Source organism: Brachyhypopomus gauderio, unplaced genomic scaffold (genome assembly GCF_052324685.1).
Source record: "Brachyhypopomus gauderio isolate BG-103 unplaced genomic scaffold, BGAUD_0.2 sc142, whole genome shotgun sequence".
Taxonomy (NCBI): domain Eukaryota; kingdom Metazoa; phylum Chordata; class Actinopteri; order Gymnotiformes; family Hypopomidae; genus Brachyhypopomus; species Brachyhypopomus gauderio.
Genome location: NW_027506963.1, coordinates 87448 through 227367, shown reverse-complemented (window position 1 = coordinate 227367; position 139920 = coordinate 87448). Strand labels below are relative to the sequence as shown.

Below are 139920 nucleotides of genomic sequence, written 5' to 3'. Positions count from 1 at the left end.
GGTTTGGGAAGTCAGCTGAATTGAGCTGGTAAAGGCCACAAGAGTGTCACGTTGTGGGGGGGCCCCCTGCCGGTCGCCCCGTGTACAGCGGCAGCTGTCCTGTTTTGGTCACGTGATGTTCGTCCCTCAGGTGGGCGGGACCCGTGATCCGTCTCACCTGAGGGTCGTTTGTTCGTCTATATATGTCTTGTCTTTGTACCAGTTGACTGCTGGTTATTATTTCCTTAATCTGGATCTATGTCACGGGTTTTTGGTTTGCGCACTTTCAATTAAACCATCCTCTTTCCCTAAGACTTGGCGTGATCGCTTCCTTTTTAGTTGCTCACCCTGCCCGTCACAAAGAGGGCTTTCAAAGATACTGCCCTTCATGACATAATGTTTGGTAAGTTCATGCATGCACATGAAACACATTAGCTGGGCATTTGCAAACCCAAATAATATATAAATATAGGCCTTAAGCAGGTACATTAAGCAGGACTGGATTTAAAACAATATTTAGATATTGGTTGAACCAAAGTTGATTAACCGTCCAGTGTCAACCGGTTTTCAACGTTGATTCAACGTAGAACCGTATGTGCATTTTGGCGTTGAATCAACGTCACATTTCAATGTTGATTCAACATTTCTACGTTGAGCAAGACAACGGTGAATCAACGTTCTTTAACTATCTGGGAAAGTTTTAAAGTATCTAGTCCCACCACTAGGCCACTATATGAAAGTCTAGCTAGTGTTGCCAGATTATGCAGTTACCCGCCAAATTGTACGGATTTTGTTTGAAGTTGGTGGGTGAACAAAATTTGGTTTGATTTGTAATTGCAGTTTAAAATACAAACGGTTTCTGTTCACGTTATGCTCTCACAAAGTGGACAAATAAAAACAAAGTTACCATAAAGAGTGGAAGTTTGGCCCACTAAAGATCTACTCCCACACTGCAAACCAGAGATGTGGGTGTTGCAAAACGTTACTCCTATTGGTCGAAAAGTTGTTAAATGTTACTGATATTGATTGAAAATGCTGTCAATCACACAGGGAGACAAAAAGATTCTAGTGTCTTAATTAGCATGGTAAATAAAAATAAGGAATTGTGATTTGCAGTATCACAGAGCTAGCGTTAAATAGATGTCGAGATACTTTCAAAGCGCCCAAGTTTTAACACCCACTGTCTACTCTGACCTTCTCCAAGGAAGGAAACTAAGGCACACTACAAGATAGGGTCGTGTGTCGCAACACAAAAAACGCATTAATAATGCCATGGCTCAGAAGGTGCTGCTCTGTCAGGAGACCTGACCTTTGGGATGGACCCCTGAGCAGGGAGGAGCCCCTGTACCCCTTTGTGTAGGCAGAGGATGCCTGGGGTGTATGGACAGGGTGTCTCCTCATGCCAAGAAGGGGTCCCCTCCCCCCTGGGTAAAAGGGGGTTCAAAGGTCAGGGCAGAGCGCGTTTTGTGTTGTGTGTTGTCTGTGTGTGTGTGATGTGTTGCAGGTTGCTCCTGGTGGTGGACTGCGGCAATCCCGGACCTAGTGGGGTCTCCAGAAGGAGACCCTCCCCTTCTAGCTCGGGGTGACCAGTGTATCCCTGTTGCGCATTGCCAGGGCCCTGGTCTCTGGCGCTCCTGGGTTGGGTGGAGGAGTCCACCGTGCGATGAGGGGCCCCTAGCGAAAAGATACTGCCCTTCATGACATAATGTTTGGTAAGTTCATGCATGCACATGAAACACATTAGCTGGGCATTTGCAAACCCAAATAATATATAAATATAGGCCTTAAGCAGGTACATTAAGCAGGACTGGATTTAAAACAATATTTAGATATTGGTTGAACCAAAGTTGATTAACCGTCCAGTGTCAACCGGTTTTCAACGTTGATTCAACGTAGAACCGTATGTGCATTTTGGCGTTGAATCAACGTCACATTTCAATGTTGATTCAACATTTCTACGTTGAGCAAGACAACGGTGAATCAACGTTCTTTAACTATCTGGGAAAGTTTTAAAGTATCTAGTCCCACCACTAGGCCACTATATGAAAGTCTAGCTAGTGTTGCCAGATTATGCAGTTACCCGCCAAATTGTACGGATTTTGTTTGAAGTTGGTGGGTGAACAAAATTTGGTTTGATTTGTAATTGCAGTTTAAAATACAAACGGTTTCTGTTCACGTTATGCTCTCACAAAGTGGACAAATAAAAACAAAGTTACCATAAAGAGTGGAAGTTTGGCCCACTAAAGATCTACTCCCACACTGCAAACCAGAGATGTGGGTGTTGCAAAACGTTACTCCTATTGGTCGAAAAGTTGTTAAATGTTACTGATATTGATTGAAAATGCTGTCAATCACACAGGGAGACAAAAAGATTCTAGTGTCTTAATTAGCATGGTAAATAAAAAGAAGGAATTGTGATTTGCAGTATCACAGAGCTAGCGTTAAATAGATGTCGAGATACTTTCAAAGCGCCCAAGTTTTAACACCCACTGTCTACTCTGACCTTCTCCAAGGAAGGAAACTAAGGCACACTACAAGATAGGGTCGTGTGTCGCAACACAAAAAACGCATTAATAATGCCATGGCTCAGAAGGTGCTGCTCTGTCAGGAGACCTGACCTTTGGGATGGACCCCTGAGCAGGGAGGAGCCCCTGTACCCCTTTGTGTAGGCAGAGGATGCCTGGGGTGTATGGACAGGGTGTCTCCTCATGCCAAGAAGGGGTCCCCTCCCCCCTGGGTAAAAGGGGGTTCAAAGGTCAGGGCAGAGCGCGTTTTGTGTTGTGTGTTGTCTGTGTGTGTGTGATGTGTTGCAGGTTGCTCCTGGTGGTGGACTGCGGCAATCCCGGACCTAGTGGGGTCTCCAGAAGGAGACCCTCCCCTTCTAGCTCGGGGTGACCAGTGTATCCCTGTTGCGCATTGCCAGGGCCCTGGTCTCTGGCGCTCCTGGGTTGGGTGGAGGAGTCCACCGTGCGATGAGGGGCCCCTAGCGAAAAGATACTGCCCTTCATGACATAATGTTTGGTAAGTTCATGCATGCACATGAAACACATTAGCTGGGCATTTGCAAACCCAAATAATATATAAATATAGGCCTTAAGCAGGTACATTAAGCAGGACTGGATTTAAAACAATATTTAGATATTGGTTGAACCAAAGTTGATTAACCGTCCAGTGTCAACCGGTTTTCAACGTTGATTCAACGTAGAACCGTATGTGCATTTTGGCGTTGAATCAACGTCACATTTCAATGTTGATTCAACATTTCTACGTTGAGCAAGACAACGGTGAATCAACGTTCTTTTACTATCTGGGAAAGTTTTAAAGTATCTAGTCCCACCACTAGGCCACTAGATGAAAGTCTAGCTAGTGTTGCCAGATTATGCAGTTACCCGCCAAATTGTACGGATTTTGTTTGAAGTTGGTGGGTGAACAAAATTTGGTTTGATTTGTAATTGCAGTTTAAAATACAAACGGTTTCTGTTCACGTTATGCTCTCACAAAGTGGACAAATAAAAACAAAGTTACCATAAAGAGTGGAAGTTTGGCCCACTAAAGATCTACTCCCACACTGCAAACCAGAGATGTGGGTGTTGCAAAACGTTACTCCTATTGGTCGAAAAGTTGTTAAATGTTACTGATATTGATTGAAAATGCTGTCAATCACACAGGGAGACAAAAAGATTCTAGTGTCTTAATTAGCATGGTAAATAAAAAGAAGGAATTGTGATTTGCAGTATCACAGAGCTAGCGTTAAATAGATGTCGAGATACTTTCAAAGCGCCCAAGTTTTAACACCCACTGTCTACTCTGACCTTCTCCAAGGAAGGAAACTAAGGCACACTACAAGATAGGGTCGTGTGTCGCAACACAAAAAACGCATTAATAATGCCATATTCTGAAAACATGCAAATATATATGTTTGGAAGATTTTAATTTGTATTGATTTTTGTGCATTTTGAAACACGTTTTGACTGGAAAGCTCTGCAGTAATCTGGCAACCCGGAGGTTACCATTCACGGACATTGTAGCTACCGTCATTCCCAAAGCAGTATAAAACCAGTTAAACATTCAGGCAAGTCAGGAGACACAGGGGACCTTAAGACCACATGTGAAAATGTTGGCTATAAAATGGTAGAAATTAATGTTCCTGAATTTGGCTGAGCTCGCTTCATGTACACAGTGCGTGTAGCTAGCTAGATCCTTAACGGTTCTGGTAGAATGACGAATTGTTTCTGGAAGAAACTGGATTTACAACGACATGGCATGAACCGTCTCGCGTTTCTGTTTGCAGGTCGATGAGCACCGCGATCAAACAATTCCCCTTGCTTTCGATTAAGCTGACGCGGGGGCTTGTGGATGAGAAACTTCAAATCGTGGTGAAGAATTTAAGACCAAAACAAGAGGTGACACTTCACTCACTGCATCAGTCAGAAGACAAGGATTTTTGGGAAGCTTTCGGACATTATGTCAGTGACGCAAACGGAACAGTGCCCGGAGAATACATTTTTAATAGTAAACATTTTTGCTTGATTCAGACAAGGTTACATATCTAGATAAATATTTATTTGAGGTTAAAGTACTTTAAAATGCTTGAAATTGTAACTACTTGGTTTCACAACAAATCTGTCTGACTGAATAGTTCTCTTGTATTAGGTTAACAAATACGAGCCTCTTGTAATTCCAGGACGAAACATGAGAACGTGAAGACGTGAAGATTGGGCGTTTTTAAAATAAACAACCATTAAATAATGTGATAAAAAGCGAATTATTTCGAGTATATGTATAAATATTTAACTTAATTATGTTTAACATGCTGGGAAATATTGAAATGGACCTTGAAAGTGACGTACAAGTGCTTGAACTCCACCTTATAAAGGTGTATGAACCCTGAAAACGTGACTTTGTTCATTGCGCTGAAGCGCGGCGCGCGCGAAGTTACAAAATTCGGGAGGTGCACGACCTCGCGAACCGACAGCGCGCGAGGCACTCGCGCACACGCGGAGCCTCAGCGATTACGTTATTTTCGCCGCGCTGACCCTCGTACACTCGTAACGGGGGGGGGGGGGGAGGGGGGGGGGGGGGCAAACGTAAGTTGTTGAGCGGGGTGGCAAACGTACACTCGTGACGGAGTGTTTTTTCAATAGCCCTGAAATAAATGTTACGGTTTTGTTTTGGTCCGTATCCAGTTAATCAGGAATGAGATTGGGTCCGGACAGGACTGCGTTCGGGTCCGGATCCGGACCGAACCGCCAGTTGAGTACCCCTGATCTAGAGCAACTTAAACGGGATCCCGTTCTCATTCAGGACTTTTTTCTACTTTAAAGTAAAAACCTAAAACACTCAGATAAATGAATAAACATGGTAGGTTGGCTTTATTCAGCTTTTATATTTACTTATTTATTTTTTAATAAAACGTTAGAAAACATTAACAAAAAAAGTCACCGTCAGTGCGCAGTGCGCATATCGAACTGTCAGACCGGCACTGTGCAAAATGTCAAATATTTTAAATAAAATATGCCTGCCTGAAAATATTTAAATATTTAAAATAAATTGTCACACAACAGCAAAAAAAATTATAAGGAAAGGTTCAAGTAACGGGGTTTAAAAAGCAAACAACAAAAAATGTTTATAGGGCTACTTGCCGAGACGCGACGAGACGACACGACCGAAACGACAAACGGCTGAACTGGTTTTTTTCGCCTTACGCGTTTTAAATAGCCATGTTGGTTGTTGTCGTGCAAAATGAAAGACGTTGATGACATAACTTGCACTTTACTTTGTTTGATTCATCTTTATCTTTTTCAAAATACTTCTGAAGTTTTTTTAGTTGCCATAATCTCGGCAGATATCTAGTTCAGCTCCGCTCATTTGGATTGTGCAACTGCACGGTGTGATTTATTAATGTGTAGTAAGGAAGATGTCTATTGTTAATTAATGCGCACACATCATTAAAAAATATTTATTAACAAAAATTAGGATGATTTTATTTGACCAAAGGCTATATATAACGAAAACAAAGACGTTTCATGTAACAACTAATTCTTAGCAGCATCCTTGGGCACCCCCATGCAGTTAGAATGGTACATTTGACTATGACGTTCATAGTCGACTAGGGGGTATAGTCGACTATAGTCGAATCAGCGACTATTGCAGGTCACCCCTACTGTCCAATAAACCCAGCCTACTCTACCACTGAAGCAGAATGTTGCGTATTGCCTCAAGGGACGATCAAAATGATGCGTGTGTGTGTGCGTGTATGTGTATGTGTGTGTGTCCAGGCCCTGGCCCATTCCCTGGAGTGCTGGATATGTGGGGAGGGGGAGGGGGAGGGGGGGGGGGGGGGTTGGTGGAGTATCGTGTGTGTGTGTGTGTGTGTGTGTGTGTGTGTGTGTGTGTGTGTGTGTGTGTGTGTGTGTGTGTGTTCTGACTGCACAGATGGATTAAAAGCGGAGGACAAATTTCGATTGGGGTGTAAAAATTGACAAAATATGGCACATTTCATTAACAATAGGCATCTTCCTTACTACACATTAATAAATCACACCCTGCAGTTGCACAATCCAAATGAGCGGAGCTGAACATGCTACAGGATCAGCATCTGCCGAGATTATAAAGTCTACTAAAAAAACTTCAGAAGTATTTTGAAAAAGATAAAGATGAATCAAACAAAGTAAAGTGCAAGTTATGTCATCAACGTCTTTCATTTCACACGACAACAACCAACATGGCATACCATTTAAAACGCGTAAGGCGGAAAAAAAAACAGTTCAGCCATTTGTCGTTTCGGTCGTGTCGTCTCATCTCGTCGCGGTGCGTCTCGACAAGTAGGCCTATAAACATTTTTTGTTGTTTGCTTTTTAAACCCCGTTACTTGAACCTTTACTTATTTTTGTATGTTGTGTGGCAATTTTTTATATATTTTCAGGCAGGCACATTTTATTTAAAATATTTTTTACATTTTGACAGTGCCTGTCTGACAGTTCGATATGCGCACTGACGGTTAATGTTCTCTAACGTTTCATAAAAAAATAAGTAAATAAATAAAAGCTGAATAAAGCCAACCTACCATGTTTATTCATTTATCTGAGTGTTTTAGGTTTTTACTTTGAAGTGGAAAAAAGTCCTGAATGAGAACGAGATTCCGTTTAAGGTGCTCAAGATAAAAATAAAAACCCGATTCGACTATTGGTCGGCTAAAGGGAAAATCTGACGAATCAGATTCGACTATGAAAATCCTTAGTTGAATACACCTCTAGACACAACCATTGTTGGCCTTTTCAGCAAGAACGATGAGTCAGCATACAGGGAGGAGGTGCAGTGGCTAACAGACTGGTGCAGGACCAACAACCTATCCCTAGATGTGGATAAAACCAAAGAGATGGTTGTTGACTTCAGAATAGCACCAGGTAACCACCACCAGCTGAACATCAACGGCTCTGCTGTGGAGATTGTGAAGAACACCAAGTTCCTCGGTGTCCACATCGCAGAGAACCTCACCTGCTCCCTCAACACCAGCTCTATAACAAAGAAAGTCCAGCAGCGCCTCTACTTCCTGCGGAGACTAAGGAAAGCACACCTTCCAGCTCCCATCCTCACCATGTTCTACAGAGGGACTGTAGAGAGCATCCTGAGCGCCTGCATTACCGTCTGGTTTGGGAGCTGCAACACCTCGGAGCGCAAGACCCTACAGCGGATAGTGAGGACTGCCGAGAAGATCATTGGAGTCTCTCTCTCCTCCATCAGTGACATCTACACCACACGCTGCATCCACAAAGCCACCAGCATTGTGGAAGACCCATCCCACCCATCACATGGTCTCTTCACTCTGAGGCCGTCCGGCAAAAGATACAGGAGCATCCAAGCCTCCACTTCCAGACTCTGCAACAGCTTCATCCACCAGGCAGTCAGGCTCCTCAACTCTCAGATACGGACACACACATACAAAAAGTCTGCACTGAACCCCACCTTCCGCCCCACACACACACACACACACAAAACATACAACATACATGTCTCCATCCCCACTCTACCTCTACCACTCTAACTCTACCTCTGAACCGCTGTGTTCATGTATGTTCCATATGTCACAGTATGTCACTCATCTCTGACACCACTTACACTACATTGCACTGTACCAGCACTACACTGTCATGTCTGTCAATTATCTCTGGTCTGTTGTATTTATTGTAGTGTTTTGTTGTGAAATTTGCCCCATGCTGCACATTTTGCACATTGTATTGTTACCCTGCTGCACTTTGTTGTCTGTTGTACTGTTGATTTGTGTTGCACCACGGTTCCGGAGGAATGTAATTTCGTTACACTGTGTACCTGTACACAGATGTAATGACAATAAAAAGCCTCTTGACTTGGATAAAGAGGGGAGTCGGAATTCGACACAACACCGGCTGAAAGCCAAAACTGTTGCGCATGAAATGCTACAGGCACCGTTGAGAAACTAATCAGTTCAGATAAATGGACAGTATTCAATTCAGTAGATATATGCGGCTTATAGCTCGGTGCAGCTTATACGACATTTTCCATAAAAAAAAAAAAACCTGAAAGTTACATTTATTAAGAATGAAAACTAGGGGTTTTTACATTATCTGTACACATATCTGTACATGTCAGACCACTTTGCAGTTGCTCTGTAGGCAGACGTCCAAGATATGTGATTTATGCATCAATTTATGTTATATTTTGTATTTGTATTTTTTTTTGCTTTGCTCTTTTAATGAAATTCTGACATTTTGCTTGACTTTTAGATCTGTAAATAAAATGCGGGTAGAGAATAATCAGCTCATCTGGAGAGACATTATCCTGCCAATCCCAACAGATCCTAGTTTGAAAGTGGATGTAAGTTACATGATGATAATTATCATTAAAAGGTCCTATAATAATGTAAAATGTATTTTTATTTATTATATTGTGCTTCAGTGTAGTTTATTTTACTGCAGAATATTGTTAATGACGAATGGGTGTGTGATATTTTGTGTGTATCTTTTTGCCCATAATGAAGTACAGTATAACACACAGGTTGGCCAGATAACTTGTCCAGTGCTGTTGGTGGTTGGTGGTGATGATCAGAGCTGGCCCACTCTGGAATCTGCTGAAGATGTAAGATGATACCCGTGTGCCATAATATACATAGGCCTACATAACCTATAGTACACAGTATAACGTTTTACTTGTTCTAGTAATACTGATAAAATATATGTTGCATAGTGACCACTGACTCATGTCACTGTTAGTACACAAAAAGAACAAAAAAGAAATCTGGGTCCCCTATGAAATAAATCATGAATGTCATTAAACTTCCATTTCCAAACAGGACTATAACCAAGATAAAACGATTTTAAGTTCTAAAAATGTGATCTAGGTTGATTTTCACACCAGAGCAGCCTACTGGAAAAAATATAGTGAGTTATGATATGAGTTATGAGTGTGTTAGCTGGTTTATTAATCCATTCACATTAAGAATCGACAAAGTGATTATCTGGGATTTTCTCAATGTCGTGCAAAGTAGGTTTGAGGGCACTTTGTGTCTTTTGTTAACTTACCCAGCTAGCTACCACACAGAGACCCCTCTTGCAGGTACAGTACAACAATGGGAATCAGTCCTTATGTCAGTGGGTGCATAGGTCAGTTGGCAGTCTGGTAGTCAACCAGCTGCTTGGTGAATACTCAGCAGCCACTTTATAACACTCAATATAGAAACTCTTGTAAGTCTACAATTAAAGTCTGTACTCCTTCTGCTGTGATTCAGAATGTGTGTCATGCTTTAGCCCTTTCTGGCCACAGTTTTTGACCACAGAACCCCTGATGGCTAGGTATTTTTCCATGGTGAACCACTCTTAATTCAATGGTGGACCACCCAAATAATTTCGACTGTTATAAGAGGCTGACAGGATGTGCATATCGTACAGGGTAGTTGTCCATGACAAGACAAATCTGTATATCTGTGTTAATGTTCATATAAAGTGGTGAAGAGGAGTGTGGATTTAAATGTTCAGTACTTATTTATTGGTAAAATTCTTCGCCAACAGATTAGACATTTCAGAGTTCATGTGCAAAATCACTACTAAGTGTTCTAAAACCTGCTTGAATTACATTTGTACAACCTGTAACCAATGTAATTCAAAATAACCAGTATGTGGAGTTATGTTTCATGTGCACTAGGCCTGTGTTGAAAAAATCGATTTTCCGATTCGGAATCGATTCGCATATGATGATCTGATTATCGATTCGTACGTCCAAAGATCGATTTTTTAGTGAACTTTTACCCCCGCCTCGTCACTGAATTCACGCAGGCGTGCTCGGTCTAACTAACTGTAAAACAACATGGCGACGGACAGTGACGGTAACGACGATAGTCAAATCAGCAATCTAAAAACAGAAGGACAGTTTATCCAGTGTCAGTGACTATTTACATTTAGTCCATGTCACTGACAGTTTACCCAGTGTTTTTACAGTTTAAAAAAGTTAAAAATGCTCTTGTAACGTTGGGCGCAAGACGATGGACGAGACAGAATCCTTTGCACTTTCCAAATCGTTACGTTTATTACATTTACCGAAGCGCAGACAGCGCACATAAAACACGTTTACATAGAACATGTGTGACTCAAACAACGACGAGCACAGGACGCTGCGCGAACGCACATTAAATGGACAAACCACATCAACCCCACGTGATGACGAGACGAGCCACAGGTGAGGATTATCACAAGACGCACCCGCACCCATGGAGATACGCAGACGAGTAGACGCAGACAACGTTAACACACGCCCAACAGGGAGGGGTCGGGGACCGTAACGTGACAGTTCTGTTATTATATTCTTATTTTAAAGAAAAATATGCGTTTACATTTTATACTTTCAGTTTATTAATTGTGAGCACTTTTAAAATAAAAATGCATTTGGTAGCAACAGCTTTTGGGTGACTTCTTAATTATTTCAATCATAATAATAATGCACTGGTTAGTGTCCCAGTAGGAGTCCACTGTTGCAGATATAGACACCTCAAAGATGTCCTCTGTTTATTGTCCTGGATTACCTTTCTTGAAGGTAGATTTATGATTACCCTTTTCACCAGTCTTCCAGCCATCAGTAACTACCAACTACCAGTAACTATTTGCTGATTAATATTGATATAATACTAGTTTTAACATGTTGCTTCTGTACATAGTCAGGAAACAGCTCAAATAAATACATTTTTAATAACACTAAACCCCGAATTGGATCGAATCGGATCGAATCGATTAAATCGGATTAAATCGAAATAAATCGATTCTTAATCTTCAGAATCGGAATCGGATCGATTCTTGGAATTTGAATCGATACCCAGCCCTAATGTGCACTATATCATATGTATTTTAATTGCAGTTTTGCCTTTTGACTTCATATAGTCCTTAAATGTTTTTAGTTTCCTGGAAAACTACCAGGCTAATATTTGTTGTTACACCTTTTTCTGCAACTGCTAAGAATGCTAGCTAAACAGTAGCATATTGACAGCTTGCTGGTAGTCCAAGTGTTTTGCCATGTCTGAGAGTGATATGTTTACACTCAAACCTTGTATCACTACTACCAACACAGGAATTAAAACCTATACCAAGCAGCGCAAATAACCATAGACAGAAACTAGGGGTGCACAATATGACGATATAAAATTGTGAATGGCGATAACGAGTGGAGAATCGCAGGCGATCTACCAAATTAGAGAAATCGTATAGATCGCCTTTGCCAATCAGCGCAATGACTTTTTTATGCTGGTTCCCACCGATGCGTCAGACGTAGGGCGTATGACTGACCAATCACAGCGAACTGTGCGTCTTCCACACCTCCATGTTGTGTTTGTAAAAACTAAAAACTGCGTGAACAACGACGGCTGAGAGCCAAACCGAGGAGCTGGTAACGAAGAGGAAATCCACCTCTGTAATCTGAAATTGATTCGGATTTTCTTCCACTGACCAAGACCAAACTACAGCGATATGTAAAGTGTGCAAAGAACACGTGAAAACGTCCGATGCCAGTACAACAAATTTATTAAATCACTTGAGACGTAGACATCCCAAGTAATATGCCAAAAGTGAAACAATGCGGGCAGCCGTCTCACAAGTGACCGTAGTGCGTGACTCCGCCACACCTCGCGCGAACAATATGTGGTAGTATAAAGAAACATCCCTCAAAAACAGGGGAATGAACATTTACTTGACGAAATTTAATGTTGCTTTGTGTTTCAGGTTTGAAAAGTGCTGGAATTTAGGCTAAGTAGCCTACTTGAAAATGCTTGAAATTGTAACTACTTCGTTTCACAACAAATATCTGTCTGACTGAACAGTTCTCTCGTATTACATTAACAAATACGACGAGCCTCTTGTAATTCCAGGACGAAACATGAGAGAACGTGAAGACGTTAAGATTGGGCGTTTTGAAAATAAACCACCATTAAATAATGTGATAAAAAAGCGACATTTTGACTATATGTATAAATATTTAACTTTAAGTTTAAAGTCCTGGGAAATATTTAGTGCAATAGTGCACTTTAACAGTGTAAGGAACTGCGTGACGCAGAGCAGGGAGGCGGACACAAACGCTGAGGAGAGCGAGATTTATTGAATGGACAGAATCATAATACCGGGCAGGGGTCATAACAGGTAGGCAGTCCGAACATGAAATATAAATGGGCATGGTGGCACAAAGAACAAAACAAGGCAGGGGAAACAAAGACTAGGCTGAACGTACTTACGACGAAGACGAAACAGAAACAGTTAAATCCACTAGAGCGCGAACGAGGCAAGAGAACAAACAGGTAAGTAGCACAAAATAACCGATACCGACATGGGAGACACGGGGACTATAAATACATTGAACTAGACTAGAAACAGGCAGGGTTGCCAGGTCCTACAGGTGAGAGTTTAAAATGGAGACAAATATAAGTATTAAGTATTATTAATAAGTATTATATCGCAATCGATTCTTTGTGTTGACTTGTAACCCCCGTGGTGGCCCAACTCAAAAGTAGCCCAAAGAACCGCACCCCGCGACCCCAGAATTTTTACCCGCGGCTGGATTTTCAAACAAGCCCAATTTGGCGTGAAAACCGCAAACCTGGCAACTATGGAAACAGGTGAAGACAATAACGATATGGGCGTGGCAGATGTGGGGAAACCATAGAAACACACAACAAGGTGGGCTCAAGGAGCAGGGAACAACAGACACGAGGAACGGAAACCGGAGTGACAGCTAGGAGAGGGGGGGCGTAGCCCTACGTGACACAGTGTCACGTGTGTTGTTTACATTTTTTGTTTACAATGTTTGCACATGGAAAATTGCAATATCATTCATTTAAATCTGCTTAAAAAGAAAGCTTTGTAGCCCCAATTTTTTTTTGTTTTTTTTTTTTTTTTGGATGGAAGATTGTGATAAAAAATCGAAATCGTGATTTTATGAAAAAAATCGTGATACTATTTTTTTCCCATATCGCCCACCCCTAACAGAAACATACAATTTAAGAACAAGGACAGCAAGTGCTATCTGCTGAGTTAGCGCTCAGTTAAGTACTCAACAAACAGATGAGTCTTCAGTCTACGTTTGAAGACACGAGACTCTGCAGTCCAAGCAGCTAGTGGAAGATAGTTCCACCATCTCGGAAATAGGACAGAGAATAGTCTTGAGATTTGTGTTCCCTTAGACTTTAAGCAGGTGTTTGGAGTTGAGCTATAACCCATTGTTTATGTTTAGCACCTTCTATTGTCCACTTCCGTTAGATACAACAGATAATGGAAAAGGCAGGAAATCGTCATCTGCTCCAAGTCATCGTCTACCCTTTGGCAGGTCACCTGATTGAGCCGGCATACACACCACACCACCGGGCCACCAACTTCATACTGCAAGATGGCAAAGAAAAAGGTACGTGTACACGTAATTAGAGATGGGATATCTCTACAATATCGGTATCGGGGCCGATATTGACGTAATTTAACATATCGGATATCTGCCGAATGCAGCCGATCCACTTACCGATCCATTATCCAGTCCGCAACTTGAGCTGGACAATAAACGTGCCATAACGTTAACACGAAATGTTCCAGTGGTCCGGACTCCACAGTTTACCTTTAACCCCCAGCAGCTTCAGTCTGCAGGTGGCTGAAAAATGACCGTGATAATGAACTAAAACAGTGATTCTCAGCTGGTGGGTCGCAGACAGCTTGTAAAAAATGCAATAGTCTATTCTTCTAATTTTGTACTCGTCTTTTATCTTGAGAAAAGACAGAGGCACATGCCAGGGCTCCAGACTGTGAATAAAATGGTCGCAATTGTGACCCGAAATATTAACTTGCAAGTAATTATTTCACTTGCCAGTGGCGACAGGTGATACAACATGGGTTTTTATGGGTTAGGTTTTTTTGTCATTGTAAAAATATCCACCATTTTCTTTTGAGTTTGTATTTTAAAAGTTAACCAATATGCTGCAGCTCCCAACTTGGTAAATATCGTTTCACATTTGCATATTTAGAATTCCTTCTTCAATAGCTAAGTTAAAAGTGCCAAAATATGCAAATTCTTATTTCTGGCAACCAAGGCAAACATCTACAACTTTGTTTACATCATGAATAGATGCATTTAAAAAACGTGTTATTTTAAATACACTCCTGTCACCACTGCAACCTCTAAGGCACCATCTACAAATGACCTTAACATGGACGCATGTTATGGTTAATGATGGTGGTCCATCTAAGACCACCAAAGAAGTTGTATTACATTAAGTGCATCCTAAATAACAACCTACAACTAAAAGATGGGTAGCCTATTTATACCTTGCACCAATGTGTGGTGGTGAGTTTTTGTCAAATATTTCAATAGCTTTTAAACGGTCCATCACAAGTCCACAAAACAAGGTTGTTGATTAGGATGCACTTAATGTACTATAACTTGTTTTATGCTCTTATGATTTTACATTTTAAAACCTATTGAAATATTTGACAAAATGTGCACCTAATATGTATACAACTATGTATACAATATGTTTTTATCTTATGAAGGATCATTTAAAAACTATTGAAATTATTGCAGAAAAACAGTGCACAGTGCTTTGGGGCCTTTACAACCACCGTCCATGTTAAGGTAGTTTGTAGACGGTAACATTTAAAATAACATGTCTAATTCCGAATATGCAAACATGAAACCAACTTAACCACAGTTACAAGGAAGAGAAAGACATATTGGATTGCAGAGATCCTAAATAACAGCTGATCTGACGTGAGTGTTTAAATTCTTATTAGTTTGTATTAGGGGTGGGACGCGATCAAAAAAATTAATCGAATTAATCAGAAGCTTTGTAATTAATTAATCAAAATTAATCGCATTTTAATCGCATTTCAGTATTTAACATGAGAAATATTAATTTAAGTTTGAATGATGAATGAATCAATGAACATAATCATAAACTTCAACATCTTGTTTATTTTTCCACCAGTCTACTACGTAGACCAATAGATGAGTGCAAAAAACAGTTCAGAACACTGGAAATTCTGACCAAAAATGTTGTTTAATTTTTGAAGTTTTGCTCAGGATATTGGAAGAATTGAAGTAAATCAGAAGATGTTTTTTAATACCATTTTAGATGGTATATTTTTCTTTAATTTCCCAGGCCTCTGCCACAGGGATCTCCATAGTGCCTATAAGTGGTCTTCTGCATGCTCAAAGCAAATTACTGGATCTTCATCATCTATAATATGAGCTGTCACAGACACCAAGATAATTCTTGTTGCTAACAGAGGTCCAGTGATCCCCAGTCAGAGCCACATTTGTTTCTTCACAATAACCTGTTTTACTTCCCTTTCCTCATCATACAGCTGCTGGATTTTCTTCGACATTGTCTTTCTGGACGGCAGTTCTTAACTTGCATCAGTTGACACAATTTGCAGTGCTTCTTGTAAGCCTTTAGCTTCGACCACAGAGAGCGAACAACACTGTAAATAATATGACGCGTCACGTATAAACGCGTGCGGAGTCGCGCGCGACGGTCACTCGCGAAAGTTTAATCCAGTCTTAATGGTCCAATGAAGGTAATTTAAAAACCAGGGGTGAGTTTCCCAAAACGTTCTTAGCGCTAAGTACATCTTAACCTCGTACGTAAGAACGAGGTTACGAAGTATTTAGCGCTAAGAACGTTTTGGGAAACTCACCCCAGGACATTTCCTCACTTAAAAAAAACCCGCGACGCCCGAGACAGGATATGAAATACGGACATGTCCCGGAAAATACGGACGTTTGTTCACCATATCGTACTAGGAATACAATTAGCAGCTAAGTGGCTAAGTGATCATTACTGACCTGCGCGTTAGCCCCAACATGTTTTGCGTTGGTGTGGTAACGAAGGGTGGAAGTGCTCCATGTGATAAGCGAACTCCTTCCTACATAAAGTGCAAATAACACTATTTTTGTTTGTACTTCCATCTGGAAGTTTCTTATATTTAAATTTCCCATCCACCAGCGTAGCCTCTTCAGTCATCTGCATCATGCTCATCTTATTGTGCGTCCATATACTCTGTATGTCTGGAACTCGTGCACGGAGAAACATTCCACGGTGCAAAAGTGTCTCACGCGTTAAAATGCGTTAATATTTTTAGTGCGTTAATTTTCCTGTAATTAAATAATCGAAATTAACGCGTTAAGTCCCACCACTAGTTTGTATATTATTATGGAGCCTAGAAAAAGTTATTGGTGCCTGATTTTTTCCTTTTAGGACCTACTGGCTCCTTGAGTAATTTTTTTGTCTGGAGCCCAGCATGCAAACCAGTCCTGTTGCCATGGTAACCACCAATTGTTTACCCTTTTAATTTGTTATAACATTTGTACTGTATAAAACTGGGTCACGACTTAATGACAATGAGAAAATGTGGGACCCGGGATGAGACAGACCAGTTGAGATCCCCTGAACTAAAGAGCTCTTATAGGCCTATCGGTATTTGTATCGGTATCGCTATCTGTATTGGCAGTTATATATCGGTATCAGATCGTAACTGAAAAACACTGGATCGGCCCATCATTTTGCACTTGTACCCTGATATTGTTATGATGTGTATATGCCCAGATCTTGTGTGTGTGTGGTTGTGTGTGTGGTTGTGTGTGTGTGTGTGTGTGTGTGTGTGTGTGTGTGTGTGTGTGTGTGTGATTATAGTGGTCCTGCTCTGGGGTGGACAGACCAAACCACATGCAGATGCCCAAGAGGACTCATGGGAAAAAATTCTGGCCTTTCTACAGCAACATCTCTATCACACGACACCACAAGCAAAACTGTAGTGGTGCATCATTTGTATGGAAGAGTATCTGAATAGAGAAAACCTCAAATAATTTTAGAAGCATGATTAACAACAGGAGATGAAAGAGACAAAAGGGGAGGTTGTCTGCTTTGGAAGAAAGGAGATCCCCTTATAGGGGGTCTGAGGCAGCTGTGTTTGAGCACAGACCTCAGCAATCATCATTCAAGTCTGCTACCCGTAGGAGAGCTGGTAGGCTATACCCACGGCATTCTCAGTTTTGGTGTCTGTATTGTAAGAAGCCATATTAAGTTGTGTTGTTTGGTTCTCACCAACAGAAAAGTGAGTAAGTTATAAGGTTGTGATGGCCTACCATCGATCCGGTCTTGTGTGGCTAATATGATAAGAAAACATTCTGCTGATGGTTTTTCGACTACAGTTCTTGAAGTTAACTGCAAGTTAGTGAAGCATCCAGCTGTAGCTTTATGCCAGTTCCTGATAGTTCTATGCTATTCATTTTTTCTTGCACTCAGTGAAGCAACACTTCATAGTTTACTAGTAACATATTGTAAATATATGGCTATAGGACTTTGTAATATCGGAATTTAAGCCTTAACTACATCTACCAAGATTGTTGTTGCCTTCTTCCATGTTTTGGCTTGGGGTCCTTCACCAGCACCACCTTCCATTGCACCAATAACACAGGGCTGCCCACAGACTTGCCTGACTTTTAATCTGCGCTACTAAACACTGATATCGGCCGATGCAGTTACATTATAAATGGCAAATATTGGTCGATATATATTGGCCGCCTTTTAATATATATACACACACACACACACACTCACATATTTCATGGTCTACAGCAGCTTATGTTGATGGAGCAATTTAAAGTTTTAAGGTTGTCCCATTAAACATCTATGGTGGGATCATATGGGAATCCATAAGACACAGGAGAAGATATCGAGGCACAATTATTGGCCCAAAAGGCATAAGATTGTGGTGGCCTACTGTCAATCCAGCCATGTGTAGCCTGAAAATCAGACCATTTTCTCAAAAGGTACCTTTGCAGCTAAGAGAAGCAAGCATTTGTTCTTGACACTACTGGACATGACTCAGGTGTTCTTGTATGATTGTGTTCATCTTTACTTCACAGGGTTGCCAGCTCTCACGCAATGAGTGTGAGACACACGCATTTAATTGTCTTCACACACTCACACGCCATACATCCGATTTCTCACGCTGAAAAAAATCTAGTTTATTTATCTCTGATCTACATCTATGATTCAATGATTTACTAGTTCGTTCTGGCGCCAACCACTGGTGATCGATCGCTTTAGCCACCCCCCCGTCCACAAAAAAAAAATTAAAAAGCTGAGACATTTAATTTATCTTTTAGGTTAGTTTATCACCGTTTAGCAGTTTTACACAGTATTAGCATTTATGCTAGCGGAGTTTGAAGCTCGAGCTCAAGCTACTGTTGTGGCTAGCCAGCAGTGGTGGATGAAGTACAAAACAAACCACTTTGAGTAAAAGTACAGACACACACCACCCCCCTAAAATCTCACTCCAGGTGATTTTGAAAAGTTGGCAACCCTGCTTCATATTTTTAACCCAGAAGGTAATATAGATGTAATATAGATATATGGCACAATAACACTGTTTCTGATACAGATCCATTACTGATATCTGATATCTTGCATTTGAATGCCAGATATTGTTTCATTAAAAAAACACCATGGAGCTGTAGTTTAGTTAGTTGGGGATTTGTATTGTGTGAAATGTATTTTATATAAACACACCATGGACTTATAGTTTAGTTAGTTGGGGAATTAGTTGGATCAGGGTAGGCTTACCCGCAGGTCCCTAAAAAGTCTTAAAATGTCTTCAATTTAGTTTTACTTATCAAGGTCTAAAATGACTCTAAGAAAAGGGGAGGTATTCAATTATTATAAGTGTGTGTTGCTCAGTTTTTCTGTTTTATTTTACCGACAATATGAATATCCCACAATATCATTTCCGCAACGGCCGTATACTCCGCCTGGTACATGGCAGTAGTAGGGGAGACCGGGGTAAGTTGAGCCACGGGGTAAGTTGAGCCACCCACTGTTTCTAAAAAACGGTACACAAATGTGACCATGTGACCCCATTCAAAGGTGGGTGGGGCCATTTCCTTACACATGTGAAGAGGAGAACCACATGTCAAACAAGGTGAGGAAGATATTTATAAAAATGTGTTTTTAAGCTCTTTTTGTAAATTTCATGTGTGCCCATAATGAAGATGATTTGGAGAAGAAAAAAATAGAACAACATGTAGACACATTAGGTTTCAATTCTTGCCTTTCTAAGCTATGATATGAATGCTAATCAAAATATTTTTGATTAGCATAATCCACTTTATTAGCACTTTTCTACACAATGGTGGCCACGGGGTAAGTTGAGCCATTAGATATGGGGTAAGTTGAGCCACTGGCTGTAATATTGTAGGATCTATATCTAGCTGTCTACCTATCCCCCTCTCTATCCATCTATCTATCCCATCCAACAACCCATGATATATTGAATGGTTAATGGATATAATAGGCCTACTGATTTTTAGCCAGGTAAATTAATGAATTGTTGTTCTTGTTGTAGGCCTACTGTTTTTAAGTCCCCTATCACATCTAACATCCCATGATATATTGAATAGTTAATGGATATGTAATAGGCCAACTGATTTTTAGCCAAGTAAATTAATGAATAAGTTGTTCTTGTTGTAGGCTTACTGTTTTTAAGTCCCCTATCCCATCCAAGACCCCATGACCATGATATTGGATGGTTGATGTATATAATAGGCATACTGATTTTTAGCCAGGTAAATTAATGAATAAGTTGTTCTTGTTGTAGGCCTAGGCCTACTGTTGTTATATCTAACATTGAATAGCTGCCATTCCCTCTGTACATCTACCCATCCCTCTATATTTCATCTACCCATCTCGATCCCCTCTCTGTTCTTCTTCCCTTCACTACAACAACCACAATAGACACCCCCACTTGATTTATATTCACTTGATTTGAGGTAAAAAGGAGGAGAATTTGAGGTCAATTTCACTTGAACTGATTGTTGTTTTTCTAATAAAGTTGTTTACCTTGTTAACCTGACATTCTTTTGTGCTGGCTCAATTTACCCCGCATAGTGGCTCAACTTACCCCGTGCACAGGGTAAGTTGAGCCGCTTGAAAAAAATTTTTTAAGAGGCAATATCTCTCTAAGCATTAAAGCTTATCAATTGGTTTTTGCTCAGATAGTAGCAGTACACTTTGAACTTTGGTATGGTGTGTTAACTGGATGCAAAAATGGCTTCAACATGTAGCTATGATGAAAAATGTAAAAAGTGGCTCAACTTACCCCGGTCTCCCCTACATCACCTAACAGGTGGAAACAGCAGACGAATGCTTTAGCTGCCTAACAAGCTGCTTTTCTTATTTGAGGGCTGCGGCGGGAACAACAATACAAGGCTCCCATGCAGATATGGGTAAATGTCCATTCAGTGACAAGTGGCTGGAGGATGAAAAATATTGTGGCTGGCTGAAACCTTCCAGTGATTTGTATGAGGCGCGATGTGAACTTTGCTGAAAAACATTCAAACTTGGGACAATGAGCTGTAAAGCGCTGGATTCTCATGAAATCTGAAAAACACAAGCGATATGATACAGGGTTCCCACGCCTTGATTAACATCAAATTCAAGGACCTTTCAATGACTTTCCAGGACCAATTTGCTCAAATTCAAGGACCCCAACTGGCGGCATTTACTTAGTGCTACCACTGAATATGTTATCAAAATAAAACAGTGTTATTGCAAATTCAGAAGACTTTGAATGGCATATAAGGTCAGAATCAATACAAGACACACACACACACACACAGTAGTGATGACTAGGGGGCTGTGGTACACACGGTTACCGTAACAAGTAAAACTGACACTATTAGTATAAACTAGGGGTGGGCATAGACTAATTTTTTTAATCTAGATTTATCTCACTGAAATCTTGAAATTAATCTAGATTAATCTATATTAAAATGGCTCATATGCGTGCTACCCAAGTAATGACTAAAAGTCAGTTTTTGAGATAGGGTTTCTTAATACAGAGGATGCATTAGACCAGGGGCTCATCTCCTGTTTCCAAACTGCATCAATGACTGCTTGAGAAAGCTGTTCTACTTTGATACTTGAAGAAAAAAAACATGCTCAATAAAATGTAGGCTACTCGTGTTCAACGGTTTATTCAGTTAAACATGAATTTGTAAGCCTACATACTGTACATTAAAAGGGGTTTATAACATGTTTATTCAGCTAAACATGATATTTGAAATGTAAGCCAACATTTAGTACATTTAACCTCACGGATGTAATTTGGGGGGCACTTTTTCAAAAGTCGGTTTTGGTCCTCTGCAGTTTTAACGGTTAAGAAGAAATATTTAAATAGCGACGAATCTAGCGCTAGGACCATGCAGAAAACGACCGCTCCGAGCTCCGCTCCGGTAACATTTTATGTTCCTAAAATGAATTTTCCATGAAGCAAACTTGGCGACTTCGTGGCTGCATCCATGTAAACACACGTACGATGTGTAATTCACAGGTTTGAAAACTCGTTCTCGCCCCTACTGTGCAATTTGGTTAGGAATACAGCCGAAACTATCAAGTTGAAAGTCATCATAGTTTGCTTACCCATTTTGACCCAGTTCCCAACCCAACTTTAAGAATAGATTAACGGCGATAATTTTTATATCGCCCGATAAGAGTATCAAATTAACGAACGCCGTTAACGGCCCACCACTAGTATAAACCCTGTTTTTAATTCAACAACACTTGATACACCAGTTTCTTTTCTTAAAAAATAAGTCCCTACCTTTCCAATATGGTATGAAACTTTATACCATAGTTTGATTTGTTTGTGACCGATCAAAAAGCCCTTTGGTTTTGCATTGATTCTTTCATTTGTTTTTCAGTTCCTTTAGTTTCTCATCAAGCAGTTTTTCCATTTCAGCCATTGCCTCCTTTTTCTCCTTTGCTCCTCTTCGCAGACTGTTTGACTTGACAATAAGGGTAAGTTTGCCTATTTTCTCTGCTTCAGGTGCTAGTTTATCAGCACTTGTCTCAATAGCAGCCACATCCTCTTCAAATCTTCTTTTCTTATTTTTCAGGTCATCAATTTCATCTAGGACATGCTTTCTCTTTTTGTCTTTTTCCTCTACAGCTTTTTGCTTTCGCATGTCTTCAAGATGTAAGACATATCGCTGTCTTGCGGCACCAACACTCATTAAGAGCGGCCTGTCTTATTACGATATTATGGAGGCCATCTACTGCCCTTAGGTGGTCTAGTATGCACCTCAGTGCAACATAAGAATCCTCTGCCAAATTCTCAACTTCAATCTTATGGTTGATCGAGAATCCTTGTTCTACAGAGGCTTGTCCATGTGAAATCAAGAGGAGTTGGCGGCAAAGTATCCATAGCTTACCATATGGTTCCTGTTCCGACATCCTGTCATGCAAAAATGTGTCTACCCTGTCTCTGTATGGGTTGAAATTTGAGAAATCAGAGCACTGAGGCTGGGCAACTTCATCTATGAACTGATTGTAGAGACGGATCAGGTCATCACACTCATCTTCATTAACACGGTGGACATGTGCTACAAGGTTATTCCACGCCCTCTTAAAATTTGATCTGCCAACACTCACATTGTCACCTGCCATATTCCTAGGGTCCAGGAATGCAAGATGAGACACGAGAATATTTCAGGGGAGATTTCTCACTAAGCTTCTGAGTGGTCAAAAGCAAGCACTTTTTACAGGCATTTTTGAAGAGTAGTGAGGTTTTTTGGCTGATTGCTTTTGTTGTAGATAAATCCCTCACAATCCTTCCGGCAACAAATCCTATATCGACCTGTGAGGAATCAAGATGGCAGGATGGATCGTTCACCTCAATGTCTAGGAGTTTTTTAGGGGTCGATGCCGCCTCCATTTTATCAGATTTAATAAATCTGAGCATCAGGCTCTTCAGTATTTTGTACAGATCTTTGGCCAGGAATGGCACCATTGGTTTGTCAGTTTGTTAATCTTTCAGAAAGGGGGTGACTTCCCTACATACTGACAAAATAAAATTCAGTTTTGCTGTCATAAGTGGGTCGCCAACAGCCTCCTTGACAACATCAAATGATTTGGTGTCTGGCTTTGGACACACATTTTCATTTACGGAACGTACATAAGCAGACATGTACGGTAGGACATCCAAAGCCCTTTCAAGCACAGGCACATTTTCAACCCACCTAGTTTGACAATACTTCAGGGGCTTTGGGGCACCTGACCCCACTATCTTTTCATACTCCTCCCTTCGGGCTGGACAATCTTTTAGAAGCTAATGCATTGCTCGAAGCACACTGTCAACTTTCCAACCAGTACCTTCCATGCCTATTTTAAATGCCCCATGGACTATGTGAAGCCCACAACTTCCAAAGTTGATAAGACGCGTGTTGTGTACATCTTGCAGGGATTTTTCAACTTTGGAATAAAATGCCCAATTAACAATGGGACCATCCATTGAGATCTGTATAAGTTTCTTCTTGGGTAAATTTTCAGTGGTTTTGTCATACATTGACTGGAGGTTTAGGGCTGTCGCATGTCTCAGGAATTTTGCATCTAGGAACCTGGTTACTACTTTGTCTCCATCCCACAATCTAACATGAAAGTCACATTGTTTTGTTTGTGTTTTTTTATTCAGGCTTTCATCAAAAAGTAGCACGTAATCCTCCTGACCTGTAGAGAGTTTCTTGCTTAGCAGAGTCCTGAAATGAGGGGCCAAACCATGAGTGCATATATGCAGTCCAATCTCAGTCCAGATTCCTCTGACGCCAGTTACACACAAACAAGGACATAATTACAAATAAATCACTGAACCGAATCACTTATCAACCTTATTCAGTTTTTCTGCTAATCAGAAGGACATGTACTAAATCATAACATTCTTATGTGATCTTAAATGACATTAGCAAATTTCCCTGACAGCGGGCACTCCTTGTGAGTTGAAAGCCGCAAATTTCTCGTGTTTGTAGATGAGGATGACCTGCGTCAAAATGGTACATCTGGCGAACCGGAGAAACAAAGAGACCTTGGCCCGATGACTCATGTTAGAGTTTAGAGTTTATTTAGGTTTTTAAAGAAACGTACATATATACGTACATATACATATAAACATATATATAAACACATATGTACACAAATACATTTACATGAAAGAAAAAGAAAGTAAAATAATAATATTTAATAAATAATGATGGTTATAATAGTGAAAATAATAACAATAACCGAAAAAGGTATAGTCTGAAGCATTAGGTTATATTGACTACCCTTTTTAATCAAATATATATATATTTTCCAATTGTTATTAATAATACACTTTGCTCATCTCCAGAACAATCATACATTATTATTAAAAATCAATAACAAGTTATATATATATAACATTATTTCTCTTTTTATAAGTTTCTATTACCTTATTTTTAAGCATGTTTTTAAATTTGACAAGTGAACTGCACATTTTTATGTCCTTGTCACAACTGTTCCACAAGTTTACCCCTTTGACAGATATACATCTACTTTTTGCATTAGTTCTTACTCTTATTTTTTTAAACATACCTGTTTCCCTGAGTTCATATGTAGTCACTTTAGTTTCTGAATATTGGTCGGAAGCATATTTTTTTTAGCTTTGTACAGTATCAAAGCTGTATGGAGTTCAACTAGGTCACTGAATTTTAAAGTTTTAAAATTAATAAATATTTTGTTGATTCATGATAATTGGATCGGTTTATAATTCTTATAGCTTTCTTCTGTAACATGAATATTGGTTTAGTGTTGGTTTTATATGCGTTTCCTCATATCTCCACACAGTAGGTCATGTATGGGATTATGAAATAATAGAGTGATGATTGATTTAGAATATCTTTAGTTTTATGTAATATTGCAATAGTTTAGCCATTTTTGTTTTTACATAGTTTGTGTTGTTTCCAGCATAATTTGTGATCGATTATAACACCTAGAAATTTGTTTTCATATTTCCTCTCTATATTAACATAATCAATCCTAATTTTTATATTATTCTTGATTTGTCTATTGCCAAATACTATAAAATTTGTTTTACTCAAATTCAGTGACAATTTGTTCATATCAAACCATTTTTTAAACTCTTTTAATTCCCGTTCCACTGTATTCAGAAGTTGTTCTAAACTTTGTCCAGAGCAATTTAAATTGGTATCATCATCATCATACATTCAGATACTTTACAGATGTCATTTATGTACAATATAAACAGTTTTGGTCCTAGTACTGATCCTTGCGGAACCCCACATGTGATCTTCAATAGATCAGATTGAATATTGCTTATTTGTACATATTGATGTCTATCTTCTAGGTAACTTTTGAGCCATGAATATGCTAGTCCTCTAATCCCATATCTCTCCAGTTTATTCATGAGTAAGTCATGATCTACAGTGTCAAAAGCCTTCTTTAGGTCTATAAACACCCCAACAGTATACTCCCTATTATCTATTGCAGTGGAAATCTCCTCTACCAGTTGCATCACTGCCATTGAGGTGGACCTATTTGCTCTAAATCCATATTGATTATCACTTAGTAATCTGTGTTTATTTATAAAATTATCAAGTCTGTCTACAAAATTTTTTTCTAAAATCTTGGAGAACTGGGGCGGCACGGTGGTGTGGTGGTTAGCGCTGTTGCCTCACAGCAAGGCGGTCTGGGTTCGATTCTCGGTCTGGGCTGCTCTGTGTGGAGTTTGCATGTTCTCCCTGTGCCTGTGTGGGTTTTCTCCAGGTACTCCGGTTTCCTCCCACGGTCCAAAGACATGCGTGTTAGGTTGGTTGGTCACTCTAAATTGCCCGTAGGTGTGCGTGTGTGTGTGTTGGCCGTGCGGTGGACTGGCGACCTGCCCATGGTGTACCCTGCCTTCGCCCGGAGTTGCTGGGATTGGCTCCAGCTCTCCCGTTACCCCGACTAGCGGGATCAACTGGTTCAGATAATGGATGGAAGGATGGATCTTGGCGAACTGATGGAGCTAAGAAACAGGTCTATAGTTGGTGAGTTTGTGTCTGTCTCCATTTTTATATATAGGTATGATTTTAGCTGTTTTCATTTCATTGGGAAAAATACCTGTCTTAAAAGATTGGTTGCAAATATGTGTAATTGGTTTTACTGTGCATTCTATAGTATCTTTTATCAATGACATATCAATGTCAGTCGAATCGGTGGATTTTTTGTTTTTGAATTTATTTACAATATCCAAAATTTCCTTTTCCTCAGTTCCCCTAACAAAGATGGAGTGAGTTGTTTTGTTGATATCTTCACCTATTTCTTCTGTATTTCTTATTTTCTCGATCGCTTTTGCTAAAGTGGGCCCAACATTCACAAATTATGATTAAATTCATTTACAATTTCTTTTATTTCATTTATACTTGTGTTGTCATCTTTTAAAATGTAATCTATATTGTCTTCTCTTCCTCGTCCATTTTTAATAATGCTGTTTAGAACACTCCAAGTCTGTTGAGTGTTGCTCCTATACCTTTCTAACAGTTTCTGGTAATGTTCCTTTTTGCTAAATCTCATCACACTTATTAATTTATTTTTATATATTTTATATTTAATCTCCACTTCTTTTGTTCTTAATTAAAAAAATTTCTTATATAATAAATTTTTCTTGCTATTAGCATTAGCAATCCCCTTCGTAATCCAAGGTTTGTTAGCATTTTTAGTCCTTTGTGTTAGTTTTTTTAATGGACAGTTTTTTTCATATAACATAATAAAAGTAGACAAGAATGCCTGATATGCTTTGTTTGGATCATGATTTGCATATACCTCTGTCCAGTTTTGTTGCATTAAGTCCATTTTAAGGGCAGTGATAGCTTTTGGAGTTCTGTGTCTTTTCACTTTATTGATACTTGGCCTGTGTTTATTTTGTACATCAACTAAGTTTTGGAAAACTGCAAAAACCGGTAGGTGATCACTTATGTCATTTATGAGCAGTCCCCCAACTATTGCACTATCAATCTTGTTAGTGAAAATGTTATCGATTAATGTAGCAGAATATGTTGTTATTCTAGTAACAATTTTCTGGTTTCATTATCACCGGAAATAAATTGTAGCTGTACATCACATATGTCAAAGTCAAGGCCCGCGGGCCGGATCTGGCCTTGACATATTGACATATGTGATGTGATGAATTGATTATCTATGGCCCCCTGGATGATATTTAATTACTATTAGAACCGGCCCGCCGGCCATAGCCGCCCGATGGTGTTTTGCACGCACAAACACTACATTCCCCACAATGCAACGGTTGCCCGCGAAGTCACTGCATTGCACACAAGCGGCGAGGGTCTGCGTGGACGATAATGACGTAATCGCAGTGGCTCCGCCCGTGCATGAGGGCGTCGCATGCTGTCGATTCGCAAGGTCGTGCACCTCTCGAATTTTGTAACTGCGCGCACCAGTTAAACTTAATTAAGTTAAATATTTATACATATACTCGAAATGATTCAAAATAATTCGCTTTTTTATTCACATTATTTAATGGTTGTTTATTTTCTAAACGCCCAATCTTAACGTCTTCACGTTCTCTCATGTTTCGTCCTGGAATTACAAGAGGCTTAATGTAATACAAGAGAACAGTTCAGTCAGACAGATATTGGTTGTGAAACAAAGTCGTTACAATTTCAAGCATTTTCAAGTACTTTAGCCTAAATTCCAGCACTTTTCAAACCTTTATTACTTTATTCATTTAATGTACAGGACATGTTTTCTTTGAAGGAAGTTTGTTTTTATCTGTTTGCTTGTTGAAAAATGTTTTCACTTGAAATTACTGACAGATCCATAAGAAAATATTGCTTTATTCATTTAAACAGCTCCCCGATAAACTTGATGTTACCGAGGGAACGGTGGCGGGCCTCGTCCTTCATGGCGTCCAGCTCCTCGATCAGGCGCTGACGCTCCTCATCCTGGCGGGAAATATCGGGGGTTGGCGTTAACACGAGACGAGGCCCGGATATACGGCACATTTAACACAACTAAAACGACTGGACTTCACTCTAACAATACACATCCAATGATGTGCACTTGGAGGGAAGGTGCACTATCAAGATGGTGAGACTGTCGCACCTCTGATGCGGCTTCCAGCTCCTTCTGCTTGCGCTCGTTGCTGTCCTTGTCCTTCGCAAACTCCTTCTGGCAGCAATTGAGCAGCAGCCTTCCAAAATTCACTGTGCCTCCTGACTTATCAGAGGTGGGCACTTTCAGCTGGGTACCATGAAGAGCAAGCAACAAGCACAAGTGAATAAGAGGTTTTTTCATGACTAGCAACATTAACACATGAATGTAGCCAGGGTGCAAATTTTGCTTTCTGACCTGTGTGCAAATTTAGGATAAGCTTGAAATATCACTGCTCAACACATACTACTTTAACTGCCATCACAGATAAGACAAAGTTGCCTTTTGTTAATTTATGTACATTGGCATCAGTCAGACAGTCAGTCAGTCAGTCAGACGTACAGACAGACAGGCAGGCAGGCAGGCAGGCAGACAGACAGACAGACAGACAGACAGACAGACAGACAGACAGACAGACAGACAGACAGACAGACAGACAGACAGACAGATAGATAGATAGATAGATAGATCGATCGATCTCTTCAGACACTCTGCTAAATTATGCCCTTTCATTATTCTGTGTCCTTGGCCAGTAATTGCACAGCATGGACAGAGGACACAGATCAAAGCAGTTCATTCCTCCCTTTCTGACCAATCAGAAGTCTTGGGAGGGCAGTTGCTGTTTCTGAACACTTGGTGATCCCATGACAGTCAAAGGAGAAAGACACGTACAAACCGGTGAGCAGCACGGCCTGATCTTGCGTCAGAATGGTACATCTGGAGAACAAGGAGACCTTGGCCCGATGACGAAGAGGAAGGGTGATGGTTACCTCACCCCATCACCTCACCTCATGTGGGTCACCAATGAGACCTAACATGCTTATCTCATGTCACTGAAGTATGATGTAATAGTAAGCTAATAGTAAAACTGAAGTATGATGAGTAATCGTCAACTGTTGGGAAAGATTCAGTCTGCTGAAAAATACGCCCAATATGAGGTGGACTGAAAAGTATCAGCCATAGGCTTAGTGTACAATTTTTTAAATGACAAATACAAAGAATATTTTTAAAATTTTGTATTTATTTTTTAGGCTACCATTTTTATTTAGTAAGTAAAGACATTGAAAAGAAGAACACAAACACTTTGACTTGGTGAGAAAGAGCCACACATGATTTATCACAGCACAGAATGTCATGGGAATGTGTAATTGTGTTTTGCACATTTTAAATGTAAAAGAGTTCAAATAGCCTTTATGGGCATTGTTTTTTTTCTGCAGTGTTTGTTAAGGGCCAGTAAAGCATTTTCATATAAATATCAACTATATGCCCATGCTGAGGTGTCCTCTTTTTCACCATCTCTGATCCGGTCACCCTAAGTGAACACTTCAGGAACCAGGAGAACAGATTCACAACACACAAGTATCAGGAAAGAGTTCTAAAGTTTAATGATAATATGTGTAGTTGAATACAGAACAAAATAGATGTGTCTTAAGACAATTTGGTAAGAATAATAAACCATATGTGTGATTGGTGTTCTCCTTATCAGGAGAGGAGGTACAGTAGACTGGATGTAGGGGGATGGAAAAGTCCAGGGAGAGAGATTCTAAGTGAGGTGCAGACACACAGATAAAGGAATGAACAACATGTCAGTGTGTTCTGATTAAGGATTTGCTGGGTGTACGTATGTCTGAAAAACATCTGGCACAGGAACATCTGTCCAGCGCAGTGGAGTTGGGGTGAAGCAGGGGGACCATAACAGCTGGAACAGGTTGAGACTCAGTAGCAGCATGATGTCAGGAGTAGGTTTACCTCATCAAGAGGAGAGACAAGATCATTAGACATGTCTTAGTACAGAGAAGTATAAATTAATGGACTATAGTGTGCAAGGCTCCAGCAAATCTAGCTATGGCAGCACAGCTAAAAGGGTGGAGCTAGAAAATAGCACAGGCATGAGACAAGCAATTAGACAATAGCATTCACCCAATTTTAAATGATAGTTTTCTGTCTTTTTGTCAGACGACTATAGGCTATCTTGCTCTGAAAATGACAATATTTTCTTTATTTAAAATTAGGGGTGGCCATAGATTATTTTTTAAAATCTAGATTAATCTCACTGAAATCTTGAAACTAATCTTAATTAATCTAGATTAAAATGGCTCATTCGGAATATGCGTGCTACCCAAGTAATGATTAAAAGTCCGTTTTTGAGATAAGGGTTCTTAATACAGAGGATCTCCTGTTTTCAAAATGCATCAATGACTGCTTGAGAAAGCTGTTCTACTTTGATACTTGAAGAAAAAAAACATGCTCAATAAAATGTAGGCTACTCGTGTTCAATGGTTTATTCAGTTAAACATGAAAATAGTACGGTATGCCTACATACTTTAAGAGGGCATATTCAGTCAAACATGAATTTGTAAGGTTAACTTAAATTTAATTTGAACTTAACAGGCAGCCAATGTAGGGAGGCCAACACTGGAGAAATATGCTCCCTTTTCTTAGTTCCAGTCAGGAGCCTAGCTGCTGCATTTTGAACAAGCTGAAGGCGTGACAGAGCTGATTGGTTGATACCCAAATACAGAGAATTACAGTAATCAAGCCATGATGTAATAAAAGCATGAACAACTGTTTCCATATCTTTAAAAGTTAAAATAGATTTGAGCTTAGAGATTTTCCTTAGCTGATAAAAACTGGTACTATGTGTTTATCAAATGTAAGTGTGGAATCAAAGAGAACGCTGAGATTCCTTACGTAGCTCTGAGTATTTATTAATAAAGGCTCCAGATGTTTAGCATTTGGTGTAACACTGTCTGGATAAAAAAATAATAATAATAGCCTCTGTTTGGCCATCATTCCATTTTTAAAAATTATTGGACAGCCAAATTCTTATGTCCTGCAGGCAATGTGGATGGGCCGCGTCTTGCAGAGTATCTGCACATTGTTGACCTACAAATTTAATGACTTAAGACCTCCAAGAATAAAAATTAAGACCATTACCATGGCAAAAACATGAATTCTCAAGCTGGGCCCCTCCAAAGCTTTCAGGTAGTCCATGTTAATGTGAGACCTGCTTTGCCTTGCAAATTATTAGCACAATGTCTGATAAACACAGCCTCAAATCATCAAATCATTTGTGCACGATTGCAGTATTTACTTTTGAATGGTCATTTTTGAGAACCTTGCCTCAAATATGGCAATATTTCTACAAATATGTCGAAGCAAAAGGTAGGAGAATCTTTAAGGCGACATCACCAAGTTGAGGGTATTCCTGCATCAGCCCTTGGTTTTTTAAGTAAATAAATTGATTTTAAGATGGATAACAAATAGCAAGACATGGCACACATGCACTTGGCAAGAGAACTAGAGTGAATGGCGCTACTGTGTGTATGTGAATGTTTTTATAGAAGAACAGTCACGGGTTCAAAATACTACTGTTTTAATTGGTATTTGAATTGAATTTGAAATGAAACTGTGGCTGATTTAGCCGTGTTATACTAGTCCAACCATGCTTCTTTTTTACTGTGTGGTTAGACTGAGACTTGCGCTGTAGAAGTAGAATTGAAAATATTTTTTGTCTTTTTGGACATTAATAGCTTTTTCACTCCCCTTAGATGAAATTTAATGCCACTCTTCAAAAAAGAATGTAATTCAATACATTTAAAGACCTTAAAAATCTTTTATTTAAGCCTTTTAAAGGACCCGCCGGGACCCTGGTCTTGGTAATGATGGACACCGAATTCCAGGCATCTTCCTGAGGTTGGGTGATGCGGCCTCCGGACGGGTGGGCCCCGTCGCGACCAACACGCCCGACTGGAGTCCTTTTTAGACAGGAGCTGCTCAGGTACCTTGATCTGCTCCCTCTGCTCCTCCAAGTTTGCCTCTTTGTGGATCTCGACGATGGTCTTGGGGCCCTGGTCACCCCTCCGGGGCACCCAGTTATTCTACCGTAGTTGGAAAGAGAGGAGCGCTTTCAAAATGCATTCAACACGGCAGCCACCTTGTCAGGATGGGCAATTAAGAAAAGCAAACCTGCAAAAGGAAAGCAGTCCAACCACCTCTGCATGACTAGCAATGAAACCTCCACACTCAAATACTGAAGCTGGTCAACGGCTGTTCTATAAACTATACTTGTACAGTAAGCATTCGAGTATAAATTAATGAAAGCAAGGAAACATTTGTAGAGACACTGAAGAAGTCCAACGGATGGGTGTGTAACACTTACCTGTCTGAGGTCCAGGACATCTTGCAGTTTGCAGCGGATCCTCAATGAGGTCTTCCTCGCGTTTATTATTTTGCTTATGTAGCTGCAATAGTGGTCCATTTTGGGCTGATTAGTCAAAAACAAGACTCTCGTTAGCATGCTTGTGGCTACCGCCTGGTAAAAACTACCGCCAAGAGTTAACAGCCAGGTAGGAGGAACATAAGCGCATGATACCTTGGCCTTCTCGATGTCCTTGCCAATGGTGGAGAGTAGGATGCAGAGACACTCTAGTCTTTCCTCGCTGTGGCTCTTCTGGAGCAGCTTGACTATACAGTCATGCAATATAAGCTCCGACAGCATCTCCACCTTAAACAGCTCCCCGATAAACTTGATGTTACCGAGGGAACGGTGGCGGGCCTCGTCCTTCATGGCGTCCAGCTCCTCGATCAGGCGCTGACGCTCCTCATCCTGGCGGGAAATATCGGGGGTTGGCGTTAACACGAGACGAGGCCCGGATATACGGCACATTTAACACAACTAAAACGACTGGACTTCACTCTAACAATACACATCCAATGATGTGCACTTGGAGGGAAGGTGCACTATCAAGATGGTGAGACTGTCGCACCTCTGATGCGGCTTCCAGCTCCTTCTGCTTGCGCTCGTTGCTGTCCTTGTCCTTCGCAAACTCCTTCTGGCAGCAATTGAGCAGCAGCCTTCCAAAATTCACTGTGCCTCCTGACTTATCAGAGGTGGGCACTTTCAGCTGGGTACCATGAAGAGCAAGCAACAAGCACAAGTGAATAAGAGGTTTTTTCATGACTAGCAACATTAACACAGATGAATGTAGCCAGGGTGCAAATTTTGCTTTCTGACCTGTGTGCAAATTTAGGATAAGCTTGAAATATCACTGCTCAACACATACTACTTTAACTGCCATCACAGATAAGAAAAAGTTGCCTTTTGTTAATTTATGTACATTGGCATCAGTCAGACAGTCAGTCAGTCAGTCAGACGTACAGACAGACAGATAGATAGATAGATAGATAGATAGATAGATAGATAGATAGATAGATAGATAGATAGATAGATAGATAGATAGATAGATAGATAGATAGATCTCTTCAGACACTCTGCTAAATTATGCTCTTTCATTATTCTGTGTCCTTGGCCAGTAATTGCACAGCATGGACAGAGGACACAGATCAAAGCAGTTCATTCCTCCCTTTCTGACCAATCAGAAGTCTTGGGAGGGCAGTTGCTGTTTCTGAACACTTGGTGAAATGCATGCATTACAGTGTCCAGCTTTAACAATAAACAAAACATGAACAACCTCCTGAACTCCTCAGTCCCATTGGTGCAGTTTAGCTGCAGAAACACATGGGACAAGATAGAGGTCACATGTGGAACTGGCCATTCGCGCGTGGGCATGTGCACACTCACCATCATCAGGCAGCGACACAATTTAGCATAAGTCACGGAGAACTTGGGCTCAGAGATGGCCTTCTCATATACGAGATCGACGACTCCCTTGAGCCGCTCCTCCGTGTCCATGCTCAGCTCCGTCAGCTGCTTCATCAGTGGCTGGAACATCTGTGGCGTGAGCTTGTTCAGGATGCTGCGCACACGTCGCAGCAGGTCCAGGGTCTTGGCCACCTCCAGGTTCTCCTCGTCAGCTTCAGCCTTGTGGGCGCGCACCTTCTTCATTGAGGGCCTCCACGCCTTCTCCGCCTTGTTCAGCTGGATGTCGTTGCTGAATGAGACACTGGTGATGATCTTGCGTGGACTTTTGCGCTGGCACTGTGAGGACCTCGAAACTGGAGGCTGGAGGGGGGGTGGGGGGGCAATCTTAATTAAGACAATCAGCTCAACTAAGTCCCCTATAATTCACACTAAGGGTGTAACCAACAGCTCCAAGTGAAACTAGCATAAACCAACAACACCAGCATGGCTAGTAAACAATCTAGACTCTAGAGCAAATCCCATGATGCTCTACAATGTAGAATGTCCATTTACATGTGCCTTTAAAGCAGGAGTGTCCAAAGTGTGGCACTCATCTCAAAAGACGAGACATGATATTGGGTTCACGATAACGAGACGAGACTTTTAAATATTTTTAAGAAAACTTCAAAGATGACAAATATATCTGGAAAAATAGTTTTGGCAAAGTCAAAAAATGCTAATTCAACAGGTTTCTCTCCTGTATGACAGAGTCTCTTAAGACTCATTAATGCAAACAGAGACTGTCCCAAAAACAATTTCTTCAAAAACAATAGAGTTGTATACATCCCCACTATATCTGCCTTAAATATTAGTGAGAATTGCGCTCTTTCTCTGAATTTCCTCCAACTCTGACATGACATTACCCCTTGTACATGTTCAACTATGGAAACTGGTCGAATAGCAATGGCAGCGACTGCAATTTTGGCTTTGGATAGACATTTGCCAAATGTAGATGTTTTCAGCTTTCGGCCCAGCAGAAGTAGCACATACCTCTGGCTCCAAAGGGGCCTCAACAGGCTCCTTCTCTGCTTGGGGCACTGCTTCCGATACCAATGGCGCATCCATACTCTCACCCATCTTGGGCTCAAGAGCAGGGATGTCTGCTGGAGGAAGGTCCGTCAGAGGAGGTGGCGGGGAGGCAGACGCTCCGAAATCGGAGTCTTGTCCAACAGGCACTGTGCTCAGTGGTGAGGCCAGTTGGAGACCCTGGGACAGGTTAGGCTCCGTTGTCAGTTTTGAAGGAACCACCAGCTCGGGCACCTTAGATGGAGGCGGGGGGGTTGAGGCAGCTGCTGGCATAGACACAGGTTTCCCATGGTCATCTGAACAAGGTGCAATTTCAATTCGGTTTCCAAGTTAATAAAATACAAAAACATGATATAATAACATTAAGAAAACACACTTACCGGGTGGAATCACTACAGTAGCTGTAGGTGGCGTGCTTTCATCATCGGTCTGCACTGCGACCACAGTCTGAGGAAAAGAGTGGGGAACATTGTCAAATTTGGAGCAATTACAAACATTTTAACGTAATGTAAGCATATACATAGGCCTTTCGTATTGAGCTCAGCTGAATGGGTGTGGGCGTATATGCGTTTCTTGCCCCGGACATAATCTCTTCCGTGACATCACATCCACCCTGTTTGGGGTCTGGTATTCTAATCTGTGGGACATGGTTTTTGGGAGTGAGACCAGGTTCAAGCAGGCAACCTTTCCAGCTCCTCACCTGCTGGCACTCTCTCCTGCGCTGTTGGGGCAGGGCATACTGAGGGGGTGGGGCCTGCTGCTGCAGGGCAGAGCTCAATATGATGGGCCCTGAAGACTGGTACTGGTCCTGCGTAGGGTAATACGGCACACCTGGAGGAAACAAGGCACAATCAGATAACACCTTAGGCTCCACCCCAATGTGGAGAGGGAAAGGAAGTCTTTTTTTCTCCTTCATTTACACTGGCCATTTAACATTTAACAAAATCTATGTTGAGTTAAGAGCCTCTCCTCACCGTATGCAGAGCTCCAGTCAGCATAGGTGCCATAGTAGAAACCCGTGGGCTCATTGGCTACAGGGAACTGCTGGGGCGGGGCATACTGAGGGGGTGGGGCCTGCTGCTGCAGGGCAGAGCTCAGTATGATGGGTGTAGTTGGCCCTGAAGAAAGGTACTGGGCCTGCGTAGGGTAATAATACGGCTCACCTGGAGAAAACAAGGCACAATCAGATAACACCTTAGGCTCCACCCCATTTTTTTTCTCCTTCATTTACACTGGCCATTTAACATTTAACAAAATCTATGTTGAGTTAAGAGCCTCTCCTCACCGTACGCAGAGCTCCAGTCAGCATAGGTGGGGTAGTAGAAACCCGTGGGCTCATTGGCTACAGGGAACTGCTGGGGCGGGGCATACTGAGGGGGTGGGGCCTGCTGCTGCAGGGCAGAGCTCAGTATGATGGGTGTAGTTGGCCCTGAAGAAAGGTACTGGGCCTGCGTAGGGTAATAATACGGCTCACCTGGAGAAAACAAGGCACAATCAGATAAAACCTTAGGCTCCACCCCATTTTTTTTCTCCTTCATTTACACTGGCCATTTAACATTTAACAAAATCTATGTTGAGTTAAGAGCCTCTCCTCACCGTACGCAGAGCTCCAGTCAAGATAGGTGCCATAGTAGAAACCCGTGGGCTCATTGGCTACAGGGAACTGCTGGGGCGGGGCATACTGAGGAGGTGGGGCCTGCTGCTGCAGGGCAGAGCTCAATATGATGGGTGTAGTTGGCCCTGAAGAAAGGTACTGGGCCTGCGTAGGGTAATAATACGGCTCACCTGGAGAAAACAAGGCACAATCAGATAACACCTTAGGCTCCACCCCATTTTTTTTCTCCTTCATTTACACTGGCCATTTAACATTTAACAAAATCTATGTTGAGTTAAGAGCCTCTCCTCACCGTATGCAGAGCTCCAGTCAAGATAGACCACAGGGAACTGCTGGGCCAAGGACACGTACTGAGGGTAGTACTACGACACACACACACTAATCATTTCAGCTTGGAAAGGTAACAAGGTGTTTTTAAATTCACGTTGAACACTATCATTAGCATTACCTGTCCAGCTGGAAGGAAGTAGGCAGCGTCCTCGGAGATGGGGAACTGCAGCTGCTGTTGAGAGTTCATCATCTGCGAGTTCTGGTTTATTACTGAAATGTTTTAAAGTCAGAGGTTTTGCACTTAAATCAATTAACAGTGACCACGCTAAAATATGAATGACAGCACATTAATATGAACATATGGCACTAAACCACAAAATTGAAGAAATATACTCTCCATGTTACACTACAGAGAATTTGTTGAGTTAAAATAATGAGCCATCTTTTGCGCCCGAGCAGTCTCAAAACCCTGTAGACAGCTCCTCGTGAAAACGCATCACAGAAGCGCACATACACACAACTGTGCTGTGTGCACGCTTTTGACTGCAGATGTCACACTGGCTTTGATTTTATCGTCGTGGATTACCTCGTCTAATATTACAAACATGCAGTCTCTGACAGTTTCAGAATCAGTGAAGGGTCATTTTTTCTTTGCTAAATTTCATGACACTCGCAGTGAGGCGGCTGTGGCCTCTCTTGTGCTGTAAATGTCTTTAGTAATGTGGAACAGCTCCTGTTATAAGAAGCTAGCAGGCTCTGCACCTTAGTTGCCCTCTCCTCTGTCCCTTCAGGCAATGCTGTCCCAAAAGCTTGGTGTTTCTCAACATGGTGCCTCCAATTGTTATATTCTTTTAACACTGACAGGCTTTCATTGTAAATCAAGCATACCGGCTTAGAGTTCAATCTTTGAGGTAAACTAGACTTGCATTTCCTGAAGGAAATACTATAGGGCTTGAAAAGGTGTGCCCCCTCTGCTCCATCTGCCCCTCTGCTCTATCTGCCCCATTTGCCCCTCTCCCTCATCTGCCCCTCTGTTCCATTTGCCCCATTTGACCCTCTGCTCCATCGGCCCCCTCTACTCCATCTGCCCCATCAGCCCCTCTGCTCCATCTGCCCCATTTGCCCCTCTCCCTCATCTGCCCCATCTGCCCCTCTGCTCTGTCTGCCCCATTTGCCCCTCTCCCTCATCTGCCCCTCTGCTCTATCTGCCCCATTTGCCCATCTCCCTCATCTGCCCCTTTGCCCCACCTGCCCCTCTGCTCCATCTGCCCCTCTGCTCCATCTGCCCCTCTTCTCCATCTGCCCCATCTGCCCCTCTGTTCCATCTGCCCCTCTGCTCCATCTACCCCATCTGCATGTATGTATGTGTGTGTGTCTGTGTGGTGTATATGTGTGTGACTGTGTGTAGTGGGTATGAGAGATGCATGTGTGTGCGCGTGCGTGTGTGGGGGAGGGGGAGAGACATTCAAAAATAACTGACACTCTGTCTCTGCCACTCTGAGTGGAGAAGCCTTGTTTTATGTGATTTGCACCCTCCGATCAAACGGTCGTAGTTCGGGACCCATTTAACCTATCGCTTCACCGAAGAGATTGTGTGAGAGAGGACCCCTTGCTGATGATTTTGATATATTTTGGTGTGGTTTGACCCAAAAATGACTGATTTATGACAAGTTAAAAACACACAAAAATCTCAACAAAGCTGATTCTGATTCTGATATATTTATATGGGGGCCAATGGGGCAGTTTTCTGTGTCTAGTGCCAAACAAATGCTCATAACTCTAAAAGTAATTCATCAAATGATTAGATATCTCGGCGTGCCAGAAAGGACAAGTTTCTCTCCCATTTAAAATTTAAATGGAGCTTCTAGGTCAAGGTGTAAGGATTTTACAGCAGTTCATCCAAGAACGTTTTGATCATTTTTTATGCCAGCTCACACTCTAACTGGCAGTGATGATTTGAAATTCTGAACATTCCACCATTCATTTTAATAGGGCCATTTTTCATTTTAAACTCAATTCTATTAAAATCTATAACTCTAATCGACTCCAAAAACGGATAGCACACCACACAGAGCCGAGACCTTCGAAACGCAGTTCGAACGGAGTCTGTACGTTAAGCGGTTCGGGCCGCATTAATTGCAGAAATTTGGAGAAAAGGAATAACAATATAGGGCTTTTCAAGCCCTATAATTAAAGTCAAAGGAACGTCAGAAATCCTTAGCGCTAAAAGTCCAAAAGACATACATACCTCTGCAGCAATCTGCGTAGCTGAAGTCTATATGCTGTGGTAAATAAATCTTGTAACTATGTCCAAGACCGCGTACTGCTCTCCTCTGTCTGTATACCGCAAATGACTCTCAGCACGAGTTTATATACAGTTGCCGCTTTGTGACATCATGCTAATAAAACAAGGGGTGCTATGGTAACGGATATAAAACAAGGGGGCTGTTTTATCAACCAATCATATTTCGAATTAGAATGGTGGGGGCTTGTCCAATGGTCTCAGGGTATTCTCACTGGCAGTGTTGTCAACTTAACGACTTTGTCGCTATATTTAGCAATTTTTCAGACCCTCTAGAGACTTTTTGTAGTAAAAAGCGACTAGCGACAAATCTAGCGACTTTTGGAGACTCTGAACACACACGCTCTTCAGTTGCTGTCCTCTGGGGCGGGTGCTGCCGTGAGCCCCGCCCCACAACACTCAGTGCAGTCTCCACGTCCACACTGCAAATGAACTGCGCATGCCCAAAGCTGCCGCTGACGCCCCGCCCCGTATTTACAGAGCGGGATGTAAATATAAATGCTTTAGTCTTCAGTGAGACACGAAAAGAAATCACTGCATTTAACTCACCCAGTCTCAGCCATTCTTCACCTCATTCAATCCTGCTAACTGCTACTCTTATACTAACATTTAACAACACAGCAAAAAATCGTTGTAATTTACGTAAAAATTATTTATACAAAACATTAAAGCCATGTTCTTTTGAGAAGTGACTGCCTATTTCAAAGGCAACAGATGTTGTTCATTTGTAGTTCTAACATATTTAGGGTGTTTTTTTACTCATTTTCTCTCCCAACGTTATTCCTTTACAACTTCAAAAACATGTATTATGCAAATTAAGTGGTGACGTCATTTAGCGACTTCTAGCAACTTTAAGGACAACCAATAGCTACTTTCCTTACTGAGGAGTTGGCAACACTGCTCGCTGGTCCTCGTGCGTAGTGGTTGCTGTCTCGTGAGCTTTTAGCTCGTGTGCTAGCTAGTTAGCAGCTGCTAGCCAGCACTAGCGTGAGGTTTTACAAGCGGAAAGCATGGAATCGCAGGATAACAACCATTTTCAAGACGGCCATTCAACGAAAAAGTGGATATTATGAGAAAAGGCTGACCAAAACCTCATCTTCAGATTGTAACACAAGGTGGTAAAGGGTACGTTAATGACAACAGTGTTGTGGACGCATTTTTAATACTATGCTCATGTTTTCATTTGGCTGTGTCTAGTGGAGGCCATGGCCAGTAAGTACGCTTCACCAAGATGTGTGTGTGTGTGTGTGTGTGTGTGTGTGTGTGTGTGTGTGTGTGTGTTTGTGAGTGTGTGTGTGTGTGTGTGTGTGTGTGTGTGTGTGTGTGTGTGTGTGTGAAAATAAGTCTAAACTGAATGCATTGTGAGATAGATAACCAGTGTAACGTAGCAGACATACTAAAGTGAGCAGACCAGTTTGTTTTGGTTTGCCAAACAAAGTTTTGAGTTTCAGGAGAAAGAGAGTTATCAAGATATAATAACTTAATATAATCAAGATTGGACATGATTAAGCATGAACCAGAGCGTCAGTGTGGTGGTGGCTGGCTATGAGCCCAAGTCTAGCAATATAGCAGGGGTAGAAGAAGATCGTGGCACCATGAAGTCTGGAAATTATGAACTTAGGACCAGTGACTAGAACCACAGTTTTGTAAGGATAGTCAGGTAATTAATGCTCATCTACATTTTAAGATCTTGAATATAGGAGAGCATAGCAAGGGGTGCTAGGGTAGTGGTCATCAGCATAACAGTGGACGTGAAGACCATATTTATGACTAATTTGACCAAGGTGTAACATATAGATAATTACATGGAAATGGCCAAAAACTGATCCCTGGGGTGCTCCTTGATTAACATTAACATTGTGAGATTTATGAACAGGAAGTGAACATGACATGTGCAGTGTTTCTAATGACTAAGAATAAACAAAACTCTTGAGGAAAAGGAGGAATTTAATGAATAAGGTGCACAAAAAAACCCGTGACATGATCCGAATTAAGGAAACAATAACCAGCAGTACTGGTACAAAGACAAGCTATATATAGATGAACAAATGGCCCTCAGGTGCTGGGGATTATAATGGTCCCCACCCACCTGAGGCACAAACACAATGCAACAGCAACAGAACAACATAAACTACTGCCGCTGTGGACGGAGGCAGCAGGCAGGGGGCCCCCGTATCATGACAGTACAATCAGTGTCAGCATGAATTAATGTCTCTAAGTAAAACCATTGCTAGACATATAGGACTGGTCAAAGTGAGGGGTCCACTGAATTCTGACAAGAAATCTGAAGAAGTTTCCAACTGAAGATTTCTTACTGTTCCCCAAAACAATCAGCCTCAGCGCCACTAAAAAATGTAGAGTTGTACAGCTTAACTTCTGAGTGTGTGTATGTGGGTGTTAGTGTTTGGTTGTGTTTATGTAGAAGTGACATTTAGTATGTGGTGTGTATGTGTGTGTTGTAGTGCATGGGGGGAGTTGTTCTCCTTCTCTCTGCAGGTTATCTAGCTGCAACACAGGAAGGCTGTGAGTTACTGACTTACTGTTTTTTCATACATGCATACACACAATCTCTCTCTGTTTTTCTCTCTCTCTCTCTCTCACTCACTCACACACACAAAGACACACAATGTTTCACTCAATTTTCTCTCAGTCTTAGTAGTTCAAAGTATCTTTATTGGTATGAAATGAATACAAGTGTCAAAGCACCATAAAAATGTTAAGAGCATGAGAGATAACTAAAGTAAAGGATAACTAAAGTAACGGATTTGGCAAATATGCAAAAGTATATGTATACATATGCTTTATATATGTGCTTATAAATACACACTTTAAAATAGTGTGTGTCTCTCTTTCACATACACACAAATAATTGCTATTACCCTTTTTCTATCTCTGAAACACCCATATTATCAGTGTATTTATCAGAACACATACACATTAATCACTTACACACACTCCCTTCTTTCTCACTCTCTATTTATACACACACACGTGCACACACACATCGCAGCATCCCTCTCTAATAAACACACACACACAGCATATGTGTTTGGGGTGATTAGACTGGTGCAGCTTCATTTCTGAGAGTGTGTATTCTGAAATGTGAAAGACCTTGTGTGTGAGATGCATTTGTTATGTGCAGCTGTAGGTGTGTTTTATCTCCTTCTGTCTGCAGGCCGTCTGACTGCAATATTTCAGAGGATGGCTGCACTGCTCTGTCTTCAGCTCTGAAGTCAAACCCTTCATCACACTTGAGAGAGCTGAATCTGACCCACAATAAACTATTCGACTCAGGAGTGAAGCAGCTCTCTGCTTTACTGAAGGATCTACACTGTAAACTGGAGAAACTAGAGTGAGTTACTGACACACACAAACATACACACACAGACTGTGGGTAGACGAGCGTAGGAGGCAGACACAATTACTGAGAGAAGTTGGGTTTATTAGCAACTGTGGGAGAAACCCAAACTGGGTTTAGACACACAAGGTGGTCAGGGCATGAAGAAACAGAGGGACTGAACAGGTGCAGGGACTGAACGGAATCAAAATACTAACACACAGGGAAAACCGAGTAACTGCCTTAACAAGACTAGAGTGGGGCACAAGTAATGAAGCACAATCAGGGATACAATAGACCAGGAATACAGACTGGGATTAGTAACAACAACAAATACAGACCAGGAATAGTAACAACAACAAATACAGACCGGGAATAGTAACAAAAACGAGTACACACTAGGAATAGTAACAAGTTATTTCAGGGCTAGAACCATGGGGTAAGAAGAGTTACAAACAGGGATATAAGTACAATGAGGAACTAAACAAGATACAGGTTGTAAAAGTTTTGTTTCTCAGTAGAAAGCCCTTTTCTTGTGTTCAGCAAATGAGCGGAGGGTCATGGAGGAACACCACTATAAATCCTTAATAGATAGTAACACGCTGCAGAGAAGTGTGTGGCTGAGAGCTCTCGGAACAAATGAGGAACAAACTACTCTTAAAGAAGAGAGGTTTATTCACACAGGCCAGCTGTACCCAAATGTTCAAAAATGAGAGGGCGCTCCCTCATTCATACATACACAGACCAGCCCTGTGCATGCAAGCAACAGGGTGGGCTCAAGAAGGCTAGTCTAACAAAGGTGATATATTCTACCATATATGGAAGCAAATGCATTGTTCTTGATAAGCCTGTGTGGAGGGGAAACATGATTCATACGTGTGCATCAAGCGCAGCACCTTGAGGAGAAATGCTGAGCCAGTTCTTGGTACACACACTCAGAACGCACAGGAGGAGGGAAAAGGTGTGAAAGGGGGGGGGGGTGTGAAGCGAGGGGAGAGAGGTGTGAAAAGGGTGTCAGGGGTCACAGATGGCGCATTTCCACTAGGGCCTGCTTGAAGCGGTACAGTTCGATACGGATCGATTCGCAACGGAACGGTACGGTCGCGTTGCGTTTCCATTACAATGGTGGACCACCACAATGTGGGTGGAGTCGCTGTTGGCGCGCGGGTTGTAGTGTCGTGACATCATTTGTATGCGACCGGTCACCGGTCGATGCCCCTTAACACATACCATTATTGTATCTTATTTATCTTTATCTTCATTATTGTATGTGGTTACTCTAATTATTGGTAATAATTTGGTATTACTCAAACAGGCTGAACACACCCTGCATAAAAAGCATCAGTCATACAATCAAATGAAATCAAAATTTATTATGAAATATAGATATTTAAAGTACAAAATATGTAAATAATATAGTTATAGTTAAAAAAGTGCAAAAAGCAAATTACCAAAAAATAACGTATAGCTTTATATGAAATAAATATTTATTGTACTACAAGCAACATTTTGTGTGCTTTTACTGGCGTCTGTCTCGCATGGTGTTCACAAGTTCGCCAAGCACCCCGAGGAAAGCCCAGTTGAAGGAAACATTTTCTGCCAACTCCGCTCTCCTCAGCTCGGCTTCTTGTTCCCGGGCCTCGCTACAATCACGGCTCGACAATCAATGCTCGTGCATCCGCACATCCTGTGCCTGCATCTCCAGAAGATGTGCGCCGATATCCAAGTCCGTCTGGGTCCTTTTTCGCTTGCCTTGACAAAAAAGAGGGTAATGGGAGTTGATTAGTAAAACTGAAATGCACTCGGTACTCATGCTACTCCGGTGCTTCACATGTTTTTTGTGTTCCTCACCTGTATTGGGCCGCCGGACAGGCGTTTGAGATCCAGCCGGTGTAGAGACCGCTGGTTCCGTGTATGACACGGATGATGCGGGGGAGGCGGGAGGTTCCAAAGAGGCGCTCGCCTCGTCAGTGGAAGGGGAATCTTGAACGTAAAAAAGAAACAAATATTAAACACAAGCATTCCCGTGAAAGCAACAACAATATATCGTAACTGCACAAAATGTGTAGCACGTCATCGCTGCTCATGCTTTGTTTATGGCTACAGCTAACTAGCAACTAGCAAGGCTCCACGCTGTGGCTAAGAGCTAGCTATTGTACAGTAGTGACTGTGGTGGTAACATTAACTACAAACACAGCTCTAAATTCCTGCGTTTACAATAGATGCGTTCATATTACGTTCATATTACATCTTTTACGAGCCTAGTAAAACTGTGAAATCACAATACACTCACCATTCTCCGTGGCCTCCAGCACCGACATTGCCGTGTCCAGCACGTTTTCTCTTCCGTTACTGGCTGGCCGGTGACCGTATATGGCATCCATTTGCTGGAACCATTTCCAGTCTTTGCGGTTTGCTCCGCTGCGTCCGTTATGGTCCTTCACCGCCCGGTAATCGCTTTTGGGTTTTAAAAATGGCTGAGGAGTCGATAGCGGAGGAGTCGCTCTCCTGTGACGCAACCTGTGACGACACTCCCTGGCCAATCAGTGTCATGCTGTTCCTCCACGTCACAGAACTGTACCGCTTTGGAACGGTTAGAACCTCGAGCGAGTAGGTACAAAAAAAGTGCCTGAAGGTACCGGCAAACTGGTACCTGGTACTAATGCAAACACTCACAAACCGTCGCGAATCGAACCGTACCGCGCCAAGCAGGCCCTAGTGGAAATGCGCCAAGAGAGCATTAGGGGACATAATGTTCAGAGTTACAGCAGACAGAGGAAGATAAAATATTCCTTCAATCCCCTCTTTTGTGATTAAAATGCAATAAGATCACAACACTTTTATTCATTCATCAAATACAAAGACAAAGCCGGTCCCCTCTTAAGGTTCAACGTTCTGCTACGGTTTCAGGAACAGATGCTGCATGTCATGAGGGCGAGCTTTTGTCAGGGCATCGGCCATAGCCCACATCCGATTCATCAACACATGTTGTCACAAAGCACATTTACAAATCAGATCCCTGATGATCAAGCTAGGGGTGACAGTGTCAAGGAAAATCAACTTAGGTGGGGATTAAGAAGAAACCATGAGAAGAACAAGACTCAAAAATTCATCCTCCATTGTCTGGCCCAGCAGGTTGTACCAGTGCCAGTGATTAGCATGTGGCTCTGGCAGGCGTATCTATTGCAGCACAACTAAAAGGAGAGACCTGGAGGTGACAACAGTCATGAGGGCTCACTGAGCTTCTGCATTCAACTCAAATCTTCATCACAATCTACACTGAACACGTGACGTGGCCGTATAACAGCATCAACATCTCAGATTACCAGAAGACTATACGAATGGATGGCCACGTTGTACACCTTCATTTGCAGTAAATTAACTGAAGGATTGATTAAATATGTGATTCCTAAGCCTCAGATTAAAGATTGGAAATTGGAAACTGAATCTGGAAAACTCTTCCATAACATCAGTTTTTCTCCAGCCCTTTTGATCTCTCACATTTTTACTGTATTAGTCACACACACACAGTCACACACACACACACACACACACACACACACACACACACACACACACACACACACACACACACATACATACATACACAAATTAATACTGTATTAATCAGATGCACAGACACACACATTATTACTTTATTAGCCAGATACACAGACACACATTACTGTATTAGTACATTATTACTGTATCATTACAGTATTACTGTATCATTATTACTGTATCACACAGAAGCTCTCTTTATATAAACAGAATCTCTCTATATAAATAACATTTGTTGTGGGAGTTGAGTTAATAGTGTTGGAGCTTTATTCCAAGTAAGTTTGTGTGTGTGTCGGAGAGACATTTTGTGTGCATGCATGCATAGGTGTGTGTGTGTGTGTGTGAGTGTGTGTGTGTGTGTGTGTGTGTGTGTGTGTGTGTGTGTGTGTGTGTTTTGTGTGTTGAGCTGTAAGTGTGAGTCTTCTTTCTTTCAGATTGTATAACTGCAGTATTACACAGGAAGGTTGTGCTGCTCTAGCTTCAGCTCTGAGGTCAAATCCCTCATCATACCTGAGAGAGATGAATCTGAACCACAACAAACCAGGAGACTCAGGAGTTATGCAGCTGTCTGCTCTACTGGAAGATCCATTATGTAAACTGGAGAAACTAGAGTGAGATACTGACACACACACACACACACACACACACACACACACACACACACACACACACACACACACGCACACACACACACACACTCATTATTAGTGCCACAGTCTTTTCTCCATCTCTTTGTTGTTCTCTCACACTTTTGATCTTTCTATAACACTCATTATCACCATATTTATCAAACACACAGTGCTCTCTCTCTCTTACTTGCTCAATCTCTCTCTCCCTCTCTCTCTCTTTACACACATACACATATAACTGCATCTTTCTCCCAGAATATTCCATATATGTAAAATATTCTCCACATATTCCATGTGTTGTGGGCATGGAGTTAATAGTGGTAAGCATGTCAAGTAAGCATGTATCTGTTGGTGAGATATTTTGTGTGCATTCATGCATATGTGTTTGTGTGTTGAGCTGTAAGTGTGAGGAGTTTATCTCCTTCTCTCTGCAGTCTAAGTAGCTGACGTATTCCAGAGGAAGGCCGTGCTGCTCTAACTTCAGCTCTAAGGTCAAGTCCCTCGTCACACCTTAGAGGGCTTAATCTGGATTACAATAAACCAGGAGACTCGGGAGTAAAGCAGTTCTTTGCTCTATTGGAGGATCCATATTGTAAACTGGAGAAACTAAAGTGAGTTACTGACGTACTAGCTTTTTATGCACACACATGTCTATGCAGACACACACACACACACACACACACACACACACACACACACACACACACACACACACACACACACACACACACATACACACACATATTTACAGTCTATATCTGTCTTTTTCTCTCACGCACAGTATAGCATTTTCTATTATATATTTCTCTCAAAATCTTTCACTATCTCTGTAACTGTAACTCTGTATCTTTGTCACATCGACATCCTGCGTCACACATACACTTACTCTCACACAAACATTAAAACTCTTTCTCTGTCCCTTTTGAATTCTCTTTCTATCACACACACACACACATGCGCGTGCGCGCGCATGCTCTCATGCGCACACACACACAGAAAATAAAGTACTTTGGGGTGGTTAGTAAAGATTTATGTACATGTCATTCTGATTAGCAGAAGGACTTTGAATAGTGCGATTCAGTATGTAATCATGTACTTTTGTATGTGTGTTTATTGCATACCTGTCAAGTGTCCCGTTTTGGCCGGGACAGTCCCGTATTTTACCATTCTGTCCCGGCGTAATCCCGTATTTTTATTTTCCCGTATTTGTCCCGTATTTTCATTTTTCATTTTTATTTTTTTTAAAGCATTCATGTGCCGCTCCAAACAGAATTCTGTCACTAGCCTTGTGAGAACTGGCTCCCAGACTACTGCAGGTGGCAGTTCTCGCAAGGTTAGTGAAAGAATTCTGTTTGGAGCGGCACATGAATGCTTAAAAAAAATAAAAATTGAAAACTCGCGGGTTTAGTGTCGACAGTGGGAGCAAACCTGGAACAACAAATCAGAGACGGATTTAACGAGAGAAGGCAGTCCTGCCAAAAAAGCTAAGCATACGTGTAAGTATTTTGACGAATGGGACAGGGAATTTACTTTCCTAAAGAGGAGCATGAAGGGGCATAGCTACTCATTCGGTAAGATTTGTAGCTGTGATTTTAGTGTCTCTCATGGGGGAAGGAACGATGTCCGTCAGCATGAACAATCTGCCAAGCACAAACGCGGGCTAAAGGCACAGAAATATGCCCAGGAGATGTCCCCATTTGTAGCTAGAAATACCACTAAAAATTTTTTATTTTTTAATTCATTTGTAGTTCAAAACATATTTGGGGTGTTTTTTCTTCAGTTTTTGCCACTCCAAAGATGTTTTCGTCTCTCCTACAGCCTCAATTGCAGCTATATGCAAATAACTGATTATGCAAATTAGATGATGACGTCATATACGGGAAATGTACCGTATTTTTTAATACAAAACTTGACAGGTATGGTTTATTGTAACCTGCATCAGAGCAATGTGCAGAGACGGAAAGCACTACGTTATCTGTCATTCCTCTGCTGACCCATCAGCTGTTTCTGTGTACAACTGATGCGTCAGTTTTTTCTATCACACACACACGTGTGGAGAATAAAATAACATAAAAATGATCAATGTAAATAATAATAATAATAATAATAATAATGATGCATTTTATTTAATAGCGCCTTTCTAGCACCCAAGTACACCGTACAATAAAATACAATCGTGAAATTAGACAGAGGAAATAAACATTAAAGATAACACTAAATTAAATAAAATATTCCAAACAAGACAGAGAAAGTTTTTATAAAGAAAATGCAAGATGGTGCGCAGATGGTAGTGAGTTCCAGATTCAAAATCAAAATTATTATCCCATGGAGGTCTGGATTTGGAATCATACTCAAAATACAAGTGGAAAATCTAATGACAGGCTGATCAAACATTTTAATTGAAATTCCTAAAGACAAGTTCAAATGAGGTTCAGTAGCAAAAACAACACTGGAGGAATCTTTGTCACTAATATCAGGAAGTTCTCCAAAGACAGGTACTTGAATTTCATCACAATGAGCTACAGGACGACGTGTGGATTGAAGATCAGGATACTTGAGGCTGCTCCGGAACTTTCTGTTGATCCCAGTCACATCAATTGCACAGAAGTAGCAGTGAGTGCTGTGGTTTGTTGGCTCCCTCCAAACCATGGGAGTTCCAACGAAAGTTGTTGAGCGTGGGGGGGGGGGGGGGGGGGGGGGGGGGGGGGGGGGTGAACGTAACACTACTCTTTAAAATTAATTCTCCCGTCTCTCCCGGATCCGGACCGCTGTCTGCCAGTTGAGTACGAAGAGGCTCAACTGATGAGGCTCAGGGATTGCGTGTCATGCAGCGCCGTGCACAGGGTCCTAGTGCCTGTAGAATTAATGGCCCGATGAAGGTCATTTAAAAACCAGGACATTTCCTCACTTAAAAAAAAAACCCGGGAAGCCGGACGAGAAATACGGACATGTCCCGGTAAATACGGACGTTTGGTCACCCTAGCTGTACTTACAATTTCTTCTCTCTCATCACACTCACATTGACTACAGTGGAGAGCTTTTGTACATAGTCCCTCCCTAACTGTCTGTCTTAGTCTTGTGTATATTTATATGTTGTTTATAATATTTCCAAAATGAGCACTTAATTTATTCTGTGTGTGTGTTTGTGCAATCTTTATGTGGAGAGTTTTCCCTGTGCCTCGCCACAAGTCTTTCAGTGCACTAATGTCCTGTACCTGCTGTGCAAATGACAAATAAACAAAATGTTTTTGATAATAAATGAATAATTGTAATTGCATGTACATTTTAGGCCACACTATACCTGGTAATGATATGGACTGTTTGAAGGGCTCTGCTAAAGCATTTGCTTTGGATATGTCTTCATCCATGGATCCATGGAGACCACTAGTATTCAGGGGATGAGGCCCTCTAGTGGCCAGAAGGGTGCATGCCGGCCGCTTCCCTCACAACATCCCTGAAGCAAGCAGAGGCAGTACAGCTTGTTTGCTGTGCACAAGGCACGCAGGACTGGAGGTGCAGAAGGTAGACATTAACATTACCTTCTTTCCTTATTATCATTCATTAAAAACTGATTTAATTACCTAAGTTGCCCAGAGTTCAAGAGTTATAAGTGTATATTCTAAACTTTGCAGCAGTACACGGGCATTAAATAATGTTAAGACCTGGGAATACCCAGAGCATAATTAGGGGCAGGCATTTTATAAATAAAAGTGATGATGATCCACGTGTGCTTTGCTCATGGGATAATGAGACACACAGCAGTGGTTCCAGCTCTATTCGTTGCTGCAGAACAATGTTTACAGAGTCCCTTGGCCACACTGATTGGGAGCTTGGTCTCTCAAATGGATCCCTTGACTAAGATGTGGTACTGTTTTTTGTTGTTGTTTATTTTTTACTAAGAATAAATGTAACAAAAACACTTTATTATTTATTGCTTTAATTATCTACCCTGTTCTTGAGGTCATTGAAGATCTGTCCAAAATACTGCAGGTTGTTATTAATATGCAGCATCTTGCCACTCATCCGGTTCACGATTTCCAGGGCTCGGGTCCAAAAGGCCCCTCTATTTTCTTCCAGCAGGAAAGGTTTGTCTGGGTAGCTGATCTCATGACAGTCAAAGGAGAAAGACACGTACAAACCGGTGAGCAGCACGGCCTGCAGCTCCTCCTTGGTGGCCACCTCAGCTGAAACGATGTCACGACACAGCATGTAGAGGAAGACCACGGTGCCTGGAGTGAAGAAGCCTTGCTGTTGCCATCCTGTCAGTGTCAAGGAGCGGTCCACACTGCGAACACACTGCAAGGGCTCATGGGCAGAGAGGTCCTTCAGCAGACAGGAACGTCGGCACAGGAACTCACCCAGGCAGGTGAGCAGCTCGCTGGTGGAGGACTTCACAAGAAAACTACTAGGCTTGTCTGCACTGATCTTGCGTCAGAATGGTACATCTGGAGAACAAGGAGACCTTGGCCCGATGACGAAGAGGAAGGGTGATGGTTACCTCACCCCATCACCTCACCTCATGTGGGTCACCAATGAGACCTAACATGCTTATCTCATGTCACTGAAGTATGATGTAATAGTAAGCTAATAGTAAAACTGAAGTATGATGAGTAATCGTCAACTGTTGGGAAAGATTCAGTCTGCTGAAAAATACGCCCAATATGAGGTGGACTGAAAAGTATCAGCCATAGGCTTAGTGTACAATTTTTTAAATGACTAATTTTGTGCCAATACAAAGAATATTTTTAAATTTTGTATTTATTTTTTAGGCTACCATTTTTATTTTGTAAGGACAAACATTGAAAAGAAGAACACAAACACTTTGACTTGATGAGAAAGAGCCACACATGATTTATCACAGCACAGAATGTCATGGAAATGTATAATTGTGTTTTGCACATTTTAAATGTAAAAGAGTTCAAATAGCCTTTAAGGGCAGTGTTTTTTTCCTGCAGTGTTTGTTAAGGGCCAGTAAAGCATTTTCATATAAATATCAACTATATGCCCACGCTGAGGTGTCCTCTTTTTCACCATCTCTGATCCGGTCACCCTAAGTGAACACTTCAGGAACCAGGAGAACAGATTCACAACACACAAGTATCAGGAAAGAGTTCTAAAGTTTAATGATAATATGTGTAGTTGAATACAGAACAAAATAGATGTGTCTTAAGACAATTTGGTAAGAATAATAAACCATATGTGTGATTGGTGTTCTCCTTATCAGGAGAGGAGGTACAGTAGACTGGATGTAGGGGGATGGAAAAGTCCAGGGAGAGAGATTCTAAGTGAGGTGCAGACACACAGATAAAGGAATGAACAACATGTCAGTGTGTTCTGATTAAGGATTTGCTGGGTGTACGTATGTCTGAAAAACATCTGGCACAGGAACATCTGTCCAGCGCAGTGGAGTTGGGGTGAAGCAGGGGGACCATAACAGCTGGAACAGGTTGAGACTCAGTAGCAGCATGATGTCAGGAGTAGGTTTACCTCATCAAGAGGAGAGACAAGATCATTAGACATGTCTTAGTACAGAGAAGTATAAATTAATGGACTATAGTGTGCAAGGCTCCAGCAAATCTAGCTATGGCAGCACAGCTAAAAGGGTGGAGCTAGAAAATAGCACAGGCATGAGGGATCCATGAGACATCAGGAATAGGTTTATCTGCAGGCAGAGGCAAAGAATAAGACATGTTAACATGAAAAACAATGTTTTTATATGAGGAGAGAGGTGCATTCGCCCACTAACACATCCAGGTCACCTAAAAAGAACACCATGAGTGACCTTAATCTTAAAAATGAAACACCAGAAGAGTTCTTAACCCATGTGGTGTAAATACTTGCCCAAAACATGCTCAGGTATGACCAGTTTTTTTGTTAGTATGATTTGTTAGGGTTGCATCTTGCACAGATGAAGCATGCGTCTAAAAGTAACAGTTCTACAGGTGATGCTTCTACAAAATTAATCACAAATCATTATTGACCCCCCTTTGGGTGCCATATGAAATGCCATGAACATGTCGCACAAGAAATGGTAGGCAAGACTTGTGGAGTGCTATTCTACCGTTGGGGGCAGGAATGGCCTCAAGCAGGCAGGCATGCCCTGTAAAAACAATCAAGAGATTTTTAAAGATATGCAACACACCTATATTTACCACCGTGCTCTTGAGGCAGGACCCTCGCCATGACCCCATTGCTCCTGATTACATCCAAGAACTTATTTCCAATTACGAACCCCCACATCCACTAAGATCACAGGTTGCTGGCTTCTTATTAGTTCCAATAATAGCTAATAAATAATAATAAATAATGAGGTAACAGCAGGGGGAAGATGAAATGGATGAAGGATCAACCCACTGCCCTGGCCCCTCTTACCACCCCAAATTACCCCCTGCTATGGCTGTATCACCACAGCCCTGGACTACCATTACTGACCATCAAGAATTCTAGGACTCTTAAGAATAAGAATTACACAGATAACACATGTATACAAATATCGCACATATACGCAAATTCTAACACAATGTGCAAGTATGTTTCATTACAACAAATATAATGAATATAATGAACATCAAAACGAAGTTTGCAGCAAGTGTGATTCAATATATATTTTAGTTTACTTTTTAGCAGGATTCAGTGAATTGGCCATTGCATTATACGTACCGCTAACACATTTATTCTTTAGCACGAAAAAATATGTGTAAAATGCTCATGAAACACATATAAAATGAGCTAGTCAGTATCTGCTTTGCCTTTCGAAAATCCTCGTAGTTTTAGGCATATTAGTGCTAGAGCTGCATCCTCAATGATTTGATGTATGCATTGATATTGATTATTGATGCATTTGAATAATAAAAGATGGATAATTGCTCTGTAATTTCTGGCACGAAGGAGAGGTGATGTCCTGGAGATCCTGAAATTTCAGCCTTGGCAGGGTTAATTCTACTAGGTCTGAAATAATACAATGTCAAAACAAGCAATTAGACAATAGCATTCACCCAATTTTAAATGATAGTTTTCTGTCTTTTTGTCAGACGACTATGGGCTATCTTGCTCTGAAAGTGACAATATTTTCTTTATTTAAAATTAGGGGTGGCCATAGATTAATTTTTTAAATCTAGATTAATCTCACTGAAATCTTGAAACTAATCTTAATTAATCTAGATTAAAATGGCTCATTCGGAATATGCGTGCTACCCAAGTAATGATTAAAAGTCCATTTTTGAGATAAGGGTTCTTAATACAGAGGATCTCCTGTTTCCAAAATGCATCAATGACTGCTTGAGAAAGCTGTTCTACTTTGATACTTGAAGAAAAAAAACATGCTCAATAAAATGTAGGCTACTCGTGTTCAATGGTTTATTCAGTTAAACATGAAAATAGTACGGTATGCCTACATACTTTAAGAGGGCATATTCAGTCAAACATGAATTTGTAAGGTTAACTTAAATTTAATTTGAACTTAACAGGCAGCCAATGTAGGGAGGCCAACACTGGAGAAATATGCTCCCTTTTCTTAGTTCCAGTCAGGAGCCTAGCTGCTGCATTTTGAACAAGCTGAAGGCGTGACAGAGCTGATTGGTTGATACCCAAATACAGAGAATTACAGTAATCAAGCCATGATGTAATAAAAGCATGAACAACTGTTTCCATATCTTTAAAAGTTAAAATAGATTTGAGCTTAGAGATTTTCCTTAGCTGATAAAAACTGGTACTATCTGTTTATCAAATGTAAGTGTGGAATCAAAGAGAACGCCGAGATTCCTTACGTAGCTCTGAGTATTTATTAATAAAGGCTCCAGATGTTTAGCATTTGGTGTAACACTGTCTGGATAAAAAAATAAAAATAAAATAGCCTCTGTTTGGCCATCATTCCATTTTTAAAAATTATTGGACAGCCAAATTCTTATGTCCTGCAGGCAATGTGGATGGGCCGCGTCTTGCAGAGTATCTGCACATTGTTGACCTACAAATTTAATGACTTAAGACCTCCAAGAATAAAAATTAAGACCATTACCATGGCAAAAACATGAATTCTCAAGCTGGGCCCCTCCAAAGCTTTCAGGTAGTCCATGTTAATGTGAGACCTGCTTTGCCTTGCAAATTATTAGCACAATGTCTGATAAACACAGCCTCAAATCATCAAATCATTTGTGCACGATTGCAGTATTTACTTTTGAATGGTCATTTTTGAGAACCTTGCCTCAAATATGGCAATATTTCTACAAATATGTCGAAGCAAAAGGTAGGATAATCTTTAAGGCGACATCACCAAGTTGAGGGTATTCCTGCATTAGCCCTTGGTTTTTTAAGTAAATAAATTGATTTTAAGATGGATAACAAATAGCAAGACATGGCACACATGCACTTGGCAAGAGAACTAGAGTGAATGGCGCTACTGTGTGTATGTGAATGTTTTTATAGAAGAACAGTCACGGGTTCAAAATACTACTGTTTTAATTGGTATTTGAATTTAATTTGAAATGAAACTGTGGCTGATTTAGCCGTGTTATACTAGTCCAACCATGCTTCTTTTTTACTGTGTGGTTAGACTGAGACTTGCGCTGTAGAAGTAGAATTGAAAATATTTTTTGTCTTTTTGGACATTAATAGCTTTTTCACTCCCCTTAGATGAAATTTAATGCCACTCTTCAAAAAAGAATGTAATTCAATACATTTAAAGACCTTAAAAATCTTTTATTTAAGCCTTTTAAAGGACCCGCCGGGACCCTGGTCTTGGTAATGATGGGCACCGAATTCCAGGCATCTTCCTGATGTTGGGTGATGCGGCCTCCGGACGGGTGGGCCCCGTCGCGACCAACACGCCCGACTGGAGTCCTTTTTAGACAGGAGCTGCTCAGGTACCTTGATCTGCTCCCTCTGCTCCTCCAAGTTTGCCTCTTTGTGGATCTCGACGATGGTCTTGGGGCCCTGGTCACCCCTCCGGGGCACCCAGTTATTCTACCGTAGTTGGAAAGAGAGGAGCGCTTTCAAAATGCATTCAACACGGCAGCCACCTTGTCAGGATGGGCAATTAAGAAAAGCAAACCTGCAAAAGGAAAGCAGTCCAACCACCTCTGCATGACTAGCAATGAAACCTCCACACTCAAATACTGAAGCTGGTCAACGGCTGTTCTATAAACTATACTTGTACAGTAAGCATTCGAGTATAAATTAATGAAAGCAAGGAAACATTTGTAGAGACACTGAAGAAGTCCAACGGATGGGTGTGTAACACTTACCTGTCTGAGGTCCAGGACATCTTGCAGTTTGCAGCGGATCCTCAATGAGGTCTTCCTCGCGTTTATTATTTTGCTTATGTAGCTGCAATAGTGGTCCATTTTGGGCTGATTAGTCAAAAACAAGACTCTCGTTAGCATGCGTGTGGCTACTGCCTGGTAAAAACTACCGCCAAGAGTTAACAGCCAGGTAGGAGGAACATAAGCGCATGATACCTTGGCCTTCTCGATGTCCTTGCCAATGGTGGAGAGTAGGATGCAGAGACACTCTAGTCTTTCCTCGCTGTGGCTCTTCTGGAGCAGCTTGACTATACAGTCATGCAATATAAGCTCCGACAGCATCTCCACCTTAAACAGCTCCCCGATAAACTTGATGTTACCGAGGGAACGGTGGCGGGCCTCGTCCTTCATGGCGTCCAGCTCCTCGATCAGGCGCTGACGCTCCTCATCCTGGCGGGAAATATCGGGGGTTGGCGTTAACACGAGACGAGGCCCGGATATACGGCACATTTAACACGACTAAAACGACTGGACTTCACTCTAACAATACACATCCAATGATGTGCACTTGGAGGGAAGGTGCACTATCAAGATGGTGAGACTGTCGCACCTCTGATGCGGCTTCCAGCTCCTTCTGCTTGCGCTCGTTGCTGTCCTTGTCCTTCGCAAACTCCTTCTGGCAGCAATTGAGCAGCAGCCTTCCAAAATTCACTGTGCCTCCTGACTTATCAGAGGTGGGCACTTTCAGCTGGGTACCATGAAGAGCAAGCAACAAGCACAAGTGAATAAGAGGTTTTTTCATGACTAGCAACATTAACACAGATGAATGTAGCCAGGGTGCAAATTTTGCTTTCTGACCTGTGTGCAAATTTAGGATAAGCTTGAAATATCACTGCTCAACACATACTACTTTAACTGCCATCACAGATAAGAAAAAGTTGCCTTTTGTTAATTTATGTACATTGGCATCAGTCAGACAGTCAGTCAGTCAGTCAGACGTACAGACAGACAGATAGATAGATAGATAGATAGATAGATAGATAGATAGATAGATAGATAGATAGATAGATAGATAGATAGATAGATAGATAGATAGATCTCTTCAGACACTCTGCTAAATTATGCTCTTTCATTATTCTGTGTCCTTGGCCAGTAATTGCACAGCATGGACAGAGGACACAGATCAAAGCAGTTCATTCCTCCCTTTCTGACCAATCAGAAGTCTTGGGAGGGCAGTTGCTGTTTCTGAACACTTGGTGAAATGCATGCATTACAGTGTCCAGCTTTAACAATAAACAAAACATGAACAACCTCCTGAACTCCTCAGTCCCATTGGTGCAGTTTAGCTGCAGAAACACATGGGACAAGATAGAGGTCACATGTGGAACTGGCCATTCGCGCGTGGGCATGTGCACACTCACCATCATCAGGCAGCGACACAATTTAGCATAAGTCACGGAGAACTTGGGCTCAGAGATGGCCTTCTCATATACGAGATCGACGACTCCCTTGAGCCGCTCCTCCGTGTCCATGCTCAGCTCCGTCAGCTGCTTCATCAGTGGCTGGAACATCTGTGGCGTGAGCTTGTTCAGGATGCTGCGCACACGTCGCAGCAGGTCCAGGGTCTTGGCCACCTCCAGGTTCTCCTCGTCAGCTTCAGCCTTGTGGGCGCGCACCTTCTTCATTGAGGGCCTCCACGCCTTCTCCGCCTTGTTCAGCTGGATGTCGTTGCTGAATGAGACACTGGTGATGATCTTGCGTGGACTTTTGCGCTGGCACTGTGAGGACCTCGAAACTGGAGGCTGGAGGGGGGGTGGGGGGGCAATCTTAATTAAGACAATCAGCTCAACTAAGTCCCCTATAATTCACACTAAGGGTGTAACCAACAGCTCCAAGTGAAACTAGCATAAACCAACAACACCAGCATGGCTAGTAAACAATCTAGACTCTAGAGCAAATCCCATGATGCTCTACAATGTAGAATGTCCATTTACATGTGCCTTTAAAGCAGGAGTGTCCAAAGTGTGGCACTCATCTCAAAAGACGAGACATGATATTGGGTTCACGATAACGAGACGAGACTTTTAAATATTTTTAAGAAAACTTCAAAGATGACAAATATATCTGGAAAAATAGTTTTGGCAAAGTCAAAAAATGCTAATTCAACAGGTTTCTCTCCTGTATGACAGAGTCTCTTAAGACTCATTAATGCAAACAGAGACTGTCCCAAAAACAATTTCTTCAAAAACAATAGAGTTGTATACATCCCCACTATATCTGCCTTAAATATTAGTGAGGATTGCGCTCTTTGTCTGAATTTCCTCCAACTCTGACATGACATTACCCCTTGTACATGTTCAACTATGGAAACTGGTCGAATAGCAATGGCAGCGACTGCAATTTTGGCTTTGGATAGACATTTGCCAAATGTAGATGTTTTCAGCTTTCGGCCCATCAGCAGAAGTAGCACATACCTCTGGCTCCAAAGGGGCCTCAACAGGCTCCTTCTCTGCTTGGGGCACTGCTTCCGATACCAATGGCGCATCCATACTCTCACCCATCTTGGGCTCAAGAGCAGGGATGTCTGCTGGAGGAAGGTCCGTCAGAGGAGGTGGCGGGGAGGCAGACGCTCCGAAATCGGAGTCTTGTCCAACAGGCACTGTGCTCAGTGGTGAGGCCAGTTGGAGACCCTGGGACAGGTTAGGCTCCGTTGTCAGTTTTGAAGGAACCACCAGCTCGGGCACCTTAGATGGAGGCGGGGGGGTTGAGGCAGCTGCTGGCATAGACACAGGTTTCCCATGGTCATCTGAACAAGGTGCAATTTCAATTCGGTTTCCAAGTTAATAAAATACAAAAACATGATATAATAACATTAAGAAAACACACTTACCGGGTGGAATCACTACAGTAGCTGTAGGTGGCGTGCTTTCATCATCGGTCTGCACTGCGACCACAGTCTGAGGAAAAGAGTGGGGAACATTGTCAAATTTGGAGCAATTACAAACATTTTAACGTAATGTAAGCATATACATAGGCCTTTCGTATTGAGCTCAGCTGAATGGGTGTGGGCGTAGATGCGTTTCTTGCCCCGGACATAATCTCTTCCGTGACATCACATCCACCCTGTTTGGGTTCTGGTATTCTAATCTGTGGGACATGGTTTTTGGGAGTGAGACCAGGTTCAAGCAGGCAACCTTTCCAGCTCCTCACCTGCTGGCACTCTCTCCTGCGCTGTTGGGGCAGGGCATACTGAGGGGGTGGGGCCTGCTGCTGCAGGGCAGAGCTCAATATGATGGGCCCTGAAGACTGGTACTGGTCCTGCGTAGGGTAATACGGCACACCTGGAGGAAACAAGGCACAATCAGATAACACCTTAGGCTCCACCCCAATGTGGAGAGGGAAAGGAAGTCTTTTTTTCTCCTTCATTTACACTGGCCATTTAACATTTAACAAAATCTATGTTGAGTTAAGAGCCTCTCCTCACCGTACGCAGAGCTCCAGTCAGCATAGGTGCCATAGTAGAAACCCGTGGGCTCATTGGCTACAGGGAACTGCTGGGGCGGGGCATACTGAGGGGGTGGGGCCTGCTGCTGCAGGGCAGAGCTCAGTATGATGGGTGTAGTTGGCCCTGAAGAAAGGTACTGGGCCTGCGTAGGGTAATAATACGGCTCACCTGGAGAAAACAAGGCACAATCAGATAAAACCTTAGGCTCCACCCCATTTTTTTTCTCCTTCATTTACACTGGCCATTTAACATTTAACAAAATCTATGTTGAGTTAAGAGCCTCTCCTCACCGTACGCAGAGCTCCAGTCAGCATAGGTGCCATAGTAGAAACCCGTGGGCTCATTGGCTACAGGGAACTGCTGGGGCAGAGCATACTGAGGGGGTGGGGCCTGCTGTTGCAGGGCAGAGCTCAGTATGATGGGTGTAGTTGGCCCTGAAGAAAGGTACTGGGCCTGCGTAGGGTAATAATACGGCTCACCTGGAGGAGACAAGGCACAATCAGATAACACCTTAGGCTCCACCCCAATGTGGAGAGGGAAAAGAAGTCTTTTTTTCTCCTTCATTTACACTGGCCATTTAACATTTAACAAAATCTATGTTGAGTTAAGAGCCTCTCCTCACCGTACGCAGAGCTCCAGTCAAGATAGGTGCCATAGTAGAAACCCGTGGGCTCATTGGCTACAGGGAACTGCTGGGGCAGGGCATACTGAGGGGGTGGGGCCTGCTGCTGCAGGGCAGAGCTCAATATGATGGGTGTAGTTGGCCCTGAAGAAAGGTACTGGGCCTGCGTAGGGTAATAATACGGCTCACCTGGAGAAAACAAGGCACAATCAGATAAAACCTTAGGCTCCACCCCATTTTTTTTCTCCTTCATTTACACTGGCCATTTAACATTTAACAAAATCTATGTTGAGTTAAAAGCCTCTCCTCACCGTATGCAGAGCTCCAGTCAGGATAGACCACAGGGAACTGCTGGGCCAAGGACACGTACTGAGGGTAGTACTACGACACACACACACTAATCATTTCAGCTTGGAAAGGTAACAAGGTGTTTTTAAATTCACGTTGAACACTATCATTAGCATTACCTGTCCAGCTGGAAGGAAGTAGGCAGCGTCCTCGGAGATGGGGAACTGCAGCTGCTGTTGAGAGTTCATCATCTGCGAGTTCTGGTTTATTACTGAAATGTTTTAAAGTCAGAGGTTTTGCACTTAAATCAATTAACAGTGACCACGCTAAAATATGAATGACAGCACATTAATATGAACATATGGCACTAAACCACAAAATTGAAGAAATATACTCTCCATGTTACACTACAGAGAATTTGTTGAGTTAAAATAATGAGCCATCTTTTGCGCCCGAGCAGTCTCAAAACCCTGTAGACAGCTCCTCGTGAAAACATTGGTGTCCCGCATCACAGAAGCGCACATACACACAACTGTGCTGTGTGCACGCTTTTGACTGCAGATGTCACACTGGCTTTGATTTTATCGTCGTGGATTACCTCGTCTAATATTACAAACATGCAGTCTCTGACAGTTTCAGAATCAGTGAAGGGTCATTTTTTCTTTGCTAAATTTCATGACACTCGCAGTGAGGCGGCTGTGGCCTCTCTTGTGCTGTAAATGTCTTTAGTAATGTGGAACAGCTCCTGTTATAAGAAGCTAGCAGGCTCTGCACCTTAGTTGCCCTCTCCTCTGTCCCTTCAGGCAATGCTGTCCCAAAAGCTTGGTGTTTCTCAACATGGTGCCTCCAATTGTTATATTCTTTTAACACTGACAGGCTTTCATTGTAAATCAAGCATACCGGCTTAGAGTTCAATCTTTGAGGTAAACTAGACTTGCATTTCCTGAAGGAAATACTATAGGGCTTGAAAAGGTGTGCCCCCTCTGCTCCATCTGCCCCTCTGCTCCATCACCCCCTCTGCTCCATCTGCCCCTCTGCTCTATCTGCCCCATTTGCCCCTCTCCCTCATCTGCCCCTCTGTTCCATTTGCCCCATTTGACCCTCTGCTCCATCGGCCCCCTCTACTCCATCTGCCCCATCAGCCCCTCTGCTCCATCTGCCCCATTTGCCCCTCTCCCTCATCTGCCCCTCTGCTCTATCTGCCCCATCTGCCCCTCTGCTCTGTCTGCCCCATTTGCCCCTCTCCCTCATCTGCCCCTCTGCTCTATCTGCCCCATTTGCCCATCTCCCTCATCTGCCCCTTTGCCCCATCTGCCCCTCTGCTCCATCTGCCCCTCTGCTCCATCTGCCCCTCTTCTCCATCTGGCCCATCTGCCCCTCTGCTCCATCTACCCCATCTGCATGTATGTATGTGTGTGTGTCTGTGTGGTGTATATGTGTGTGACTGTGTGTAGTGGTTATGAGAGATGCATGTGTGTGCGCGTGCGTGTGTGGGGGAGGGGGAGAGACATTCAAAAATAACTGACACTCTGTCTCTGCCACTCTGAGTGGAGAAGCCTTGTTTTATGTGATTTGCACCCTCCGATCAAACGGTCGTAGTTCGGGACCCATTTAACCTATCGCTTCACCGAAGAGATTGTGTGAGAGAGGACCCCTTGCTGATGATTTTGATATATATTGGTGTGGTTTGACCCAAAAATGACTGATTTATGACAAGTTAAAAACACACAAAAATCTCAACAAAGCTGATTCTGATTCTGATATATTTATATGGGGGCCAATGGGGCAGTTTTCTGTGTCTAGTGCCAAACAAATGCTCATAACTCTAAAACTAATTCATCAAATGATTAGATATCTCGGCGTGCCAGAAAGGACAAGTTTCTCTCACATTTAAAATTTAAATGGAGCTTCTAGGTCAAGGTGTAAGGATTTTACAGCAGTTTATCCAAGAACGTTTTGATCATTTTTTATGCCAGCTCACACTCTAACTGGCAGTGATGATTTGAAATTCTGAACCTTCCACCATTCATTTTAATAGGGCCATTTTTCATTTTAAACTCAATTCTATTAAAATCTATAACTCTAATCGACTCCAAAAACGGATAGCACACCACACAGAGCCGAGACCTTCGAAACGCAGTTCGAACGGAGTCTGTACGTTAAGCGGTTCGGGCCGCATTAATTGCAGAAATTTGGAGAAAAGGAATAACAATATAGGGCTTTTCAAGCACTATAATTAAAGTCAAAGGAACGTCAGAAATCCTTAGCGCTAAAAGTCCAAAAGACATACATACCTCTGCAGCAATCTGCGTAGCTGAAGTCTATATGCTGTGGTAAATAAATCTTGTAACTATGTCCAAGACCGCGTACTGCTCTCCTCTGTCTGTATACCGCAAATGACTCTCAGCACGAGTTTATATACAGTTGCCGCTTTGTGACATCATGCTAATAAAACAAGGGGTGCTATGGTAACGGATATAAAACGAGGGGGCTGTTTTATCAACCAATCATATTTCGAATTAGAATGGTGGGGGCTTGTCCAATGGTCTCAGGATATTCTCACTGGCAGTGTTGTCAACTTAGCGACTTTGTCGCTATATTTAGCAATTTTTCAGACCCTCTAGAGACTTTTTGTAGTAAAAAGCGACTAGCGACAAATCTAGCGACTTTTGGAGACTCTGAACACACACGCTCTTCAGTTGCTGTCCTCTGGGGCGGGTGCTGCCGTGAGCCCCGCCCCACAACACTCAGTGCAGTCTCCACGTCCACACTGCAAATGAACTGCGCATGCCCAAAGCTGCCGCTGACGCCCCGCCCCGTATTTACAGAGCGGGATGTAAATATAAATGCTTTAGTCTTCAGTGAGACACGAAAAGAAATCACTGCATTTAACTCACCCAGTCTCAGCCATTCTTCACCTCATTCAATCCTGCTAACTGCTACTCTTATACTAACATTTAACAACACAGCAAAAAATCGTTGTAATTTACGTAAAAATTATTTATACAAAACATTAAAGCTATGTTCTTTTGAGAAGTGACTGCCTATTTCAAAGGCAACAGATGTTGTTCATTTGTAGTTCTAACATATTTAGGGTGTTTTTTTACTCATTTTCTCTCCCAACGTTATTCCTTTACAACTTCAAAAACATGTATTATGCAAATTAAGTGGTGACATCATTTAGCGACTTCTAGCGACTTTAAGGACAACCCAGCTGGCACACGACCGACCTTCAACGTTGAAATGTGGTTGAAATATAGTTGAAATACTGTCTGTTGTAGTTTCAACGTTGAAACAACGTTGAATCAACGTTTAATGTTAAATGGTTGCGCAAGCGTTGAACTATTATTGGTGAATCAACGTTTAATGTTAAATGGTTGCGCAAACGTTGAACTATTAACGGTGAATCAACGTAATATCTTCAACCTGCCTTTGTATTACCATTTCAAGTTCAAAAAACACATACAATAAAAAAGTACAAACAACACTTTGGCATTGGCTGAGGGTTTTGAAAGAGGTATTAATTATTATTATTAGTAGTAGTAGTAGTAATAATAATAATAATAATATAATTTATTTTTATTAATTCGTCCAAAAACGTCGTCAAAAACAGGCAGGTATTAACCAGGAAGACAACATCAGGCAATTAAACAATTTTAAATGTTTTGAGGCAGCAACAAAACTTCGCAATGACAAATGAACAGGTTTAAAGAGAGTTTGCAGGGTAGTCGTGGCCTGGCGGTTAGGGAGCTGGTCTTGAGACCGAAGGGTCGTGGGTTCGAGTCCCAGACTTGAACCCACGGCCATGACTGAGGTAGTGTGGTGGTACTCCGAGTAAAATGAAAGGCGTTCTTTTTTCATTATGGCATACAGTTGTTTTTTTCCTCTCTCCCATGCAATTTTGAGCATCATGAACGTGAATTTTATGGTTTATTCAAGGTTGAATGTATGACGTTGAAACGACGTTGGCATATCAACGTTGATTCACCTTTCAAAATCGACACAAAATCCAACGTTGATTCAACCATCACTTTCGACGTTGATTCAACGTCGATTCAACGTTGAAATGCCTGCTGGGAACCAATAGCTACTTTCCTTACTGAGGAGTTGGCAACACTGCTCGCTGGTCCTCGTGCGTTGTGGTTGGTGTCTCGTGAGCTTTTAGCTCGTGTGCTAGCTAGTTAGCAGCTGCTAGCCAGCACTAGCGTGAGGTTTTACAAGCGGAAAGCATGGAATCGCAGGATAACAACCATTTTCAAGACGGCCATTCAACGAAAAAGTGGATATTATGAGAAAAGGCTGACCAACACCTCATCTTCAGATTGTAACACAAGGCGGTAAAGGGTACGTTAATGACAACAGTGTTGTGGACGCATTTTTAATACTATGCTCATGTTTTCATTTGGCTGTGTCTAGTGGAGGCCATGGCCAGTAAGTACGCTTCACCAAGATGTGTGTGTGTGTGTGTGTGTGTGTGTGTGTGTGTGTGTGTGTGTGTGTGTGTGAGTGTGTGTGTGTGTGTGTGTGTGTGTGTGTGTGTGTGTGTGTGTGTGTGTGTGTGTGTGTGTGAAAATAAGTCTAAACTGAATGCATTGTGAGATAGATAACCAGTGTAACGTAGCAGACATACTAAAGTGAGCAGACCAGTTTGTTTTGGTTTGCCAAACAAAGTTTTGAGTTTCAGGAGAAAGAGAGTTATCAAGATATAATAACTTAATATAATCAAGATTGGACATGATTAAGCATGAACCAGAGCGTCAGTGTGGTGGTGGCTGGCTATGAGCCCAAGTCTAGCAATATAGCAGGGGTAGAAGAAGATCGTGGCACCATGAAGTCTGGAAATTATGAACTTAGGACCAGTGACTAGAACCACAGTTTTGTAAGGATAGTCAGGTAATTAATGCTCATCTACATTTTAAGATCTTGAATATAGGAGAGCATAGCAAGGGGTGCTAGGGTAGTGGTCATCAGCATAACAGTGGACGTGAAGACCATATTTATGACTAATTTGACCAAGGTGTAACATATAGATAATTACATGGAAATGGCCAAAAACTGATCCCTGGGGTGCTCCTTGATTAACATTAACATTGTGAGATTTATGAACAGGAAGTGAACATGACATGTGCAGTGTTTCTAATGACTAAGAATAAACAAAACTCTTGAGGAAAAGGAGGAATTTAATGAATAAGGTGCACAAAAAAACCCGTGACATGATCCGAATTAAGGAAACAATAACCAGCAGTACTGGTACAAAGACAAGCTATATATAGATGAACAAATGGCCCTCAGGTGCTGGGGATTATAATGGTCCCCACCCACCTGAGGCACAAACACAATGCAACAGCAACAGAACAACATAAACTACTGCCGCTGTGGACGGAGGCAGCAGGCAGGGGGCCCCCGTATCATGACAGTACAATCAGTGTCAGCATGGATTAATGTCTCTAAGTAAAACCATTGCTAGACATATAGGACTGGTCAAAGTGAGGGGTCCACTGAATTCTGACAAGAAATCTGAAGAAGTTTCCAACTGAAGATTTCTTACTGTTCCCCAAAACAATCAGCCTCAGCGCCACTAAAAAATGTAGAGTTGTACAGCTTAACTTCTGAGTGTGTGTATGTGGGTGTTAGTGTTTGGTTGTGTTTATGTAGAAGTGACATTTAGTATGTGGTGTGTATGTGTGTGTTGTAGTGCATGGGGGGAGTTGTTCTCCTTCTCTCTGCAGGTTATCTAGCTGCAACACAGGAAGGCTGTGAGTTACTGACTTACTGTTTTTTCATACATGCATACACACAATCTCTCTCTGTCTTTCTCTCTCTCTCTCTCTCTCTCTCTCTCACTCACTCACACACACAAAGACACACAATGTTTCACTCAATTTTCTCTCAGTCTTAGTAGTTCAAAGTATCTTTATTGGTATGAAATGAATACAAGTGTCAAAGCACCATAAAAATGTTAAGAGCATGAGAGATAACTAAAGTAAAGGATAACTAAAGTAACGGATTTGGCAAATATGCAAAAGTATATGTATACATATGCTTTATATATGTGCTTATAAATACACACTTTAAAATAGTGTGTGTCTCTCTTTCACATACACACAAATAATTGCTATTGCCCTTTTTCTATCTCTGAAACACCCATATTATCAGTGTATTTATCAGAACACATACACATTAATCACTTACACACACTCCCTTCTTTCTCACTCTCTATTTATACACACACACATGCACACACACATCGCAGCATCCCTCTCTAATAAACACACACACACAGCATATGTGTTTGGGGTGATTAGACTGGTGCAGCTTCATTTCTGAGAGTGTGTATTCTGAAATGTGAAAGACCTTGTGTGTGAGATGCATTTGTTATGTGCAGCTGTAGGTGTGTTTTATCTCCTTCTGTCTGCAGGCCGTCTGACTGCAATATTTCAGAGGATGGCTGCGCTGCTCTGTCTTCAGCTCTGACGTCAAACCCTTCATCACACTTGAGAGAGCTGAATCTGACCCACAATAAACTATTCGACTCAGGAGTGAAGCAGCTCTCTGCTTTACTGAAGGATCTACACTGTAAACTGGAGAAACTAGAGTGAGTTACTGACACACACAAACATACACACACAGACTGTGGGTAGACGAGCGTAGGAGGCAGACACAATTACTGAGAGAAGTTGGGTTTATTAGCAACTGTGGGAGAAACCCAAACTGGGTTTAGACACACAAGGTGGTCAGGGCATGAAGAAACAGAGGGACTGAACAGGTGCAGGGACTGAACGGAATCAAAATACTAACACACAGGGAAAACCGAGTAACTGCCTTAACAAGACTAGAGTGGGGCACAAGTAATGAAGCACAATCAGGGATACAATAGACCAGGAATACAGACTGGGATTAGTAACAACAACAAATACAGACCAGGAATAGTAACAACAACAAATACAGACCGGGAATAGTAACAAAAACGAGTACACACTAGGAATAGTAACAAGTTATTTCAGGGCTAGAACCATGGGGTAAGAAGAGTTACAAACAGGGATATAAGTACAATGAGGAACTAAACAAGATACAGGTTGTAAAAGTTTTGTTTCTCAGTAGAAAGCCCTTTTCTTGTGTTCAGCAAATGAGCGGAGGGTCATGGAGGAACACCACTATAAATCCTTAATAGATAGTAACACGCTGCAGAGAAGTGTGTGGCTGAGAGCTCTCGGAACAAATGAGGAACAAACTACTCTTAAAGAAGAGAGGTTTATTCACACAGGCCAGCTGTACCCAAATGTTCAAAAATGAGAGGGCGCTCCCCTCATTCATACATACACAGACCAGCCCTGTGCATGCAAGCAACAGGGTGGGCTCAAGAAGGCTAGTCTAACAAAGGTGATATATTCTACCATATATGGAAGCAAATGCATTGTTCTTGATAAGCCTGTGTGGAGGGGAAACATGATTCATACGTGTGCATCAAGCGCAGCACCTTGAGGAGAAATGCTGAGCCAGTTCTTGGTACACACACTCAGAACGCACAGGAGGAGGGAAAAGGTGTGAAAGGGGGGGGGGGGGGGGTGAAGCGAGGGGAGAGAGGTGTGAAAAGGGTGTCAGGGGTCACAGATGGCGCATTTCCACTAGGGCCTGCTTGAAGCGGTACAGTTCGATACGGATCGATTCGCAACGGAACGGTACGGTCGCGTTCCGTTTCCATTGCAATGGTGGACCACCACAATGTGGGTGGAGTCGCTGTTGGCGCGCGGGTTGTAGTGTCGTGACATCATTTGTATGCGACCGGTCACCGGTCGATGCCCCTTAACACATACCATTATTGTATCTTATTTATCTTTATCTTCATTATTGTATGTGGTTACTCTAATTATTGGTAATAATTTGGTATTACTCAAACAGGCTGAACACACCCTGCATAAAAAGCATCAGTCATACAATCAAATGAAATCAAAATTTATTATGAAATATAGATATTTAAAGTACAAAATATGTAAATAATATAGTTATAGTTAAAAAAGTGCAAAAAGCAAATTACCAAAAAATAACGTATAGCTTTATATGAAATAAATATTTATTGTACTACAAGCAACATTTTGTGTGCTTTTACTGGCGTCTGTCTCGCATGGTGTTCACAAGTTCGCCAAGCACCCCGAGGAAAGCCCAGTTGAAGGAAACATTTTCTGCCAACTCCGCTCTCCTCAGCTCGGCTTCTTGTTCCCGGGCCTCGCTACAATCACGGCTCGACAATCAATGCTCGTGCATCCGCACATCCTGTGCCTGCATCTCCAGAAGATGTGCGCCGATATCCAAGTCCGTCTGGGTCCTTTTTCGCTTGCCTTGACAAAAAAGAGGGTAATGGGAGTTGATTAGTAAAACTGAAATGCACTCGGTACTCATGCTACTCCGGTGCTTCACATGTTTTTTGTGTTCCTCACCTGTATTGGGCCGCCGGACAGGCGTTTGAGATCCAGCCGGTGTAGAGACCGCTGGTTCCGTGTATGACACGGATGATGCGGGGGAGGCGGGAGGTTCCAAAGAGGCGCTCGCCTCGTCAGTGGAAAGGGAATCTTGAACGTAAAAAAGAAACAAATATTAAACACAAGCATTCCCGTGAAAGCAACAACAATATATCGTAACTGCACAAAATGTGTAGCACGTCATCGCTGCTCATGCTTTGTTTATGGCTACAGCTAACTAGCAACTAGCAAGGCTCCACGCTGTGGCTAAGAGCTAGCTATTGTACAGTAGTGACTGTGGTGGTAACATTAACTACAAACACAGCTCTAAATTCCTGCGTTTACAATAGATGCGTTCATATTACGTTCATATTACATCTTTTACGAGCCTAGTAAAACTGTGAAATCACAATACACTCACCATTCTCCGTGGCCTCCAGCACCGACATTGCCGTGTCCAGCACGTTTTCTCTTCCGTTACTGGCTGGCCGGTGACCGTATATGGCATCCATTTGCTGGAACCATTTCCAGTCTTTGCGGTTTGCTCCGCTGCGTCCGTTATGGTCCTTCACCGCCCGGTAATCGCTTTTGGGTTTTAAAAATGGCTGAGGAGTCGATAGCGGAGGAGTCGCTCTCCTGTGACGCAACCTGTGACGACACTCCCTGGCCAATCAGTGTCATGCTGTTCCTCCACGTCACAGAACTGTACCGCTTTGGAACGGTTAGAACCTCGAGCGAGTAGGTACAAAAAAAGTACCTGAAGGTACCGGCAAACTGGTACCTGGTACTAATGCAAACACTCACAAACCGTCGCGAATCGAACCGTACCGCGCCAAGCAGGCCCTAGTGGAAATGCGCCAAGAGAGCATTAGGGGACATAATGTTCAGAGTTACAGCAGACAGAGGAAGATAAAATATTCCTTCAATCCCCTCTTTTGTGATTAAAATGCAATAAGATCACAACACTTTTATTCATTCATCAAATACAAAGACAAAGCCGGTCCCCTCTTAAGGTTCAACGTTCTGCTACGGTTTCAGGAGCAGATGCTGCATGTCATGAGGGCGAGCTTTTGTCAGGGCATCGGCCATAGCCCACATCCGATTCATCAACACATGTTGTCACAAAGCACATTTACAAATCAGATCCCTGATGATCAAGCTAGGGGTGACAGTGTCAAGGAAAATCAACTTAGGTGGGGATTAAGAAGAAACCATGAGAAGAACAAGACTCAAAAATTCATCCTCCATTGTCTGGCCCAGCAGGTTGTACCAGTGCCAGTGATTAGCATGTGGCTCTGGCAGGCGTATCTATTGCAGCACAACTAAAAGGAGGGACCTGGAGGTGACAACAGTCATGAGGGCTCACTGAGCTTCTGCATTCAACTCAAATCTTCATCACAATCTACACTGAACACGTGACGTGGCCGTATAACAGCATCAACATCTCAGATTACCAGAGGACTATACGAATGGATGGCCACGTTGTACACCTTCATTTGCAGTAAATTAACTGAAGGATTGATTAAATAGGTGATTCCTAAGCCTCAGATTAAAGATTGGAAATTGGAAACTGAATCTGGAAAACTCTTCCATAACATCAGTTTTTCTCCAGCCCTTTTGATCTCTCACATTTTTACTGTATTAGTCACACACACACAGTCACACACACACACACACACACACACACACACACACATACATACATACACAAATTAATACTGTATTAATCAGATGCACAGACACACACATTATTACTTTATTAGCCAGATACACAGACACACATTACTGTATTAGTACATTATTACTGTATCATTACAGTATTACTGTATCATTATTACTGTATCACACAGAAGCTCTCTTTATATAAACAGAATCTCTCTATATAAATAACATTTGTTGTGGGAGTTGAGTTAATAGTGTTGGAGCTTTATTCCAAGTAAGTTTGTGTGTGTGTCGGAGAGACATTTTGTGTGCATGCATGCATAGGTGTGTGTGTGTGTGTGTGAGTGTGTGTGTGTGTGTGTGTGTGTGTGTGTGTGTGTGTGTTTTGTGTGTTGAGCTGTAAGTGTGAGTCTTCTTTCTTTCAGATTGTATAACTGCAGTATTACACAGGAAGGTTGTGCTGCTCTAGCTTCAGCTCTGAGGTCAAATCCCTCATCATACCTAAGAGAGATGAATCTGAACCACAACAAACCAGGAGACTCAGGAGTTATGCAGCTGTCTGCTCTACTGGAAGATCCATTATGTAAACTGGAGAAACTAGAGTGAGATACTGACACACACACACACACACACACACACACACACACACACACACACACACACACACACGCACACGCACACACACACACACACTCATTATTAGTGCCACAGTCTTTTCTCCATCTCTTTGTTGTTCTCTCACACTTTTGATCTTTCTATAACACTCATTATCACCATATTTGTCAAACACACAGTGCTCTCTCTCTCTTACTTGCTCAATCTCTCTCTCCCTCTCTCTCTCTTTACACACATACACATATAACTGCATCTTTCTCCCAGAATATTCCATATATGTAAAATATTCTCCACATATTCCATGTGTTGTGGGCATGGAGTTAATAGTGGTAAGCATGTCAAGTAAGCATGTATCTGTTGGTGAGATATTTTGTGTGCATTCATGCATATGTGTTTGTGTGTTGAGCTGTAAGTGTGAGGAGTTTATCTCCTTCTCTCTGCAGTCTAAGTAGCTGACGTATTCCAGAGGAAGGCCGTGCTGCTCTAACTTCAGCTCTAAGGTCAAGTCCCTCGTCACACCTTAGAGGGCTTAATCTGGATTACAATAAACCAGGAGACTCGGGAGTAAAGCAGTTCTTTGCTCTATTGGAGGATCCATATTTTAAACTGGAGAAACTAAAGTGAGTTACTGACGTACTAGCTTTTTATGCACACACATGTCTATGCAGACACACACACACACACACACACACACACACACACACACACACACACACACATACACACACATATTTACAGTCTATATCTGTCTTTTTCTCTCACGCACAGTATAGCATTTTCTATTATATATTTCTCTCAAAATCTTTCACTATCTCTGTAACTGTAACTCTGTATCTTTGTCACATCGACATCCTGCGTCACACATACACTTACTCTCACACAAACATTAAAACTCTTTCTCTGTCCCTTTTGAATTATCTTTCTATCACACACACTCATGCGCACACACACACAGAAAATAAAGTAGTTTGGGGTGGTTTGTAAAGATTTATGTACATGTCATTCTGATTAGCAGAAGGACTTTGAATAGTGCGATTCAGTATGTAATCATGTACTTTTGTATGTGTGTTTATTGCATACCTGTCAAGTGTCCCGTTTTGGCCGGGACAGTCCCGTATTTTACCATTCTGTCCCGGCGTAATCCCGTATTTTTATTTTCCCGTATTTGTCCCGTATTTTCATTTTTCATTTTTATTTTTTTTAAAGCATTCATGTGCCGCTCCAAACAGAATTCTGTCACTAGCCTTGTGAGAACTGGCTCCCAGACTTCTGCAGGTGGCAGTTCTCGCAAGGTTAGTGAAAGAATTCTGTTTGGAGCGGCACATGAATGCTTAAAAAAAATAAAAATTGAAAACTCGCGGGTTTAGTGTCGACAGTGGGAGCAAACCTGGAACAACAAATCAGAGACGGATTTAACGAGAGAAGGCAGTCCTGCCAAAAAAGCTAAGCATACGTGTAAGTATTTTGACGAATGGGACAGGGAATTTACTTTCCTAAAGAGGAGCATGAAGGGGCATAGCTACTCATTCGGTAAGATTTGTAGCTGTGATTTTAGTGTCTCTCATGGGGGAAGGAACGATGTCCGTCAGCATGAACAATCTGCCAAGCACAAACGCGGGCTAAAGGCACAGAAATATGCCCAGGAGATGTCCCCATTTGTAGCTAGCAATACCACTAAAAATTTTTTATTTTTTTATTCATTTGTAGTTCAAAACATATTTGGGGTGTTTTTTCTTCAGTTTTTGCCACTCCAAAGATGTTTTCGTCTCTCCAACAGCCTCAATTGCAGCTATATGCAAATAACTGATTATGCAAATTAGATGATGACGTCATATACGGGAAATGTACCGTATTTTTTTATACAAAACTTGACAGGTATGGTTTATTGTAACCTGCATCAGAGCAATGTGCAGAGACGGAAAGCACTACGTTATCTGTCATTCCTCTGCTGACCCATCAGCTGTTTCTGTGTACAACTGATGCGTCAGTTTTTTCTATCACACACACACATGTGTGGAGAATAAAATAACATAAAAATGATCAATGTAAATAATAATAATAATAATAATAATGATGCATTTTATTTAATAGCGCCTTTCTAGCACCCAAGTACACCGTACAATAAAATACAATCGTGAAATTAGACAGAGGAAATAAACATTAAAGATAAAACTAAATTAAATAAAATATTCCAAACAAGACAGAGAAAGTTTTTATAAAGAAAATGCAAGATGGTGCGCAGATGGTAGTGAGTTCCAGATTCAAAATCAAAATTATTATCCCATGGAGGTCTGGATTTGGAATCATACTCAAAATACAAGTGGAAAATCTAATGACAGGCTGATCAAACATTTTAATTGAAATTCCTAAAGACAAGTTCAAATGAGGTTCAGTAGCAAAAACAACACTGGAGGAATCTTTGTCACTAATATCAGGAAGTTCTCCAAAGACAGGTACTGGAATTTCATCACAATGAGCTACAGGACGACGTGTGGATTGAAGATCAGGATACTTGAGGCTGCTCCGGAACTTTCTGTTGATCCCAGTCACATCAATTGCACAGAAGTAGCAGTGAGTGCTGTGGTTTGTTGGCTCCCTCCAAACCATGGGAGTTCCAACGAAAGTTGTTGAGCATGGGGGGGGGGGGGGGGGGGGGGGTGTGAACGTAACACTACTCTTTAAAATTAATTCTCCCGTCTCTCCCGGATCCGGACCGCTGTCTGCCAGTTGAGTACAAAGAGGCTCAACTGATGAGGCTCAGGGATTGCGTGTCATGCAGCGCTGTGCACAGGGTCCTAGTGCCTGTAGAATTAATGGCCCGATGAAGGTCATTTAAAAACCAGGACATTTCCTCACTTAAAAAAAAAAACCCGGGAAGCCGGACGAGAAATACGGACATGTCCCGGTAAATACGGATGTTTGGTCACCCTAGCTGTACTTACAATTTCTTCTCTCTCATCACACTCACATTGACTAAAGTGGAGAGCTTTTGTACATAGTCCCTCCCTAACTGTCTGTCTTAGTCTTGTGTATATTTATATGTTGTTTATAATATTTCCAAAATGAGCACTTAATTTATTCTGTGTGTGTTTGTGCAATCTTTATGTGGAGAGTTTTCCCTGTGCCTCGCCACAAGTCTTTCAGTGCACTAATGTCCTGTACCTGCTGTGCAAATGACAAATAAACAAAATGTTTTTGATAATAAATGAATAATTGTAATTGCATGTACATTTTAGGCCACACTATACCTGGTAATGATATGGACTGTTTGAAGGGCTCTGCTAAAGCACTTGCTTTGGAGATGTCTTCATCCATGGATCCATGGAGACCACTAGTATTCAGGGGATGAGGCCCTCTAGTGGCCAGAAGGGTGCATGCCGGCCGCTTCCCTCACAACATCCCTGAAGCAAGCAGAGGCAGTACAGCTTGTTTACTGTGCACAAGGCACGCAGGACTGGAGGTGCAGAAGGTAGACATTAACATTACCTTCTTTCCTTATTATCATTCATTAAAAACTGATTTAATTACCTAAGTTGCCCAGAGTTCAAGAGGTATAAGTGTATATTCTAAACTTTGCAGCAGTACACGGGCATTAAATAATGTTAAGACCTGGGAATACCCAGAGCATAATTAGGGGCAGGCATTATATAAATAAAAGTGATGATGATCCACGTGTGCTTTGCTCATGGGATAATGAGACATACAGCAGTGGTTCCAGCTCTATTCGTTGCTGCAGAACAATGTTTACAGAGTCCCTTGGCCACACTGATTGGGAGCTTGGTCTCTCAAATGGATCCCTTGACTAAGATGTGGTACTGTTTTTTGTTGTTGTTTATTTTTTACTAAGAATAAATGTAACAAAAACACTTTATTATTTATTGCTTTAATTATCTACCCTGTTCTTGAGGTCATTGAAGATCTGTCCAAAATACTGCAGGTTGTTATTAATATGCAGCATCTTGCCACTCATCCGGTTCACGATTTCCAGGGCTCGGGTCCAAAAGGCCCCTCTATTTTCTTCCAGCAGGAAAGGTTTGTCTGGGTAGCTGATCTCATGACAGTCAAAGGAGAAAGACACGTACAAACCGGTGAGCAGCACGGCCTGCAGCTCCTCCTTGGTGGCCACCTCAGCTGAAACGATGTCACGACACAGCATGTAGAGGAAGACCACGGTGCCTGGAGTGAAGAAGCCTTGCTGTTGCCATCCTGTCAGTGTCAAGGAGCGGTCCACACTGCGAACACACTGCAAGGGCTCATGGGCAGAGAGGTCCTTCAGCAGACAGGAACGTCGGCACAGGAACTCACCCAGGCAGGTGAGCAGCTCGCTGGTGGAGGACTTCACAAGAAAACTACTAGGCTTGTCTGCACTGATGGACTGATCTTGCGTCAGAATGGTACATCTGGAGAACAAGGAGACCTTGGCCCGATGACGAAGAGGAAGGGTGATGGTTACCTCACCCCATCACCTCACCTCATGTGGGTCACCAATGAGACCTAACATGCTTATCTCATGTCACTGAAGTATGATGTAATAGTAAGCTAATAGTAAAACTGAAGTATGATGAGTAATCGTCAACTGTTGGGAAAGATTCAGTCTGCTGAAAAATACGCCCAATATGAGGTGGACTGAAAAGTATCAGCCATAGGCTTAGTGTACAATTTTTTAAATGACTAATTTTGTGCCAATACAAAGAATATTTTTAAATTTTGTATTTATTTTTTAGGCTACCATTTTTATTTTGTAAGGACAAACATTGAAAAGAAGAACACAAACACTTTGACTTGATGAGAAAGAGCCACACATGATTTATCACAGCACAGAATGTCATGGAAATGTATAATTGTGTTTTGCACATTTTAAATGTAAAAGAGTTCAAATAGCCTTTAAGGGCAGTGTTTTTTTTCTGCAGTGTTTGTTAAGGGCCAGTAAAGCTTTTTCATATAAATATCAACTATATGCCTCTTTTTCACCATCTCTGATCCGGTCACCCTAAGTGAACACTTCAGGAACCAGGAGAACAGATTCACAACACACAAGTATCAGGAAAGAGTTCTAAAGTTTAATGATAATATGTGTAGTTGAATACAGAACAAAATAGATGTGTCTTAAGACAATTTGGTAAGAATAATAAACCATATGTGTGATTGGTGTTCTCCTTATCAGGAGAGGAGGTACAGTAGACTGGATGTAGGGGGATGGAAAAGTCCAGGGAGAGAGATTCTAAGTGAGGTGCAGACACACAGATAAAGGAATGAACAACATGTCAGTGTGTTCTGATTAAGGATTTGCTGGGTGTACGTATGTCTGAAAAACATCTGGCACAGGAACATCTGTCCAGCGCAGTGGAGTTGGGGTGAAGCAGGGGGACCATAACAGCTGGAACAGGTTGAGACTCAGTAGCAGCATGATGTCAGGAGTAGGTTTACCTCATCAAGAGGAGAGACAAGATCATTAGACATGTCTTAGTACAGAGAAGTATAAATTAATGGACTATAGTGTGCAAGGCGCCAGCAAATCTAGCTATGGCAGCACAGCTAAAAGGGTGGAGCTAGAAAATAGCACATGCATGAGGGCTCCATGAGACATCAGGAATAGGTTTATCTGCAGGCAGAGGCAAAGAATAAGACATGTTAACATGAAAAACAATGTTTTTATATGAGGAGAGAGGTGCATTCGCCCACTAACACGTCCAGGTCACCTAAAAAGAACACCATGAGTGACCTTAATCTGAAAAATGAAACACCAGAAGAGTTCTTAACCCATGTGGTGTAAATACTTGCCCAAAACATGCTCAGGTATGACCAGTTTTTTTGTTAGTTTGATTTGTTAGGGTTGCATCTTGCACAGATGAAGCATGAGTCTAAAAGTAACAGTTCTACAGGTGATGCTTCTACAAAATTAATCACAAATCATTAATGACCCCCCTTTGGGTGCCATATGAAATGCCATGAACATGTCGCACAAGAAATGGTAGGCAAGACTTGTGGAGTGCTATTCTACCGTTGGGGGCAGGAATGGCCTCAAGCAGGCAGGCATGCCCTGTAAAAACAATCAAGAGATTTTTAAAGATATGCAACACACCTATATTTACCACCGTGCTCTTGAGGCAGGACCCTCGCCATGACCCCATTGCTCCTGATTACATCCAAGAACTTATTTCCAATTACGAACCCCCACGTCCACTGAGATCACAGGTTGCTGGCTTCTTATTAGTTCCAATAATAGCTAATAAATAATAATAAATAATGAGGTAACAGCAGGGGGAAGATGAAATGGATGAAGGATCAACCCACTGCCCTGGCCCCTCTTACCACCCCAAATTACCCCCTGCTATGGCTGTATCACCACAGCCCTGGACTACCATTACTGACCGTCAAGAAGTCTAGGACTCTTAAGAATAAGAATTACACAGATAACACATGTATACAAATATTGCACATATACGCAAATTCTAACACAATGTGCAAGTATGTTTCATTACAACAAATATAATGAATATAATGAACATCAAAACGAAGTTTGCAGCAAGTGTGATTCAATATATATTTTAGTTTACTCTTTAGCAGGATTCAGTGAATTGGCCATTGCATTATACGTACCGCTAACACATTTATTCTTTAGCACGAAAAAATATGTGTAAAATGCTCATGAAACACATATAAAATGAGCTAGTCAGTATCTGCTTTGCCTTTCGAAAATCCTCGTAGTTTTAGGCATATTAGTGCTAGAGCTGCATCCTCAATGATTTGATGTATGCATTGATATTGATTATTGATGCATTTGAATAATAAAAGATGGATAATTGCTCTGTAATTTCTGGCACGAAGGAGAGGTGATGTCCTGGAGATCCTGAAATTTCAGCCTTGGCAGGGTTAATTCTACTAGGTCTGAAATAATACAATGTCAAAACAAGCAATTAGACAATAGCATTCACCCAATTTTAAATGATAGTTTTCTGTCTTTTTGTCAGACGACTATGGGCTATCTTGCTCTGAAAATGACAATATTTTCTTTATTTAAAATTAGGGGTGGCCATAGATTAATTTTTTAAATCTAGATTAATCTCACTGAAATCTTGAAACTAATCTTAATTAATCTAGATTAAAATGGCTCATTCGGAATATGCGTGCTACCCAAGTAATGATTAAAAGTCCATTTTTGAGATAAGGGTTCTTAATACAGAGGATCTCCTGTTTCCAAAATGCATCAATGACTGCTTGAGAAAGCTGTTCTACTTTGATACTTGAAGAAAAAAAACATGCTCAATAAAATGTAGGCTACTCGTGTTCAATGGTTTATTCAGTTAAACATGAAAATAGTACGGTATGCCTACATACTTTAAGAGGGCATATTCAGTCAAACATGAATTTGTAAGGTTAACTTAAATTTAATTTGAACTTAACAGGCAGCCAATGTAGGGAGGCCAACACTGGAGAAATATGCTCCCTTTTCTTAGTTCCAGTCAGGAGCCTAGCTGCTGCATTTTGAACAAGCTGAAGGCGTGACAGAGCTGATTGGTTGATACCCAAATACAGAGAATTACAGTAATCAAGCCATGATGTAATAAAAGCATGAACAACTGTTTCCATATCTTTAAAAGTTAAAATAGATTTGAGCTTAGAGATTTTCCTTAGCTGATAAAAACTGGTACTATCTGTTTATCAAATGTAAGTGTGGAATCAAAGAGAACGCCGAGATTCCTTACGTAGCTCTGAGTATTTATTAATAAAGGCTCCAGATGTTTAGCATTTGGTGTAACACTGTCTGGATAAAAAAATAAAAATAAAATAGCCTCTGTTTGGCCATCATTCCATTTTTAAAAATTATTGGACAGCCAAATTCTTATGTCCTGCAGGCAATGTGGATGGGCCGCGTCTTGCAGAGTATCTGCACATTGTTGACCTACAAATTTAATGACTTAAGACCTCCAAGAATAAAAATTAAGACCATTACCATGGCAAAAACATGAATTCTCAAGCTGGGCCCCTCCAAAGCTTTCAGGTAGTCCATGTTAATGTGAGACCTGCTTTGCCTTGCAAATTATTAGCACAATGTCTGATAAACACAGCCTCAAATCATCAAATCATTTGTGCACGATTGCAGTATTTACTTTTGAATGGTCATTTTTGAGAACCTTGCCTCAAATATGGCAATATTTCTACAAATATGTCGAAGCAAAAGGTAGGATAATCTTTAAGGCGACATCACCAAGTTGAGGGTATTCCTGCATTAGCCCTTGGTTTTTTAAGTAAATAAATTGATTTTAAGATGGATAACAAATAGCAAGACATGGCACACATGCACTTGGCAAGAGAACTAGAGTGAATGGCGCTACTGTGTGTATGTGAATGTTTTTATAGAAGAACAGTCACGGGTTCAAAATACTACTGTTTTAATTGGTATTTGAATTGAATTTGAAATGAAACTGTGGCTGATTTAGCCGTGTTATACTAGTCCAACCATGCTTCTTTTTTACTGTGTGGTTAGACTGAGACTTGCGCTGTAGAAGTAGAATTGAAAATATTTTTTGTCTTTTTGGACATTAATAGCTTTTTCACTCCCCTTAGATGAAATTTAATGCCACTCTTCAAAAAAGAATGTAATTCAATACATTTAAAGACCTTAAAAATCTTTTATTTAAGCCTTTTAAAGGACCCGCCGGGACCCTGGTCTTGGTAATGATGGGCACCGAATTCCAGGCATCTTCCTGATGTTGGGTGATGCGGCCTCCGGACGGGTGGGCCCCGTCGCGACCAACACGCCCGACTGGAGTCCTTTTTAGACAGGAGCTGCTCAGGTACCTTGATCTGCTCCCTCTGCTCCTCCAAGTTTGCCTCTTTGTGGATCTCGACGATGGTCTTGGGGCCCTGGTCACCCCTCCGGGGCACCCAGTTATTCTACCGTAGTTGGAAAGAGAGGAGCGCTTTCAAAATGCATTCAACACGGCAGCCACCTTGTCAGGATGGGCAATTAAGAAAAGCAAACCTGCAAAAGGAAAGCAGTCCAACCACCTCTGCATGACTAGCAATGAAACCTCCACACTCAAATACTGAAGCTGGTCAACGGCTGTTCTATAAACTATACTTGTACAGTAAGCATTCGAGTATAAATTAATGAAAGCAAGGAAACATTTGTAGAGACACTGAAGAAGTCCAACGGATGGGTGTGTAACACTTACCTGTCTGAGGTCCAGGACATCTTGCAGTTTGCAGCGGATCCTCAATGAGGACTTCCTCGCGTTTATTATTTTGCTTATGTAGCTGCAATAGTGGTCCATTTTGGGCTGATTAGTCAAAAACAAGACTCTCGTTAGCATGCGTGTGGCTACTGCCTGGTAAAAACTACCGCCAAGAGTTAACAGCCAGGTAGGAGGAACATAAGCGCATGATACCTTGGCCTTCTCGATGTCCTTGCCAATGGTGGAGAGTAGGATGCAGAGACACTCTAGTCTTTCCTCGCTGTGGCTCTTCTGGAGCAGCTTGACTATACAGTCATGCAATATAAGCTCCGACAGCATCTCCACCTTAAACAGCTCCCCGATAAACTTGATGTTACCGAGGGAACGGTGGCGGGCCTCGTCCTTCATGGCGTCCAGCTCCTCGATCAGGCGCTGACGCTCCTCATCCTGGCGGGAAATATCGGGGGTTGGCGTTAACACGAGACGAGGCCCGGATATACGGCACATTTAACACGACTAAAACGACTGGACTTCACTCTAACAATACACATCCAATGATGTGCACTTGGAGGGAAGGTGCACTATCAAGATGGTGAGACTGTCGCACCTCTGATGCGGCTTCCAGCTCCTTCTGCTTGCGCTCGTTGCTGTCCTTGTCCTTCGCAAACTCCTTCTGGCAGCAATTGAGCAGCAGCCTTCCAAAATTCACTGTGCCTCCTGACTTATCAGAGGTGGGCACTTTCAGCTGGGTACCATGAAGAGCAAGCAACAAGCACAAGTGAATAAGAGGTTTTTTCATGACTAGCAACATTAACACAGATGAATGTAGCCAGGGTGCAAATTTTGCTTTCTGACCTGTGTGCAAATTTAGGATAAGCTTGAAATATCACTGCTCAACACATACTACTTTAACTGCCATCACAGATAAGAAAAAGTTGCCTTTTGTTAATTTATGTACATTGGCATCAGTCAGACAGTCAGTCAGTCAGTCAGACGTACAGACAGACAGATAGATAGATAGATAGATAGATAGATAGATAGATAGATAGATAGATAGATAGATAGATAGATATATAGATAGATAGATCTCTTCAGACACTCTGCTAAATTATGCTCTTTCATTATTCTGTGTCCTTGGCCAGTAATTGCACAGCACGGACAGAGGACACAGATCAAAGCAGTTCATTCCTCCCTTTCTGACCAATCAGAAGTCTTGGGAGGGCAGTTGCTGTTTCTGAACACTTGGTGAAATGCATGCATTACAGTGTCCAGCTTTAACAATAAACAAAACATGAACAACCTCCTGAACTCCTCAGTCCCATTGGTGCAGTTTAGCTGCAGAAACACATGGGACAAGATAGAGGTCACATGTGGAACTGGCCATTCGCGCGTGGGCATGTGCACACTCACCATCATCAGGCAGCGACACAATTTAGCATAAGTCACGGAGAACTTGGGCTCAGAGATGGCCTTCTCATATACGAGATCGACGACTCCCTTGAGCCGCTCCTCCGTGTCCATGCTCAGCTCCGTCAGCTGCTTCATCAGTGGCTGGAACATCTGTGGCGTGAGCTTGTTCAGGATGCTGCGCACACGTCGCAGCAGGTCCAGGGTCTTGGCCACCTCCAGGTTCTCCTCGTCAGCTTCAGCCTTGTGGGCGCGCACCTTCTTCATTGAGGGCCTCCACGCCTTCTCCGCCTTGTTCAGCTGGATGTCGTTGCTGAATGAGACACTGGTGATGATCTTGCGTGGACTTTTGCGCTGGCACTGTGAGGACCTCGAAACTGGAGGCTGGAGGGGGGGTGGGGGGGCAATCTTAATTAAGACAATCAGCTCAACTAAGTCCCCTATAATTCACACTAAGGGTGTAACCAACAGCTCCAAGTGAAACTAGCATAAACCAACAACACCAGCATGGCTAGTAAACAATCTAGACTCTAGAGCAAATCCCATGATGCTCTACAATGTAGAATGTCCATTTACATGTGCCTTTAAAGCAGGAGTGTCCAAAGTGTGGCACTCATCTCAAAAGACGAGACATGATATTGGGTTCACGATAACGAGACGAGACTTTTAAATATTTTTAAGAAAACTTCAAAGATGACAAATATATCTGGAAAAATAGTTTTGGCAAAGTCAAAAAATGCTAATTCAACAGGTTTCTCTCCTGTATGACAGAGTCTCTTAAGACTCATTAATGCAAACAGAGACTGTCCCAAAAACAATTTCTTCAAAAACAATAGAGTTGTATACATCCCCACTATATCTGCCTTAAATATTAGTGAGGATTGCGCTCTTTGTCTGAATTTCCTCCAACTCTGACATGACATTACCCCTTGTACATGTTCAACTATGGAAACTGGTCGAATAGCAATGGCAGCGACTGCAATTTTGGCTTTGGATAGACATTTGCCAAATGTAGATGTTTTCAGCTTTCGGCCCATCAGCAGAAGTAGCACATACCTCTGGCTCCAAAGGGGCCTCAACAGGCTCCTTCTCTGCTTGGGGCACTGCTTCCGATACCAATGGCGCATCCATACTCTCACCCATCTTGGGCTCAAGAGCAGGGATGTCTGCTGGAGGAAGGTCCGTCAGAGGAGGTGGCGGGGAGGCAGACGCTCCGAAATCGGAGTCTTGTCCAACAGGCACTGTGCTCAGTGGTGAGGCCAGTTGGAGACCCTGGGACAGGTTAGGCTCCGTTGTCAGTTTTGAAGGAACCACCAGCTCGGGCACCTTAGATGGAGGCGGGGGGGTTGAGGCAGCTGCTGGCATAGACACAGGTTTCCCATGGTCATCTGAACAAGGTGCAATTTCAATTCGGTTTCCAAGTTAATAAAATACAAAAACATGATATAATAACATTAAGAAAACACACTTACCGGGTGGAATCACTACAGTAGCTGTAGGTGGCGTGCTTTCATCATCGGTCTGCACTGCGACCACAGTCTGAGGAAAAGAGTGGGGAACATTGTCAAATTTGGAGCAATTACAAACATTTTAACGTAATGTAAGCATATACATAGGCCTTTCGTATTGAGCTCAGCTGAATGGGTGTGGGCGTAGATGCGTTTCTTGCCCCGGACATAATCTCTTCCGTGACATCACATCCACCCTGTTTGGGTTCTGGTATTCTAATCTGTGGGACATGGTTTTTGGGAGTGAGACCAGGTTCAAGCAGGCAACCTTTCCAGCTCCTCACCTGCTGGCACTCTCTCCTGCGCTGTTGGGGCAGGGCATACTGAGGGGGTGGGGCCTGCTGCTGCAGGGCAGAGCTCAATATGATGGGCCCTGAAGACTGGTACTGGTCCTGCGTAGGGTAATACGGCACACCTGGAGGAAACAAGGCACAATCAGATAACACCTTAGGCTCCACCCCAATGTGGAGAGGGAAAGGAAGTCTTTTTTTCTCCTTCATTTACACTGGCCATTTAACATTTAACAAAATCTATGTTGAGTTAAGAGCCTCTCCTCACCGTATGCAGAGCTCCAGTCAGCATAGGTGCCATAGTAGAAACCCGTGGGCTCATTGGCTACAGGGAACTGCTGGGGCGGGGCATACTGAGGGGGTGGGGCCTGCTGCTGCAGGGCAGAGCTCAGTATGATGGGTGTAGTTGGCCCTGAAGAAAGGTACTGGGCCTGCGTAGGGTAATAATACGGCTCACCTGGAGAAAACAAGGCACAATCAGATAAAACCTTAGGCTCCACCCCATTTTTTTTCTCCTTCATTTACACTGGCCATTTAACATTTAACAAAATCTATGTTGAGTTAAGAGCCTCTCCTCACCGTACGCAGAGCTCCAGTCAGCATAGGTGCCATAGTAGAAACCCGTGGGCTCATTGGCTACAGGGAACTGCTGGGGCAGAGCATACTGAGGGGGTGGGGCCTGCTGTTGCAGGGCAGAGCTCAGTATGATGGGTGTAGTTGGCCCTGAAGAAAGGTACTGGGCCTGCGTAGGGTAATAATACGGCTCACCTGGAGGAGACAAGGCACAATCAGATAACACCTTAGGCTCCACCCCAATGTGGAGAGGGAAAAGAAGTCTTTTTTTCTCCTTCATTTACACTGGCCATTTAACATTTAACAAAATCTATGTTGAGTTAAGAGCCTCTCCTCACCGTACGCAGAGCTCCAGTCAAGATAGGTGCCATAGTAGAAACCCGTGGGCTCATTGGCTACAGGGAACTGCTGGGGCAGGGCATACTGAGGGGGTGGGGCCTGCTGCTGCAGGGCAGAGCTCAATATGATGGGTGTAGTTGGCCCTGAAGAAAGGTACTGGGCCTGCGTAGGGTAATAATACGGCTCACCTGGAGAAAACAAGGCACAATCAGATAAAACCTTAGGCTCCACCCCATTTTTTTTCTCCTTCATTTACACTGGCCATTTAACATTTAACAAAATCTATGTTGAGTTAAAAGCCTCTCCTCACCGTATGCAGAGCTCCAGTCAGGATAGACCACAGGGAACTGCTGGGCCAAGGACACGTACTGAGGGTAGTACTACGACACACACACACTAATCATTTCAGCTTGGAAAGGTAACAAGGTGTTTTTAAATTCACGTTGAACACTATCATTAGCATTACCTGTCCAGCTGGAAGGAAGTAGGCAGCGTCCTCGGAGATGGGGAACTGCAGCTGCTGTTGAGAGTTCATCATCTGCGAGTTCTGGTTTATTACTGAAATGTTTTAAAGTCAGAGGTTTTGCACTTAAATCAATTAACAGTGACCACGCTAAAATATGAATGACAGCACATTAATATGAACATATGGCACTAAACCACAAAATTGAAGAAATATACTCTCCATGTTACACTACAGAGAATTTGTTGAGTTAAAATAATGAGCCATCTTTTGCGCCCGAGCAGTCTCAAAACCCTGTAGACAGCTCCTCGTGAAAACATTGGTGTCCCGCATCACAGAAGCGCACATACACACAACTGTGCTGTGTGCACGCTTTTGACTGCAGATGTCACACTGGCTTTGATTTTATCGTCGTGGATTACCTCGTCTAATATTACAAACATGCAGTCTCTGACAGTTTCAGAATCAGTGAAGGGTCATTTTTTCTTTGCTAAATTTCATGACACTCGCAGTGAGGCGGCTGTGGCCTCTCTTGTGCTGTAAATGTCTTTAGTAATGTGGAACAGCTCCTGTTATAAGAAGCTAGCAGGCTCTGCACCTTAGTTGCCCTCTCCTCTGTCCCTTCAGGCAATGCTGTCCCAAAAGCTTGGTGTTTCTCAACATGGTGCCTCCAATTGTTATATTCTTTTAACACTGACAGGCTTTCATTGTAAATCAAGCATACCGGCTTAGAGTTCAATCTTTGAGGTAAACTAGACTTGCATTTCCTGAAGGAAATACTATAGGGCTTGAAAAGGTGTGCCCCCTCTGCTCCATCTGCCCCTCTGCTCCATCACCCCCTCTGCTCCATCTGCCCCTCTGCTCTATCTGCCCCATTTGCCCCTCTCCCTCATCTGCCCCTCTGTTCCATTTGCCCCATTTGACCCTCTGCTCCATCGGCCCCCTCTACTCCATCTGCCCCATCAGCCCCTCTGCTCCATCTGCCCCATTTGCCCCTCTCCCTCATCTGCCCCTCTGCTCTATCTGCCCCATCTGCCCCTCTGCTCTGTCTGCCCCATTTGCCCCTCTCCCTCATCTGCCCCTCTGCTCTATCTGCCCCATTTGCCCATCTCCCTCATCTGCCCCTTTGCCCCATCTGCCCCTCTGCTCCATCTGCCCCTCTGCTCCATCTGCCCCTCTTCTCCATCTGCCCCATCTGCCCCTCTGTTCCATCTGCCCCTCTGCTCTAGCTGCCCCTCTGCTCCATCTACCCCTCTGCTCCATCTGGCCCATCTGCCCCTCTGCTCCATCTGCCCCATCTGCATGTATGTATGTGTGTGTGTCTGTGTGGTGTATATGTGTGTGACTGTGTGTAGTGGGTATGAGAGATGCATGTGTGTGCGCGTGCGTGTGTGGGGGAGGGGGAGAGACATTCAAAAATAACTGACACTCTGTCTCTGCCACTCTGAGTGGAGAAGCCTTGTTTTATGTGATTTGCACCCTCCGATCAAACGGTCGTAGTTCGGGACCCATTTAACCTATCGCTTCACCGAAGAGATTGTGTGAGAGAGGACCCCTTGCTGATGATTTTGATATATATTGGTGTGGTTTGACCCAAAAATGACTGATTTATGACAAGTTAAAAACACACAAAAATCTCAACAAAGCTGATTCTGATTCTGATATATTTATATGGGGGCCAATGGGGCAGTTTTCTGTGTCTAGTGCCAAACAAATGCTCATAACTCTAAAACTAATTCATCAAATGATTAGATATCTCGGCGTGCCAGAAAGGACAAGTTTCTCTCACATTTAAAATTTAAATGGAGCTTCTAGGTCAAGGTGTAAGGATTTTACAGCAGTTTATCCAAGAACGTTTTGATCATTTTTTATGCCAGCTCACACTCTAACTGGCAGTGATGATTTGAAATTCTGAACATTCCACCATTCATTTTAATAGGGCCATTTTTCATTTTAAACTCAATTCTATTAAAATCTATAACTCTAATCGACTCCAAAAACGGATAGCACACCACACAGAGCCGAGACCTTCGAAACGCAGTTCGAACGGAGTCTGTACGTTAAGCGGTTCGGGCCGCATTAATTGCAGAAATTTGGAGAAAAGGAATAACAATATAGGGCTTTTCAAGCACTATAATTAAAGTCAAAGGAACGTCAGAAATCCTTAGCGCTAAAAGTCCAAAAGACATACATACCTCTGCAGCAATCTGCGTAGCTGAAGTCTATATGCTGTGGTAAATAAATCTTGTAACTATGTCCAAGACCGCGTACTGCTCTCCTCTGTCTGTATAACGCAAATGACTCTCAGCACGAGTTTATATACAGTTGCCGCTTTGTGACATCATGCTAATAAAACAAGGGGTGCTATGGTAACGGATATAAAACAAGGGGGCTGTTTTATCAACCAATCATATTTCGAATTAGAATGGTGGGGGCTTGTCCAATGGTCTCAGGGTATTCTCACTGGCAGTGTTGTCAACTTAGCGACTTTGTCGCTATATTTAGCAATTTTTCAGACCCTCTAGAGACTTTTTGTAGTAAAAAGCGACTAGCGACAAATCTAGCGACTTTTGGAGACTCTGAACACACACGCTCTTCAGTTGCTGTCCTCTGGGGCGGGTGCTGCCGTGAGCCCCGCCCCACAACACTCAGTGCAGTCTCCACGTCCACACTGCAAATGAACTGCGCATGCCCAAAGCTGCCGCTGACGCCCCGCCCCGTATTTACAGAGCGGGATGTAAATATAAATGCTTTAGTCTTCAGTGAGACACGAAAAGAAATCACTGCATTTAACTCACCCAGTCTCAGCCATTCTTCACCTCATTCAATCCTGCTAACTGCTACTCTTATACTAACATTTAACAACACAGCAAAAAATCGTTGTAATTTACGTAAAAATTATTTATACAAAACATTAAAGCTATGTTCTTTTGAGAAGTGACTGCCTATTTCAAAGGCAACAGATGTTGTTCATTTGTAGTTCTAACATATTTAGGGTGTTTTTTTACTCATTTTCTCTCCCAACGTTATTCCTTTACAACTTCAAAAACATGTATTATGCAAATTAAGTGGTGACATCATTTAGCGACTTCTAGCGACTTTAAGGACAACCCAGCTGGCACACGACCGACCTTCAACGTTGAAATGTGGTTGAAATATAGTTGAAATACTGTCTGTTGTAGTTTCAACGTTGAAACAACGTTGAATCAACGTTTAATGTTAAATGGTTGCGCAAGCGTTGAACTATTATTGGTGAATCAACGTTTAATGTTAAATGGTTGCGCAAACGTTGAACTATTAACGGTGAATCAACGTAATATCTTCAACCTGCCTTTGTATTACCATTTCAAGTTCAAAAAACACATACAATAAAAAAGTACAAACAACACTTTGGCATTGGCTGAGGGTTTTGAAAGAGGTATTAATTATTATTATTAGTAGTAGTAGTAGTAATAATAATAATAATAATATAGTTTATTTTTATTAATTCGTCCAAAAACGTCGTCAAAAACAGGCAGGTATTAACCAGGAAGACAACATCAGGCAATTAAACAATTTTAAATGTTTTGAGGCAGCAACAAAACTTCGCAATGACAAATGAACAGGTTTAAAGAGCGTTTGCAGGGTAGTCGTGGCCTGGCGGTTAGGGAGCTGGTCTTGAGACCGAAGGGTCGTGGGTTCGAGTCCCAGACTTGAACCCACGGCCATGACTGAGGTAGTGTGGTGGTACTTCGAGTAAAATGAAAGGCGTTCTTTTTTCATTATGGCATACAGTTGTTTTTTTCCTCTCTCCCATGCAATTTTGAGCATCATGAACGTGAATTTTATGGTTTATTCAAGGTTGAATGTATGACGTTGAAACGACGTTGGCATATCAACGTTGATTCACCTTTCAAAATCGACACAAAATCCAACGTTGATTCAACCATCACTTTCGACGTTGATTCAACGTCGATTCAACGTTGAAATGCCTGCTGGGAACCAATAGCTACTTTCCTTACTGAGGAGTTGGCAACACTGCTCGCTGGTCCTCGTGCGTTGTGGTTGGTGTCTCGTGAGCTTTTAGCTCGTGTGCTAGCTAGTTAGCAGCTGCTAGCCAGCACTAGCGTGAGGTTTTACAAGCGGAAAGCATGGAATCGCAGGATAACAACCATTTTCAAGACGGCCATTCAACGAAAAAGTGGATATTATGAGAAAAGGCTGACCAACACCTCATCTTCAGATTGTAACACAAGGCGGTAAAGGGTACGTTAATGACAACAGTGTTGTGGACGCATTTTTAATACTATGCTCATGTTTTCATTTGGCTGTGTCTAGTGGAGGCCATGGCCAGTAAGTACGCTTCACCAAGATGTGTGTGTGTGTGTGTGTGTGTGTGTGTGTGTGTGTGTGTGTGTGTGTGTGTGTGAGTGTGTGTGTGTGTGTGTGTGTGTGTGTGTGTGTGTGTGTGTGTGTGTGTGTGTGTGTGTGTGTGTGTGTGTGTGTGTGAAAATAAGTCTAAACTGAATGCATTGTGAGATAGATAACCAGTGTAACGTAGCAGACATACTAAAGTGAGCAGACCAGTTTGTTTTGGTTTGCCAAACAAAGTTTTGAGTTTCAGGAGAAAGAGAGTTATCAAGATATAATAACTTAATATAATCAAGATTGGACATGATTAAGCATGAACCAGAGCGTCAGTGTGGTGGTGGCTGGCTATGAGCCCAAGTCTAGCAATATAGCAGGGGTAGAAGAAGATCGTGGCACCATGAAGTCTGGAAATTATGAACTTAGGACCAGTGACTAGAACCACAGTTTTGTAAGGATAGTCAGGTAATTAATGCTCATCTACATTTTAAGATCTTGAATATAGGAGAGCATAGCAAGGGGTGCTAGGGTAGTGGTCATCAGCATAACAGTGGACGTGAAGACCATATTTATGACTAATTTGACCAAGGTGTAACATATAGATAATTACATGGAAATGGCCAAAAACTGATCCCTGGGGTGCTCCTTGATTAACATTAACATTGTGAGATTTATGAACAGGAAGTGAACATGACATGTGCAGTGTTTCTAATGACTAAGAATAAACAAAACTCTTGAGGAAAAGGAGGAATTTAATGAATAAGGTGCACAAAAAAACCCGTGACATGATCCGAATTAAGGAAACAATAACCAGCAGTACTGGTACAAAGACAAGCTATATATAGATGAACAAATGGCCCTCAGGTGCTGGGGATTATAATGGTCCCCACCCACCTGAGGCACAAACACAATGCAACAGCAACAGAACAACATAAACTACTGCCGCTGTGGACGGAGGCAGCAGGCAGGGGGCCCCCCGTATCATGACAGTACAATCAGTGTCAGCATGGATTAATGTCTCTAAGTAAAACCATTGCTAGACATATAGGACTGGTCAAAGTGAGGGGTCCACTGAATTCTGACAAGAAATCTGAAGAAGTTTCCAACTGAAGATTTCTTACTGTTCCCCAAAACAATCAGCCTCAGCGCCACTAAAAAATGTAGAGTTGTACAGCTTAACTTCTGAGTGTGTGTATGTGGGTGTTAGTGTTTGGTTGTGTTTATGTACAAGTGACATTTAGTATGTGGTGTGTATGTGTGTGTTGTAGTGCATGGGGGGAGTTGTTCTCCTTCTCTCTGCAGGTTATCTAGCTGCAACACAGGAAGGCTGTGAGTTACTGACTTACTGTTTTTTCATACATGCATACACACAATCTCTCTCTGTCTTTCTCTCTCTCTCTCTCTCTCTCTCTCTCTCTCACTCACTCACACACACAAAGACACACAATGTTTCACTCAATTTTCTCTCAGTCTTAGTAGTTCAAAGTATCTTTATTGGTATGAAATGAATACAAGTGTCAAAGCACCATAAAAATGTTAAGAGCATGAGAGATAACTAAAGTAAAGGATAACTAAAGTAACGGATTTGGCAAATATGCAAAAGTATATGTATACATATGCTTTATATATGTGCTTATAAATACACACTTTAAAATAGTGTGTGTCTCTCTTTCACATACACACAAATAATTGCTATTGCCCTTTTTCTATCTCTGAAACACCCATATTATCAGTGTATTTATCAGAACACATACACATTAATCACTTACACACACTCCCTTCTTTCTCACTCTCTATTTATACACACACACATGCACACACACATCGCAGCATCCCTCTCTAATAAACACACACACACAGCATATGTGTTTGGGGTGATTAGACTGGTGCAGCTTCATTTCTGAGAGTGTGTATTCTGAAATGTGAAAGACCTTGTGTGTGAGATGCATTTGTTATGTGCAGCTGTAGGTGTGTTTTATCTCCTTCTGTCTGCAGGCCGTCTGACTGCAATATTTCAGAGGATGGCTGCGCTGCTCTGTCTTCAGCTCTGAAGTCAAACCCTTCATCACACTTGAGAGAGCTGAATCTGACCCACAATAAACTATTCGACTCAGGAGTGAAGCAGCTCTCTGCTTTACTGAAGGATCTACACTGTAAACTGGAGAAACTAGAGTGAGTTACTGACACACACAAACATACACACACAGACTGTGGGTAGACGAGCGTAGGAGGCAGACACAATTACTGAGAGAAGTTGGGTTTATTAGCAACTGTGGGAGAAACCCAAACTGGGTTTAGACACACAAGGTGGTCAGGGCATGAAGAAACAGAGGGACTGAACAGGTGCAGGGACTGAACGGAATCAAAATACTAACACACAGGGAAAACCGAGTAACTGCCTTAACAAGACTAGAGTGGGGCACAAGTAATGAAGCACAATCAGGGATACAATAGACCAGGAATACAGACTGGGATTAGTAACAACAACAAATACAGACCAGGAATAGTAACAACAACAAATACAGACCGGGAATAGTAACAAAAACGAGTACACACTAGGAATAGTAACAAGTTATTTCAGGGCTAGAACCATGGGGTAAGAAGAGTTACAAACAGGGATATAAGTACAATGAGGAACTAAACAAGATACAGGTTGTAAAAGTTTTGTTTCTCAGTAGAAAGCCCTTTTCTTGTGTTCAGCAAATGAGCGGAGGGTCATGGAGGAACACCACTATAAATCCTTAATAGATAGTAACACGCTGCAGAGAAGTGTGTGGCTGAGAGCTCTCGGAACAAATGAGGAACAAACTACTCTTAAAGAAGAGAGGTTTATTCACACAGGCCAGCTGTACCCAAATGTTCAAAAATGAGAGGGCGCTCCCCTCATTCATACATACACAGACCAGCCCTGTGCATGCAAGCAACAGGGTGGGCTCAAGAAGGCTAGTCTAACAAAGGTGATATATTCTACCATATATGGAAGCAAATGCATTGTTCTTGATAAGCCTGTGTGGAGGGGAAACATGATTCATACGTGTGCATCAAGCGCAGCACCTTGAGGAGAAATGCTGAGCCAGTTCTTGGTACACACACTCAGAACGCACAGGAGGAGGGAAAAGGTGTGAAAGGGGGGGGGGTGTGAAGCGAGGGGAGAGAGGTGTGAAAAGGGTGTCAGGGGTCACAGATGGCGCATTTCCACTAGGGCCTGCTTGAAGCGGTACAGTTCGATACGGATCGATTCGCAACGGAACGGTACGGTCGCGTTGCGTTTCCATTGCAATGGTGGACCACCACAATGTGGGTGGAGTCGCTGTTGGCGCGCGGGTTGTAGTGTCGTGACATCATTTGTATGCGACCGGTCACCGGTCGATGCCCCTTAACACATACCATTATTGTATCTTATTTATCTTTATCTTCATTATTGTATGTGGTTACTCTAATTATTGGTAATAATTTGGTATTACTCAAACAGGCTGAACACACCCTGCATAAAAAGCATCAGTCATACAATCAAATGAAATCAAAATTTATTATGAAATATAGATATTTAAAGTACAAAATATGTAAATAATATAGTTATAGTTAAAAAAGTGCAAAAAGCAAATTACCAAAAAATAACGTATAGCTTTATATGAAATAAATATTTATTGTACTACAAGCAACATTTTGTGTGCTTTTACTGGCGTCTGTCTCGCATGGTGTTCACAAGTTCGCCAAGCACCCCGAGGAAAGCCCAGTTGAAGGAAACATTTTCTGCCAACTCCGCTCTCCTCAGCTCGGCTTCTTGTTCCCGGGCCTCGCTACAATCACGGCTCGACAATCAATGCTCGTGCATCCGCACATCCTGTGCCTGCATCTCCAGAAGATGTGCGCCGATATCCAAGTCCGTCTGGGTCCTTTTTCGCTTGCCTTGACAAAAAAGAGGGTAATGGGAGTTGATTAGTAAAACTGAAATGCACTCGGTACTCATGCTACTCCGGTGCTTCACATGTTTTTTGTGTTCCTCACCTGTATTGGGCCGCCGGACAGGCGTTTGAGATCCAGCCGGTGTAGAGACCGCTGGTTCCGTGTATGACACGGATGATGCGGGGGAGGCGGGAGGTTCCAAAGAGGCGCTCGCCTCGTCAGTGGAAGGGGAATCTTGAACGTAAAAAAGAAACAAATATTAAACACAAGCATTCCCGTGAAAGCAACAACAATATATCGTAACTGCACAAAATGTGTAGCACGTCATCGCTGCTCATGCTTTGTTTATGGCTACAGCTAACTAGCAACTAGCAAGGCTCCACGCTGTGGCTAAGAGCTAGCTATTGTACAGTAGTGACTGTGGTGGTAACATTAACTACAAACACAGCTCTAAATTCCTGCGTTTACAATAGATGCGTTCATATTACGTTCATATTACATCTTTTACGAGCCTAGTAAAACTGTGAAATCACAATACACTCACCATTCTCCGTGGCCTCCAGCACCGACATTGCCGTGTCCAGCACGTTTTCTCTTCCGTTACTGGCTGGCCGGTGACCGTATATGGCATCCATTTGCTGGAACCATTTCCAGTCTTTGCGGTTTGCTCCGCTGCGTCCGTTATGGTCCTTCACCGCCCGGTAATCGCTTTTGGGTTTTAAAAATGGCTGAGGAGTCGATAGCGGAGGAGTCGCTCTCCTGTGACGCAACCTGTGACGACACTCCCTGGCCAATCAGTGTCATGCTGTTCCTCCACGTCACAGAACTGTACCGCTTTGGAACGGTTAGAACCTCGAGCGAGTAGGTACAAAAAAAGTACCTGAAGGTACCGGCAAACTGGTACCTGGTACTAATGCAAACACTCACAAACCGTCGCGAATCGAACCGTACCGCGCCAAGCAGGCCCTAGTGGAAATGCGCCAAGAGAGCATTAGGGGACATAATGTTCAGAGTTACAGCAGACAGAGGAAGATAAAATATTCCTTCAATCCCCTCTTTTGTGATTAAAATGCAATAAGATCACAACACTTTTATTCATTCATCAAATACAAAGACAAAGCCGGTCCCCTCTTAAGGTTCAACGTTCTGCTACGGTTTCAGGAGCAGATGCTGCATGTCATGAGGGCGAGCTTTTGTCAGGGCATCGGCCATAGCCCACATCCGATTCATCAACACATGTTGTCACAAAGCACATTTACAAATCAGATCCCTGATGATCAAGCTAGGGGTGACAGTGTCAAGGAAAATCAACTTAGGTGGGGATTAAGAAGAAACCATGAGAAGAACAAGACTCAAAAATTCATCCTCCATTGTCTGGCCCAGCAGGTTGTACCAGTGCCAGTGATTAGCATGTGGCTCTGGCAGGCGTATCTATTGCAGCACAACTAAAAGGAGGGACCTGGAGGTGACAACAGTCATGAGGGCTCACTGAGCTTCTGCATTCAACTCAAATCTTCATCACAATCTACACTGAACACGTGACGTGGCCGTATAACAGCATCAACATCTCAGATTACCAGAGGACTATACGAATGGATGGCCACGTTGTACACCTTCATTTGCAGTAAATTAACTGAAGGATTGATTAAATAGGTGATTCCTAAGCCTCAGATTAAAGATTGGAAATTGGAAACTGAATCTGGAAAACTCTTCCATAACATCAGTTTTTCTCCAGCCCTTTTGATCTCTCACATTTTTACTGTATTAGTCACACACACACAGTCACACACACACACACACACACACACACACACATACATACATACACAAATTAATACTGTATTAATCAGATGCACAGACACACACATTATTACTTTATTAGCCAGATACACAGACACACATTACTGTATTAGTACATTATTACTGTATCATTACAGTATTACTGTATCATTATTACTGTATCACACAGAAGCTCTCTTTATATAAACAGAATCTCTCTATATAAATAACATTTGTTGTGGGAGTTGAGTTAATAGTGTTGGAGCTTTATTCCAAGTAAGTTTGTGTGTGTGTCGGAGAGACATTTTGTGTGCATGCATGCATAGGTGTGTGTGTGTGTGTGTGAGTGTGTGTGTGTGTGTGTGTGTGTGTGTGTGTGTGTTTTGTGTGTTGAGCTGTAAGTGTGAGTCTTCTTTCTTTCAGATTGTATAACTGCAGTATTACACAGGAAGGTTGTGCTGCTCTAGCTTCAGCTCTGAGGTCAAATCCCTCATCATACCTGAGAGAGATGAATCTGAACCACAACAAACCAGGAGACTCAGGAGTTATGCAGCTGTCTGCTCTACTGGAAGATCCATTATGTAAACTGGAGAAACTAGAGTGAGATACTGACACACACACACACACACACACACACACACGCACACGCACACACACACACACACTCATTATTAGTGCCACAGTCTTTTCTCCATCTCTTTGTTGTTCTCTCACACTTTTGATCTTTCTATAACACTCATTATCACCATATTTGTCAAACACACAGTGCTCTCTCTCTCTTACTTGCTCAATCTCTCTCTCCCTCTCTCTCTCTTTACACACATACACATATAACTGCATCTTTCTCCCAGAATATTCCATATATGTAAAATATTCTCCACATATTCCATGTGTTGTGGGCATGGAGTTAATAGTGGTAAGCATGTCAAGTAAGCATGTATCTGTTGGTGAGATATTTTGTGTGCATTCATGCATATGTGTTTGTGTGTTGAGCTGTAAGTGTGAGGAGTTTATCTCCTTCTCTCTGCAGTCTAAGTAGCTGACGTATTCCAGAGGAAGGCCGTGCTGCTCTAACTTCAGCTCTAAGGTCAAGTCCCTCGTCACACCTTAGAGGGCTTAATCTGGATTACAATAAACCAGGAGACTCGGGAGTAAAGCAGTTCTTTGCTCTATTGGAGGATCCATATTTTAAACTGGAGAAACTAAAGTGAGTTACTGACGTACTAGCTTTTTATGCACACACATGTCTATGCAGACACACACACACACACACACACACACACACACACACACACACACACACACACACACACATACACACACATATTTACAGTCTATATCTGTCTTTTTCTCTCACGCACAGTATAGCATTTTCTATTATATATTTCTCTCAAAATCTTTCACTATCTCTGTAACTGTAACTCTGTATCTTTGTCACATCGACATCCTGCGTCACACATACACTTACTCTCACACAAACATTAAAACTCTTTCTCTGTCCCTTTTGAATTCTCTTTCTATCACACACACTCATGCGCACACACACACAGAAAATAAAGTAGTTTGGGGTGGTTTGTAAAGATTTATGTACATGTCATTCTGATTAGCAGAAGGACTTTGAATAGTGTGATTCAGTATGTAATCATGTACTTTTGTATGTGTGTTTATTGCATACCTGTCAAGTGTCCCGTTTTGGCCGGGACAGTCCCGTATTTTACCATTCTGTCCCGGCGTAATCCCGTATTTTTATTTTCCCGTATTTGTCCCGTATTTTCATTTTTCATTTTTATTTTTTTTAAAGCATTCATGTGCCGCTCCAAACAGAATTCTGTCACTAGCCTTGTGAGAACTGGCTCCCAGACTTCTGCAGGTGGCAGTTCTCGCAAGGTTAGTGAAAGAATTCTGTTTGGAGCGGCACATGAATGCTTAAAAAAAATAAAAATTGAAAACTCGCGGGTTTAGTGTCGACAGTGGGAGCAAACCTGGAACAACAAATCAGAGACGGATTTAACGAGAGAAGGCAGTCCTGCCAAAAAAGCTAAGCATACGTGTAAGTATTTTGACGAATGGGACAGGGAATTTACTTTCCTAAAGAGGAGCATGAAGGGGCATAGCTACTCATTCGGTAAGATTTGTAGCTGTGATTTTAGTGTCTCTCATGGGGGAAGGAACGATGTCCGTCAGCATGAACAATCTGCCAAGCACAAACGCGGGCTAAAGGCACAGAAATATGCCCAGGAGATGTCCCCATTTGTAGCTAGAAATACCACTAAAAATTTTTTATTTTTTTATTCATTTGTAGTTCAAAACATATTTGGGGTGTTTTTTCTTCAGTTTTTGCCACTCCAAAGATGTTTTCGTCTCTCCAACAGCCTCAATTGCAGCTATATGCAAATAACTGATTATGCAAATTAGATGATGACGTCATATACGGGAAATGTACCGTATTTTTTTATACAAAACTTGACAGGTATGGTTTATTGTAACCTGCATCAGAGCAATGTGCAGAGACGGAAAGCACTACGTTATCTGTCATTCCTCTGCTGACCCATCAGCTGTTTCTGTGTACAACTGATGCGTCAGTTTTTTCTATCACACACACACATGTGTGGAGAATAAAATAACATAAAAATGATCAATGTAAATAATAATAATAATAATAATAATGATGCATTTTATTTAATAGCGCCTTTCTAGCACCCAAGTACACCGTACAATAAAATACAATCGTGAAATTAGACAGAGGAAATAAACATTAAAGATAAAACTAAATTAAATAAAATATTCCAAACAAGACAGAGAAAGTTTTTATAAAGAAAATGCAAGATGGTGCGCAGATGGTAGTGAGTTCCAGATTCAAAATCAAAATTATTATCCCATGGAGGTCTGGATTTGGAATCATACTCAAAATACAAGTGGAAAATCTAATGACAGGCTGATCAAACATTTTAATTGAAATTCCTAAAGACAAGTTCAAATGAGGTTCAGTAGCAAAAACAACACTGGAGGAATCTTTGTCACTAATATCAGGAAGTTCTCCAAAGACAGGTACTGGAATTTCATCACAATGAGCTACAGGACGACGTGTGGATTGAAGATCAGGATACTTGAGGCTGCTCCGGAACTTTCTGTTGATCCCAGTCACATCAATTGCACAGAAGTAGCAGTGAGTGCTGTGTTTGTTGGCTCCCTCCAAACCATGGGAGTTCCAACGAAAGTTGTTGAGCGTGGGGGGGGGGGGGGGGGGGGGGTGAACGTAACACTACTCTTTAAAATTAATTCTCCCGTCTCTCCCGGATCCGGACCGCTGTCTGCCAGTTGAGTACAAAGAGGCTCAACTGATGAGGCTCAGGGATTGCGTGTCATGCAGCGCCGTGCACAGGGTCCTAGTGCCTGTAGAATTAATGGCCCGATGAAGGTCATTTAAAAACCAGGACATTTCCTCACTTAAAAAAAAAAACCCGGGAAGCCGGACGAGAAATACGGACATGTCCCGGTAAATACGGATGTTTGGTCACCCTAGCTGTACTTACAATTTCTTCTCTCTCATCACACTCACATTGACTAAAGTGGAGAGCTTTTGTACATAGTCCCTCCCTAACTGTCTGTCTTAGTCTTGTGTATATTTATATGTTGTTTATAATATTTCCAAAATGAGCACTTAATTTATTCTGTGTGTGTTTGTGCAATCTTTATGTGGAGAGTTTTCCCTGTGCCTCGCCACAAGTCTTTCAGTGCACTAATGTCCTGTACCTGCTGTGCAAATGACAAATAAACAAAATGTTTTTGATAATAAATGAATAATTGTAATTGCATGTACATTTTAGGCCACACTATACCTGGTAATGATATGGACTGTTTGAAGGGCTCTGCTAAAGCACTTGCTTTGGAGATGTCTTCATCCATGGATCCATGGAGACCACTAGTATTCAGGGGATGAGGCCCTCTAGTGGCCAGAAGGGTGCATGCCGGCCGCTTCCCTCACAACATCCCTGAAGCAAGCAGAGGCAGTACAGCTTGTTTACTGTGCACAAGGCACGCAGGACTGGAGGTGCAGAAGGTAGACATTAACATTACCTTCTTTCCTTATTATCATTCATTAAAAACTGATTTAATTACCTAAGTTGCCCAGAGTTCAAGAGGTATAAGTGTATATTCTAAACTTTGCAGCAGTACACGGGCATTAAATAATGTTAAGACCTGGGAATACCCAGAGCATAATTAGGGGCAGGCATTATATAAATAAAAGTGATGATGATCCACGTGTGCTTTGCTCATGGGATAATGAGACATACAGCAGTGGTTCCAGCTCTATTCGTTGCTGCAGAACAATGTTTACAGAGTCCCTTGGCCACACTGATTGGGAGCTTGGTCTCTCAAATGGATCCCTTGACTAAGATGTGGTACTGTTTTTTGTTGTTGTTTATTTTTTACTAAGAATAAATGTAACAAAAACACTTTATTATTTATTGCTTTAATTATCTACCCTGTTCTTGAGGTCATTGAAGATCTGTCCAAAATACTGCAGGTTGTTATTAATATGCAGCATCTTGCCACTCATCCGGTTCACGATTTCCAGGGCTCGGGTCCAAAAGGCCCCTCTATTTTCTTCCAGCAGGAAAGGTTTGTCTGGGTAGCTGATCTCATGACAGTCAAAGGAGAAAGACACGTACAAACCGGTGAGCAGCACGGCCTGCAGCTCCTCCTTGGTGGCCACCTCAGCTGAAACGATGTCACGACACAGCATGTAGAGGAAGACCACGGTGCCTGGAGTGAAGAAGCCTTGCTGTTGCCATCCTGTCAGTGTCAAGGAGCGGTCCACACTGCGAACACACTGCAAGGGCTCATGGGCAGAGAGGTCCTTCAGCAGACAGGAACGTCGGCACAGGAACTCACCCAGGCAGGTGAGCAGCTCGCTGGTGGAGGACTTCACAAGAAAACTACTAGGCTTGTCTGCACTGATGGACTGATCTTGCGTCAGAATGGTACATCTGGAGAACAAGGAGACCTTGGCCCGATGACGAAGAGGAAGGGTGATGGTTACCTCACCCCATCACCTCACCTCATGTGGGTCACCAATGAGACCTAACATGCTTATCTCATGTCACTGAAGTATGATGTAATAGTAAGCTAATAGTAAAACTGAAGTATGATGAGTAATCGTCAACTGTTGGGAAAGATTCAGTCTGCTGAAAAATACGCCCAATATGAGGTGGACTGAAAAGTATCAGCCATAGGCTTAGTGTACAATTTTTTAAATGACTAATTTTGTGCCAATACAAAGAATATTTTTAAATTTTGTATTTATTTTTTAGGCTACCATTTTTATTTTGTAAGGACAAACATTGAAAAGAAGAACACAAACACTTTGACTTGATGAGAAAGAGCCACACATGATTTATCACAGCACAGAATGTCATGGAAATGTATAATTGTGTTTTGCACATTTTAAATGTAAAAGAGTTCAAATAGCCTTTAAGGGCAGTGTTTTTTTCTGCAGTGTTTGTTAAGGGCCAGTAAAGCTTTTTCATATAAATATCAACTATATGCCTCTTTTTCACCATCTCTGATCCGGTCACCCTAAGTGAACACTTCAGGAACCAGGAGAACAGATTCACAACACACAAGTATCAGGAAAGAGTTCTAAAGTTTAATGATAATATGTGTAGTTGAATACAGAACAAAATAGATGTGTCTTAAGACAATTTGGTAAGAATAATAAACCATATGTGTGATTGGTGTTCTCCTTATCAGGAGAGGAGGTACAGTAGACTGGATGTAGGGGGATGGAAAAGTCCAGGGAGAGAGATTCTAAGTGAGGTGCAGACACACAGATAAAGGAATGAACAACATGTCAGTGTGTTCTGATTAAGGATTTGCTGGGTGTACGTATGTCTGAAAAACATCTGGCACAGGAACATCTGTCCAGCGCAGTGGAGTTGGGGTGAAGCAGGGGGACCATAACAGCTGGAACAGGTTGAGACTCAGTAGCAGCATGATGTCAGGAGTAGGTTTACCTCATCAAGAGGAGAGACAAGATCATTAGACATGTCTTAGTACAGAGAAGTATAAATTAATGGACTATAGTGTGCAAGGCGCCAGCAAATCTAGCTATGGCAGCACAGCTAAAAGGGTGGAGCTAGAAAATAGCACATGCATGAGGGCTCCATGAGACATCAGGAATAGGTTTATCTGCAGGCAGAGGCAAAGAATAAGACATGTTAACATGAAAAACAATGTTTTTATATGAGGAGAGAGGTGCATTCGCCCACTAACACGTCCAGGTCACCTAAAAAGAACACCATGAGTGACCTTAATCTGAAAAATGAAACACCAGAAGAGTTCTTAACCCATGTGGTGTAAATACTTGCCCAAAACATGCTCAGGTATGACCAGTTTTTTTGTTAGTTTGATTTGTTAGGGTTGCATCTTGCACAGATGAAGCATGAGTCTAAAAGTAACAGTTCTACAGGTGATGCTTCTACAAAATTAATCACAAATCATTAATGACCCCCCTTTGGGTGCCATATGAAATGCCATGAACATGTCGCACAAGAAATGGTAGGCAAGACTTGTGGAGTGCTATCCTACCGTTGGGGGCAGGAATGGCCTCAAGCAGGCAGGCATGCCCTGTAAAAACAATCAAGAGATTTTTAAAGATATGCAACACACCTATATTTACCACCGTGCTCTTGAGGCAGGACCCTCGCCATGACCCCATTGCTCCTGATTACATCCAAGAACTTATTTCCAATTACGAACCCCCACGTCCACTAAGATCACAGGTTGCTGGCTTCTTATTAGTTCCAATAATAGCTAATAAATAATAATAAATAATGAGGTAACAGCAGGGGGAAGATGAAATGGATGAAGGATCAACCCACTGCCCTGGCCCCTCTTACCACCCCAAATTACCCCCTGCTATGGCTGTATCACCACAGCCCTGGACTACCATTACTGACCGTCAAGAAGTCTAGGACTCTTAAGAATAAGAATTACACAGATAACACATGTATACAAATATTGCACATATACGCAAATTCTAACACAATGTGCAAGTATGTTTCATTACAACAAATATAATGAATATAATGAACATCAAAACGAAGTTTGCAGCAAGTGTGATTCAATATATATTTTAGTTTACTCTTTAGCAGGATTCAGTGAATTGGCCATTGCATTATACGTACCGCTAACACATTTATTCTTTAGCACGAAAAAATATGTGTAAAATGCTCATGAAACACATATAAAATGAGCTAGTCAGTATCTGCTTTGCCTTTCGAAAATCCTCGTAGTTTTAGGCATATTAGTGCTAGAGCTGCATCCTCAATGATTTGATGTATGCATTGATATTGATTATTGATGCATTTGAATAATAAAAGATGGATAATTGCTCTGTAATTTCTGGCACGAAGGAGAGGTGATGTCCTGGAGATCCTGAAATTTCAGCCTTGGCAGGGTTAATTCTACTAGGTCTGAAATAATACAATGTCAAAACAAGCAATTAGACAATAGCATTCACCCAATTTTAAATGATAGTTTTCTGTCTTTTTGTCAGACGACTATGGGCTATCTTGCTCTGAAAGTGACAATATTTTCTTTATTTAAAATTAGGGGTGGCCATAGATTAATTTTTTAAATCTAGATTAATCTCACTGAAATCTTGAAACTAATCTTAATTAATCTAGATTAAAATGGCTCATTCGGAATATGCGTGCTACCCAAGTAATGATTAAAAGTCCATTTTTGAGATAAGGGTTCTTAATACAGAGGATCTCCTGTTTCCAAAATGCATCAATGACTGCTTGAGAAAGCTGTTCTACTTTGATACTTGAAGAAAAAAAACATGCTCAATAAAATGTAGGCTACTCGTGTTCAATGGTTTATTCAGTTAAACATGAAAATAGTACGGTATGCCTACATACTTTAAGAGGGCATATTCAGTCAAACATGAATTTGTAAGGTTAACTTAAATTTAATTTGAACTTAACAGGCAGCCAATGTAGGGAGGCCAACACTGGAGAAATATGCTCCCTTTTCTTAGTTCCAGTCAGGAGCCTAGCTGCTGCATTTTGAACAAGCTGAAGGCGTGACAGAGCTGATTGGTTGATACCCAAATACAGAGAATTACAGTAATCAAGCCATGATGTAATAAAAGCATGAACAACTGTTTCCATATCTTTAAAAGTTAAAATAGATTTGAGCTTAGAGATTTTCCTTAGCTGATAAAAACTGGTACTATCTGTTTATCAAATGTAAGTGTGGAATCAAAGAGAACGCCGAGATTCCTTACGTAGCTCTGAGTATTTATTAATAAAGGCTCCAGATGTTTAGCATTTGGTGTAACACTGTCTGGATAAAAAAATAAAAATAAAATAGCCTCTGTTTGGCCATCATTCCATTTTTAAAAATTATTGGACAGCCAAATTCTTATGTCCTGCAGGCAATGTGGATGGGCCGCGTCTTGCAGAGTATCTGCACATTGTTGACCTACAAATTTAATGACTTAAGACCTCCAAGAATAAAAATTAAGACCATTACCATGGCAAAAACATGAATTCTCAAGCTGGGCCCCTCCAAAGCTTTCAGGTAGTCCATGTTAATGTGAGACCTGCTTTGCCTTGCAAATTATTAGCACAATGTCTGATAAACACAGCCTCAAATCATCAAATCATTTGTGCACGATTGCAGTATTTACTTTTGAATGGTCATTTTTGAGAACCTTGCCTCAAATATGGCAATATTTCTACAAATATGTCGAAGCAAAAGGTAGGATAATCTTTAAGGCGACATCACCAAGTTGAGGGTATTCCTGCATTAGCCCTTGGTTTTTTAAGTAAATAAATTGATTTTAAGATGGATAACAAATAGCAAGACATGGCACACATGCACTTGGCAAGAGAACTAGAGTGAATGGCGCTACTGTGTGTATGTGAATGTTTTTATAGAAGAACAGTCACGGGTTCAAAATACTACTGTTTTAATTGGTATTTGAATTTAATTTGAAATGAAACTGTGGCTGATTTAGCCGTGTTATACTAGTCCAACCATGCTTCTTTTTTACTGTGTGGTTAGACTGAGACTTGCGCTGTAGAAGTAGAATTGAAAATATTTTTTGTCTTTTTGGACATTAATAGCTTTTTCACTCCCCTTAGATGAAATTTAATGCCACTCTTCAAAAAAGAATGTAATTCAATACATTTAAAGACCTTAAAAATCTTTTATTTAAGCCTTTTAAAGGACCCGCCGGGACCCTGGTCTTGGTAATGATGGGCACCGAATTCCAGGCATCTTCCTGATGTTGGGTGATGCGGCCTCCGGACGGGTGGGCCCCGTCGCGACCAACACGCCCGACTGGAGTCCTTTTTAGACAGGAGCTGCTCAGGTACCTTGATCTGCTCCCTCTGCTCCTCCAAGTTTGCCTCTTTGTGGATCTCGACGATGGTCTTGGGGCCCTGGTCACCCCTCCGGGGCACCCAGTTATTCTACCGTAGTTGGAAAGAGAGGAGCGCTTTCAAAATGCATTCAACACGGCAGCCACCTTGTCAGGATGGGCAATTAAGAAAAGCAAACCTGCAAAAGGAAAGCAGTCCAACCACCTCTGCATGACTAGCAATGAAACCTCCACACTCAAATACTGAAGCTGGTCAACGGCTGTTCTATAAACTATACTTGTACAGTAAGCATTCGAGTATAAATTAATGAAAGCAAGGAAACATTTGTAGAGACACTGAAGAAGTCCAACGGATGGGTGTGTAACACTTACCTGTCTGAGGTCCAGGACATCTTGCAGTTTGCAGCGGATCCTCAATGAGGTCTTCCTCGCGTTTATTATTTTGCTTATGTAGCTGCAATAGTGGTCCATTTTGGGCTGATTAGTCAAAAACAAGACTCTCGTTAGCATGCGTGTGGCTACTGCCTGGTAAAAACTACCGCCAAGAGTTAACAGCCAGGTAGGAGGAACATAAGCGCATGATACCTTGGCCTTCTCGATGTCCTTGCCAATGGTGGAGAGTAGGATGCAGAGACACTCTAGTCTTTCCTCGCTGTGGCTCTTCTGGAGCAGCTTGACTATACAGTCATGCAATATAAGCTCCGACAGCATCTCCACCTTAAACAGCTCCCCGATAAACTTGATGTTACCGAGGGAACGGTGGCGGGCCTCGTCCTTCATGGCGTCCAGCTCCTCGATCAGGCGCTGACGCTCCTCATCCTGGCGGGAAATATCGGGGGTTGGCGTTAACACGAGACGAGGCCCGGATATACGGCACATTTAACACGACTAAAACGACTGGACTTCACTCTAACAATACACATCCAATGATGTGCACTTGGAGGGAAGGTGCACTATCAAGATGGTGAGACTGTCGCACCTCTGATGCGGCTTCCAGCTCCTTCTGCTTGCGCTCGTTGCTGTCCTTGTCCTTCGCAAACTCCTTCTGGCAGCAATTGAGCAGCAGCCTTCCAAAATTCACTGTGCCTCCTGACTTATCAGAGGTGGGCACTTTCAGCTGGGTACCATGAAGAGCAAGCAACAAGCACAAGTGAATAAGAGGTTTTTTCATGACTAGCAACATTAACACAGATGAATGTAGCCAGGGTGCAAATTTTGCTTTCTGACCTGTGTGCAAATTTAGGATAAGCTTGAAATATCACTGCTCAACACATACTACTTTAACTGCCATCACAGATAAGAAAAAGTTGCCTTTTGTTAATTTATGTACATTGGCATCAGTCAGACAGTCAGTCAGTCAGTCAGACGTACAGACAGACAGATAGATAGATAGATAGATAGATAGATAGATAGATAGATAGATAGATAGATAGATAGATAGATAGATAGATAGATCTCTTCAGACACTCTGCTAAATTATGCTCTTTCATTATTCTGTGTCCTTGGCCAGTAATTGCACAGCATGGACAGAGGACACAGATCAAAGCAGTTCATTCCTCCCTTTCTGACCAATCAGAAGTCTTGGGAGGGCAGTTGCTGTTTCTGAACACTTGGTGAAATGCATGCATTACAGTGTCCAGCTTTAACAATAAACAAAACATGAACAACCTCCTGAACTCCTCAGTCCCATTGGTGCAGTTTAGCTGCAGAAACACATGGGACAAGATAGAGGTCACATGTGGAACTGGCCATTCGCGCGTGGGCATGTGCACACTCACCATCATCAGGCAGCGACACAATTTAGCATAAGTCACGGAGAACTTGGGCTCAGAGATGGCCTTCTCATATACGAGATCGACGACTCCCTTGAGCCGCTCCTCCGTGTCCATGCTCAGCTCCGTCAGCTGCTTCATCAGTGGCTGGAACATCTGTGGCGTGAGCTTGTTCAGGATGCTGCGCACACGTCGCAGCAGGTCCAGGGTCTTGGCCACCTCCAGGTTCTCCTCGTCAGCTTCAGCCTTGTGGGCGCGCACCTTCTTCATTGAGGGCCTCCACGCCTTCTCCGCCTTGTTCAGCTGGATGTCGTTGCTGAATGAGACACTGGTGATGATCTTGCGTGGACTTTTGCGCTGGCACTGTGAGGACCTCGAAACTGGAGGCTGGAGGGGGGGTGGGGGGGCAATCTTAATTAAGACAATCAGCTCAACTAAGTCCCCTATAATTCACACTAAGGGTGTAACCAACAGCTCCAAGTGAAACTAGCATAAACCAACAACACCAGCATGGCTAGTAAACAATCTAGACTCTAGAGCAAATCCCATGATGCTCTACAATGTAGAATGTCCATTTACATGTGCCTTTAAAGCAGGAGTGTCCAAAGTGTGGCACTCATCTCAAAAGACGAGACATGATATTGGGTTCACGATAACGAGACGAGACTTTTAAATATTTTTAAGAAAACTTCAAAGATGACAAATATATCTGGAAAAATAGTTTTGGCAAAGTCAAAAAATGCTAATTCAACAGGTTTCTCTCCTGTATGACAGAGTCTCTTAAGACTCATTAATGCAAACAGAGACTGTCCCAAAAACAATTTCTTCAAAAACAATAGAGTTGTATACATCCCCACTATATCTGCCTTAAATATTAGTGAGAATTGCGCTCTTTGTCTGAATTTCCTCCAACTCTGACATGACATTACCCCTTGTACATGTTCAACTATGGAAACTGGTCGAATAGCAATGGCAGCGACTGCAATTTTGGCTTTGGATAGACATTTGCCAAATGTAGATGTTTTCAGCTTTCGGCCCATCAGCAGAAGTAGCACATACCTCTGGCTCCAAAGGGGCCTCAACAGGCTCCTTCTCTGCTTGGGGCACTGCTTCCGATACCAATGGCGCATCCATACTCTCACCCATCTTGGGCTCAAGAGCAGGGATGTCTGCTGGAGGAAGGTCCGTCAGAGGAGGTGGCGGGGAGGCAGACGCTCCGAAATCGGAGTCTTGTCCAACAGGCACTGTGCTCAGTGGTGAGGCCAGTTGGAGACCCTGGGACAGGTTAGGCTCCGTTGTCAGTTTTGAAGGAACCACCAGCTCGGGCACCTTAGATGGAGGCGGGGGGGTTGAGGCAGCTGCTGGCATAGACACACGTTTCCCATGATCATCTGAACAAGGTGCAATTTCAATTCGGTTTCCAAGTTAATACAATACAAAAACATGATTTAATAACATTAAGAAAACACACTTACCGGGTGGAATCACTACAGTAGCTGTAGGTGGCGTGCTTTCATCATCGGTCTGCACTGCGACCACAGTCTGAGGAAAAGAGTGGGGAACATTGTCAAATTTGGAGCAATTACAAACATTTTAACGTAATGTAAGCATATACATAGGCCTTTCGTATTGAGCTCAGCTGAATGGGTGTGGGCGTAGATGCGTTTCTTGCCCCGGACATAATCTCTTCCGTGACATCACATCCACCCTGTTTGGGGTCTGGTATTCTAATCTGTGGGACATGGTTTTTGGGAGTGAGACCAGGTTCAAGCAGGCAACCTTTCCAGCTCCTCACCTGCTGGCACTCTCTCCTGCGCTGTTGGGGCAGGGCATACTGAGGGGGTGGGGCCTGCTGCTGCAGGGCAGAGCTCAATATGATGGGCCCTGAAGACTGGTACTGGTCCTGCGTAGGGTAATACGGCACACCTGGAGGAAACAAGGCACAATCAGATAACACCTTAGGCTCCACCCCAATGTGGAGAGGGAAAGGAAGTCGTTTTTTCTCCTTCATTTACACTGGCCATTTAACATTTAACAAAATCTATGTTGAGTTAAGAGCCTCTCCTCACCGTACGCAGAGCTCCAGTCAGCATAGGTGCCGTAGTAGAAACCCGTGGGCTCATTGGCCACAAGGAACTCCTGGGGCGGGGCATACTGAGGGGGTGGGGCCTGCTGCTGCAGGGCAGAGCTCAGTATGATGGGTGTAGTTGGCCCTGAAGAAAGGTACTGGGCCTGCGTAGGGTAATAATACGGCTCACCTGGAGAAAACAAGGCACAATCAGATAAAACCTTAGGCTCCACCCCATTTTTTTCTCCTTCATTTACACTGGCCATTTAACATTTAACAAAATCTATGTTGAGTTAAGAGCCTCTCCTCACCGTACGCAGAGCTCCAGTCAGCATAGGTGCCATAGTAGAAACCCGTGGGCTCATTGGCTACAGGGAACTGCTGGGGCAGAGCATACTGAGGGGGTGGGGCCTGCTGTTGCAGGGCAGAGCTCAGTATGATGGGTGTAGTTGGCCCTGAAGAAAGGTACTGGGCCTGCGTAGGGTAATAATACGGCTCACCTGGAGGAGACAAGGCACAATCAGATAACACCTTAGGCTCCACCCCAATGTGGAGAGGGAAAAGAAGTCTTTTTTTCTCCTTCATTTACACTGGCCATTTAACATTTAACAAAATCTATGTTGAGTTAAGAGCCTCTCCTCACCGTACGCAGAGCTCCAGTCAAGATAGGTGCCATAGTAGAAACCCGTGGGCTCATTGGCTACAGGGAACTGCTGGGGCAGGGCATACTGAGGGGGTGGGGCCTGCTGCTGCAGGGCAGAGCTCAATATGATGGGTGTAGTTGGCCCTGAAGAAAGGTACTGGGCCTGCGTAGGGTAATAATACGGCTCACCTGGAGAAAACAAGGCACAATCAGATAACACCTTAGGCTCCACCCCATTTTTTTTCTCCTTCATTTACACTGGCCATTTAACATTTAACAAAATCTATGTTGAGTTAAAAGCCTCTCCTCACCGTATGCAGAGCTCCAGTCAGGATAGACCACAGGGAACTGCTGGGCCAAGGACACGTACTGAGGGTAGTACTACGACACACACACACTAATCATTTCAGCTTGGAAAGGTAACAAGGTGTTTTTAAATTCACGTTGAACACTATCATTAGCATTACCTGTCCAGCTGGAAGGAAGTAGGCAGCGTCCTCGGAGATGGGGAACTGCAGCTGCTGTTGAGAGTTCATCATCTGCGAGTTCTGGTTTATTACTGAAATGTTTTAAAGTCAGAGGTTTTGCACTTAAATCAATTAACAGTGACCACGCTAAAATATGAATGACAGCACATTAATATGAACATATGGCGCTAAACCACAAAATTGAAGAAATATACTCTCCATGTTACACTACAGAGAATTTGTTGAGTTAAAATAATGAGCCATCTTTTGCGCCCGAGCAGTCTCAAAACCCTGTAGACAGCTCCTCGTGAAAACATTGGTGTCCCGCATCACAGAAGCGCACATACACACAACTGTGCTGTGTGCACGCTTTTGACTGCAGATGTCACACTGGCTTTGATTTTATCGTCGTGGATTACCTCGTCTAATATTACAAACATGCAGTCTCTGACAGTTTCAGAATCAGTGAAGGGTCATTTTTTCTTTGCTAAATTTCATGACACTCGCAGTGAGGCGGCTGTGGCCTCTCTTGTGCTGTAAATGTCTTTAGTAATGTGGAACAGCTCCTGTTATAAGAAGCTAGCAGGCTCTGCACCTTAGTTGCCCTCTCCTCTGTCCCTTCAGGCAATGCTGTCCCAAAAGCTTGGTGTTTCTCAACATGGTGCCTCCAATTGTTATATTCTTTTAACACTGACAGGCTTTCATTGTAAATCAAGCATACCGGCTTAGAGTTCAATCTTTGAGGTAAACTAGACTTGCATTTCCTGAAGGAAATACTATAGGGCTTGAAAAGGTGTGCCCCCTCTGCTCCATCTGCCCCTCTGCTCCATCACCCCCTCTGCTCCATCTGCCCCTCTGCTCTATCTGCCCCATTTGCCCCTCTCCCTCATCTGCCCCTCTGTTCCATTTGCCCCATTTGACCCTCTGCTCCATCGGCCCCCTCTACTCCATCTGCCCCATCAGCCCCTCTGCTCCATCTGCCCCATTTGCCCCTCTCCCTCATCTGCCCCTCTGCTCTATCTGCCCCATCTGCCCCTCTGCTCTGTCTGCCCCATTTGCCCCTCTCCCTCATCTGCCCCTCTGCTCTATCTGCCCCATTTGCCCATCTCCCTCATCTGCCCCTTTGCCCCATCTGCCCCTCTGCTCCATCTGCCCCTCTGCTCCATCTGCCCCTCTTCTCCATCTGGCCCATCTGCCCCTCTGCTCCATCTACCCCATCTGCATGTATGTATGTGTGTGTGTCTGTGTGGTGTATATGTGTGTGACTGTGTGTAGTGGTTATGAGAGATGCATGTGTGTGCGCGTGCGTGTGTGGGGGAGGGGGAGAGACATTCAAAAATAACTGACACTCTGTCTCTGCCACTCTGAGTGGAGAAGCCTTGTTTTATGTGATTTGCACCCTCCGATCAAACGGTCGTAGTTCGGGACCCATTTAACCTATCGCTTCACCGAAGAGATTGTGTGAGAGAGGACCCCTTGCTGATGATTTTGATATATATTGGTGTGGTTTGACCCAAAAATGACTGATTTATGACAAGTTAAAAACACACAAAAATCTCAACAAAGCTGATTCTGATTCTGATATATTTATATGGGGGCCAATGGGGCAGTTTTCTGTGTCTAGTGCCAAACAAATGCTCATAACTCTAAAACTAATTCATCAAATGATTAGATATCTCGGCGTGCCAGAAAGGACAAGTTTCTCTCACATTTAAAATTTAAATGGAGCTTCTAGGTCAAGGTGTAAGGATTTTACAGCAGTTTATCCAAGAACGTTTTGATCATTTTTTATGCCAGCTCACACTCTAACTGGCAGTGATGATTTGAAATTCTGAACCTTCCACCATTCATTTTAATAGGGCCATTTTTCATTTTAAACTCAATTCTATTAAAATCTATAACTCTAATCGACTCCAAAAACGGATAGCACACCACACAGAGCCGAGACCTTCGAAACGCAGTTCGAACGGAGTCTGTACGTTAAGCGGTTCGGGCCGCATTAATTGCAGAAATTTGGAGAAAAGGAATAACAATATAGGGCTTTTCAAGCACTATAATTAAAGTCAAAGGAACGTCAGAAATCCTTAGCGCTAAAAGTCCAAAAGACATACATACCTCTGCAGCAATCTGCGTAGCTGAAGTCTATATGCTGTGGTAAATAAATCTTGTAACTATGTCCAAGACCGCGTACTGCTCTCCTCTGTCTGTATACCGCAAATGACTCTCAGCACGAGTTTATATACAGTTGCCGCTTTGTGACATCATGCTAATAAAACAAGGGGTGCTATGGTAACGGATATAAAACGAGGGGGCTGTTTTATCAACCAATCATATTTCGAATTAGAATGGTGGGGGCTTGTCCAATGGTCTCAGGGTATTCTCACTGGCAGTGTTGTCAACTTAGCGACTTTGTCGCTATATTTAGCAATTTTTCAGACCCTCTAGAGACTTTTTGTAGTAAAAAGCGACTAGCGACAAATCTAGCGACTTTTGGAGACTCTGAACACACACGCTCTTCAGTTGCTGTCCTCTGGGGCGGGTGCTGCCGTGAGCCCCGCCCCACAACACTCAGTGCAGTCTCCACGTCCACACTGCAAATGAACTGCGCATGCCCAAAGCTGCCGCTGACGCCCCGCCCCGTATTTACAGAGCGGGATGTAAATATAAATGCTTTAGTCTTCAGTGAGACACGAAAAGAAATCACTGCATTTAACTCACCCAGTCTCAGCCATTCTTCACCTCATTCAATCCTGCTAACTGCTACTCTTATACTAACATTTAACAACACAGCAAAAAATCGTTGTAATTTACGTAAAAATTATTTATACAAAACATTAAAGCTATGTTCTTTTGAGAAGTGACTGCCTATTTCAAAGGCAACAGATGTTGTTCATTTGTAGTTCTAACATATTTAGGGTGTTTTTTTACTCATTTTCTCTCCCAACGTTATTCCTTTACAACTTCAAAAACATGTATTATGCAAATTAAGTGGTGACATCATTTAGCGACTTCTAGCGACTTTAAGGACAACCCAGCTGGCACACGACCGACCTTCAACGTTGAAATGTGGTTGAAATATAGTTGAAATACTGTCTGTTGTAGTTTCAACGTTGAAACAACGTTGAATCAACGTTTAATGTTAAATGGTTGCGCAAGCGTTGAACTATTATTGGTGAATCAACGTTTAATGTTAAATGGTTGCGCAAACGTTGAACTATTAACGGTGAATCAACGTAATATCTTCAACCTGCCTTTGTATTACCATTTCAAGTTCAAAAAACACATACAATAAAAAAGTACAAACAACACTTTGGCATTGGCTGAGGGTTTTGAAAGAGGTATTAATTATTATTATTAGTAGTAGTAGTAGTAATAATAATAATAATAATATAATTTATTTTTATTAATTCGTCCAAAAACGTCGTCAAAAACAGGCAGGTATTAACCAGGAAGACAACATCAGGCAATTAAACAATTTTAAATGTTTTGAGGCAGCAACAAAACTTCGCAATGACAAATGAACAGGTTTAAAGAGAGTTTGCAGGGTAGTCGTGGCCTGGCGGTTAGGGAGCTGGTCTTGAGACCGAAGGGTCGTGGGTTCGAGTCCCAGACTTGAACCCACGGCCATGACTGAGGTAGTGTGGTGGTACTCCGAGTAAAATGAAAGGCGTTCTTTTTTCATTATGGCATACAGTTGTTTTTTTCCTCTCTCCCATGCAATTTTGAGCATCATGAACGTGAATTTTATGGTTTATTCAAGGTTGAATGTATGACGTTGAAACGACGTTGGCATATCAACGTTGATTCACCTTTCAAAATCGACACAAAATCCAACGTTGATTCAACCATCACTTTCGACGTTGATTCAACGTCGATTCAACGTTGAAATGCCTGCTGGGAACCAATAGCTACTTTCCTTACTGAGGAGTTGGCAACACTGCTCGCTGGTCCTCGTGCGTTGTGGTTGGTGTCTCGTGAGCTTTTAGCTCGTGTGCTAGCTAGTTAGCAGCTGCTAGCCAGCACTAGCGTGAGGTTTTACAAGCGGAAAGCATGGAATCGCAGGATAACAACCATTTTCAAGACGGCCATTCAACGAAAAAGTGGATATTATGAGAAAAGGCTGACCAACACCTCATCTTCAGATTGTAACACAAGGCGGTAAAGGGTACGTTAATGACAACAGTGTTGTGGACGCATTTTTAATACTATGCTCATGTTTTCATTTGGCTGTGTCTAGTGGAGGCCATGGCCAGTAAGTACGCTTCACCAAGATGTGTGTGTGTGTGTGTGTGTGTGTGTGTGTGTGTGTGTGTGTGTGTGTGTGTGAGTGTGTGTTTGTTTTTGTGAAAAATCAGTACAAATGTCATAATACACAGTCACGAAGTTAGGACTCATGTAAAAGTCAGTACCAAAAACCATGTCCTAACTTTTCTGACGATGCTACGGTGTTCAGAGAGGTATAATGTATCTCTGTAATTGATATCGCGAAAGTACTAAATTTTAACAATCGTCAGAACAAATCTGGGTGTGGGTGTGGCAATTTGGCTGAAGTGTGTGCACGCCACCAGCGGATTATTGAGGAACTGCAAGCAAAGCCACGCACACTTCGGAAGACGCGTCAGCTATTCCCGGATGTGACGTCAGTAGTCTACTAGGAAGCATCCAATCCATCCAATACTCATTAGATAAACAAATAATCCTTCGAGCGTTCGCGGCAAAATTACGTCACGTTTTTCCCGGGAAAATTGGAGAAGTTGGACGGAGAGCTTTTATTACCTGCGTGGATGTGGTAAGTTAAAAAACATATTTTTTTCTTGTTAATGTTTTTAGAGTATTTGACAACCTTATTATATACGTGTCTATATTAATTTGTTTTTCTTTCTTCATGCGCTTAGAACAAATTACTTTTAAATGCGTTACCTAGAGTGAAACACTTTGCTGTTAAATTCGTATGTTTAACCTGGCAAGTGTCCGTCCAGTTTATCAGACTTAGATTTCTTTACGAGTTATTTTATCAGTATAAGTAACAGCAAGGGATCCGTGTTATGTAGTTGTTTTTATATAAATTATGTAATAAATTTGACATCTTCGAATTAGATATATCCAAATCTCCACTTAGTCGATTCAGCTCTCGTCAGTCATCATAATTGGGTTTTTGTTACACGCCGCTTAAAGCTGGGCGTACACTGTGCGATTTTTGGCCCATTTTCAGCCGATTTTTCACTCGTGTGACTATCTTTGCGATCGGGCTGAGTTTCGGCTCAATCGCGTGTCGTGCATCGTATAGTTTACACAGGTAAACGAGGAGCGATTCACACCTCACGACCAACTCCCGATCAGAAATCGCAGCGTCGCAAGAATATCAAACATGTTTGATATTCAAATCGCTCCTCGTGAGAGTATCGCACTGTTGAAGCAGCTCTACGAGCCGACTCTCCTTTTAAACCCTGCGATTTAGTCGTACAGTTTGAGATGGAGCTGAGTACACCATTTAAAATATCGTACAGTGTATGCCCAGCTTTACTCTGGCTCCGTGTCAGTTCCTTTGCGCGAGCGGTATTACATGCTTTTTCAACACGGCAGAGTGGGGGAAGGGTGGAGACAGTTGTGTAATGGCGGACGTCAGAAAGTTGTGCTGAATTTAAACATATATTTACACATATATAATTTATTTAATTGTTAGGAAAATGTATATTTTGAATGTATATTTTGAACATTTCCAGAAATATTCCAAATACTTAGTCGATTGAGATCTGTAATACGCTAACCCTAATCCTGTCCGCATTAGAATGGGGGAGGAGGGGTGCCAGTTACGTTTCTCAGCTTTGCAGAGTGGGGGAGGGGTGGAGACTAAGCAGAGAGGGGGAGGAGTTAGGGTTAGGGTTAGGGTTGGAGTGGCGAGTTCTGAACTTTGAGGGATTTAGCTGGGCAGTGCAAGTTGCTGTTCGGGTGGGGGAAGGTGCAGTTGTGAAATGGCGGACGTCAGAAAGTTGTGCTGAATTTAAACATATATTTACACATATATAACTTATTTAATTGTTAGGAAAATGTATATTTTGAATGTATATTTTGAACATTTCCAGAAATATTCCAAATACGTTGTCGATTGAGATCTGTAATACGCTAACCCTAATCCTGTCCGCATTAGAATGGGGGAGGAGGGGTGCCAGTTACGTTTCTCAGCTTTGCAGAGTGGGGGAGGGGTGGAGACTAAGCAGAGAGGGGGAGGAGTTAGGGTTAGGGCTAGAGTGGCGAGTTCTGAACTTTGAGGGATTTAGCTGGGCAGTGCAAGTTGCTGTTCGGGTGGGGGAAGGTGCACTGGTGACGTTTGCAGTTGTGAAATGGCGGACGTCAGAAAGTTGTGCTGAATTTATATAATGTATGTATGTATGTATGTGTATATATATATATATATATATATATATATATATATATATATATATATATTATGTATGTATGTATGTATGTATGTATGTGTATATATATATATATGTAATTGTTAGGAAAATGTATATTTTGAACATTTCTAGAAATATACCAAATATTTAGTCGATTGAGATCTGTAACCCTAATCCTGTCTGCATTAGAATGGGGGAGGGGTGCCAGTTACGTTTTGAGCTTTGCAGAGTGGGGGAGGGGAGCAGAGGAAGCAGAGTGAGGTATTCTGTGAGAACGAATCGCTTTATAAATAGTGCTGTGAAAATAGGGTTTTTTTTTTTTTTTTTTAACTCAACTTTAGTTTAGGAAATAATGGTTAATTGCAGTTTTAAAGAAGCAACGATAAACAGACATTCACTTACTGGAATTATCTAAAGTATTTATGTATTGATATTTCCAAATACATATTTTAGAGGCGATCAACATAAAGGCAACATATTTAAGTTAAAGCTGTAAAAATTGTCAGTGTCTGGTCTACATATTCAAAAAGAACATCCAGTATTCTGAAAAGCACGAGGGCCTTTTTGTGTTTGTTTTGAAGTTATTATGCTTCTAGAATTTTTTATTGGAATTAAGATTGGAATTGGAATTAAGATGTTTTTAGGCTGACCTAAAATGAATAAACATTTAATGTTTATTTCCATGTAATTCAGAATTTTATTGTCCCTAGACAATCCTGTACAAACATGTCAAAAAGAAGAACCAGGCTTAGTCCGGTAGAAGATGCTACTGGGCATGTTATTTCTCAAAAAGATAAACCTTGGTTTGAAGAAAGACTCATAAATGCATATAAAGGTAAGCCTTAATTCATGAGTTTTCCTTAATGACTTCATGATTTGGTTTAGCACATGAAGGTGAAGTTCTTAATTGAAGGTTTTCAAGTAGACACATCTCTTCATCCACATTTCACTACATTAAGCCCACACCACCATACCCAGTCTACACCTGGCCCCATTGACACCGTTAATGTGTACTCCGTCCCACCAGTTCCATATAAATTTTTACCTATTTCATCATCAAACACTAATTACAGAATAGATCCATACTGGCACACTGTCATGCCCAACTCCGCCCCCCTCGATTGTCCTGCCTTGTTTCCCCATTGCCATAGTTCCCTTCTGTCTGTCACGCCCCTGTCCTCAGTGTTCCCACCTGTGTCTTGTTTAGTTTCCCTGTCCCAGTGTATTTTAGTCCTTCTGTTTCAGCCATCTGCGTCAGTCATTGTGTTTGTGAGTACTCCTTTATCCTGCCCTGCCTTGCTCTGCTCTCCATTCCGTGTAGTCTCTCTGTCTTTGTCTAGGTTTTGTTTTCTAGAGTGCTTTGTGTTTTTACATCTACCTGTTTTCCCGTGCGCTGATCTCTCCTTGCCTGCTTATCGTTTCTCCCTTGCTTCCCCAGTATTCCGGTTTGGTCAGTTCTGTTTGGTCTTCCTTATGTTCCTTACCATGTTTCCTACTTGCCCGTGACATTTCTGTTTCCCTCTGAGCTCATTGTCTTTTGCCATAGTCTATTTTCCCTGATCTAGTGTTCCCTACCTGGTTATTCTCTCGTAGTTTTATGCTTTCAGTCTAGCGTTGTCCTTCCGTCATTCCACCCTCCCGATAAGTGTTCTGCATTTAAGAATATAACACGAACACAGTAACTAGATTCCTGTGTTCTGTACCCCTAGTGTTTAAAACCGTATGTTTTATTCTGTTCTTTTATCTCGGTTGATTATATTAGAAATATGCATTCGTGGTTGCTTGTATGTCTGTCGTCTTGAGTTGAACTAGGTCTCTGGTAGCATGTTTAATATTTTTGTTCTGGTAGTGTGTTGCTTGTTTGCTGTGTCATTAAGTTTATGTACCCTTTAGTGTACATCCCCTTCTACCTGATTGTTCTCCTTGGTTCTATTGTTTATTTCATTTAATAAATTATTTTAAAACTTGCGGTTGCGTCACACCCGCCCCTTGATACGTTATACACACCCAGTGACTAATGCCATCCCCAGCCCCACTTGCACTGTTAATGTCCACCTATGCTATAAGGCACCCTGTGTAACTATAACTCACGGACTCCACTCTAGCTTTATTACCTCATCCTTACACCCTGACCAACCAACCTCATCCTTAAACTAAACTTAAACTTTATTGATCCCACAAGTGGAAAATTCAGTTCCCCCGGGACCACGGTGTAAAGCACAGAGATCCCAGAGTGGCCACACCCTGACCAACCAACCTCATCCTTACACCCTGACCAACCAACCAACCTCATCCTTACACCCTGACCAACCAACCAACCAACCTCATCCTTACACCCTGACCAACCAACCAACCTCATCCTTACACCCTGACCAACCAACCAACCTCATCCTTACACCTTGACCAACCAACCTCATCCTTACACCTTGACCAACCAACCTCATCCTTACACCTTGACCAACCAACCTCATCCTTACACCCTGACCAACCAACCTCATCCTTACACCCTGACCAACCAACCTCATCCTTACACCCTGACCAACCAACCTCATCCTTACACCCTGACCAACCAACCTCATCCTTACACCCTGACCAACCAACCAACCAACCTCATCCTTACACCCTGACCAACCAACCAACCAACCTCATCCTTACAACCTGACCAACCAACCTCATCCTTACACCCTGACCAACCAACCTCATCCTTACACCCTGACCAACCAACCTCATCCTTACACCCTGACCAACCAACCAACCAACCTCATTCTTACACCCTGACCAACCAACCAACCTCATTCTTACACCCTGACCAACCAACCAACCTCATTCTTACACCCTGACCAACCAACCAACCTCATTCTTACACCCTGACCAACCAACCAACCTCATCCTTACACCCTGACCAACCAACCAACCTCATTCTTACACCCTGACCAACCAACCAACCTCATCCTTACACCCTGACCAACCAACCAACCTCATCCTTACACCCTGACCAACCAACCAACCTCATCCTTACACCTTGACCAACCAACCAACCTCATCCTTACACCCTGACCAACCAACCAACCTCATCCTTACACCCTGACCAACCAACCAACCTCATCCTTACACCCTGACCAACCAACCAACCTCATCCTTACACCCTGACCAACCAACCAACCTCATCCTTACACCCTGACCAACCAACCAACCTCATCCTTACACCTTGACCAACCAACCTCATCCTTACACCTTGACCAACCAACCTCATCCTTACACCTTGACCAACCAACCTCATCCTTACACCCTGACCAACCAACCTCATCCTTACACCCTGACCAACCAACCTCATCCTTACACCCTGACCAACCAACCTCATCCTTACACCCTGACCAACCAACCAACCAACCTCATCCTTACACCCTGACCAACCAACCAACCAACCTCATCCTTACACCCTGACCAACCAACCAACCAACCTCATCCTTACAACCTGACCAACCAACCTCATCCTTACACCCTGACCAACCAACCTCATCCTTACACCCTGACCAACCAACCTCATCCTTACACCCTGACCAACCAACCAACCAACCTCATTCTTACACCCTGACCAACCAACCAACCTCATCCTTACACCCTGACCAACCAACCAACCTCATCCTTACACCCTGACCAACCAACCAACCTCATCCTTACACCCTGACCAACCAACCAACCTCATCCTTACACCCTAACCAACCAACCAACCTCATTCTTACACCCTGACCAACCAACCAACCTCATCCTTACACCCTGACCAACCAACCAACCTCATCCTTACACCTTGACCAACCAACCAACCTCATCCTTACACCCTGACCAACCAACCAACCTCATCCTTACACCCTGACCAACCAACCAACCTCATCCTTACACCCTGACCAACCAACCAACCTCATCCTTACACCCTGACCAACCAACCAACCTCATCCTTACACCCTGACCAACCAACCAACCTCATCCTTACACCCTGACCAACCAACCAACCAACCTCATCCTTACACCCTGACCAACCAACCAACCAACCTCATCCTTACACCCTGACCAACCAACCAACCAACCTCATCCTTACACCCTGACCAACCAACCAACCAACCAACCTCATCCTTACACCCTGACCAACCAACCAACCAACCTCATCCTTACACCCTGACCAACCAACCAACCAACCTCATCCTTACACCCTGACCAACCAACCAACCAACCAACCTCATCCTTACACCCTGACCAACCAACCAACCTCATCCTTACACCCTGACCAACCAACCAACCTCATCCTTACACCCTGACCAACCAACCAACCTCATCCTTACACCCTGACCAACAAACCAACCTCATCCTTACACCCTGACCAACAAACCAACCTCATCCTTACACCCTGACCAACAAACCAACCTCATCCTTACACCCTGACCAACAAACCAACCTCATCCTTACACCCTGACCAACCAACCAACCTCATCCTTACACCCTGACCAACCAACCAACCTCATCCTTACACCCTGACCAACACTGGTGAGTAAAAAAAAACACTGAAAAACAATATATGGGAACGATCATCTCTTGCACCATATTTGGGCACCTGTTTGGGTAGTTTGTTTTTGTATCTGAGATAGAGATGTGATGGATGACGGTGTTTAGCTGAATGTTAGTAAAATGTTACACAATTTTACATGATTTTGTATACTAATTGACTTTGTTTTGTCATAAAAGGTTAAAGTTAATATTTCAAAGAAAGACATGTTACAGAAAAAACGTTTTGGTGAACCTGAACCTTCTCTGGCTTCTGAGAGACTGGAACAAATAAACACTATTTCACAGGTACAATCTGTCTATATACTCAACACTCACTTAGATGTCCTGAAATAACATTCAGAGGCACTGTTGGGGTGAAATTTAAATAACCTGCTAAGCCTTAATGTGCTTTGACTTTTTATTAATAAATTTTCTGAAGGTTGATGGCAAAAAATTCTTAATGGGAAATTTTTAGACTGGTGTAGAGTCTACAATGTCATAACAGTTGTCTGTGTGATGTCCTAATTGTTTGTGTATTTGTTTTGCTGTTTAACATTTTTCTATGTACTAAACACATTTAGTTTTTGCCAATAATGTTTAAGATAGCAATGGAATTTGTATTTTTACATAGTTTTACAATAGCTGAGATGTGCAGAGAGCATATTTCACCAATTCTGATCAGCTTGAAGTGTAAATTGTCCTGATATTGGACTGGACCTGAAAGTGTGTGTGTGGTCCTAATTATTCACCTTGGCGTAATTGATGTTTAATAAACTGTAATTGATCCTGCTTTAACTACTAATTGTGTTTTTTCTGCTATTGTGGCATTATTAATGGTGATTATGAAATATGTGTGTTCATTTAGAATGTCAGCAGTGACATGCAAGAAGACAAAATGACCAGATCTCCTGGTGAACCTGAACCCTCACTGCCTTCTGATGGGTGCACACCTGTCCCTCCTGCTGAATGGGTAAATTTGATAGCAATGGAATTTTTATTTTTACATAGTTTTACAATAGTTGAGATGTGCAGAGAACATATTTCACCAATTCTGACCTGCTTGAAGTGTAACTTGTCCTGATATTGGACTGGACCTGAAAGTGTGTGTGTGTGGTCCTAATTATTCACCTTAGCGTAATTGATGTTTAATAAACTGTAATTGATCCTGTTTTAACTACTAATTGTGTTTTTTCTGCTATTGTGGCATTATTAATGGTGATTATGAAATATGTGTGTTCATTTAGAATGTCAGCAGTGACATGCAAAAAGACAAAATGACCAGATCTCCTGGTGAACCTGAACCCTCACTGGCTTCTGATGGGTGCACACCTGGCCCTCCTGCTGAATGGGTAAATTTGATAGCAATGGAATTTTTATTTTTACCTAGTTTTACAATAGTTAAGATGTGCAGAGAGCACATTTCACCAATTCTGACCTGCTTGAAGTGTAACTTGTCCTGATATTGGACTGGACCTGAAAGTGTGTGTGTGTGTGGTCCTAATTATTCACCTTGGCGTAATTGATGTTTAATAAACTGTAATTGATCCTGCTTTAACTACTAATTGTGTTTTTTCTGCTATTGTGGCATTATTAATGGTGATTATGAAATATGTGTGTTCATTTAGAATGTCAGCAGTGACATGCAAGAAGACAAAATGACCAGATCTCCTGGTGAACCTGAACCCTCACTGCCTTCTGATGGGTGCACACCTGTCCCTCCTGCTGAATGGGTAAATTTGATAGCAATGGAATTTTTATTTTTACATAGTTTTACAATAGTTGAGATGTGCAGAGAGCATATTTCACCAATTCTGACCTGCTTGAAGTGTAACTTGTCCTGATATTGGACTGGACCTGAAAGTGTGTGTGTGTGTGGTCCTAATTATTCACCTTAGCGTAATTGATGTTTAATAAACTGTAATTGATCCTGTTTTAACTACTAATTGTGTTTTTTCTGCTATTGTGGCATTATTAATGGTGATTATGAAATATGTGTGTTCATTTAGAATGTCAGCAGTGACATGCAAAAAGACAAAATGACCAGATCTCCTGGTGAACCTGAACCCTCACTGGCTTCTGATGGGTGCACACCTGGCCCTCCTGCTGAATGGGTAAATTTGATAGCAATGGAATTTTTATTTTTACATAGTTTTACAATAGTTGAGATGTGCAGAGAGCATATTTCACCAATTCCGACCTGCTTGAAGTGTAACTTGTCCTGATATTGGACTGGACCTGAAAGTGTGTGTGTGTGTGGTCCTAATTATTCACCTTGGCGTAATTGATGTTTAATAAACTGTAATTGATCCTGCTTTAACTACTAATTGTGTTTTTTCTGCTATTGTGGCATTATTAATGGTGATTATGAAATATGTGTGTTCATTTAGAATGTCAGCAGTGACATGCAAGAAGACAAAATGACCAGATCTCCTGGTGAACCTGAACCCTCACTGGCTTCTGATGGGTGCACACCTGTCCCTCCTGCTGAATGGGTAAATTTGATAGCAATGGAATTTTTATTTTTACATAGTTTAACAATAGTTGAGATGTGCAGAGAGCATATTTCACCAATTCTGACCTGCTTGAAGTGTAACTTGTCCTGATATTGGACTGGACCTGAAAGTGTGTGTGTGTGTGGTCCTAATTATTCACCTTGGCGTAATTGATGTTTAATAAACTGTAATTGATCCTGCTTTAACTACTAATTGTGTTTTTTCTGCTATTGTGGCATTATTAATGGTGATTATGAAATATGTGTGTTCATTTAGAATGTCAGCAGTGACATGCAAGAAGACAAAATGACCAGATCTCCTGGTGAACCTGAACCCTCACTGCCTTCTGATGGGTGCACACCTGTCCCTCCTGCTGAATGGGTAAATTTGATAGCAATGGAATTTTTATTTTTACATAGTTTTACAATAGTTGAGATGTGCAGAGAGCATATTTCACCAATTCTGACCTGCTTGAAGTGTAACTTGTCCTGATATTGGACTGGACCTGAAAGTGTGTGTGTGTGTGTGGTCCTAATTATTCACCTTAGCGTAATTGATGTTTAATAAACTGTAATTGATCCTGTTTTAACTACTAATTGTGTTTTTTCTGCTATTGTGGCATTATTAATGGTGATTATGAAATATGTGTGTTCATTTAGAATGTCAGCAGTGACATGCAAAAAGACAAAATGACCAGATCTCCTGGTGAACCTGAACCCTCACTGGCTTCTGATGGGTGCACACCTGGCCCTCCTGCTGAATGGGTAAATTTGATAGCAATGGAATTTTTATTTTTACATAGTTTTACAATAGTTGAGATGTGCAGAGAGCATATTTCACCAATTCCGACCTGCTTGAAGTGTAACTTGTCCTGATATTGGACTGGACCTGAAAGTGTGTGTGTGTGTGGTCCTAATTATTCACCTTGGCGTAATTGATGTTTAATAAACTGTAATTGATCCTGCTTTAACTACTAATTGTGTTTTTTCTGCTATTGTGGCATTATTAATGGTGATTATGAAATATGTGTGTTCATTTAGAATGTCAGCAGTGACATGCAAGAAGACAAAATGACCAGATCTCCTGGTGAACCTGAACCCTCACTGGCTTCTGATGGGTGCACACCTGTCCCTCCTGCTGAATGGGTAAATTTGATAGCAATGGAATTTTTATTTTTACATAGTTTTACAATAGTTGAGATGTGCAGAGAGCATATTTCACCAATTCTGACCTGCTTGAAGTGTAACTTGTCCTGATATTGGACTGGACCTGAAAGTGTGTGTGTGTGGTCCTAATTATTCACCTTAGCGTAATTGATGTTTAATAAACTGTAATTGATCCTGTTTTAACTACTAATTGTGTTTTTTCTGCTATTGTGGCATTATTAATGGTGATTATGAAATATGTGTGTTCATTTAGAATGTCAGCAGTGACATGCAAAAAGACAAAATGACCAGATCTCCTGGTGAACCTGAACCCTCACTGGCTTCTGATGGGTGCACACCTGGCCCTCCTGCTGAATGGGTAAATTTGATAGCAATGGAATTTTTATTTTTACATAGTTTTACAATAGTTGAGATGTGCAGAGAGCATATTTCACCAATTCCGACCTGCTTGAAGTGTAACTTGTCCTGATATTGGACTGGACCTGAAAGTGTGTGTGTGTGTGGTCCTAATTATTCACCTTGGCGTAATTGATGTTTAATAAACTGTAATTGATCCTGCTTTAACTACTAATTGTGTTTTTTCTGCTATTGTGGCATTATTAATGGTGATTATGAAATATGTGTGTTCATTTAGAATGTCAGCAGTGACATGCAAGAAGACAAAATGACCAGATCTCCTGGTGAACCTGAACCCTCACTGGCTTCTGATGGGTGCACACCTGTCCCTCCTGCTGAATGGGTAAATTTGATAGCAATGGAATTTTTATTTTTACATAGTTTTACAATAGTTGAGATGTGCAGAGAGCATATTTACCAATTCCGACCTGCTTGAAGTGTAACTTGTCCTGATATTGGACTGGACCTGAAAGTGTGTGTGTGTGTGTGTGTGTGTGTGTGGTCCTAATTATTCACCTTGGCGTAATTGATGTTTAATAAACTGTAATTGATCCTGTTTTAACTACTAATTGTGTTTTTTCTGCTATTGTGTGTTCATTTAGAATGTCAGCAGTGACATGCAAGAAGACAAAATGACCAGATCTCCTGGTGAACCTGAACCCTCACTGGCTTCTGATGGGTGCACACCTGTCCTTCCTGCTGAATGGGTAAATTTGAGTTGGTTGTGCATTCTTTAGAAATATATTTACTTAGTATAATATGAACACATTTATAACAAGTTTTAATCTGATAATTTCTTTCAAGTGCTTTTTGGAAGTCTTAAAATAACATTCAATTGCGTTGTGTTGTGAGATTTGTTGACCTACTCAAATTGCAAAAGCCTGTTTGTAGGAGATTAATTTTACATTACATTGCTACATACATCTGCAGATCCCTTCAGATACCATATTTTCCAGACTATAAGGTGCACCGTATTATAAGGCGCATTCTGAATTACGGGGTCTCTTTCTGTATTTGACCCACGTATAAGGCGCACCGTACTATAAGGCACAGTCTCAATTACGGACACTATTTCTGTACAGTACTTACCGGTATTCTGTACGGCACCATATTAGGCACATGCTAAAACATACGGTCTACAAGAAAAGTAAAGGACGCGAAACGGTGATTTTTAAAAGTTTATTATACTACTTGACAAAACACACACAATTTTCTTCTCCTCTTCTCCCACAAATCCATCAAAGTCCTCATCTTCTGTGTCTGAATTAAAAAGCTGCGCAATTTCACTAACGAGCACTCCGGGTTCCCGCTCATCAATGTCTGAGTCAGTCTCGTTGCCAGGTAGCTGTTCAGCAATGAGGCCGGCTTTCGCGAAAGCTCGGACAACAGTTACAGCAGAAACTTTGGCCCACGCGTCCACAATACATTCACAAACGGTGGCATAACTCGTAACTCGCCCGCCGCTGCCTTCCAGTTTTAGTAAACGTGTGTTCGCCGTCTATCATCCATTGCTCCCACGCCACTCGCAACTTTAAATGCCCCATTTACGCCAATGTCCAGCGGTTGGAGTTGTTTGTTTAATCCTCCCGGAATGACGGCAAGCTCAGAATTAATTTTCTTCACTTGCCTTTTAACTTTGTCTGTGAGATGAGCACACACAGTCAGATCAGCAGGGATAGTGATGTGTGGAAAAAAGTGAAAACGAAATGAAATCTCTGTCTCGACTTCTTTACTTGACGCAGTTCATTTTCCTGTTTCGTCCATTTCCAAACCATAGATTCTGTAACGTTCTGCGTAGCGCAGAGCAGGGAGGCGGACACAAACGCTGAGGAAAGCGAGATTTATTAAGGGAAATTCCAAACTCTGAGTCAAAAAGGATGGCATGGGTCAGATTATTAAGGGAGTCCGAACATTGAACAATGACATTTTAACACAAGGAGTACTCACAAAAACCCGGCAGGGAAAACGGAACAGGCTGAAACACACGGGGAAACACGAATACAAACACAAGAGACCGCGAACGTGAACAGAGATACATGCATAGCACAAAACAACCGATAACCAGACTGGGGGAAATACAGGGACTATATAAACATGGAACTAACAAGACACAGGTGAGGACGATGATAACAAGGCATGGCAGACAAGGGAAACCGGGGCAACAGACGAGCTGGGCGGGATCGAGGAGCAGGGAACAACACAGACACGAGGGAACAAGGGAAACCGGAGTGACAGCTAGGAGAGGGGGCGTAGCCCTACGTGACAGATTCATTTATGCCAAATTGTATCGCAGCTGCTCTATTCCCGTTTACAGCTGCATAACTGATAGCCTGTAGCTTTAAGTGTGCCTCGTAAACGTGTCTCTTCACTGGTGCCATTTTCGAGGGTTCTGGAAAAACAAATGTTATTTTGCAGCATACCTGTAGGTAAGCGTAAGTACTGGTACTGTACGTATTACGTAGTGTTCTTTGATTGGTTTACGTGGGGTACGTTCTGTACGTATTACGTTCCTGTGTCAGATATCGGAACTCAGTACTTGTATAAGGCGCACCGGATTATAAGGCGCACATCCGATTTCTGGGAAAAGTTTTGGCTTTTAGGTGCGCCTTATAGTCCGGAAAATATGGTAATTTGTGATGGGTGTAAAAGTAGTCATCTATGCATTTTTCATTGTTCTATCTTTTTAGACTGCTGTCATGGATGAATCCACTGATTACTCTGAATGTACAGACTACAGTGATGAAGACTATGAACCAAATATAGACAGTGAATCTTCAGACCTTTCCAGCTGTAGCAGGTCTGCCATGCTGAGTAATATTTCGCCCAAAAAACTAAAGAGAAACAATGATAAAGACAGTGTGTTAACACGAATCCAGCAAAAGGGGGCAGTCAAAGCTGTCAACTCCCAGTGTCAAGTGTCTTCTTCAGAAATTCATGCAAGTAGCTCACGTGAAAGCTGTCCTACAGAACCTGATACCAGCACCCCTTCAGATCAGGGTTGTGTTCATGTAGTTCCAATGCCAACCTCAAGTAAAAGCTGGCGATACACAAAGAAGCAGTACTGCCTTTATTGTGAGAAGCCATACTCTAAAATATCAAGACACCTGCAGTATGTACATCACAATGAACCAGACGTAGCAAAAGCATTCAGCTTTGATAAGAAATCAAAAGAAAGACGAGTTCGATTACGTTTGTTGACCACCAGAGGCAATTTTTTGCATAATGCTTTGATATCAAGTAGTGGCAAAGGAGATTTGGTTGCCCGTAGGAGACCTCAGAAACTAGGATCCACTCAAGAGTTTACGCACTGTATACACTGCCAGGGTCTATATGCAAGGAAGTCACTCTGGAGGCATATTAGAAACTGTCCACAGAACCCTAAAGTTGATGAGCCTGGGAATAGAAAAAAGATGGTTCAGTCACTCAACTGCATGGCACGTGTTCCTCCTGATGTTAGCAAAGCATTTTGGAAAACTGTTATGTGTCAAATGAAACATGATGAAGTTTCTGCTGTAATTAGAAATGATAAATACATATTACTTTTTGGAGAACAGATGTTCAACAAGCTGAACCCAAGTTCCACAAAGAATGATTACATTCGTCAAAAAATGAGAGAGGTGGGACGTCTACTCTTGGAGGCAAGAAGACTGACACCTATTCGGTCTATGGAAGATTTTGTCTTGCCATCAAATTTTCCCCATGTCATAAAATCTGTGAGAGCTGTTTCTGGGCATTGTGAGGAGACCAACACTTACAGGATTCCATCGTTGGCTCTGAAGCTTGGCCACAGTTTATCAAAAATAGCAACTTCAGTGGAATGCAGTGCAATAATAACGGGCAGAGAGAGGCTGGCTGAGGATGCACGCAGCTTCAGGGTTCTCCAAGAGCATAAATGGAATGAGTCCATTTCAGCAGCAGCAGGAACAACTCTTAATGAGGCAAAAATGAACAAACCTCAGGTTTTGCCCTTCACAGAAGACGTCAAAACTTTGCACTCCTTTTTAAATACTGAGATGACAAAATATCAGCATGCTTTGAAGGACCACTCTGATGTCAAAACCTATGCAAGCTTATGCAAGTTGGTGCTTGCCAAAGTCATACTTTTTAACAGAAGGAGGGGTGGAGAGGCTTCAAGGATGAAGCTGGAGTCTTATGTTTCAAGAGTAAAATCACCAGTTCATGAAGACCTTGCCTCTGGTCTTAGTGATTTTGAAAAGAAGCTGTGTGAACACTTCCAAAGAGTAGAAATTCGTGGCAAGAGGGGCAGGAAGGTGGCTGTGCTGCTGACACCTGATATGGTCAATTGCATGGACCTCCTCGTCCAGCATAGAGATATCTGTCAGGTTCCGGAGGAAAATGTACACCTGTTTGCACGTCCAAACGCTCTTTCATCTTATCGTGGATCAGATGTTCTGCGTGAGTTTGGAGAATCCTGTGGTGCAAGAAATCCATCAGCCCTTTCATCCACAAAATTAAGGAAGCAGATTGCAACTCTGTCAACGGTGTTGAATTTGAAAGACAATGAAATGGATCAGCTTGCCAGTTTTTTGGGGCATGACATTAGGATTCATCGCCAATACTACCGTTTACCTGAAAGTACTTTGCAACTTGCCAAAATGAGCAAGCTTCTTATTGCAATGGAAAGAGGGACACTATCAGAATTCCAGGGTGCTACGTTAGATGAAATTGTCATTAATCCACAAGGTAGGGAACTTTTATAATATGTAAAAACTGTGTGTGTGTGTATATATGTATGTATGTATGTATGCAAATGTTTTTTTTTCTTGATCAGATGAAATTGAAGACTCTAATGCTGATACATCAAGTGATGAGGCAGAGTCAGATGATCCTCAGCCAAGCTGTAGCTCCAGAACTCCTGAACCATCACCCTCTGAAAGTGCACAGTTCTCAAATCCACATGGTAAGCTAGCTCATTTTTTGTCCTCTATTAGCTTCATTATCTTTCATGTAGGCATATGTTTGATCAAAATTGTCTCATGGTTTGACTTATGACAATGTCTTTGCATGTTCATGAAATGTCCACTTTATTATACTTATATTTAAGATAACATTTCCTGTTCTTTAAGATCGGGGTAATAAAGGGATGAAGCGGAAACATGACTTGTCTCTTGACCAAAGTCATCAACATTCCACACAGACTACTGGTAAAGAAACTTAAACTATGTTTTGTTTAGTTTTTTTGTATGTAATCTGCAGTTATAGGTTTTCAAACATTTAGCATTTACTGTATTTGTGCTTGTGTGAGAACTGGGAGTGCATTTCACAGTACATTTGTCTGCAGGCATCACACAGAGCAAGAAGAAGTGGTCAGATAATGAGGTACAAGCTGTTGAGAAACATCTAATGCGATTTATAAACAGTTGCCAAGTTCCTGGTAAGAAAGACTGTGTCTCATGCCTACTATCTGAACCTGATGCTCTTAAACACCGTGACTGGACTGCCCTCAAATACTATGTAAAAAACCGAATAGTGGCTCTGAAAAGAAGACAGAGTTTGTAGTCTCCAAGATTTTTCTTAAATAAAGTTTCTTAAAATTGTTTAACCTCAGTTACACTTTTCAGGACAATTCGTTGCACTTTATCTGCTTTGTTTGCACTTCATCTGCTTATTCATTTTATTTCCTTTTTGAGTGCATTTTTATTTATTTAATAATTTCCCATTTTGAACAGTATGTAATCAGTAGTGATCACAGTGACTAATTTTAGGACAGTCAGTTAGTCATGGGATTAGTAGGTGATGAGATTTTCATTATGTGAATTGGCCCTTATTAAAACTAGCAAAGTTTTAAGTTTACCAGATTGGTAGTGTATGTGGCAGATATGCATATGGTATGCAGAAATCAAAATGTGGTTCAGAACTGAATTAAAAACAGTAAAGTAAAGCTGGATTCCTGGTGATTTGTATTATTTAATGCAAAGTATTGAAACTTCACTTTTATAAATGCAGGAAATATGACTATATAAAGGATTTGCAATTAACAACCTACTGCTCTTGTTTTTGTGAATAAGGCCAGAACATTTACTTCTGTAAATGCTAGAGTAAAGCACTTTGGTTTCAGGATATCACACTTTTAAAACATTGATGGACTCATTTAGATTCAAAAACATCATTCGTCTCACCTGTTTTGTGTTTCTTAATCTGTGGCTAGTGTGTCCTTGACTTGTACTGTACCAAGTGTGTAACTTGGTCCTTGTATTTACTATGTCCTTATTATGTTGGTAGTGTGAGACTTAAATGAGTGTGTGCGTACATGTCCTAGAAATTAACATAAACCTGAAACTGTCCTAAAATATACCTTAAACCAGAAAAATCTCAGCTTTTTGTAATAAGCACTTAGTGAAAAAATCAACAGATAGACATCATGTGGGTGCTATATGCAACAAAAATCTTGCTTGTTGTGTTTCTAGAATACTCAGAAAGGCATGTCCCCATTTGGTATGGTTTCCCCTGGTGTTCTGATATTTCACGAAAACGCGTATGCGTGTGTGTGTGTGTGTGTGTGTGTGTGTGTGTGTGTGTGTGTGTGTGTGTGTGTGTGTGTGAAAATAAGTCTAAACTGAATGCATTGTGAGATAGATAACCAGTGTAACGTAGCAGACATACTAAAGTGAGCAGACCAGTTTGTTTTGGTTTGCCAAACAAAGTTTTGAGTTTCAGGAGAAAGAGAGTTATCAAGATATAATAACTTAATATAATCAAGATTGGACATGATTAAGCATGAACCAGAGCGTCAGTGTGGTGGTGGCTGGCTATGAGCCCAAGTCTAGCAATATAGCAGGGGTAGAAGAAGATCGTAGCACCATGAAGTCTGGAAATTATGAACTTAGGACCAGTGACTAGAACCACAGTTTTGTAAGGATAGTCAGGTAATTAATGCTCATCTACATTTTAAGATCTTGAATATAGGAGAGCATAGCAAGGGGTGCTAGGGTAGTGGTCATCAGCATAACAGTGGACGTGAAGACCATATTTATGACTAATTTGACCAAGGTGTAACATATAGATAATTACATGGAAATGGCCAAAAACTGATCCCTGGGGTGCTCCTTGATTAACATTAACATTGTGAGATTTATGAACAGGAAGTGAACATGACATGTGCAGTGTTTCTAATGACTAAGAATAAACAAAACTCTTGAGGAAAAGGAGGAATTTAATGAATAAGGTGCACAAAAAAACCCGTGACATGATCCGAATTAAGGAAACAATAACCAGCAGTACTGGTACAAAGACAAGCTATATATAGATGAACAAATGGCCCTCAGGTGCTGGGGATTATAATGGTCCCCACCCACCTGAGGCACAAACACAATGCAACAGCAACAGAACAACATAAACTACTGCCGCTGTGGACGGAGGCAGCAGGCAGGGGGCCCCCGTATCATGACAGTACAATCAGTGTCAGCATGGATTAATGTCTCTAAGTAAAACCATTGCTAGACATATAGGACTGGTCAAAGTGAGGGGTCCACTGAATTCTGACAAGAAATCTGAAGAAGTTTCCAACTGAAGATTTCTTACTGTTCCCCAAAACAATCAGCCTCAGCGCCACTAAAAAATGTAGAGTTGTACAGCTTAACTTCTGAGTGTGTGTATGTGGGTGTTAGTGTTTGGTTGTGTTTATGTAGAAGTGACATTTAGTATGTGGTGTGTATGTGTGTGTTGTAGTGCATGGGGGGAGTTGTTCTCCTTCTCTCTGCAGGTTATCTAGCTGCAACACAGGAAGGCTGTGAGTTACTGACTTACTGTTTTTTCATACATGCATACACACAATCTCTCTCTGTCTTTCTCTCTCTCTCTCTCTCTCTCTCTCTCACTCACTCACACACACAAAGACACACAATGTTTCACTCAATTTTCTCTCAGTCTTAGTAGTTCAAAGTATCTTTATTGGTATGAAATGAATACAAGTGTCAAAGCACCATAAAAATGTTAAGAGCATGAGAGATAACTAAAGTAAAGGATAACTAAAGTAACGGATTTGGCAAATATGCAAAAGTATATGTATACATATGCTTTATATATGTGCTTATAAATACACACTTTAAAATAGTGTGTGTCTCTCTTTCACATACACACAAATAATTGCTATTGCCCTTTTTCTATCTCTGAAACACCCATATTATCAGTGTATTTATCAGAACACATACACATTAATCACTTACACACACTCCCTTCTTTCTCACTCTCTATTTATACACACACACATGCACACACACATCGCAGCATCCCTCTCTAATAAACACACACACACAGCATATGTGTTTGGGGTGATTAGACTGGTGCAGCTTCATTTCTGAGAGTGTGTATTCTGAAATGTGAAAGACCTTGTGTGTGAGATGCATTTGTTATGTGCAGCTGTAGGTGTGTTTTATCTCCTTCTGTCTGCAGGCCGTCTGACTGCAATATTTCAGAGGATGGCTGCGCTGCTCTGTCTTCAGCTCTGACGTCAAACCCTTCATCACACTTGAGAGAGCTGAATCTGACCCACAATAAACTATTCGACTCAGGAGTGAAGCAGCTCTCTGCTTTACTGAAGGATCTACACTGTAAACTGGAGAAACTAGAGTGAGTTACTGACACACACAAACATACACACACAGACTGTGGGTAGACGAGCGTAGGAGGCAGACACAATTACTGAGAGAAGTTGGGTTTATTAGCAACTGTGGGAGAAACCCAAACTGGGTTTAGACACACAAGGTGGTCAGGGCATGAAGAAACAGAGGGACTGAACAGGTGCAGGGACTGAACGGAATCAAAATACTAACACACAGGGAAAACCGAGTAACTGCCTTAACAAGACTAGAGTGGGGCACAAGTAATGAAGCACAATCAGGGATACAATAGACCAGGAATACAGACTGGGATTAGTAACAACAACAAATACAGACCAGGAATAGTAACAACAACAAATACAGACCGGGAATAGTAACAAAAACGAGTACACACTAGGAATAGTAACAAGTTATTTCAGGGCTAGAACCATGGGGTAAGAAGAGTTACAAACAGGGATATAAGTACAATGAGGAACTAAACAAGATACAGGTTGTAAAAGTTTTGTTTCTCAGTAGAAAGCCCTTTTCTTGTGTTCAGCAAATGAGCGGAGGGTCATGGAGGAACACCACTATAAATCCTTAATAGATAGTAACACGCTGCAGAGAAGTGTGTGGCTGAGAGCTCTCGGAACAAATGAGGAACAAACTACTCTTAAAGAAGAGAGGTTTATTCACACAGGCCAGCTGTACCCAAATGTTCAAAAATGAGAGGGCGCTCCCCTCATTCATACATACACAGACCAGCCCTGTGCATGCAAGCAACAGGGTGGGCTCAAGAAGGCTAGTCTAACAAAGGTGATATATTCTACCATATATGGAAGCAAATGCATTGTTCTTGATAAGCCTGTGTGGAGGGGAAACATGATTCATACGTGTGCATCAAGCGCAGCACCTTGAGGAGAAATGCTGAGCCAGTTCTTGGTACACACACTCAGAACGCACAGGAGGAGGGAAAAGGTGTGAAAGGGGGGGGGGGGGGGGGGGGGGTGAAGCGAGGGGAGAGAGGTGTGAAAAGGGTGTCAGGGGTCACAGATGGCGCATTTCCACTAGGGCCTGCTTGAAGCGGTACAGTTCGATACGGATCGATTCGCAACGGAACGGTACGGTCGCGTTGCGTTTCCATTGCAATGGTGGACCACCACAATGTGGGTGGAGTCGCTGTTGGCGCGCGGGTTGTAGTGTCGTGACATCATTTGTATGCGACCGGTCACCGGTCGATGCCCCTTAACACATACCATTATTGTATCTTATTTATCTTTATCTTCATTATTGTATGTGGTTACTCTAATTATTGGTAATAATTTGGTATTACTCAAACAGGCTGAACACACCCTGCATAAAAAGCATCAGTCATACAATCAAATGAAATCAAAATTTATTATGAAATATAGATATTTAAAGTACAAAATATGTAAATAATATAGTTATAGTTAAAAAAGTGCAAAAAGCAAATTACCAAAAAATAACGTATAGCTTTATATGAAATAAATATTTATTGTACTACAAGCAACATTTTGTGTGCTTTTACTGGCGTCTGTCTCGCATGGTGTTCACAAGTTCGCCAAGCACCCCGAGGAAAGCCCAGTTGAAGGAAACATTTTCTGCCAACTCCGCTCTCCTCAGCTCGGCTTCTTGTTCCCGGGCCTCGCTACAATCACGGCTCGACAATCAATGCTCGTGCATCCGCACATCCTGTGCCTGCATCTCCAGAAGATGTGCGCCGATATCCAAGTCCGTCTGGGTCCTTTTTCGCTTGCCTTGACAAAAAAGAGGGTAATGGGAGTTGATTAGTAAAACTGAAATGCACTCGGTACTCATGCTACTCCGGTGCTTCACATGTTTTTTGTGTTCCTCACCTGTATTGGGCCGCCGGACAGGCGTTTGAGATCCAGCCGGTGTAGAGACCGCTGGTTCCGTGTATGACACGGATGATGCGGGGGAGGCGGGAGGTTCCAAAGAGGCGCTCGCCTCGTCAGTGGAAAGGGAATCTTGAACGTAAAAAAGAAACAAATATTAAACACAAGCATTCCCGTGAAAGCAACAACAATATATCGTAACTGCACAAAATGTGTAGCACGTCATCGCTGCTCATGCTTTGTTTATGGCTACAGCTAACTAGCAACTAGCAAGGCTCCACGCTGTGGCTAAGAGCTAGCTATTGTACAGTAGTGACTGTGGTGGTAACATTAACTACAAACACAGCTCTAAATTCCTGCGTTTACAATAGATGCGTTCATATTACGTTCATATTACATCTTTTACGAGCCTAGTAAAACTGTGAAATCACAATACACTCACCATTCTCCGTGGCCTCCAGCACCGACATTGCCGTGTCCAGCACGTTTTCTCTTCCGTTACTGGCTGGCCGGTGACCGTATATGGCATCCATTTGCTGGAACCATTTCCAGTCTTTGCGGTTTGCTCCGCTGCGTCCGTTATGGTCCTTCACCGCCCGGTAATCGCTTTTGGGTTTTAAAAATGGCTGAGGAGTCGATAGCGGAGGAGTCGCTCTCCTGTGACGCAACCTGTGACGACACTCCCTGGCCAATCAGTGTCATGCTGTTCCTCCACGTCACAGAACTGTACCGCTTTGGAACGGTTAGAACCTCGAGCGAGTAGGTACAAAAAAAGTACCTGAAGGTACCGGCAAACTGGTACCTGGTACTAATGCAAACACTCACAAACCGTCGCGAATCGAACCGTACCGCGCCAAGCAGGCCCTAGTGGAAATGCGCCAAGAGAGCATTAGGGGACATAATGTTCAGAGTTACAGCAGACAGAGGAAGATAAAATATTCCTTCAATCCCCTCTTTTGTGATTAAAATGCAATAAGATCACAACACTTTTATTCATTCATCAAATACAAAGACAAAGCCGGTCCCCTCTTAAGGTTCAACGTTCTGCTACGGTTTCAGGAGCAGATGCTGCATGTCATGAGGGCGAGCTTTTGTCAGGGCATCGGCCATAGCCCACATCCGATTCATCAACACATGTTGTCACAAAGCACATTTACAAATCAGATCCCTGATGATCAAGCTAGGGGTGACAGTGTCAAGGAAAATCAACTTAGGTGGGGATTAAGAAGAAACCATGAGAAGAACAAGACTCAAAAATTCATCCTCCATTGTCTGGCCCAGCAGGTTGTACCAGTGCCAGTGATTAGCATGTGGCTCTGGCAGGCGTATCTATTGCAGCACAACTAAAAGGAGGGACCTGGAGGTGACAACAGTCATGAGGGCTCACTGAGCTTCTGCATTCAACTCAAATCTTCATCACAATCTACACTGAACACGTGACGTGGCCGTATAACAGCATCAACATCTCAGATTACCAGAGGACTATACGAATGGATGGCCACGTTGTACACCTTCATTTGCAGTAAATTAACTGAAGGATTGATTAAATAGGTGATTCCTAAGCCTCAGATTAAAGATTGGAAATTGGAAACTGAATCTGGAAAACTCTTCCATAACATCAGTTTTTCTCCAGCCCTTTTGATCTCTCACATTTTTACTGTATTAGTCACACACACACAGTCACACACACACACACACACACACACACACACACACATACATACATACACAAATTAATACTGTATTAATCAGATGCACAGACACACACATTATTACTTTATTAGCCAGATACACAGACACACATTACTGTATTAGTACATTATTACTGTATCATTACAGTATTACTGTATCATTATTACTGTATCACACAGAAGCTCTCTTTATATAAACAGAATCTCTCTATATAAATAACATTTGTTGTGGGAGTTGAGTTAATAGTGTTGGAGCTTTATTCCAAGTAAGTTTGTGTGTGTGTCGGAGAGACATTTTGTGTGCATGCATGCATAGGTGTGTGTGTGTGTGTGTGAGTGTGTGTGTGTGTGTGTGTGTGTGTGTGTGTGTGTGTTTTGTGTGTTGAGCTGTAAGTGTGAGTCTTCTTTCTTTCAGATTGTATAACTGCAGTATTACACAGGAAGGTTGTGCTGCTCTAGCTTCAGCTCTGAGGTCAAATCCCTCATCATACCTAAGAGAGATGAATCTGAACCACAACAAACCAGGAGACTCAGGAGTTATGCAGCTGTCTGCTCTACTGGAAGATCCATTATGTAAACTGGAGAAACTAGAGTGAGATACTGACACACACACACACACACACACACACACACACACACACACACACACACACACGCACACGCACACACACACACACACTCATTATTAGTGCCACAGTCTTTTCTCCATCTCTTTGTTGTTCTCTCACACTTTTGATCTTTCTATAACACTCATTATCACCATATTTGTCAAACACACAGTGCTCTCTCTCTCTTACTTGCTCAATCTCTCTCTCCCTCTCTCTCTCTTTACACACATACACATATAACTGCATCTTTCTCCCAGAATATTCCATATATGTAAAATATTCTCCACATATTCCATGTGTTGTGGGCATGGAGTTAATAGTGGTAAGCATGTCAAGTAAGCATGTATCTGTTGGTGAGATATTTTGTGTGCATTCATGCATATGTGTTTGTGTGTTGAGCTGTAAGTGTGAGGAGTTTATCTCCTTCTCTCTGCAGTCTAAGTAGCTGACGTATTCCAGAGGAAGGCCGTGCTGCTCTAACTTCAGCTCTAAGGTCAAGTCCCTCGTCACACCTTAGAGGGCTTAATCTGGATTACAATAAACCAGGAGACTCGGGAGTAAAGCAGTTCTTTGCTCTATTGGAGGATCCATATTTTAAACTGGAGAAACTAAAGTGAGTTACTGACGTACTAGCTTTTTATGCACACACATGTCTATGCAGACACACACACACACACACACACACACACACACACACACACACACACACACATACACACACATATTTACAGTCTATATCTGTCTTTTTCTCTCACGCACAGTATAGCATTTTCTATTATATATTTCTCTCAAAATCTTTCACTATCTCTGTAACTGTAACTCTGTATCTTTGTCACATCGACATCCTGCGTCACACATACACTTACTCTCACACAAACATTAAAACTCTTTCTCTGTCCCTTTTGAATTCTCTTTCTATCACACACACTCATGCGCACACACACACAGAAAATAAAGTAGTTTGGGGTGGTTTGTAAAGATTTATGTACATGTCATTCTGATTAGCAGAAGGACTTTGAATAGTGCGATTCAGTATGTAATCATGTACTTTTGTATGTGTGTTTATTGCATACCTGTCAAGTGTCCCGTTTTGGCCGGGACAGTCCCGTATTTTACCATTCTGTCCCGGCGTAATCCCGTATTTTTATTTTCCCGTATTTGTCCCGTATTTTCATTTTTCATTTTTATTTTTTTTAAAGCATTCATGTGCCGCTCCAAACAGAATTCTGTCACTAGCCTTGTGAGAACTGGCTCCCAGACTTCTGCAGGTGGCAGTTCTCGCAAGGTTAGTGAAAGAATTCTGTTTGGAGCGGCACATGAATGCTTAAAAAAAATAAAAATTGAAAACTCGCGGGTTTAGTGTCGACAGTGGGAGCAAACCTGGAACAACAAATCAGAGACGGATTTAACGAGAGAAGGCAGTCCTGCCAAAAAAGCTAAGCATACGTGTAAGTATTTTGACGAATGGGACAGGGAATTTACTTTCCTAAAGAGGAGCATGAAGGGGCATAGCTACTCATTCGGTAAGATTTGTAGCTGTGATTTTAGTGTCTCTCATGGGGGAAGGAACGATGTCCGTCAGCATGAACAATCTGCCAAGCACAAACGCGGGCTAAAGGCACAGAAATATGCCCAGGAGATGTCCCCATTTGTAGCTAGCAATACCACTAAAAATTTTTTATTTTTTTATTCATTTGTAGTTCAAAACATATTTGGGGTGTTTTTTCTTCAGTTTTTGCCACTCCAAAGATGTTTTCGTCTCTCCAACAGCCTCAATTGCAGCTATATGCAAATAACTGATTATGCAAATTAGATGATGACGTCATATACGGGAAATGTACCGTATTTTTTTATACAAAACTTGACAGGTATGGTTTATTGTAACCTGCATCAGAGCAATGTGCAGAGACGGAAAGCACTACGTTATCTGTCATTCCTCTGCTGACCCATCAGCTGTTTCTGTGTACAACTGATGCGTCAGTTTTTTCTATCACACACACACATGTGTGGAGAATAAAATAACATAAAAATGATCAATGTAAATAATAATAATAATAATAATAATGATGCATTTTATTTAATAGCGCCTTTCTAGCACCCAAGTACACCGTACAATAAAATACAATCGTGAAATTAGACAGAGGAAATAAACATTAAAGATAAAACTAAATTAAATAAAATATTCCAAACAAGACAGAGAAAGTTTTTATAAAGAAAATGCAAGATGGTGCGCAGATGGTAGTGAGTTCCAGATTCAAAATCAAAATTATTATCCCATGGAGGTCTGGATTTGGAATCATACTCAAAATACAAGTGGAAAATCTAATGACAGGCTGATCAAACATTTTAATTGAAATTCCTAAAGACAAGTTCAAATGAGGTTCAGTAGCAAAAACAACACTGGAGGAATCTTTGTCACTAATATCAGGAAGTTCTCCAAAGACAGGTACTGGAATTTCATCACAATGAGCTACAGGACGACGTGTGGATTGAAGATCAGGATACTTGAGGCTGCTCCGGAACTTTCTGTTGATCCCAGTCACATCAATTGCACAGAAGTAGCAGTGAGTGCTGTGGTTTGTTGGCTCCCTCCAAACCATGGGAGTTCCAACGAAAGTTGTTGAGCATGGGGGGGGGGGGGGGGGGGGGTGTGAACGTAACACTACTCTTTAAAATTAATTCTCCCGTCTCTCCCGGATCCGGACCGCTGTCTGCCAGTTGAGTACAAAGAGGCTCAACTGATGAGGCTCAGGGATTGCGTGTCATGCAGCGCTGTGCACAGGGTCCTAGTGCCTGTAGAATT

At 42.1% G+C, this 139920-nt stretch overlaps 12 protein-coding genes and 3 long non-coding RNA genes across 19 annotated transcripts; 5 read left to right on the top strand and 10 right to left on the bottom strand.

Moving 5' to 3' along the window:
* The first annotated feature begins 4277 nt into the window (after positions 1–4277).
* LOC143500353 (peroxisomal succinyl-coenzyme A thioesterase-like) lies at positions 4278–17841 on the top strand. Its single transcript, XM_076994466.1, has 5 exons — positions 4278–4382; positions 8742–8832; positions 9013–9093; positions 13743–13884; positions 17159–17841. The coding sequence occupies exons 2-5, from the start codon at positions 8755–8757 to the stop codon at positions 17278–17280; spliced, it is 423 nt and encodes a 140-aa protein (XP_076850581.1). The 5' UTR covers positions 4278–4382; positions 8742–8754; the 3' UTR covers positions 17281–17841.
* Positions 17842–32914: 15073 nt separating this feature from the next.
* LOC143500364 (eukaryotic translation initiation factor 4 gamma 1-like) lies at positions 32915–36072 on the bottom strand. Its single transcript, XM_076994478.1, has 7 exons — positions 35857–36072; positions 35537–35603; positions 35121–35422; positions 34071–34451; positions 33256–33393; positions 32983–33095; positions 32915–32936 (listed from the first exon to the last, which is right to left on the bottom strand). Exons 1-7 carry the CDS (start codon positions 36070–36072, stop codon positions 32915–32917), a joined length of 1239 nt encoding a protein of 412 aa, XP_076850593.1.
* A 10873-nt stretch (positions 36073–46945) lies between these two features.
* Positions 46946–53053, bottom strand: LOC143500363 (cyclin-dependent kinase 5 activator 1-like). Its single transcript, XM_076994477.1, has 4 exons — positions 53023–53053; positions 52894–52970; positions 50819–51295; positions 46946–46981 (listed from the first exon to the last, which is right to left on the bottom strand). The coding sequence occupies exons 1-4, from the start codon at positions 53051–53053 to the stop codon at positions 46946–46948; spliced, it is 621 nt and encodes a 206-aa protein (XP_076850592.1).
* Positions 53054–56222: 3169 nt separating this feature from the next.
* On the bottom strand, positions 56223–59532 carry LOC143500362 (eukaryotic translation initiation factor 4 gamma 1-like). Its single transcript, XM_076994476.1, has 7 exons — positions 59317–59532; positions 58997–59063; positions 58581–58882; positions 57528–57908; positions 56717–56854; positions 56277–56556; positions 56223–56236 (listed from the first exon to the last, which is right to left on the bottom strand). Exons 1-7 carry the CDS (start codon positions 59530–59532, stop codon positions 56223–56225), a joined length of 1398 nt encoding a protein of 465 aa, XP_076850591.1.
* Positions 59533–60539: 1007 nt separating this feature from the next.
* On the bottom strand, positions 60540–62952 carry LOC143500348 (uncharacterized). Its single transcript, XR_013126761.1, has 3 exons — positions 62816–62952; positions 60701–60792; positions 60540–60614 (listed from the first exon to the last, which is right to left on the bottom strand). It is a non-coding gene; the product is annotated as an uncharacterized LOC143500348 (long non-coding RNA).
* A 1552-nt stretch (positions 62953–64504) lies between these two features.
* LOC143500343 (ribonuclease inhibitor-like) lies at positions 64505–73792 on the top strand. 3 transcript variants are annotated; one of them, XR_013126757.1, is made up of 5 exons: positions 64505–64865; positions 66217–67116; positions 71065–71241; positions 71698–71874; positions 73704–73792. XR_013126757.1 is itself a non-coding variant. In XM_076994456.1 (3 exons), the coding sequence occupies exons 1-3, from the start codon at positions 66899–66901 to the stop codon at positions 71708–71710; spliced, it is 408 nt and encodes a 135-aa protein (XP_076850571.1). In that variant the 5' UTR covers positions 65973–66898; the 3' UTR covers positions 71711–71907. The 3 variants fall into 3 exon arrangements, 1 of the variants encoding a protein (XP_076850571.1); XR_013126756.1 differs by lacking the exon at positions 64505–64865 and having other exon boundaries at positions 65973–67116; XM_076994456.1 differs by lacking the exons at positions 64505–64865; positions 73704–73792 and having other exon boundaries at positions 65973–67116; positions 71698–71907.
* Positions 73793–75137: 1345 nt separating this feature from the next.
* LOC143500361 (cyclin-dependent kinase 5 activator 1-like) lies at positions 75138–77619 on the bottom strand. The gene is made up of 4 exons (XM_076994475.1): positions 77580–77619; positions 77256–77294; positions 76941–76953; positions 75138–75654 (listed from the first exon to the last, which is right to left on the bottom strand). Exons 1-4 carry the CDS (start codon positions 77617–77619, stop codon positions 75138–75140), a joined length of 609 nt encoding a protein of 202 aa, XP_076850590.1.
* Positions 77620–77637: 18 nt separating this feature from the next.
* Positions 77638–83848, bottom strand: LOC143500360 (eukaryotic translation initiation factor 4 gamma 1-like). Its single transcript, XM_076994474.1, has 9 exons — positions 83633–83848; positions 83313–83379; positions 82897–83198; positions 81844–82224; positions 81041–81178; positions 80647–80880; positions 80434–80538; positions 79945–80152; positions 77638–77645 (listed from the first exon to the last, which is right to left on the bottom strand). Exons 1-9 carry the CDS (start codon positions 83846–83848, stop codon positions 77638–77640), a joined length of 1659 nt encoding a protein of 552 aa, XP_076850589.1.
* A 1007-nt stretch (positions 83849–84855) lies between these two features.
* On the bottom strand, positions 84856–87288 carry LOC143500349 (uncharacterized). The gene is made up of 3 exons (XR_013126762.1): positions 87209–87288; positions 85017–85108; positions 84856–84930 (listed from the first exon to the last, which is right to left on the bottom strand). It is a non-coding gene; the product is annotated as an uncharacterized LOC143500349 (long non-coding RNA).
* Positions 87289–90788: 3500 nt separating this feature from the next.
* On the top strand, positions 90789–98178 carry LOC143500341 (ribonuclease inhibitor-like). Its single transcript, XM_076994455.1, has 4 exons — positions 90789–91532; positions 95469–95645; positions 96076–96252; positions 98090–98178. Exons 1-3 carry the CDS (start codon positions 91315–91317, stop codon positions 96086–96088), a joined length of 408 nt encoding a protein of 135 aa, XP_076850570.1. The 5' UTR covers positions 90789–91314; the 3' UTR covers positions 96089–96252; positions 98090–98178.
* A 1341-nt stretch (positions 98179–99519) lies between these two features.
* On the bottom strand, positions 99520–101758 carry LOC143500359 (cyclin-dependent kinase 5 activator 1-like). Its single transcript, XM_076994473.1, has 4 exons — positions 101728–101758; positions 101637–101675; positions 101322–101334; positions 99520–100036 (listed from the first exon to the last, which is right to left on the bottom strand). The coding sequence occupies exons 1-4, from the start codon at positions 101756–101758 to the stop codon at positions 99520–99522; spliced, it is 600 nt and encodes a 199-aa protein (XP_076850588.1).
* A 3169-nt stretch (positions 101759–104927) lies between these two features.
* Positions 104928–108225, bottom strand: LOC143500358 (eukaryotic translation initiation factor 4 gamma 1-like). The gene is made up of 7 exons (XM_076994472.1): positions 108010–108225; positions 107690–107756; positions 107274–107572; positions 106221–106601; positions 105422–105559; positions 104982–105261; positions 104928–104941 (listed from the first exon to the last, which is right to left on the bottom strand). Exons 1-7 carry the CDS (start codon positions 108223–108225, stop codon positions 104928–104930), a joined length of 1395 nt encoding a protein of 464 aa, XP_076850587.1.
* Positions 108226–109231: 1006 nt separating this feature from the next.
* On the bottom strand, positions 109232–111644 carry LOC143500347 (uncharacterized). The gene is made up of 3 exons (XR_013126760.1): positions 111508–111644; positions 109393–109484; positions 109232–109306 (listed from the first exon to the last, which is right to left on the bottom strand). It is a non-coding gene; the product is annotated as an uncharacterized LOC143500347 (long non-coding RNA).
* A 12621-nt stretch (positions 111645–124265) lies between these two features.
* LOC143500340 (uncharacterized) lies at positions 124266–130043 on the top strand. 2 transcript variants are annotated; one of them, XM_076994454.1, is made up of 5 exons: positions 124266–124345; positions 127071–129087; positions 129176–129304; positions 129471–129548; positions 129686–130043. In XM_076994454.1, the coding sequence occupies exons 1-5, from the start codon at positions 124271–124273 to the stop codon at positions 129901–129903; spliced, it is 2517 nt and encodes an 838-aa protein (XP_076850569.1). In that variant the 5' UTR covers positions 124266–124270; the 3' UTR covers positions 129904–130043. The 2 variants fall into 2 exon arrangements, with proteins under 2 accessions (XP_076850569.1, XP_076850568.1); XM_076994453.1 differs by lacking the exon at positions 124266–124345 and adding an exon at positions 124988–125090.
* Positions 130044–131828: 1785 nt separating this feature from the next.
* LOC143500344 (ribonuclease inhibitor-like) lies at positions 131829–139648 on the top strand. Of its 2 annotated transcripts, XR_013126758.1 has the most exons (4): positions 131829–132972; positions 136925–137101; positions 137554–137730; positions 139560–139648. XR_013126758.1 is itself a non-coding variant. In XM_076994457.1 (3 exons), exons 1-3 carry the CDS (start codon positions 132755–132757, stop codon positions 137564–137566), a joined length of 408 nt encoding a protein of 135 aa, XP_076850572.1. In that variant the 5' UTR covers positions 131829–132754; the 3' UTR covers positions 137567–137763. The 2 variants fall into 2 exon arrangements, 1 of the variants encoding a protein (XP_076850572.1); XM_076994457.1 differs by lacking the exon at positions 139560–139648 and having other exon boundaries at positions 137554–137763.
* The last annotated feature ends 272 nt before the right edge of the window (positions 139649–139920 follow it).

Bases quoted from the DNA above. Each gene is read 5' to 3' on its own strand.
- LOC143500353 (XM_076994466.1), top strand. From the start codon at position 8,755: ATGCGGGTAGAGAATAATCAGCTCATCTGGAGAGACATTATCCTGCCA. The intron at 9,094-13,742 runs GTAAGATGATAC...CACTTCCGTTAG, and splicing joins CTCTGGAATCTGCTGAAGAT to ATACAACAGATAATGGAAAA. The intron at 13,885-17,158 runs GTACGTGTACAC...GTGTGATTATAG, and splicing joins GCAAGATGGCAAAGAAAAAG to TGGTCCTGCTCTGGGGTGGA.
- LOC143500364 (XM_076994478.1), bottom strand. From the start codon at position 36,072: ATGAAGGAGAAAAAAAGACTTCCTTTCCCTCTCCACATTGGGGTGGAG. The intron at 35,423-35,536 runs GTAAGTGTGTTT...TGTCTATGCCAG, and splicing joins TACTGTAGTGATTCCACCCG to CAGCTGCCTCAACCCCCCCG. The intron at 33,096-33,255 runs GTGCGACAGTCT...ATTTCCCGCCAG, and splicing joins AGCTGGAAGCCGCATCAGAG to GATGAGGAGCGTCAGCGCCT.
- LOC143500363 (XM_076994477.1), bottom strand. From the start codon at position 53,053: ATGGCGAGGGTCCTGCCTCAAGAGCACGGTG. The intron at 51,296-52,893 runs GTGCGACATGTT...TTCTGACGCAAG, and splicing joins AGTCTTGCCTACCATTTCTT to ATCAGTGCAGACAAGCCTAG. The intron at 46,982-50,818 runs GTAGATAATTAA...AAAGTGTGAGAG, and splicing joins TCAATGACCTCAAGAACAGG to AACAACAAAGAGATGGAGAA.
- LOC143500362 (XM_076994476.1), bottom strand. From the start codon at position 59,532: ATGAAGGAGAAAAAAAGACTTCCTTTCCCTCTCCACATTGGGGTGGAG. The intron at 59,064-59,316 runs GTGAGGAGCTGG...TCTTTTCCTCAG, and splicing joins GCAGGAGAGAGTGCCAGCAG to ACTGTGGTCGCAGTGCAGAC. The intron at 57,909-58,580 runs GTATGTGCTACT...CCCCCCCTCCAG, and splicing joins AGGCCCCTTTGGAGCCAGAG to CCTCCAGTTTCGAGGTCCTC.
- LOC143500343 (XM_076994456.1), top strand. From the start codon at position 66,899: ATGTGCAGCTGTAGGTGTGTTTTATCTCCTTCTGTCTGCAGGCCGTCT. The intron at 67,117-71,064 runs GTGAGTTACTGA...TCTTTCTTTCAG, and splicing joins TGTAAACTGGAGAAACTAGA to ATTGTATAACTGCAGTATTA.
- LOC143500361 (XM_076994475.1), bottom strand. From the start codon at position 77,619: ATGGTAGTCCAGGGCTGTGGTGATACAGCCATAGCAGGGG. The intron at 77,295-77,579 runs GTAATTTGGGGT...TTGTTTTTACAG, and splicing joins TGATACAGCCATAGCAGGGG to GGCATGCCTGCCTGCTTGAG.
- LOC143500360 (XM_076994474.1), bottom strand. From the start codon at position 83,848: ATGAAGGAGAAAAAAAGACTTCCTTTCCCTCTCCACATTGGGGTGGAG. The intron at 82,225-82,896 runs GTATGTGCTACT...CCCCCCCTCCAG, and splicing joins AGGCCCCTTTGGAGCCAGAG to CCTCCAGTTTCGAGGTCCTC. The intron at 80,881-81,040 runs GTGCGACAGTCT...ATTTCCCGCCAG, and splicing joins AGCTGGAAGCCGCATCAGAG to GATGAGGAGCGTCAGCGCCT.
- LOC143500341 (XM_076994455.1), top strand. From the start codon at position 91,315: ATGTGCAGCTGTAGGTGTGTTTTATCTCCTTCTGTCTGCAGGCCGTCT. The intron at 91,533-95,468 runs GTGAGTTACTGA...TCTTTCTTTCAG, and splicing joins TGTAAACTGGAGAAACTAGA to ATTGTATAACTGCAGTATTA.
- LOC143500359 (XM_076994473.1), bottom strand. From the start codon at position 101,758: ATGGCGAGGGTCCTGCCTCAAGAGCACGGTG. The intron at 101,676-101,727 runs GTAAATATAGGT...TTGTTTTTACAG, and splicing joins CCTGCCTCAAGAGCACGGTG to GGCATGCCTGCCTGCTTGAG.
- LOC143500358 (XM_076994472.1), bottom strand. From the start codon at position 108,225: ATGAAGGAGAAAAAACGACTTCCTTTCCCTCTCCACATTGGGGTGGAG. The intron at 106,602-107,273 runs GTATGTGCTACT...CCCCCCCTCCAG, and splicing joins AGGCCCCTTTGGAGCCAGAG to CCTCCAGTTTCGAGGTCCTC. The intron at 105,560-106,220 runs GTGAGTGTGCAC...CATGGTACCCAG, and splicing joins TGTGTCGCTGCCTGATGATG to CTGAAAGTGCCCACCTCTGA.
- LOC143500340 (XM_076994453.1), top strand. From the start codon at position 125,001: ATGCAAGAAGACAAAATGACCAGATCTCCTGGTGAACCTGAACCCTCA. The intron at 129,305-129,470 runs GTAAGCTAGCTC...CTGTTCTTTAAG, and splicing joins ACAGTTCTCAAATCCACATG to ATCGGGGTAATAAAGGGATG. The intron at 129,549-129,685 runs GTAAAGAAACTT...ATTTGTCTGCAG, and splicing joins ACATTCCACACAGACTACTG to GCATCACACAGAGCAAGAAG.
- LOC143500344 (XM_076994457.1), top strand. From the start codon at position 132,755: ATGTGCAGCTGTAGGTGTGTTTTATCTCCTTCTGTCTGCAGGCCGTCT. The intron at 132,973-136,924 runs GTGAGTTACTGA...TCTTTCTTTCAG, and splicing joins TGTAAACTGGAGAAACTAGA to ATTGTATAACTGCAGTATTA.